General features: G+C 49.5%; 7 protein-coding genes across 7 annotated transcripts; 3 read left to right on the top strand and 4 right to left on the bottom strand.

The window, feature by feature from the left end:
• The first annotated feature begins 10,699 nt into the window (after window positions 1-10,699).
• LOC111145843 (paired immunoglobin like type 2 receptor alpha) lies at window positions 10,700-29,246 on the top strand. Its single transcript, XM_022501110.1, has 7 exons — window positions 10,700-10,909; window positions 11,238-11,627; window positions 23,679-23,888; window positions 27,482-27,512; window positions 28,153-28,202; window positions 28,388-28,431; window positions 28,825-29,246. Exons 1-7 carry the CDS (start codon window positions 10,855-10,857, stop codon window positions 28,957-28,959), a joined length of 915 nt encoding a protein of 304 aa, XP_022356818.1. The 5' UTR covers window positions 10,700-10,854; the 3' UTR covers window positions 28,960-29,246.
• An 843-nt stretch (window positions 29,247-30,089) lies between these two features.
• Window positions 30,090-55,075, bottom strand: LOC111145842 (zinc finger CW-type and PWWP domain containing 1). Its single transcript, XM_022501109.1, has 13 exons — window positions 54,908-55,075; window positions 54,411-54,489; window positions 53,261-53,375; window positions 52,808-52,959; window positions 52,478-52,600; window positions 45,751-45,867; window positions 44,888-45,008; window positions 44,096-44,171; window positions 43,178-43,282; window positions 42,135-42,218; window positions 41,448-41,514; window positions 40,912-41,015; window positions 30,090-30,178 (listed from the first exon to the last, which is right to left on the bottom strand). The coding sequence occupies exons 1-13, from the start codon at window positions 55,070-55,072 to the stop codon at window positions 30,134-30,136; spliced, it is 1,353 nt and encodes a 450-aa protein (XP_022356817.1). The 5' UTR covers window positions 55,073-55,075; the 3' UTR covers window positions 30,090-30,133.
• A 9,106-nt stretch (window positions 55,076-64,181) lies between these two features.
• LOC111146332 (methylphosphate capping enzyme) lies at window positions 64,182-68,390 on the top strand. The gene is made up of 4 exons (XM_022501843.1): window positions 64,182-65,912; window positions 67,137-67,355; window positions 67,526-67,652; window positions 67,784-68,390. Exons 1-4 carry the CDS (start codon window positions 64,221-64,223, stop codon window positions 67,834-67,836), a joined length of 2,091 nt encoding a protein of 696 aa, XP_022357551.1. The 5' UTR covers window positions 64,182-64,220; the 3' UTR covers window positions 67,837-68,390.
• Window positions 68,391-69,354: 964 nt separating this feature from the next.
• LOC111146099 (protein phosphatase 1 regulatory subunit 35) lies at window positions 69,355-70,560 on the bottom strand. Its single transcript, XM_022501484.1, has 4 exons — window positions 70,236-70,560; window positions 69,903-70,155; window positions 69,685-69,821; window positions 69,355-69,601 (listed from the first exon to the last, which is right to left on the bottom strand). Exons 1-4 carry the CDS (start codon window positions 70,464-70,466, stop codon window positions 69,428-69,430), a joined length of 795 nt encoding a protein of 264 aa, XP_022357192.1. The 5' UTR covers window positions 70,467-70,560; the 3' UTR covers window positions 69,355-69,427.
• Window positions 70,561-91,522: 20,962 nt separating this feature from the next.
• On the bottom strand, window positions 91,523-96,826 carry LOC111145862 (chromosome unknown C7orf61 homolog). The gene is made up of 3 exons (XM_022501139.1): window positions 95,840-96,826; window positions 95,326-95,649; window positions 91,523-92,000 (listed from the first exon to the last, which is right to left on the bottom strand). The coding sequence occupies exons 1-3, from the start codon at window positions 95,891-95,893 to the stop codon at window positions 91,767-91,769; spliced, it is 612 nt and encodes a 203-aa protein (XP_022356847.1). The 5' UTR covers window positions 95,894-96,826; the 3' UTR covers window positions 91,523-91,766.
• Window positions 96,827-97,129: 303 nt separating this feature from the next.
• LOC111146009 (TSC22 domain family member 4) lies at window positions 97,130-107,990 on the bottom strand. The gene is made up of 5 exons (XM_022501373.1): window positions 107,390-107,990; window positions 105,904-106,939; window positions 103,426-103,592; window positions 98,216-98,264; window positions 97,130-97,819 (listed from the first exon to the last, which is right to left on the bottom strand). The coding sequence occupies exons 2-5, from the start codon at window positions 106,663-106,665 to the stop codon at window positions 97,610-97,612; spliced, it is 1,188 nt and encodes a 395-aa protein (XP_022357081.1). The 5' UTR covers window positions 106,666-106,939; window positions 107,390-107,990; the 3' UTR covers window positions 97,130-97,609.
• A 4,604-nt stretch (window positions 107,991-112,594) lies between these two features.
• On the top strand, window positions 112,595-118,754 carry LOC111146417 (neuronal tyrosine phosphorylated phosphoinositide-3-kinase adaptor 1). Its single transcript, XM_022501958.1, has 6 exons — window positions 112,595-112,662; window positions 114,215-114,570; window positions 115,032-116,549; window positions 117,422-117,637; window positions 117,836-117,945; window positions 118,497-118,754. The coding sequence occupies exons 1-6, from the start codon at window positions 112,595-112,597 to the stop codon at window positions 118,752-118,754; spliced, it is 2,526 nt and encodes an 841-aa protein (XP_022357666.1).
• The last annotated feature ends 20,926 nt before the right edge of the window (window positions 118,755-139,680 follow it).

Raw genomic sequence — 139,680 nt, 5'->3', positions numbered from 1 at the left:
ATATTTTGCCATAATTTTTAGAAATAATGTCATACACCGAGAACCATTGAACTGTACACTTTGTTTTGCCTGCTTTTGTTTGTTTGTTTAAGGAGGCTTTATGCCCAGTGTGGAGCCCAATGTAGGGCTTGAACTCACAACCCCGAGACCAGGACCTGAGCTGAGATCAAAAGTTGGATGCTTGACCGACTGAGGACTGAGCCAACCGCCACCAGGCACCCCAAATTGTATGCTTTAATGAGTGAATTGTATGATGTGTGAATCATGGCTTCTAGAACTTTCCTTTTTTTAATGGAACAAAAAGTCTTAGTTATATGTCCTTGGAAAGGAAAGCACACACTCTTAAGTAACTCTTGGATCAAAAAAAAAAAAAATTAGGGGCACCTGGGTGGCTCAGTGGGTTAAGCCGCTGCCTTTGGCTCAGGTCATGATTCCAGGGTCCTGGGATCGAGCCCCGCATCGGGCTCTCTGCACAGCAGGGAGCCTGCTTCCCTGTCTCTCTCTCTGCCTGCCTCTCTGCCTACTTGTGATTTCTGTCTGTCAAATAAATAAATAATTAAAAAAAAAAAATTAAAAGGGAAGTAACAGATGACTAGGCAACAAGAAGGAAAACACCATCACCAGTGTTGACACCAACACCTTTGGCCACAAGGAAAGTTGTATGCAGAGAAGTGTCCATTCTAAAAGGCATTTGGTATTAAAGAAGAAAAATGAAAAAAAAAAAATGGAACAAAGAATGAAAAATAAAATTTGAGGATTGAGATTGTTGTATGTTCCTTAAAACTTAGATCCTTTTCCTATGGGACACACAAAAAGTGGGCCTCTATGTATGTTTCATGTGTTTTTAATGGTTAATTCCTTTTTAAAAAAAATACTTTATTTATTTATTTGAAAGAGAGAGAGATCATGAGCAGGGGGAGGGGCAGAGGGAGAAGCAGACTCCCCACTGAGCAGGGAGCCTGACTCAGGGCTTGATCCCAGGACCCTGAGATCATGATCTGAACCAAAGGCAGACACTTAACCCACTGAGCCACCCAGGCGCCCCTTAATGGTTAATTCTTAACAGAACATTAAAGAGTTGAAAAAAAATTGAAACATTAAAAAGTAGGTCATTAAAACTCTGAAAACTATTTTAAGTTTAACTATTTCATTCATACCCCAAACAGAATTAGTGATAATTTTACCTTCCTCAGTTTAGTGGAAGCAAACTCACCAATAATACTTCCAAACTCTACTGGGTTTCTTGGGAGTCCTGTTCAGGCTCTGATCTGAGGCGAAAGCCTCACCTGTCTTACCCTGATCCCGGTCCCACACCTAAACACATTTCCTAGCCTCTCTCCCAGACATGTGGGGATCAGACAACCAATCTCAGGCCTGTGCAACGTGGGGAAAAGGATGTATATTACCCCCAGAGGAAGTGATGCAAAACTCGGTTGTGCAATTTTCCACGCTGTTTCCCCATTTGCCAAGTGAGTGGAGAGGACCCCACGGCACTAGAGCAAGTGAAACTGCAAGAGGGAAGGAGCCTGGGTCCCTGAATCACCAAGTACAGGAGAGACGGAGGAGCTGCCCCCTGAGGGCCCTGGGCCAGGAACGTCCCACTGGGATGTTGGCACAATCCAGGGCTGGCGTTCATTGTCTTAACCCACGAGTGTCTGCCGCATATTCCCCGATGAATTCACACTCCGAGTGCCTCTGTCGCCTCACGAAGCCAGCAGCCCTGGCAGGAAACAGATGATTCTCTCAGGTGAAGGCAGTTGGAAGAGAGCTTAGGAAAGGAATCCTGACAGAGGACCGAGCAGGCAGAGTGTAGGAACACACTATTGAGACCGAGTGCGGGCCCAAGGCCACGCCAGCAAGTCAGCAGTTGTATCTCCAGGCCTGAGAGAGCAGCTAAGTCACCAGAATTCAGAGAGAGGCGGGGAGATATCTGTGCGGAAAGGGGCTGCCTGCTGGGCTGTGACCAACACCATGCCCAGAGTTCGGGATCCCAACCTGGCCTCAGGCTCTAGAACCTCTTGAACCTAAACACACAAGTGAATTTATAAAAGACACACAAACACCTGGGACTCCATCACCTAGGGCTGGCCCAGTGCAAAGGGGGAATCTCTAGATTATCACCCTTCTGGCCCCCGGATTGCCCTGCCCCCTCACACAGCGGGGACTGAGCCCAGGCCAGAGGGGAGGGGGTGTTGTGGCCACCGTAATTCATGTTCAGTTAGAATTCTGTGAAATGCACAGAAACAGAATCATGTCATGGCTTTTTCTCCTAAATTCCCTGATGACCACCCGGAAGCCCACAGAGAGAAGTGTCCAGGAGCTGACTGGTACATTCTGGGGAATGTTGTGCGGCCCTTATCGAACACAGGCATTACTAAAAATTAAATGTGTGCACAACACTGTAAATGAGCTTAACGTCACTGAGTTGTCTACTTAAAAATGGTTCAAATGGTAATTTTTTTTGCTAGGTATGTATTATCACCACAAAAATGATAATCTAGAAAATTAAATACAAACTCACAAATAAATTATGTTTAAAAAGAAGGACGCTCATCCCTCCCTGCTAACTTCTTTCCTCCCTACTTATTCTACCACATATTACTATGACCTACGCTCTTGACGTCATTCATGCTCTTGTGTCTGTATCGTGGGAATGAGGTCGAAACACCTGCTGTTGTGCGTTTCTTCTGGCCTCAAATTCAGTGACTTCACCCTGGGACGGGGAGTCGTCCGCTCGGGCTGCCATAAGGAGATGCCACAGACCTGGCGGCTTAAGTATCAGGAATTTCTCTCGGTTCTGGAGTCCAGGAAGTCCAAGATCAAGATGCTGGCAAGGTAGGCTGCATTCTGAGGTCATGGCCTGTGGCGTGTAGGCGGTGCCGTCTTGCTCTGTGTTCACGAGGCCTTCCCGCAGACTGTGCACTTGGAGAGAGAGAAAGAGAGAGGAGCACTCTGCTGTCACCTTCTATGAGGACCCAGAGCCTATCCCGATGATTGTTCTAACCTTCATTATGTCCTCAGGGGCGACCTCTCTGAATGCAGGCACAGTGAGGGGCTAGGGCTTCAACACATACATTTGGGGGATACAAACCTTCCGTCCACATGGTAGTAGTTAACTCAGTACTGTGGGAGTTTTGACACCATGAAATTGGCAAAAGCTATGAATCAGGGCTTCTTTTCTGGACGGCTGTTTGTTCAACATTTACAGCCTTCCACTGCTCTGAGGGGAAGGGCAGACAACGGTCTCCTCTGTGAGCATCCTCTCTCTGCTCCCAGCCTGGGAGCGCAGCAAGGTCAGGGGTAAGCCTCTGCCCCCCAGGTCTTTGCTGTCTGCTCTCACTCTTCTAGAAGATCAGTTGGTGTGTGTCGTGTTGATCAGGAGCTGGGATGCAGCGAGGGGCCGTGAGGAGGAGGCTGACAGGTAAGGAAGTCTCGGTCACATAACACACGAAACCTGGGACTGTGACAGAGGCCGACTCCACAGAAGGCAGGCTTTGTGGCAAATGCCCTCCCTTCCCCCGGCCTGTTTTCTCATCGGCAAAATGGGGAGAACAGCCGCCTCCCTTAGAGGGTCTGAGTGGGGACAAAACAAGGCAACACAGAAAACAACGCACACTGACAGGAAAGCCACATGGATGCTTACTGCCAGCTTCCCACCCTGTAAAGATAAAGGCCCCTCTGCCTTCTCTCCATCCACACCCGTCAGCCCTGACTGCCTCGTGCACGAAGTCGGGTAACAGGGACCCAAATCTCCACAAGCCAGTCTGTCCTTAATCTCCTCCCTGTGCAGCGGGAAGACCCAGTAAAGGGAACCCTGGCTGTAACATGGGTCAGAGGACAGTCGACTGCTGTCACTGCATGGGGAAGTGGCACTGTGCACAGGCCCAGACCCCACAGCCCAGCAGATATTTACTGGCAGTGGGACCGTAAGTGACGTTCATAACCTCCCACGGGACCTCAGTTTCCTCTTGTAAAATGAGGACCTAACAGACCCTGCCTACCTCTTGGGGTCTGGGGAGACTTTACTACTGTTTTAGAATAGAACTGGATTTGGATTTGTTTGGATCAGGTGTGGTAAGACACAAACACACGGAAATGAGAACGTATCCTCACAGATTCCCTAGAAATAGGAGGCACAGAACTCCGGGTGGGGCCATGCTGGGAGACACCAAGGTCGGTCAAGAGGCCGAGGAAGTGAAGGGAAAACAGGGACAGGAGCCTTTATCATACTGTCTGTAGAAAAGACAAGACAAAGCCGGATAAGCAGGCTGAGGACTGACCAGTGGGAATAATTTCAGCAGGTTCTGTGGATGAAAGGCTGTCTTGGGGGAATGGGGCAGAGGAACAGTGCCCTCCTGGAGCGTCACATAGAAGAGGTGGTTTGTGGGTTCTAGACTGGTTGGTGTGCACATGAAAGGCGTGCTCCTGGGGCACCTGGGTGGCTCAGTGGGTTGGACATCTGCCTTCAGCTCAGGTCATGGTCCCCGGGTCCTGGGATCAAGCGCCCCATCGGGATCCTTGCTGAGAGGGGGGCCTGCTTCTCCCTCTCCCCCTCTTCCCACTCATGCTCTTTCTCACTCTCTCTCTCTCTCTTTTTTTTTTTGTGTCTTTCTCTTAAGTAAAATCTTAAAAAATTAAAATAAAATAAAATAAAATAAAAAGGAAGGCGTGCTCCTGGGCAAGTCTTTGCTATCTCTAGGAACTGGCTAGCACTGCGAGGGGCAGTCTCTCCCTGGTCAGTGAGGCCCCAGATGTCAAAGCATAAAGAATATAGCAAATGAGCAAAACACCCAGCACCCAGGAAGTGGGAGGTATCATGCCCTCCTGTTCCAACATTAACTTTGGGGCCTCCCTCTACTTGCTTTACATGGGTGAGTCTTCCCTTCCCGGCTGGGCTCTCATTTCTGGAGGGCTCACTGCGTGCCTGCCCCCAACCAGGACAGGACAACCCTCTCTGAGCCTGGCCTCCTCCCGCCGATGGAAAATAAGAGGAAGTAAACAAAGTGCTGGTGTCAGCTGTGGTACAGGAGCAGACTGCAGACTGTGCGGGAGGGTAGACATCAAGATCTGGCCCCCAGTTTCTCTTCCTTCCCCGTTCTCAGAGACCCGCTGTCATCTTCCATCACTCCATGGCCTGCCTCTCCTCACACTCACATCCCTGCTGCCTTTGTTTCCCCAGAAATTGACCAGTGGCTGGATGAAAGCAGCAGTGGAGGGCTTTCGTAGGAAGGGCTGTGGGAGGAGAGACGAGGTGGGGGAAGTTAAGCTATTGTGGGAGCTGGGAAGAAGGACCGTCATTTGGGAAAGCACCAAGCTCACAAGGCACACAGACCTGTGGGCGGTGGGCAGGGGTGGGGAGGGTCCAAAAAAAAAAAAAAAAGACACACAGACCTGAGCATCGTCCAGACTCTAGACCTTCCCAGTGGAAGGAACTGGAGCGAGTGAGGTGACCTGTCTGGGCCTTCGCTTCTTCCTTTGTTGGGTAGGAATTAAACTCCTTTTTACCTCACAGGATTTCCCTGAAAAGGAAAGGTAACAGGTAAGAGAGGTCCTTAAATTCCATGTCCTTGGACTCAAACTTCAGGGCAGTGGTTCTCAAACTTGAAAAGGTTGGAGAGGGAGGTACGTGTGTGTGTGTGTACGTGAGGTAGGTATATATCTAACTTTGTAAGGAATGGCTTAATATTTGCACCTCTGTGCATTCCCACCAGCAGTGGATGGCATCCCCAGTTGCTCCACTTCCTTGCCAACACTGGTCTTTCAGTTTGAGACATTTAGCAGATATGTGATGTGATCTCACTGTGGTTTTCATTCACGTTTCCCTAATGACTAATGCTGTTACGCATCTTTTCATGTGGTCGTGAGCTGTATGTCTTCTTTGACAAAGCGTCTCTTCAAATCTTTAGCTCATGTTTTCAATTGGGATTCTTTTTTCACAAATTTTGAGGGTTCTTTGTATATTTGGGATACAGATCCTTGGTGAGTTATGTGATTTGCTAATATTGTCTCCCAGTCTGTAGTGTCTCCTTACATTTTCTCGATGGCATCTTTTGAAGAACAGATTTCATTTTGAGAGGCTCCGATTTGTCAATATTTTCTTTAATACTTTTGGTGTTGAATCTAAGAAATCTGCGCCTAACCCAAAGTCACAAAGATTTTCTCCTGGTTTTTTTTTTTTTTCTTAAATAATTTTAGGACTTACATTTAGGCTGATGATTCATTTTGAGTTAATTTTTGTAGATAGTACAAAATATGAATTGAAGTTCATTTTTTTAAAAGATTTTGTTTATTTATTTGACAGAGATCACAAGTAGGCAGAGAGGCAGGCAGAGAGAGAAAGGGAAGCAGGCTCCCCACGGAGCAGAGAGCCTGATGCGAGGCTCAATTCCAGGACCATGAGATCATGACCTGACCCGAAGACAGAGGCTTAACCCACTGAGGCACCCAGGCACCCCGAAGTTCATTTTTAAATATAAATTTCCAGTTTTTCAAAAGACTGTAATTTCTCCACTGAATGGCGTTTGCATCTTTATTAGAAATAAACTGACCCCAGAATTGTGGATCTCTTTCTTTACTCTGTTCTGTTCCATTGATCTATTTCTCTGCCTTGACACCAATACATTTTGATTACAGTGGCTTTATAATAAGTCTTAAAGTCAGATAGCGTAAACTTTGTTCTTCATTTTCAGTTTTTAGCCATTCTAAGTACTTTGAATTTCTATAGGAATTTTAGAATTGGCTATTCAATTTCCACAAAAGAGCCTACTGAGATTTGGCTGGGATTGTGTTCTATGTACGTATGAATGGGGGGAGAATTGACATCTGAACTGCATTGAATACTGCTCATACTTAGGTATGAAATCTCCATTCATTAATCTTTAATTTCTCTCAGTAATGTTTTATAGTTTTGTGTTCGGATCTTATACATCTTCTGTGGTACTTATTTCTAAGTATTTCATATTTTGAAGCTATTATAAGTGGTATTATTTTCATTTGACTTCCATTTTTTGTCATTAGTATATAGAAAAACACTTGAGGGATGCCTGGGTGTCTCAGTTAGTTAAGTATCTGCCTTCAATGCAGGTCATGATCTCAGGGTCTTGGCATCAAGCCCCACATTGGGCTCCTTGCTCTGTAGGAAGTCTGCTGCTCCTTCTTCCTCTCCCTCTGTCCCAAACCCACTTGTGTGCTCTGTGTGTGTGTCTCTCTCTCTCAAATAAATAAATAAAATGTTTTAAAAAAAAGAAAAACAATTGATTTTTGTGTATTGCTTTTATATCCTGTGACCTAGTTTATTTATTTATTTTTTAAGATTTTATTTATTTATTGACAGGCAGAGATCACAAGTAGGCAGAGAGACAGGCAGAGAGAAAGAGGAGGAAGCAGGCTCCCTGCTGAGCAGAGAGCCCGATGTGGGGCTCGATCCCAGGACCCTGGGATCATGACCTGAGCCAAAGGCAGAGGCTTTAACTCACTGAGCCACCCAGGTGCCCCCTGTGACCTAGTTTAAATCACTTACAGCTGTAGTGGCTTTTTTGGTCAATTCCATTGGATCTTCTACATAAACCATCAAGTCACCTGTTAATAAACAGTTTTTCCTTCTTTCCTTCCAATCTGGATGTCTTCTGGCTCAATTCTTATACTCACAGGATTTTATTTTGTACAGGTGACTGAGTGATGACACAGAGAGGGTAGTGACACTGAAAGGTTTTTAGAACTTACATTTCCTGCAGAGAATGAAAATGCCATGCCATAGAGGGCCACCTGGGGAAGCACTAGAGGAGGCAGAGGCTAGACCAAGGGGAAGGCAATGACCACAACCTTTTGTGTGTTTTCCCCTGGCAAGATAAGCAAGGAAGCGGAAACAGCTTAGGATTGGCTAGTTCAATTAATTCCAGTGGGCTTTGGGTTACGGGTTACAACTATCTCTAGTTCTCTGGCACCTGACACAGGACTGACTCAGGGCAGAGGAAATATTAGCTTGGTGGGTGAGAGTTAGATAAAGGAGGTGATTTAGAGGATGGGTCCTGGATTGAGTAGTTCGCACACAAAAGGCATGTTCCTAGGAAATGCCCTTTGCTCTATCTAAGAATAGGCTAGTTTTGGGAAGGACCATCTTTCCCCAGTCAGCAAGGCCACAGGTACCAGAGCACCAAGGATGCAGAAAATTTTAAAGAAATAGTTAATACAATTGCCCTGTGATGAATGAATGCCAAATTACATAAACACAGAATCTAGGAAAACACAGAGTATTTTTTTATTTCTTTGTCTTGTCTTATTGCATGGGCTAGAAACTCCATCACAATTAGTGGAGGTAGTGAGAGCTTACATCTTGCTTTACTCCTGACCTTGGCGGGGGGGAGTAGGAGCAAGGTGAGGTACTGTGGAGGGGGAAGGGGCAGTGATGGATGTGGCCAATGAGAAAGGGAGAACAAAAACTTAGAAGACCTTGGGGGAATATCTAAGGTAGAATTCTCAAAGTGTGGTCCACAGCTCATAGCCCTCTCTCTCTCTCTCTCTCTCTCTCTCTCTCCTCATCACATGGCTTCTGACCCCTCACCTACGGCCACCATCTGAGCTAAAGAGTTGCATTTAGGCTCTGCCCATCTATGAATCACAAAATTCCAGGCCCTCCTCCCACCAGAAACCCCCTCTGTGAGAGCCACAATTCAGAACTGATTACTGGACACTCTCATTGCTGTTGGGAGAAGGGAGGATGAACAAACCCAGAAACCACACAGTGTCTGTGAGCAGAAGTCGTGCCTCACAATTCCAGGCATCCTGGGGATCCAGCTGGGCCCACGGGGCTGAACAGGACATGAAATGCGCAGCTTGCATATAGGGATACCGTATACGGGAACAATGGGACCCGAGGCACCTGGACAGCAGATACTCTGCCAAAGTTTAGCTAGTAAACATGCATATTTAGTAAACATGCCATGTTGCCCAACAGAATGGGCTGGGGCACCCACTAGTGGGGTCCAGCCCCCTTCTTGGGTGGCCAGGCAAAAGGAGACTGTCCAGCCAGGTCCCATAGCTAGTGAGACAAGGTGGAAATAGAACTCAGGTGTCACCCCTCAGACAGACCAGGCCACCCTCTAGAAGAGCTGCCAAAAAGGCAGTCAATCCGTTGTCCTCTCTTCTGTCCACTTTTCCACCTGTTACCATTCGCCCAACCACCTTCCACAGCCCAGAGGACTCCATGACATTAAGGTTCAGTTTCTTGATGGTGCCTCAATTTCCTATTGGTGAAAATACATTCACCACACAATATTTTAAAGCTGAAAATGAGGCAATGGGTGTTTAGGGCCTGGCTCAGATAAGGCCATTCCACGAAAATGCAGAATTTCTCTTTTCAGGCCTGACAGGAAATGTAAGAATTGCAGACACGGGGAAAGGGCAGGGGCTGACTGGCTGGCCTGGGAGAAGAGTGGAAAAAAACTGTGAGATCTGGGGAAGAAACAGAAAAGGAGAAAGGAAGTCGGTCTGCTTGCTTCCACCTCCAGAAGATAAGACCACTTCCTGTGATGAAATCATGTTCTCCCCTCATCACCATCTACTCAGTAAGCCAACGCCAACCTCATCCGGGGGAGGGAGGGAGCAGAGCCTCCTAGAACCTGCCCAATGAGTCACCAGAGGTCCCAGTCCCAATCTCTCACCCCCACCCGCCACCAGTCACAAGCTGGCAATGCGCTCCTTTGGAGATGGTCCAGAGACTGTCACCAGGGTGACTCTGTTGCTCTGGGCCTTATATCCCTCCTAGTCAAGGAAGGCTTTGGATGAGTCAGGACTCTCCCAGCTGTGGAGGGAATCACCTGAGGAGCATTAGAAAACTATAGTCTCCCGAGAGTCACCCTCCAGAACTCTGCTCTCAGGAGCTGAGGCCCAGAGGTTGTGTGGGACAACCAGACAGAAGCGTCCAGAAGGAGCAGAATGCTCTGTGGACTCTGCAAGACTGGAGTTTGAGTCCTGAGTCTCCCACCTGAGAGTCATACAACCTAGGGCAGGTCTCCTCTGAGCCTTGGTCTCCTCATCTAGAGTGGAAAACAGAAGGACTTACAAATATGGTCTTGCATCCTGGGGGATCAAGGAATGGCCTCCAGAAGGTCCACCCTTACCGCTTAACCACAGGGAGGGTATGAGACTGCACAAAAGGACCTGATCAGGGCAGGGAAGGGGACTGGTAGACTTGGGTCCTACACAGGACAGCAGGGGAGGGGCTGAAGTGGAACCCCGCCAGGAAGGAGAGGGACAAAGAGCAAGCTGGGTGTTCCTGGTGCTGGGGCTGGAGGTCGAGGGCATCTGACCACCAGTGGTTCCCTCCTCCTTCTCTCTCCTCAGAGACTCCTGGCTGCCTGTCCTCTCGCTGGCAGACTTGGAGCTGGTCCTGCTGGCACCCCTTCACCTGGGAGGACAGACAGAGGCCAAGAGACACTCAGCCAATGAAAAGGAGAGCTAGAGAGACAGAGAGTGACTCCTAAGGAGAGGTAGAGGTGCTGGCAGTGGCCAGGAGTGGAGGCAGAAGAGGAGAGGTCACACACAGCCAAGGTCAGAACCATGGCCTTCTGCAGGAAGATAGAGGCTGGGGGTCTCTGTCATGGCTCTCTGGGCTCTGACCACAAGGAAGCACTTTTGCAATATAGGAAAAGAAGAAACCAGATCGATAAAGGAAGTGCTGGTCACTCTGGGGACGGGTGAGTTTGGGGAAGGCTCTCACCCTCTCTGCTCTTCTGAAGGGGCCTAATCCACGCTCTCTGGGTGTCTCCTGACTCCCCAAGGAGGCACCTCCTAGGGCCTCCCCTTTGGCCTTGACGGAGCTGCTGTCGTCTCCTCCCTGGGGAGGAGAGTGAGGCAATGGGTCTGTTCCTGCTGCTGTCTCTGCTGCTGCTGCCCTCACGTCTGCAGGCCGGTGAGTGTCCGGGACACCCTGGCTCTGCCCCGAGGCCCAGCGAGTCCCCAGCAAGGGCTGTGGCTGGGCAGCTGGAGAGGGGGTCTGCTGGGGGAGCTGGCCAGGCCTCCCGGCCCCCGCAAGAGACGGGCTGGTCCCATAGTGCTGGTCAGCCCCAACCCTTCACCCTCCTCCCTACCCCATGCCTGGGGAGGGGAACACCCAGGCCAGAGAGCCAGTCCTACTATCTGTCCCACTACTGCCCATTGGGGAGGGTGTCAGAAGGGCTGGGGTTATCCTCTTCATCTCTCCCAGTGGCTTCAAGTCTCACCTCTCCCCGCTCCTGCAGGTAGCTCAGCAGAATGTGATCCAAGTACTAGCTATGGAATCAACCAAACCGACCACCTCTCAGCCCCCAAGGGTGGCTCCGTCCGCATCCGTTTCTCCTTCTATCACGACTGGGAGTTAGCCAAGGATCCCAGAGTGAGTGTAGCCTTGAGACGGACACACTTCCATGGGGAGTTCATCTACAACAGTACTCGGCGTTTCATCCATCCGGACTACAAGAACCGGATCTCCCTTGAATTGTCAGTGGGTCAGAGGACTGGCTCCCTGCAGATATCGAACCTGCAGGAGAAGGATGGGAATATGTACTTTTGCCGGATCCAAGTGGAAACATTAAGATGCGGCAAGAAGGTATGGCAGGCCCTGGAAGGAACCAAACTCACCATCACCCCCGGTGAGTCCAGCTGCCCTGGCAGCCACCACACTCACCCTGAGGCTCCTAAAGGCCAGGGTGCCCGCATCCCCCAGGCCTGGCCCAGGCCCCACTCTTCCTGTGTGCCCTTCTCTCAAACTCCTCTCCCCACACCACCTCCTCCCCAGCCCTCTGACGACTTTACTCTTTCTCTGCCATCTCCCCAGGCCTGGGCTGCTCTCCTTGCCACCCCCTCACTGCTCTCTCCAGATCCAGGCCCCACTCCCCCAGCCTCAGCACCTTCTGGGCTCCCCAGTTATCCTCCCTTCTTGCCCTAAGCAAGGAGGGGGGGGCCTCCAGCCTGTCTCCCTGCCCTTGCCCCCAGGCCGGCTGTCCTGACTTCTTCAGGATGTGAGCTGCCTTCCCTTTGTCATGCATCCATGTGCACAGCCCCAGCCAACCCTAGTCTTGTGTCTCCCCAGCCATGGGCTCAGCCCAGCACACCCAGCAGGTACCCAAAGATGACCCACCTGAGAGCCCGGTCCCCTGGCAAGGTACCATGACCTGTTTTCCCGATCCCCCCACTTCCTTCTGCTCTGTTCCTTGGAGCCCAGACAACAGTGCTCCCCGCCCAGCCTCATCCCTCCTCTCTTTTCCCATCTCCCTCTTCCCCTGCCTCCATCCTTTTTACCCTCCTTGCTCCCCCATCCCCAGTCCCCACCTCTGTCTGTACTGTCCCCGTTGTCCCCTCCAATCTCGCCCCTCCGTGCTGGCCTTTGAGAGGCACGGCTGCAGCAGAAATACAGCCGCTCCCGCTCACTGTGCCCTGTGGGGTGAACAGCTTGGTATGTGTTGCCGTGGTTAACCTGCCCCAGGGCCCTACAGTAACAGCAGGTACTGCCGCCGTCTTCCTGCCACAGATAGGGACACTGAGGCTCAAACAACTAAGGACCCACCCAAAGCCACCATCGCGGTTCAGGTGGGACTTGAAGCCAGCTTAACCCTGGAGCCTCCGCTTAACCAGTAACTGCTCAGCCTCACCAGCTGACCTGATGCTATCATTGTCTTGACCTATTGTTCATGAATAATGGGATGTGCTACATTACTTGATCCTCCATGTAACTCAGCAGCCCGTGGGAACTTGAACCTGGGTTGGTCCCCACAGCAGGGGGGAGGGCATCTCTCCCAGGAGCAGGCACTGGGGGTGCGCTGTCTGTAGACATCCTTAAAAACAAAAAACCGGGGGTTTGCTTTTTCCAGCTACTCAAGCTGGCAGTTCCACACTACACATCACCGCTGCTGGCGGGAAGGTCACCGTCTGTGTCCCCAGCCCTGGTAACCACTGCCCCGCAGGACCACTGCGCTGGTTTTAGAGCAAATAGAAAATGGCTCACGACTGAATTAGGCCAGACAGGCTTGGGTTTATATTTCGGGCACCTTCTGCATCTTCCCGTAAGTGGCCATTTTGGGGAGATTTTGGCTCTTCTCAGACCCCTCCTCCTCTTCCTTCCTTAATTCTTCTAACTTTTCTCATTTCTCAGTTTCAGTCACATTTGCTATGAGTTCTTCAGCAATAAATTAATTTTTTCATTTAGTACAATTAATTGGATATTCATGCTAATAATTTTTAAAATACAGAGAAGTAATAAAAAGAAAAGTTTTTACTTAAGTGAAGTATCACCACACAAAAACATCACCCTAAGGGAAATTTGCAGCAAGTAGAACTGAGAAGCCTGTGGTTGGCTTAATCATGCTTTTTACATATAGATGTTTTCTTTTTGTATCCAAATCTCACTGTATTCTCCTCTGTAAATTCCTCTTTTTATGTCTTAGCCCAAAATCCTATATTCCGCTAGGGGCTGAAAATATTTTAATTTCTTCTGATTTTTGTATGCTTTCTTTTGACAGTAAAACTCACTAATCTGGTGAGGATTTCTTTTGGTATATGGTGTGAGGTAAAGAACTAAATTGATTTTCATAGCAAGAAACAAATCAAGCGTCCCAGCTAGATTTATGAAATCTTTTTTTCTCTTCTCCATTGACTCATAGGCCTGGCCTTTTTATAGGATAGCACCCACTTCTGGTCTGTCAACTCCATTTCCCTGTCTTTTCTTTTGTCGCTACCGCACTGTTCTAGGGATTGTAACTTGTCACGGTTCAGTGGCTGGTAAGTCTATGTCCATCAGAACCATGTTAGTTCCCTAAAAACCTTACTATTGTTTTGGTCTATTGTTTCACATGAATATTAGAATAAGCTCACCAAGTTCTGAAGAAAACACTTATAGGTATTTTTAAAACCAGAATTGCCTTAAACCTATAAGGCAATTGACAGAAACGGAAATCAGTGTGAGTCCAATCTTCCCACCAGAATGGCCGCTATTTTATATCCCTCAGGAACCTCCGCAGTGTTTTTCCACAGACCATGTGAATATTTCACAAGACGCTTTCCTCTAAATCCTCTATTTTTTTAACTAATATGCAACATTGTTTTTTGAATGTTCATTTTCTATAATTTTCACTAGAAAATATTGCATAAATTTTGGCCAAACACTGGGTTATAGGCACGTTTACCTCTCCTCCCTACCAAACTCTACTAAAATGACAGCAAAGGGAAATTTTTGTTTGTTTGTTTGTTTTTGTTTTTTAAATTTTTTTTAATTAATTTCTTTTCAGCGTAACAGAATTCATTGTTTATGCAATACGTGACCTCCATGGGGCAACAGGCTGACACAACTTCCACCCCCCACCCCTTCAAAACCCTCAGATTGTTTTTCAGAGTCCACAGTCTCTGATGGTTCACCTCCCCCTCCAATTTCCCCCAACTCCCTTCTCCTCTCCATCTCCCCATGTCCTCTGTGTCATCTCCTATGCTCCACAAAAAAGCGAAGTCATATGATGACTGACTCTCTCTGCTTGACTTATTTCGCTCAGCATAATCTCTTCCAGATCCATCCATGTTGATACAAAAGTTGGGTATTCATCCTTTCTGATGGAGGCATTTTTTATGCCATGTGTGTGGACTTAATAATTTTCATACCTTGGTCTTACTTGTTCCAAGCACTGTGTATGAATCCTATATTTAGTTTTACAAAACAAATATCAACAACTTTCATAATGCTTTGCATTGCTTACATGATCGAATTACATTATTTTGCATGTTCATTTTGCGACACTCTGTTCTTTGTCATTGGAAAGTTTGTCAGCCCTTGTGCCTTCTTTCTTTCATTTTTTAGTAGAATTTCTTTAAATATCACATTTATTTATTTATTTATTTATTTATTTTTACTTTTATTTGTAAAAGTATATATATATATATTTTTTAAAGATTTTATTTATTTATTTGACAGAGAGAGATCACAAGTAGACAGAGAAGCAGGCAGAGAGAGAGAGAGGGAAGCAGGCTCCCTGCTGAGCAGAGAGCCTGATGCGGGACTCGATCCCAGGACCTGAGATCATGACCTGAGCAAAAGGCAGCGGCTTAACCCACTGAGCCACCCAGGCGCCCCTGTAAAAGTATATTTTAAAATACTTTTTAAAAATTTTTTAAATCTATTTTTAGCGTAACAATATTCATTGTTTTTGCACCACACCCAGTGCTCCATGCAATCCGTGCCCTCTCCAATACCCACCACCTTGTTCCCCCAACCCCCCACCCCCCGCCCCTTCAAAACCCTCAGATTGTTTTTCAGAATCCATAGTCTCTCATGGTTCACCTCCCCTTCCAATTTCCCTCAACTCCCTTCTCCTCTCTAACTCACCTTGTCCTCCATGCTAAGCAAAGGAAAATTTTAAGACAAAATCCACAAGGACAAAAAAGTGTGTGAGTCATGTGGTCAAAAACAGTATTTGGGAAGCTGGAAACACGTAGACTAATGTACCTGGCCTAGGAGACCAGGGAGCTTAGCCCTAAACCAGCAGTGGGGAGACCCGGAAGGAAGGCAGTTTTTTAACTACAAAAACCCCTCGACAGTTCAGCAAGGGCAACCCCAGAATGCCTGACAGTGGGAGTGAAAGGGTGTCAGAAAGCTGGAGGATTGGGCGAGAATCTATTTAAGAAGCAGGGAAACCTCTGTGCCCCCTCCCCACCCAACGGACTGGAGATCTGCTTTCCAGAAAGTATGAACCAGAGGGACGTTGGGGGCAGTACCCCAGGCATACTGGGGGCAAGGGTCAGTCCTTAAAACTGGAGATTTGGTGAACTGATGAGACCCTAAACGCCCAGCCCCCTTAGATGCCTCCCAGTTCTCAGGCAACCCAGCTGGTATCCCCCATCCCGCTAAGGGCAAGAAATCAGGAGATTCTTCTCTGGGAAATCTGTCTGGTGGAAACCCCAAAGCATCCAGAAATCCTAACAGATCCTACAGCCCAGTAGCAGACAAGCACTTTCTCCCAGACCACACACACCGCTTCCAGTCAGCATGGCTTCTGCACATCGGCCTCCAAGGGGACAAGGACATTGGGTTTTGGCCTCTCCAGGAATCCTCCAGCCCTGAGGATTGACCTCTCACCTCTGCTGTGCCTAGAGACACCATTTAAAACTATGACTACATTAGACACTTAAGGAATCCTTCCCCATGAAACACACAGCAAAACAAATGGGGTGGTGGGGAGCAAAGGGGAGTAGCTGGAAGGCACCAGAACAATGGAGGGAGAATAAAACTCAGATAACCACCATTTTCAGAAAGTTGAGAACACAAGCATGGAGCAACAGAGGGAGCTTTCCAAACAGACTAGGAGCTCTTAGGAACTTAAGCTATGATGGCAAAAATGGAAAACCCAGTAAAAGGATTGCGAGATCAACTTGATAGATACACCTCAGAAGGCTGACAAAGACTCACGGATCTGGAAACTGTGGTGGGTTGGATAGCAGGCCCCACAAAGACATTTCTGATGAAATTCTAGAACCTAGGTGAGGTTCGGTGGGCTGAGGTCCAGAGCCGATGACCAAGAAAGAACTCGTGAGACATCTTTGGTGCAAAAAGGTGGTTTATTAGAGCACAGGGACAGGACCCGGGGGCAGATGGAGATGCTGCACCGTTATCCTGAGGAGTGGCTGATTATATACACAGGAGTTGGGTATGTGAGGACAAAGAGGATGATGCTAGTCTCTAAGGAATTTTGGAAGCAAGGTCTCCAGGACCTTGAGGGGCTAGCTATTGTTGGGAGAAAGATTATTCATTACTAGTAGTAAAAATCTTCTTGTGAGACCCTTTAGATGTATATCAGTGGGCCATATGCTTGGGAATGATTCTCAACACTATCTTGGAGATCTAGAGATAAAGTTTCACATTTCTCCTATCAAGTGTCCTTGTTAGTGAGATTTGGGTTTAGAAGAAATTTAACTTTATTTAGGGCTTGAGGAACTGAGTTATTTGCCTCTGGAAATTGTGCTATTGTTAGATAGCTTCTTTGTTGTAAATCTCTAGGACATTGGTAAACCAAGGGAGACTCCTGTCTTGCAGGACTGTGATCTCTGCAAGTTAACTATTTGTTTTTCTTTTAGGGCAGCCAGAGGTGCCTGAGGAATGTCACACATATTACTGAGGGGAGCGGGTGGAGAGGGGGTGCAAGGTGCCAGCTTTTGCTTTGTCCTAAGCCAGCCTCCTGCTCCCTCATCATTTCCACATCCCAGCCCCCAGAACCCGGGCTGTTACCTTACATGGTAACAGATGTGACTCAGTTGTCACAGAAGAGAAGGCAGTGTGGCCACAGAGCAGAGACTCAGTGGTGCAGTCTGGAAGTTGGCGGAAGTAGGGAACAGAGTCTCCCCTAGAGCCTCCCAAGGTTGTGAGGCCCTAGTAACACCTTGCTCTCTGACTTCTGGCCTCCAGGACTGAGAGAAACTAAACTTCTGTTGTTTTAAGTCACCCAGTTTGTGGTCATTTCTTACAACAGCCATAGGAAAGTCACAAAGAGGAAAAATTGAGGATTGGTCTGGGAACTCCAGCCTCTGAATTATGGGAGTTCCAGAGACAGAGAAGAGAGAAGGTAGTTGGAAGAAAATATCGACCAAATAACTCTCTAAATTTTCCAGAACAAAGGAGCCCAGAGTAATGGGTAAAAATAAAAAGACCTACCTTGAGACACTGAAACATGAAATTTCAGAATGTCAGGGACCAAAAGATGATGGAAAAAAACTTCCGAGGAGGAAAAAACAGGCCACAGGAAATTTGGGAATCACCAAGGCTCTGGTGGTCTCCATAGCAACAGAGGAAGCTGGAAGACAATAGTTGAATGCTTTGAAATTCTAAGAGAATATTCTTACATTCATTCATTCATTCAACAATATTTATTGAATGCCTACTGTGTGTAAGGTGCTAATACAGACATTAGGGAAACAGCAGGAAAGAAAGGGAAAAAAAGGCTAAACATGTCCACAACAATGCCTCTTGCACATAAGTATGGAAAGAAGGCTGAAGAGAAATCCAACACATTAATTCTGTGTGTTGAATGGTGGTGAAAAGAGAAAAGCAGGGAAACGGAGCAGAATCTGGGGGATAAAGGTTGCTAGGGGTGTTACCCTATTCAGCTGGAAAAGGAAAGGCCCGAGGGACATTAGAACCAGGAGAAAGCAGCCATTGTAACAGGGTGACTGAGAAGAGGTTTGAGTAGAGCACAGGGTAGGGAAACCAGTCAGGGATGGGACACACCTGCAACCATCTCCAGGATGGAGGAGCCAGGTAGAGAGAAGGTACTGGGACCAGAGAGGGGCTGTAGCTTCTGGGGAGAGAGAGTCAACATGTCTGGGATGGTTAGTTTTAGGCGTCAACTTGGCTGGGCTAAGGGATGCCGAGAGAGATGGTAAGACATTCTTTCTGGATATGTCTATGATGGCATTTCCAGAAGAGTTTAGCAGTGGGTGGGCATCATCCAAACCCTTGAGGGCCTGAAAAGAACAAAAAAGTAGAGGATGGGCAGGGACCACCACTTCTTCTGTCCTCAGGCAGAGCTCCTGGTTCTTGGGATTTTAGAATCACACTGGGAATTATATAAATGGTTTCCTTGGTTCTCAAACCTATAGGTCTGGCCTGGAACCACACCCCCAGCTTTTCTGGGACTCCTGTTTGCAGACACAATGGCTTCTCAGCTATCATAATCACATGAACCGGTTCCTCAAAACTCTACATCTCTTTCTATACCCCATTGGTTTTATGTCTCTGAAACCCCAGATTAATACAAGATCCAGTGAGGAGGGGGCCAACAGTTTTGCCATGACTTACCCTCCTCTCTCCATCTCTCTTTTTTTAAAGATTTTATTTATTTACTTATTTGAGAGAGAGAGCAAGATTGAGAGCATGAGTGGAGGTGGGAGGTGGTGCAGGGAGGGTCAGAGGGAGAGGGGAAGCAGGCTCCCGTGCTGAACAGAGAGCCCGATGTGAGGCTCTGTCCCAGGACTCTGGGATCATGACCCGAGCCGAAGGCAGACGCTTAACCAACTGAGCCACCCAGGAGCCCCTCTCCCTCTATCCCCTGATGGTGACTTCCAATGGCCACTGAATAGGAACCAGTGCGTGAGAGCCTACCAAAACCAACCTCCAAAGGAACAAAGCAGGTGGAGAAGAGTCAGGGAGTGGATCTAAGAGAAGCCAGCAGAAAAATCCAGCCCAGGCACAGATCTGTAGGAAGTGAAGGAATGTTCCAGTCAAGAGGGATCGGCAGGGCAGAGGCCATGGGGTGGGACGTGTACAGCTGAAACAGATGAAGAAGCTGATGGTACAGGAGGTGAGATCAGAACAGGCAGCGGGGGCAGATCCCGTGTGGCTCTGAAAACCAAGAAAAGAACTTTCACTCGCACAATGAATCTAGTGAGGGTTTCCTGCTATGTCCTGATGTGCACTGATGTGTTCTGAGTGTCCCTCCAGCTGTTGTGTGGAGAATCAGACTGTAAAGACGAGCAAGGTCACCGGCAGGAACACCAGTGAGAGGTGAGAGGCCTTGAATAGGGTGACAACGAGGGCAGGGGAGATACTGTCTATATTTGGAAGACTGAGCAGACAGAATGTGCAGATGATGGGTTGTGGGGGTAAGAAAGAGAAGAAGCAAGAGTGACTCTAAGGCTTTGGGCCTGAGCATCTTGAGGGATGGACCTGCTATTTGCCGAGATGGGGACCTGGGGGAGGAACAGGCTTGGGAGGAGATCAAGAGTTAAGGACAACTGAAATTTGAGACATTACAAGACAAACAAATGGAGGTGTGAGGAGGCGTGAGATTTAGGAGTTGGCAGTGTGGGGAGAGAGGTGGCTGGGTACGTAACTTTGGTCAGGATTAGTATGTTGCTGCTAGTTAATGCCATGGGACTGGATAAATTATCTGGGAAGTGAGCGTAGATAGAGAGGGGGTCCTAGGACTGAACTAAGGAGGTCCCATGACTGTTTCGGGTTGGGAAAAGGAGGAATCAATAAGAAGACAGAAGGAGCTACTAGGGACGCAGGAAAAGAACAAAGAGAGAACAGTGTCCTGGAAGCCAGGTGAAGAACCCTTGTCATGAAAAGAACATTGAATCCTGGAGGGTCGAGTAAGATGGTGAAAGTGGGGGTGTGAGGGATCTAAATCCTCAGTTTCAACGGTAGGAAGTAAATAAATACGACTTAAGTCAAGAAACAGCAGTAGGTGCATGTGATTTAGAAAAACAAGGCTAATGTCAGAAGAAATAGCTAACGGTGGGCTTATGCAGGGGCTACTGTTTTTATACACTGTATGGAATTTGTGGACTCTTTAAATTATGTGCCTTTTGGGGCGCCTGGGGGGTGCAATTGGTTAAGCAACTGACTCTTGGTTTTGGCTCAGGCCCTGATCTCAGGATCCTGAGACTGAGCTCCTGTCCTGCTCTGCACTCAGAAGGGAATCTGCTTGGGATTCTCTCTCTCCCTCTTCCTCCACTCCACCTTCCCCCGTACTCTCCCTCTCAAATAAATAAATCTTTTTAAAAATAAATTATGTGCCGGGGCGCCTGGGTGGCTCAGTGGGTTAAAGCCTCTGCCTTCGGCTCAGGTCGTGATCCTAGGGTCCTGGGATCGAGCCCCGCATCGGGCTCTCTGCTCAGCGGGGAGCCTGCTTCCTCCTCTCTCTCTGCCTGCCTCTCTGCCTACTTGTGATCTCTCTCTGTCAAATAAATAAAATATTTAAAAAAAAACCTTTAAAAATAAATTATGTGCCTATAGAAGTTTGATAAATGTTAAATTTTGAAAATAATAAAGGCACTGGTAATACTTGCACATCATTTAAAAAAAAAAAAAAGGTCAAACAATACCGAACCGAATCCAATGACAAGTACCTTCCTTCCTCTGCACTTTATCTCCCAACCACTACTTCTTTCTGAGAAAAATGTTCTCTCTTGCAGATATAGATATAGATACATAACCCAGATAGAATCAAACTGCATGCTATTCTGCTCTATGACTTGTTTTCATGTCCCCGTACAACAAAGTATTTTTCCATTTCAGCACATACACAGCTCTGCCTTTTTTTTTTTAACATTTTATTTATTTATTTGACAGACAGAGATCACAAGTAGGTAGAGAGGCAGGCAGAGGGCGGGTGGGGGGGGGAAGCAGGCTCCCCGCCGAGCAGAGAGCCCGATGCGGGGCTCGATCCCAGGACCCCGGGATTATGACCCAAGCCGAAGGCAGAGGCTTTAACCCACTGAGCCACCCAGGTGCCCCACAGCTCTGCCTTTTTTTAAAAAAGGCTGCAGGGTGTCCTGCCCCAGCATTGTCTCGAAATCTACTTCCTCAGTCTTCTGTTTAAAGACATTTAAGTTGCTGCCACATCACAAACAAAGTTGCAAAGAACACGTCTAATCACAGGCCTTCTAACACTTGCTCAGCATTTCCACAGGATCAATTTCTAGCCCTGAAATCATTGGGTCAAAGGGCATGCCCGGGTAGGTTACATTTTTTTTTTTTAAGATTTTATTTATTTATTTGACTGAGAGAAAGATCACAAGTAGGCAGAGAGGCAGGCAGAGAGAGAGAGGAGGAAGCAGGCTCCCTGCTGAGCAGAGAGCCTGATGCGGGGTTCGATCCCAGAACCCTGGGATCATGACCTGAGCTGAAGGCAGAGGCTTAACCCACTGAGCCACCCAGGTGCCCCAGGGTAGGTTACTTTTTGCAAATCCGTTCCCAAAGGTTGTGCCAACCTAGGCTCCCATTGTGGTAGTCCTGGGTATTTTCCTCCACTCAGATTGGTAAGAAACATAGGCCTTTATTGTTTTAACCTGCATTAAAAAAAAAAAGAAATTATGAATGGATAGTAGTGTCAGGGTTATCGTTTTATGAAATGAATTAGAATTGCATCATTTTCTGTATTTCTCTGTGTTCTAGAATCTATTTGGGAATTATTTGTTCCTTGAATTTTCACAAGACTTTACACATAAAACCTCCTGAGCTCGGAATCCTTATGATGGGTAGTTCTTTAATAGAATTCCCCCCCTTTTTTTTTTCAAGCTTTTTTTTTTTTTTTAGTAAAATCTACCCTGGCTGTGGGGCTCAAACTCATGATCCCCAAACCAAGAGTCTCATGCTCTTTTGATCGAGCCAGCCACATACCCCTAAAGTTCTTACTTCGTGGTTTACCTCTCACTGAAATTGTACTACTTAGCTCCATTTTCCAAAGTTTTTATTTCAGAAAATCATCCAATTCAGAGTTTTTAAAATTTATCAACCTATAATTGAGCATATGCAATCACAAATGATTTCAGCAGACTCTTGTTAGGTTTGCAAGAGTCTTATCTATTTTCTTCTTTGTTTCTTGTTTGTTTGTTTGTTTTTCCCCTAAATAACCACTTCCTGCATTTATTTCTATTGTCCTGATTCCTAATAAATTTATTCCTACATAGCTTTCATTACTTGTTTCTCTCTGAGTTTTCTTAGGGCTGGCTTCTTTCTGGTTTTGGTACTTCTTTTGTTCATTTTTCAAATTTCTTCTGGTTTTAAATAATAAAAACACTTAATACTATGAATTTGGCTTAGAGTATGGCTTTAGTCACATTCTAGGAGGTATTTTTTTTTAAATATGTATTCCTCGGATTTTATTTTTCTAGATAGCATGTTATGTATATTTGTTGACAAGTTTAAAATTTTTATCTCAATTAAAGGATGGTTTTATTATTCCCTTCCAATGAGGGTCGACAGAAAATTTGGTCCATACTAACCTAAAGATTTTATTGGCGTTGAATTTTTTCCAGTAGCTTAGCATTCTGTCAGTTTTTAAACAGTGCATTAAACATCTACAAAGGTACAATCTATTTGTAGAAGTTCAGTATATATTAATTTAGTCTTAAAAACATATTTCTGGGGCTCCTGGGTGGCTCAGTAGGTTAAAGCCTCTGCCTTCGGCTCAGGTCATGGTCTCAGGGCCCTGGGATCGAGCCCCACATCGGGCTCTCTGCTCAGCAGGGAGCCTGCGTCCCTCTCTCTCTCTGCCTGCCTCTCTGCCTACCTGTGATCTCTCTCTCTGTTAAATAAATAAATAAAATCTTTTTTAAAACAACATATTTCTAATATATACTAGGTGCTTTACAGATGTTTTATCACTTACTAAAACAATCCAGAAAGAATAAATACTGTTTGGTTCTACTTATAACAAGTTCCTAGAGCAGTCAAATTCATAGAGACAGAGAACAGAACAGTGGGTGCCTGGGGCTGGGAAAGGGAGTGCGTAGTGAGTATTTCATGGGGACAGAGTTTCGGTCTGAGAAAACGACAAAGTTCTGGAAAAGGATAGTGGTGATGGTTGCACAACAGTGTGAATGTACTTAATGCCACTGAACTATATACTTAAATATGGTTAAAACAGTAAATTTTATGTTACCTATACTTTACCACAATGAAAAAATTTTTTCCTTCCTATAATTTAGGGATCCCTATTTGTTGGCGATGAAATGAGGTTCTGAGGTCACACCACCTATAGGAGGTAGAGTCAGCATCTAAGCTGGGTGATGTGGATTCATTACCCGCTCCCTGTGTGAGAGCTTCAGAGAGTGGTCCCCCCCCACCCCAGTATTCCCCAAAGTAGGGAACAAGATGTGACGGTTTCATCCAGAAACCTCCAGACCTCCAGGGGAGAATCTGCTAAATTCTCATGTCTTCTCAGCTCTCAAGACGACCACCACTGCTCCCACCACTACTACCCCCACCACCACTGGCCCCACCACCACTGGCGTTGGTGACTTGGAAGACAGTAAGAGTTCAACGTCTTCAGTCCTGAGTGTGGAAGCTGCAGTAGGGGTGGCGCTGGCTGCTGCTGTGCTCATAATTGCAATTTTGGGACTGATACTCTACCTCAGGCGGAAGAGAAGCAAAGGTAAGTGGTTCCGGGCCATGCCCCCCACCAAGCTTCCCTACTGAGTGTTTCTCAGAACCACCTGCATCAGAATGACCCTGGGTCATTCTGCATTAAAAAATGCAGCTCCAGGGGCACCTGGGTGGCCCAATGGGTTAAGCCTCTGCCTTCCGTTCAGGTCATGAGCCCAGAGTCCTGGGATCCAGCCCCGCATAGGGCTCTCTGCTCAGTGGGGAGCCTGCTTCCTCCTCTCTCTACCTGCCTCTCTGCCTACTTGTGATCTCTGTCAAATAAATATATAAAATCTTAAAAAAAAAAAAAAATGCAGCTCCCTGCTAGGCTTGAGGTCCAGGCTTGGGAATCTAAATTTTTAAAGGTCTCATCAAGTGCTTTTGTGTGCGTGATCAAGTTTGAGAACCAGTGCTGCAGACCCTGGAGCAGGGTGATTGGAGATAACAAATGTATATAAAGCATAGGTCCTACTTTCAAGGAACTCAGTGCTGGAGGGAGGGGAGAGGGAGTGACTGCCTCGTTTAGAAAGAGCTGTGGTAGGTTGGGAGAAAGGAGGGGAACCAGTGAGGAATTCCCATAGGAAGTAACCCTGCAAAAAGTCTCAAAGAATATGAGAATTAGCCAGGCAAACAGTGAGGGTAGTGAAGAGGTCACTATCCATGCAGGGGCAGGAAATCAGTGAGGGAACCGTAGGTAGCTCAGTGCTGTGGAAAAGGCTGGCGATGGGAGAAGAGAACCTTGTAAATGACTCCCAAGAGGCTCTGATCCCAGAGGCAACATGAAGCAGGGAAGTGGCAACCTCAGGTCTGCCTTACAGATCCATCAGTCTGTGCTGCTGGGGGTAGAGGTGGGGCCAGAGGTGGGCCAGACAGGGCCAGTCTAAGGTAATGGCAGTGGGTGGAGGGAGAGAGCCAGATCCTGGAAAAGTTTAAGAAGGAAAACCAGTAAGACTTGGGGATTGGGCTGGTGTAGAGGTGAAGGAGTGGGAAGAACTAGGGTGAATGAGTCCATGGGGAAACCACCAAGCAAATTAGAGAACACAGGGGTCAAGACCATGTTTGGGGGAGGACGATGGTTCCTTAGTCTGGGATATGTTGGAGATGTGCCTGTGTGGTCTCTGCGTAGAGATGTCCCTCAGCAGTGTGGGTGTCTGCATCTATAGCTCAAGAGGACAGGGCTAGAGGCGTTCATCATTTACACCCCACCAGCCTCCAGTATTGATCTGAAATTCCTCTGAAGAAAACTTTCAGTGAGAGGAGATTAGCTGCGGGAGATACTAAAGCACAGAGTGAAGAGCACAGAGTCCGGACGGCTGCAGTCAGGTTCTGGCTGCGGAAACTCCGGTGCAGCGGTACTATTACTCCCTGCCCCAGCTCACACGTCGGTAAAACGAGAAGAGTCACACTCACCCCGGGGGTTGTCCTGACAATCACATGGAACGCATCGAGAGTAGATCCTGGCACAGAATAAGGACCATATGAGCATTAGTGCCTGCAATTTTAAGCTGTAATGATTAAAATGATTCGATCCTGTCCTATGAAAACACAGATAAACCAATATCCGAGAAGAGAAAAGCCCCAATATAGGCAGGATGAAACAGATCAAAATAAATTCAGGAATTTAGTAGGCTAATAAGCAGCATTTCTAATCAATGGGGAAAGATGAGAGTCACTCAGCACACGGTGCTGGAACAAGTGAGCAGCCATCTGGAGAAAATAATATTATCTCATAATTCGCACCAAAATAACTTCCACAGAGATCAATCAAAGAGTTAAATGAGGGGGAAAATAACCCCATACTCGAGGAAAGCATGTGAGACCATCTTATGTCAATGCAGTGGAGATGCCCTCCCTAAGTATGATGTAAAACCTAAAAGCCATGAAGAAAAATATTGACAAACTCAACATATACAAATTGCTCTTCATTCTGCAGAGGAAAAGTCACAACAGTTTTCTCTAGAGTGAGGCTGAGGGTTGGAGAGGAAGAGCTGTGACAGTCACTGAGGGAACAGAAGATGGTATTTCAGGATTCCACCCAGATGAGATGCCAGAGCTCTGTAAAAGCATCACTGCGCATGATCATGTCTCCCCCGTGCAGGTGTAGAAACTTCTAGAACATGTTGGTTAGAAGTTATGTTCCCCTGCTGGCATCAGAGACGAAAAGTAACAGGGCTTACCTAAGACAGAGTTCCTTGTTTCCCCTCATAGAAAAGGATGAGGAGGCAGATGGCAGAGGCTGCTGTCCTCGGGCACTCAGGCTTCTAGCTTCCTGCTCACTGTCCTAGCTACTGGCTTCTGTACTGAAGGTTGCCTCATGATCCAAGATGGCCAAGTCCAGCCATCATTTCTGAATCCAGGCAGGAAACAGGAGGAAGGAAGAAAGGACAAAAAGACCATCCTGCAGCTGTTTGTCCTTTAGTCAGTCTTCCTGAAAATCGTACCCACAACTTCCCCTTGAATCGTATTGGCGAGGATATAGTCATTTTCCCCAAATCTATCAGTGGAGCACACTGCCACCCCAAATAAAACCAAGGTTCTGTAACTGAGTACAAAGAAATAAATGGAAATTGGGTAAGCAAAGAGCGTCCGCTGTCATAGGCCTCATCCAGAATTAGAGATGTGTCAGCTAAGTGTGGCCTAAGGACAGGGGAACAGGAGGGGTCAAGGAGCTCGTGAGAGGGGGAATGCAGAGGAGAGGATCAGCAGGGAGCTTGGACAGCCTGAAAGAAAGTGGATTATTAAGGGACAAGAGTTCATGGGGTCAAAGCGCAGGCATAGCAAGCAGGATGATAATAGGAGAAAGCTGGAAAGAAAGTTGTAGCATAGAAATGATGCTGGCATTTAATATATCAGAGTTCTCAGTCCAAGAGATTAAAAAAAAAAAAAAAAGTCCAGGGTATGGCAGAAGGGAGGGTCCTGGAGTTTGGGGGACGTAGGAGTCCCGTGTGTCCAGAGGGTTGTCTCCGTGGATGGTGGGACCTTCCAGGATGGTGTTGGGTGGTGGAGGGCATGTCTGTGATGCAGGCGCCAATCCTTGGGAAATGCCGCAAAAAGACTCGGGGGGATGAGAAGGGAAGAGGGGGGTGGGGAGACTGGCGGGTTTCAGTGGCGGAGGGTGGAGAGGAATGGGCTGCAGCTCAGACCCAGGTCCCAGCCATGAGGCTCACAAGGCAGGAGAGAAAAAACCACCACTCAGGAAAGCACAAAAAGCCAGTGTTTCAGGATAGGAGGAAGCAGTGGGTCTGAGACAAGGTGGAAGGAAGGGATGGGTGGGCAGGGCCTTGGCAGTAGAAGGAGCAAGGTTGAGGGATGCTTGGGGAATTCAAGCAAGGGGTAAGGAAACAAACAGAAAAATTGAGGTTGAGAGAGAAAGACGATGCAGGCAAGAGCTGCTCTCCTGATTTGGTGTTGACAACCACAGGACAGGGTTGGGCAGCCTCAGGATGCCAGCAGGTGTCACTCTGAGTCCCAGGTGGGTCCAACAGAGCAGCTCCACTGCCCTGGTCTCTCTGGAGTTTGGTCTCAGAGCACACAGAGCAGGAAGGCAGGGAGGAGAGGCGCTCTATATGGATGGCACCCTAACATGCCGCTGTTCCCCTACAGGTCTGAAGACTAACGCCAGAGCGGTACCCAAGTGAGTGCTTGTCCCTCTTGGGAAATAGGGAAGTTCCTTATGGGAAGGGCACAGGGCCTCTGTCACTTGCTATCCTGGTCCTTTCCCAGGGAGTGTCTCTTTTCTCAGAGCCACTTCCCTCCTCAGCTCTTAACCTCGCCTCCCTCCCTCCCTCTGGAGCCCTCTTCCTCTTTACCTTCCCACCTCCCGGTCCCTCCAGCCCCTCTTCTGGACTTCTGTCCTTCTCTCCAGCCCCTTCCCTCCCCTCTCTCCCCTCTGGCCTGGGCACCCACCGGAAGACCTGAGGTGGGTAGAGCTGGTGTTCATTCTCTAGCTTGTACCAACAACCACAAGGCAAGACAAGACTTCACCCTTCCCAAGGCTCTTCCAACAAAGCCGCTTCTCCATCCGCCTTCAATAGGCCTGTGGGACCTCTACTGGCGACACAGCAAACTGCCTCTCGGATAATCCAGGATGCCTCCTGAGAGCCTCAAAACAGAGCTCACCTCAGAGTGTCAGGCCTTCCCAGTGCCCCTCCCCGCCCATACACACACACACACACACACACACGCACACACGCACAGAGAACCAGCCCCACACAGGTTTGAACTCTCCTCTGTCCAGCCTCTAACCCACGTTCTGCCCTCTCCTTCTTATACAGGGGATCATTCCAAAACACTGAGGAGAAGTATGAGAACATCAGGATTAAAAGTGAGTTCTTACTGCCATCACTTCTATCCTTCCCTACACACTCCCTGCTCACGCACATGCCCCACCCATCCCTAGTCCTGACCCTGGTCCTGACACAGCAGATGACCTCACTGCTGGAGGCTCCAGTCCATTTCTCTACCCTGGCCGTAGGCACCTGACCCCAGCACACCTTGATTTTTTTCTAGGACAACAAACAGAGCCCCGGCTGGAGCCCAAGCTGGAGCCCGAGGTAAGCATCTCAGACTATGGCCTGAAGGAATTAAAGAAAAGTTTGGGGGCTCCTGGGTGGCTCAGTGGGTTAAGCCTCTGCCTTCAGCTCAGGTCATGATCCCAGAGTCCTGGGATCAAGCCCTGCATCGGGCTCTTTGCTCAGCAGGGGGCCTGCCTCCCCCTCTCTCTGTGCCTCTCTGCCTACTTGTGATCTCTCTCTCTCTCTGTCAAATAAATAAATAAATAAATCTTTAAAAAAAAAAAAAGAAAAAGAAAAGTTTGGAGAAGGTGGGGTGAAGGGAATAGAGGGACTGCACGCAGTGTTGGTGAATACTCAGGTGCCAGATTACTGCTCTCAGGTGGGGACAGCTCCCCTTCCACTGTCTCACCCCCTCTCCTTCCTTCTCACCAGGATGAAGCCCAGGACAATCCCATCCTCTATGCCTCCCTCACCCTCTCCAGCTCCTCATCACCGGCAGCACCTCCCCGCCTCTGTCCCAAGGAGGCCCCCCAAGAGGAGACCCTATATTCTCTCATAAAGGCCTGACGAGTGGGACTGGAGGATGACTTCCTTAGACTGAGCTGCCCAGCGGGTCACAGCCTCTGATAAGGACCCCGGCCAGACTGGAAGACTCAGAAGCCAGTGGGTGTGGAAGGCCTCCAAGGACCACAGACAGAGCCATCTGCTCCAACACCCTCTCCACCTTCCCAGCCCTTGCCCACAAAAGTCTGGTAGAATTTGCCTGAAGGCATCTAAGGAGAAAACTGATGGCTCCTTCCATTTCTGTCTTCTCATCACGAATGAATTCTAATAAAGGGTCACACCCGAGATCCCTCCCCCAGTACTGGAGTTGGGTGACTGCCTCAGGGGCGGGACACAATAAACCCCGACGCTGGCAGTCAGCCCAGAAGCCAGGGTCTGGCCCTCCTCTACCCCTTCCCCTTCCCCTCTGATCAGAACGAACACGCACGTGCCAAGTGCACCACCTCATTTAGGTGCCTCCAACAAGCTGAGCCCAGACTGGATGCGCTCACCCGAGCCCTGAACAGGACCACAGGGGTTAGCGCTTTTCTCCAGGCCACACGCCTAGTAAGTGGCTGAGCAGGGGTCTGAACCCAGACCTGCCCTCCCCAACGACGGCCTTCTCCCAGGACTCAGGCGTCCCGGCCCTCCCAGATCCCTCAGACTGTGCCAGCCTCCCACAGACACAGGGACGTGCCCCAGGGAGCGGAGGGGAGGGAGGGAAGCCGAAGGGAAGCACGGGGTTAGAGACCAGCTGTGGAGAGCGGTAACCTCTTTTATTAACACGGGAACTGCACAGCTAGGACTTCAGCCAGTTGACCTGTAGCCGGTGACCAAGCCCCACACTTGGCAGCTTCTCAGGGACCCTCTGAGGGGTTCTCCCTGCTGCGAGCAGGGCAGGGGGTGAGAGAGCAGCAGGGACCCGGTGCACACAGCTATTCCTCGAAGGTGGCCAAGGTGAAGTCCCCAGCGTCATCTCCACACCACGGCTCCTCCAGCCGCTCTGGCTCTATCCCAACATCTTCCAGGAACTGCTCCAGGTCCAGGTCACTGGGGGCGTCATCGTCAGGGGGGACACCTCCAGCCTCCTGAGGACACTTCCAGCCTTCCTTCCCCACCACGGGACAGGCCCCATGATGAGCTGGTGGGGTCAGGTCCTTTGGTACCATTCTAGCTTCTTCGTCCTCAGACAAGCTGGTTACTGAGGCTTTGCTTTGAGGAGCTTTAAATTTTTTCTTAGGGCCTGGATGAAAAAGTGATGAAACTGAGAGTCCTATTAGGCCATTGTGAGATTTCACAAGTCAAACTCCTAAATTCCTATTTCCATAAAGGTCTCTGGGAAAGAGGCCTGTTCTCAACAGAAAGAAAATGGGCTTTGGTGTTAGAAAGACCTGGATTCAAGTAATGGATCCAGACATATGCTAGTCATGAGTCTTGAGCAAATTTTAAACCCTTTGGGGCCTTAGTCCCCTTATCTCTAAAATAGCAACTGTCCAGCCATGGAGATATTGAAAGAATTAAAGGGAACCAGCAAGGAGTATCTACCTAGCCAGCTCACAGCAATACACAACAAATGTCAGGTCCCCCCTCCTCACCATTGTCCTGTCCTTAGATCAAATCCATCAATAACCATTATGTTTCTACAGGGTGTGCTACACTCTCCAATCTGAGATGCTTAATTTTTTTTTTTAAGATTTTATTCCTTTGAGAGAGAGAGAAAGACAGACAGAGAGAGCACAAGGAGGGAGAGGGAGAAGCAGACACCCCGCTGAGCTGAAGATCACCCCGCCCCCCCGCCAGGACCTGCAGATCATGACCTGAGCCGAAGGCAGATGCTTAACTTCTGAGTCACCCAGGCGCCCCTAATTTTTGTTCTTTTTAAAAGTAGTGAGGAACTATAAAGTTAAGAAATGATCGAGGGAGGGGAGACACAGACTTGAACCTCATCTCCCATAGTTCTGCCCAGGCCCTGAGCCTTACCTGGCTGGTCAGGCTCCGGTTTCCCATGCCCTTCTTTCCTTCCTATTACGGATACAGGAGGAGCTGCAGATTCATTTCCCAGAGATCTCTTCATCGTCTTCTTTTGCAGGGTCCCATCTCGTCCATTTGCTAGGCCTGCATCACCCCACCCCAACCATGAAGGATATTTGTTTATTTCCCTCCAAATGACAGCTCAGCAAGGGTCCATAGACTCCCCTCAGTTAGTCTCTGCCTGCGTCCTCTGCTCATTCTCAATCAAGGGCGTTCTCTCGGTTCCCTCCTTTTCCCCAAATATTTCTCTCTCTCTCTCTCCAACTGCCCCCCTTCTTTTTTGGTCCTGGACCTTCTTCACCTTATGTTTTTCCTCATAGCCTCCTTCCTCCAGGAAGTCATCCCGCCTGGCTAAGAAATTAAGACATCCATTCCACCTTTAACCTAAGATTTTATAATCAGAACAGAGAAGCAAGGAGGCTACAGCTTCCCTGATGATACTAGTAGGATTCTTGACCATTTTTGCAGATTTTAGAGCTGAGACAGCCAGTAAGATCCGGTGACCTGCAGACCCCTCCCACTGTCTGCTTCTGCTCTGCCTCAGTGGTACCACGTACCTGTTCCCAGCTGGCTTGCTTACCTCTTGCCTTGGGTTTTTTGGTCTGAATTTTGGCTGGCTTGGGACTGGGCAAAGTTGGGTCCTAAGAATGGGAGAGGAAAATAAGAAAATATAAATGAAGTCATATAATTAGTGTTTTTAATAGACTGGGATGCTACGGAAATGATGAGTGGTTAGGGGAGTCAAATTGAGTTCTGTAGCTTGATCCTGTTTAAATCAACGACAACAAAGATAAAACTGTTCTCCTTTCCATTCTATTTGGTATTGATCAGTACAAAGCTTTATAGAGAAAGAAATAAAGTTAGACCATGAACATGATGAAAAAAAACTATTAAAAATCAAATCAATGACTAGACTCTTTAAGTGCTGATCACTTCATAGTAGATATAGATTTCAAATTATAATGTTGTACCCCTGAAACCTATACAGTGTTATAGGCCAATTTTGCCTCAACAAAAAAATAATTAAAAAAGAAAGTTAAAAAAAAAACCCTCTTTCAGGACTTCCAGTTTCCAGTTCTACGTGTAAGAGGTTTAGAAGTCATCACTCTAACAACAAGTAAAAAAACTGAACAGACTGAAAAATCAACAACTCTTTTTATTTTGATCAAAGAGAGAACGGGGTGCCTGGGTTAAGCCTCTGTCTTTGGCTCAGGTCATCATCTCAGGGTCCTGGGATCGAGCCCCGCATCAGGCTCTTTGCTCAGCAGGGAGCCTGCTTCCCCCAGTCTGCCTCTCTGCCTACTTGTGATCTCTCTGACAAATAAAGAATTAAAATCTTTAAAAAAAAAAGGGGGGGGGGAGGGAGGACACAGGGCCACCAAACCGCTGTCCTCAAGACTAAAGAGACAGAGAGGCAAATGTAGGAAGTCATACCTTACCAGGGCACAGACTCAGAAGCAGAAGAACCAGCACTTCCCACAAGAACCAATTCCAGGGCAGGAAAACCTCAACAGTACTAAATAAATTGTTCAGTGCAGACAAGTATGGGAGTTAAAAACACCAGTGTTGCCCAGTCTTACAGCGGCTTCCAGACCTTTGTGGGTTTGACCTCCAGGAGTCTGACCATGCTCTCACAGAAAATATCAGAGAGAAATCCCTTCATGCTTCCGGCAGAAGGAAGAGCAAAGGCAACATTTTGAAATATAGGCGAGCACTCTATTCTTCTGAAACAGGCCTTTTCTCAGGAGAAATTAGTTAACCATAGCCTAATCTACCAAGATATTATCAGAAACTGACTGTCCGGGGGAAGAGAAATATTTAACCCCTGCCACTCTAGCCATCCTGTCCCACCTAATAGGGGGGAAAACACTAAGAAACACCACGAAGTTCACAGTCCAGAGCATGGGTTCATTTAAAGACATGAGATCTAGGTTTGCCTGGCTGGTTCAGTTAGAAGTGGATACAACTCTTGATCTCAGGGTTGTGAGTTCAAGCCCCACATTGAGTGTAGAGATTACTTAAATAAGTAAAATGTTTTAAAAAAGAAAAAAGACATGAGACATAGTAGTAGGACCACAGAATACATCCCCTCCCCTGACCTTACCATCACACTACTAAAGGCATATTTAGGGATACCTGGGTAGCTCAGTTTGTTGGGCGTCTGACACTTGATTTCAGCTTGGGTCATGATCTCAGGGTTGTGGGATCAAGCCCGACTGAGGCTTCACATTCAGCAGAAAGTCTGCTTAAGATTCTCTCTCCCCCTGCCCCTACCCTCACTGGTGCTCTTCTCCTCTTCCCCTGCCAAAATAAATAAATAAATCTAAAAATAAATAAATAAAGGCATATTTACAACCATTTCTTTTACCTGGTATATTGTGTCTGGCAATCAATAAAAAACTACAAGGCGTACCAAAAGGCAAAAAAAAAAAGGGGGGGGGCCTGCCTGGGTGGCTCAGTGGGTTAAGCTTCTGCCTTTGCCTCAGGTCATAATCTCAGGGTCCTGGGATTGAGCCCCGCATCAGGCTCTCTGCTCAGTGGGGAGCCTGCTTCTCCCTCACTCTCTGCCTGCTGCTCTGCCTACTTGCGATCTCTCTCTCTGTCAAGTAAATAAATAAAATCTTTTAAAAAACCCACAATTTGAACAGACAGAACAAATATCAAAACAGGACATGGCATGGAATTATCAGATTGGAATGAAATCAAAGATGATTAAAATGTAAAGGGCTCTAATGGATGAAGTAGCATGCAAGAACAGATGGGTGATGTAAGCAGAAGGATAAAAATCCTAAGAAAGAATAGGAAGGAAGTGCTAGAGATCAAAAACACTCTAATAGAAATAAAGAAAATGCCTTTGGTGGGCTTATTAGTAGACTGAATTCCTGAGCTTGAGGTTATCTCAACAGAAACCTTCAAAGCTGAAAAGCAAAGAAAACAAAGACTGAAAAGAAAAAAAAAAAAGAACATCATATCCAAGAATTGTGGGACAACTGTAAAATGTGTAATGTATGTACAATGGGGATACCAGAAGGAGAAGGAAAAAAGAAAGAAACCCAAGAAATACTAAAGGCAATAATTACTGAGAAGTTTATCAAATTAATGTCACACACCAAACCACAGATTCAGGAAGCTTGGAGAACACCAAGAGGATAAATGCCAAACAGCCCCATACAGGTGTGTTATTTTCAAACTATAGAAGATCAAAGATAAAGAAAAAGCCCTGCGGTTTAAGGAGTATACTTGTTGTGATGAGCACTGATGATGTATGAAGTGCTGAATCACTAGATTGTACACCTGAAACTAATATTACACTGTATGTTAACTAACTGGAATTTAATAACTTTTAAAAAAAGGAAAAAATAAAAGCCTTGGAAGAAGCCAAAGAAAAACAATACCTTACCTGATATGCTAAGGAAGGGGAGAAAATGGAATCATATAAAATGCTAAGTTAAAGCCACTTGGGGGGTGGGGAGGGGCACCTGGGTGGCCCAGTCGGTTAAGCATCCAACTCTTATGTTTTGGCTCAGGTCATGATCTCAAGGTCATGAGATCAAGCCCTGAGTCAGGGGCCACCCTGAGCATGTACCCTGCTTAAGATTCTCTTTCTCCCTCTCCCTCTGCCCTTCCCCACCACTTGCACACACACTGTCTCTCCCTCTCTCTCTCTAAAAACAAAACAAGACAAAAAACCATTTGGGGGGTGTCTGCTTGGCTCAGCTGGTAGAGCATGAGACTCCTGATCTTGGGGATTGTAAGTTCAAGACCCACATTGTGTGTAGAGATTAGTTAAAAAATAAAATCTTTAAAAAAAACCCAAACACTTGTCTGGAAAAGAATGGAAAACAAAAATGGACACAGGTAGAATATCAGGAAGGATACAGTTGAACTCAACAACAGTACCGATCAACTGGATATAAGTAACATCTACAAATTACTTTGTTATATTCAACAACAGCAGAATACATATTCTTCTCAAGCTCACATGGAGCATTCACCAAGACTGATCGCATTCTGAGCCATAAAACAAAACTTAAACAAAATTTAACATACTTAAAAGAATAGAAATCATACAGTGTTTGCTCCCAAACCACAACAGAGTTAAACTAGAAATCAGTAACAGAAAGATAACTAAAAAGTCCCCAAATAATAAAGATTTAAAAACACACTTTTTTTTTTAAGATTTTATTTATTTGACACAGAGAGAGAGAGATCACAAGTAAGCAGAGCAGCAGGCAGAGAGAGACGGGGAAGCAGTCTCCCTGCCGTACAGAGAGCCCAATGTGGGGCTCGATCCCAGGACCCTGAGATCTTGACCTGAGCCGAAGGCAGAGGCTTAACCCACTGAGCCACCCAGGTGCCCCTAAAAAACACACTTCTAAGTAACACATGGGTCAAAGAAGAAATCACAAGAGAAATTTTAAAATACTGAACTAAATGAAATTTAAAATATAAACTAAATGAAAAAGAAAACAATTTATTAAAATTTGTGGGACACAACAAAAGCAGTACTTAAAGGAAAATTTAGCACTGGACACATACATTAGAAAAGAAGAAAGACCTAAAATCAGTAGTCTAAGTTTCAGCCTTGGGAACTAGAAAAAGAAGAGTAAGTTAAATCCAAAGTGAGCTGGAGAAAAGAATAAGAATTGGAGCAGAAATTGATGAGGTTATGAGAACAGGAAATTCATAGAGAAAATCAATGAAACAAAAAAGCTGATTCTTTAAAAAGATCAATAAAACTGAGAAGCCTCAGGGGCGCCTGGGTGGCTCAGTAGGTTAAGCCGCTGCCTTCGGCTCGGGTCGTGATCTCAGGGTCCTGGGATCGAGTCCCGCGTCGGGCTCTCTGCTCAGCGGGAAGACTGCTTCCTCCTCTCTCTCTCTCTCTCTCTGCCTGCCTCTCCGTCTACTTGTGATCTCTCTCTGTCAAGTGAATGAATAAAATCTTTTAAAAAAAAAAGAACTGATAAGCCTCTAGTCAAACTAAGAAAAAGAGAGAGAGGAAACAAATTACTAATATTGGAAAATATACTACAGAGTCCATGAACATTAAAAGGATAATAAAGGAATACTACAAATAATTCTATGCAAACAAATTTGATAACCAGGAGGAAATGGACCAATTCCTTAAAAGATATAATCTGTCTAAATTCACACAAAAAGAAACAGACAATCTGAATAGGTTTATATCTATTAACAAAATTGAATCAGTAACTAGTAGTCAACCTTCCAAAACAGAAAGCACCAGACTTATGGGTTCACTGGTGAATTCCACCAAACATTTAGGGAAGAAATTATGCCTATTCTCCATAACCTCTTTCAGAGAAAAGAAGCAGACAATACTTCCTAATTCTATGAGGCCACCATTACCTGAATACCAAAACCAGACAAAGACATTACAAGAAAACCACGGACCAATGTATCTTATGAAAAGAGATACAAAAATCCTCAACAAAATATTACTAAATTAAATCCAACAATGTACAAACAGAAGTATATACCGTGAACAAATGGGATTTATTCAATGCATGCAAGACTTGTCTGACATTTGAAAATCAATGAATGTAATCCATCACATTAGTGGGCTAAATAAGAAAAATCACATGATCATAATAACAATAGATATAGAAAAAGTGTTTGACAAAATCCAACACCCATTCATGATCGAAACTCTCAGTAAACAAGAGAGGGTAACTTCCTCAACTTGACAAAGAACATCTACAAAAAAACTAAAACTGGGGGAGCCTGGGTGGCTCAGTGGGTTGAGCCTGTGCCTTCGGCTAGGGTCATGGTCTCGGGGTCCTGGGATCAAGCCCCCTATAAGGCTCTCTGCTCAGCAGGGAGTCTGCTTCCCCCTTTCTCTCTGCCTGCCTCTCTGCCTACTTGTGATCTCTTTCACTCTCTCTCTCTCTCTCTGTCAAATAAATAAATAAAAATCTTTAAAAAAAAAAACCTAAAACTAATATCATACTTAATGCTGAGAAACTAGAAGACTTCCCCCTAAGATCAGGAACAAAGGAAGGATGTTCCCTCTCACCAATCCTTTTCAACATCATATTGGAAGTTCTAAGTAATGTAGTTAGACAAAAAGAAATAAAAGATATAGATATTGGGAAGAAATACAGTTGACCCTTAAACAAGGCAGGGGTTAGGGGTACTGACCCCTCAAACAGTGGAAAATTTGTACATAACTTTTGACTCCCCCAAAACTTAACTACTAATAGCCTACTCTTGACTGGAAGCCTTACCAATAACACAGATGATTCACATGTATTTTGTACATTATATGTATTATACGCCGTATTCTCACAATAAAGGTGGAGAAAAGAAAATATTCAAATCATAAGGAAGAGACAATGTATTTACAATACTGCACTATATTTATGGGGGGAAAATCCACCTATAAGTGGACCCACATAGTTCAAACCTGTTCAAGGATCAACTGTAAAACTGTCTTTGTTTGCAGATAACATAATCACCAAATAGGAAAATCCAAGAGAATCAACAAAAACTCCAGAACTAACAAATGTTAATAGTAGACTGCATGTTCATATATAAAAGTCTATCACTTTCTTATATACCAGCAATGAACAAGTGGAATTTGACATTAAAAACACAATACCACTTATAGTAGCACCAAAAAATTTAAATACTTAGGTATAATTTTAACAAAATATGTGCAAGATCTATATGAGTAAAATTACAAAAATTCTCATTAATAAAATCAAAGAATTAAATAGAATTCCATGTTTGTGGATAGGAAAACTTCATTATTGTCAACAGTTAATGTTTCCCAGCCTGATAGAGTCAATGCAATTCCAAACAAAATCCTAGCAAGTTATTTTGTAGGTATCAACAACTGATTCTACAGTTATATGGAAAGACAAAAGACCCAGAATAGCCAACACAATATTGAAGAAGGACAAAGCCGGAGGACTGACCCTAGCCAACTTTAAGACTTATTATAAAGTGACAGTAATCAAGACAATGTAGAATTGGCAAAAAAAAAAAAAAGGGTCAATGGGACAGAATAGAGGGCCCCAAAATAGACCCACATAAAAACAGTCAGCTGATCTTTGACAAGAGAGCAAAGGCAATGACAGTCTTTTCAACAAATACACTTGAAACACCGGACATCCACATGCAAAAAAATGAACCTAGACATAAGCCTTACACCCTTCACAAAAATTTACTCAAAATGTATTATAGATCTAATGTAAAATTATAAAACTCCTGGAAAATAACATAGGAGAAAAGGTAGATAACCTTGGGTATGGCAATGACTTTTTATATACAACACCAAAGGCATGATCCAAGAAAGAAACAATTAATAGACTAACCTCATTAAAATTAAAAACGTCTGTTCTGCAAAAGATAATGTCAAGAGAATGAGAAAACCAGCCACCGACAGGGAGAAAATATTGGTGAAAGACACATTTGATTGAGGACTCTTATCTAAACACAAACAACTCATAAAACTCAACAATAAAGAAAATAACCCAATTAAATAAATGGACCAAACACTTTAGTGGGCACATCACCAAAGAAGATATACATATGGCCACTGGGATTATGAAAAGATGCTCCAGATCATGTCATCAGGGAAATGCAAATTAAAACAACAATGAGGGGCGCCTGGGTGGCTCAGTGGGTTAAAGCCTCTGCCTCCAGCTCAGGTCATGATCCCAGGGTCCTGGTATAGAGCCCCACATCAGGCTCTCTGCTCAGCAGGGAGCCTGTTTCCCCCTCTCTCTCTGCCTGCCTCTCTGCCTACTTGTGATCTTTCTCTCTGTCAAATAAATAAATAAAATCTTTAAAAATAAATAAATTAATTAAAACAACAATGAAATACCACTGCATACCTATTAGAATGGCTAACATCTGGAAGACTGATAACACCAAATACTAGCAAGGATGTAAAACAACAAAAAATCTCATTCAGGGGCGCCTGGGTGGCTCAGTAGGTTGAGCCACTGCCTTCCACTCAGGTCATGATCTCAGGGTCCTGGTATCAAGCCCCACATTGGGCTCTCTACTCAGCGGGGAGCCTGCGTCCCCCCTCTCTCTCTGCCTGCCTCTCTGCCTACTTCTCATCTCTCTCTCAGTCAAATAAAAAAAAAAATCTCATTCAGTGCTGATAGGAACGCAAAATGATATAGCCACTTTGGAAGACAGTCTGTTCTCTTACAAAACTAAGCATCCTCTTACCATACAATCCAAGCAATCAAGCTCCTTGGTATTTACCCAAAGGAGCTGAAAACTTATGTTCTCACAAAAACCTGTATGCAGCTGTCCATAGCAGCTTTATTCATAATTGTCCAAATTTGGAAGCAACAAAGATGTCTTTCAGTAAGTGAATGGATAAATAAACATGGTACATCCAGAAAATGGAAAAATTCAGAGGAAAAAAAAAAGATACAAGCTATCCAACCATGAAAAGACACAAAGGAAACTTAAATGAATATTTCTCAGAAACCAGTCTGAAAAGGATATACATGTATGATTCCAGCTGTATGACGTTCTTGAGAGGGCAAAACTACTGAGACAATAAAAAGATCAGGTATTGTCAGGGGTTGCAGGGAGAGGGGTGAATAGGTAGAGCACACAGGATTTTTAGGGCTGTGAAAATATTCTGTATGATGCTACAGTGATGTACACATATTGTCTATATTTGTCCAAATCCACAGAATATAACAACTGCAAGATTGAACTCTAATGTAAACAATGGACTTTGGGTGATTACAATGTGCCAGTGTAGGTTCATCAATAAACAGACACACCACTCTGCTGGGAGTGTTGATAATGGGAAAGGCTATGCATGTGTACAGGCAGGAGGCATATGGGAACTCCCTGTACTTTTCTCTCAATTTTGCTGGGAACCTAAAACCACCCTTTAAAAAAATCTTTTTAAGGGGCGCCTCGGTGGCTCAGTGGGTTGAGCCTCTGCCTTCAGCTCAGGTCATGATCCCAGGGTCCTGGGATCAGGCCCCGCATCTGGCTCTCTGCTCAGTGGAGAGCCTGCTTCCTCCTCTCTCTCTGCCTGCCTCTCTGCCTACTTGTGATCTCTCTCTGTCAAATAAATAAATAAAATATTTTTTTAAAAAAATAAAAAAGTCTTTTTAAGTACTTTTTAAAAATCTGTATTTCAGGCTCGGGTGCCTGGGTGGCTCAGTCAGTTAAAGCATCCAACTCTTGGTTTTGGCTCAGGTCACGATCTCAGGGTCATGAGATCAAGCCCTGCATTGGGCTCCCACTCCGCACGGGGTCTGCTTGGGATTCTCTCTCCCTCTCTTTCTGTCCCTCTGTCCCACACACACACACAGTCTCTCTTTCTCTCAAATAAAGAAATCTTTTTAAAAAATTTTTTAAATCTATATTTCATATGTTTAAAAAAAAAGCATAAGGAGGCAAGTGAATGAATATTAAGCCACTTAAGATTAAGGGTCCACACAAGGGAGGACAGAGAGTGAAGAGAGGCAAACTGCTATTCTCTGAAATGGCTCCAGGAAGAACCAAACCACTACATTAAGATCTGAGATGATGGGGCGCCTCAGTGGCTCAAAGGGTTTGGCCTCTGCCTTCGGCTCAGGTCATGGTCTCAGGGTCCTGGGATCGAGCCCTGCAGAGGGCTCTCTGCTCAGCGGGGAGCCTGCTTCCCCTTCTCTCTCTGCCTACCTGTGATCTCTCTCTCTGTGTCAAATAAATAAATAAATATTTTTAAAAAAAGATCTGAGATGATAAGAAATAAGTTCCTGGAAATGTGAGATATTAGAGAGAATAACTGAGGAAAGAGGAGAGTCTCCTTCCCTGAAGACCCCTAAGAGATAAGACCAGCTAGTGAGCGCCACCCTAAGGCAGGCACAGGATGGTTCCCTACTAAATAGAAACCCGTGCCAACCAGATGTCTTACAGGAATCTCCTAAAAGCCATCCCCAAGATCAATCTTACTTTTTTCTCTTCCTCCTCCTCCAACTCCTCTGCCTCCAACTCTGAATCTTCCTCTTCTTTCTCCAGGCAGGAATCTGGGCTGCTAGTCCCAGAGAGCCTTAAGTCTAGAACAGGAATAGGAAGGAAAGGCTAAAGAATTGATCCAATAAACTAGATGATGAGTTAAAAGTGCTAATCCCAGAGAAGCAGTCTTCTAACTCTGCCTTTCATGTCCCAGTGGTCTTTTCTCCATAAAACATGGCCCTGGAGTATCACGGCTCCACCTTTTCCAAAGTCCCGTCACTCTTCAACATGCACCCTCCCTCCCCACCCTCTTTTTCCCTCCATTCCTCTCTTCCCCCATCCCTCTATCCATCCATCCACCCTGGACACTCGGTCAATGGCATTCATGGACAGCCTCCTATTAGAGAATCCAGAACTAGGTGGATGGCATTGGATACAAAATAAAGGTTCAGTTGCTGCCCTCATGAAGGACCTCCCTCTCTATGTCCTCTCCTCACCTCCCTCTCTAGTCCTCATCCTCCTACTGATCCTACCTTTTCCTTCCCCACTACTGTCAGATCCATTATATCGGCTCCGGAAACCAAACAAATTAACCCGTTCCTGAGGGAACCAAGAAACAAAAGCATCAACCACTATCTCCCGGGGATAATTTTTGCCCTCTGCCTTTAAGACTTTAGTTATGGACTTTATATTCATATTCTATACCATTTTTACCTGAAATTTTGTGTTCTATTTATCTCAATTTCTGTGACGATCGACTATTATAATATATTATAATATTATCTTTCCATTTTTATATTATATAGTTATATGCTATATTAATATAACCTCTTTTTTCCACTTTTTAAAATAATCCAGTCTGTCATTCTCCACCATACCCCCCAAAGGAAGAATTTGAGGATGAACATTGACCCTGCATTTTTAAAAGAGAGGTTAAGACACATTCATCAGATCTAAAGTTAAATAGGGAGGTAGGATGCCTCCTACTACAAAATGTCTCTCTGTGGGATGAGAGAAGATTCTATTTGTCCAAGGGTAGGGGAAAGAATAAGTGATTTAAGGAGTCAAGGGAATCTGACCTGGGAAGCAAAGACTAATTCTAAGACTAAGACTGGATGATGGGGAAAGACAAGCCACTTTTCTGTAGTACAGAGTATATGGTTTGCTTTGTGTCCCAAGTCCCAAAGTGGAGCAGGTGTGTGGTCTGAACGTTCTCCCACCTGAATACTGATCTGTTCTGCCTCTTGAGCCATCGACAGGGCTGCTCCCAGCTTCTGGTTGCAGTCCTTGTTCCTGCACTTTTTCTGAAATAGAAGAAGATTAAAGTCAATGATGAGTATTAAAGAATTGACTCCAACATACTGCTACTCACCAGACAGGATCTTTAAACACGTTTATTTCCAGTTCCTGGTATTGATACGATACTCCTATTCTTAATATTTTGAGCTTAGAGACATAATCTCCCTTTATTTCCCCATAACAAACCTGTTATCAACTGCTAGCAATACAGTCAACCAATATTTTGGTGTCCTCTCCACAGTAAATCCCATGTACATTTGGAGAGGCAAGATTAAAGGAGCTCAAGTGATTCCACTGTTAAGCTTCTCACAAACTTCTTCAAATCCAGATGCTTGGTTTAATACTGCCTGATTTTTGAAAGCCCCCAGAGCTGCCGGACCTCTGCTCATTTCTAAGGCTGGTTGAAACCAAAGAGCTTGTAGGCAGGAAACATTATTTAGTTCATTCATTGGTTCTCAACCAGGGGAGGGTTTTGCCTCCCAGAAGATATTTGGTGATGTCTAGAGACAATGTTTTTTGGTGGTCACAACTGAGGCCAGGGGCAGGAGCATCCCTTGGCTAGATGCCAGAAGAGCCCAGGGATGCTGTTAAACATGCTAAAATATATAAGACAGGCCTCCACAACAAAAAATTATCAGGCCCCAAATGTCAATGGTACCAAGGCTGAGAAACCCTGAGTTGATATGTGCTCTCATTTCCGCCACACCTGACTGGACTACACTGTAGAAAACTGCCCTCTTCAGGGAGACTCCCTGCCTGCAGGCAAGGAAGGAGACTAAGAAAAATCATTATCCTGTTGCAACCCTGGTAGAAAGAAGAGTCCCTCATGAACAACTTGACCCTTGCACACTTGATCAGACGTGGGACTGTCTCCCAACACAGCTTCCCCTGGGAGAAAATCAGGTTAAATAAAGGACAGATCCAGTTTTCAGGTTCCCTGTGTTACCCCCAAGGGTTGCTTTACCATTCCGGCTAGCTCCAGGGACAGCTCCTGGAAGTTCTTCAGCATGTTGACTGGGATCCAGGCACGAGAGACTGTTTCTCCAAAAAATGTCACGTGGTATTTAGACTGAAATTAAAAAAAAAAAAAATGGTTTTCTTATGGCCTCTAGTCCTTCTCCTTGCTTTGGGCCTCTAGCCAGAAAAGGTAGTAGAAGAACTGAGGATTCATAAAAGGAAGGAGGTAGTGGTCCTCCTCTGATGCCATAAACCTGACCCAACTAGTCCACCTCAGCCTGCTGCTTCCAGCCTGACCTCAGAAATCCTAACCAAAGCACATTTATCAGAACCATAAATGTCCTAGTAATGGTTAAATATTTATTTTTTTATAAAGATTTTTATTTATTTGACAGAGAGAGACACAGCGAGAGAGGGAACACAAGCAGGGGGAGTAGGTGAGGGAGAAGCAGGCTCCCCACTGAGCAGGGAGCCTGATGCGGGGCTCCATCCCAGGACCCTGGGATCATGACCTGAGCCATAAGGCAGACGCTTAACAACTGAGCCCACCAGGCACCCTAATGGTTAAATATTTAATCAGATACAAGTTTATTTCTTTTTTTTTTAAGATTTTATTTATCTATTTGACAGAGAGAGATCACAAGTAGGCAGAGAGGCAGGCAGAGAGAGAGGGGGAAGCAGGCTCCCTGCTGAGCAGAGACCCTGAGATCCTGAGATCATGACCCGAGCCGAAGGCAGAGGCTTAACCCACTGAGCCACCCAGGTGCCCCAGATACAAATTTATTTCTATATGTGGGTAGTTATTTCTGTTTTTGTCACTCTAGGTAAGTGTCTATTCCTGCTGATGTCTGCTGGCTATGTCTAACTCTGTACACCAGTTAGGACGGATTTGCTCATTACTCTGGCCTGAGCCAGGAAAACTCACCGGCAGGGAATCAAGATGAGAAGCAAAAAGAAAATATTCCCCCAGGTCAGGATCAGATTCTACCATGCCTGGCCACCTGGAGAAGACACTCAGGTTTAGGGACAGAAGAGGAAGGGTTTAGAAGAACACAACACAAACTCAACAATACATATGTACAGAAAGGGGAAATAGATTTTGCCAAAAAAAAAAAAAGAAAGAAAGAAAGAAGGGAAGGAAGGAAAGAAGGAAGGAAGGAAGGAAGGAAGGAAGGAAGGAAGGAAGGAAGAAAGGAAGAAAGAAAGAAAAAAGGATCTCAAAGGTGGACATCACCCCCTTGTGGATCTCCCTGAATAGTCTACGAAATGACTAAAGTGACCTCTATCAGTGTACAAAGAAGCTCAAATTCTTCCTAGTAAGAATAGGCCTTCCACCAACCCTGAGAAAAAAATCTTCTGATTAGGGACATCTCTAAAGAAGAAACTATCCTACCCTTCTTTATTCTCTCTACTTTATATACCTGTCATATCTCAATGTTTAAACAATGACTTAAAGCCACCTTCCTTTTTCTACCCACTCAGGGTAGAATTGGTAGACTTTTTTTCCAGAGAGATACCACCTCCACTGTGAAACCTCTAGAAAATGCATTCTTTCAAACCCACCAGGACTTGGTACTTTCTCTCTTCCTTCATCCCATGTTCTTTCTAAGGCAGGTATCATCTGCGTTAAAAGTGCTCTCCATTTCCTTCCCTCTCTGCTTGAATCTACCACTTCCAAGTTCATGAAGGGTTCTCTGACTATGCCATTGTGCCCTACCAGGGGTAACCATATTGCTTGGCCCAGATGATGGATCCTGGGATGTAGGAGGCATAGGCCACATCACTCTCACGCCCTGTCCAGGACTCCTCCGGGATGTCACAGCGATTATACCTCGAGTCTGGCAAAAGAGAGAAGGAATGAAGGGAAGGAAAGAACCCCATCAGGGAAAAATCTGGATGGGCAGGAGAGAGGACAAGAATATGCAGCAGGTGGGAATCAAAAGGGCATCTGGGAGACGGGCATGGTGGGAGACAGGCATGGAGGAAGAACAAAGACCCCTGGAGGAAAGGCAACTACAGCTAGATGAGGAGTGTTGCCTCCTTGTACTTTACAGAGATTCCAAACTCCTGCCTATATCCCATATTATCTGACCCTGCTTCCATCTACATAACATCATGACAGTCATTTCTCTGAGACTCTGTTATCTCATCTGTAAGAATAATTGGGCTGGGCTAGATCATCATAATCTCTTCCAAGTAGTTTCAAACATTCTAGTGGTTTAACATTCTCTCTCACCTGCTTCCCCCCCCATATGCCCCATATTCCTTCTTATCCACCAACCCAATACCAACAATCTAATCAAGACCAACCGGGTCAGACTAGTACTGAAGAATGGAGAATTCACTTGGAATCTACATTTAGATCCCAGTCCATTCCCACAACATAACTCTACAGGGTGTCTGCTTCTAGCCCATTATGCCAGATTCATCTTGATATGACAGGATGATCCCTTCCTCTCTCCCAAACACTACAGAGACCCCTGGAATTATAACTACATCTATGACATCTTTAATCTAAGGGATACACACAGAGAAACATTAAAAACTAAAAAGAAGAAAAAAATCTCCAGTCCTTTCTACCTGTATTCTGGTCACAGGACCAATTATCTGGAAGCACTGAGGGGTCAATGTTCCCACAAAGCCGCCTCCACTTCTCACAGTTTGGGAAGGAACACTGGACCCAGACAAGACATTGACCTGCGAGGAGGAAAAAAAAAAAAAAAAACACTGAAATGAAACAAAGATATGCCCTTCCTTCTTCAGTCCAACTAAAATCAATGTATCTCCTTCAAAATCACGTGGCCTTAGGAATCAACTAGCCTAATCCTAGATTTGTAAGTGGGAAAACTAAGCTCAGAGAAGATAATCGACTTGCCAAAGATCATTCTGAATTGGTAGCAGAGCAAAATTCTCACACATCTATCTTTCTCCTGTGCCAAACTATTAATCTCTCCTTCCCCCAAGGAGAAAAGCAGCGTTTTCTGTATCGACAGTTCTTGAAAAGTCTGGCCAACATCTTTCTGGCTAGTGCCTCATTCTCCGCTGGCCTGTCACTACTGGAAAGTTCTTTTGAAGGGCTAACCAGCATCTCTTTTGTGTACAACATCCAGAGTTCCTAATGTGAATCCCAGCTGATTTATCCGTCACCAAATCACCAAGTTGTAGTCTTTGGCACCAACTGCCATGAGTTTAACCCCTTCCAAAACACAGAGATAAGCCTACCAACTCAACCAACTATTTACTTCAGGCCTTGCTCAGAGGCCAAGCATTCCTTTCATCCGTTAACTTCCAAACCCTTATCCCCAGCTTTCTTTATCCCAACATCTACTAAATTGACTCAATGCCCCTCAAAGGCTCTCCTCTCTCCATCCTAAATTCCTCCACTCTGTTCTGTGGAATTCTAGACAAGAGCAACAAAAAGTCCACATATCTTCAACTTCTCTGAACATCCATCTCCTTTTCAAATCCTGGTGATACACTAATGACAATGCCCCTACCCAACCCGCCCACCCACAGCCCTCAAAGTGGAGTCTGTTCCCTCTCTCACACCCCAGGCCAGAAAGTGGGGTCAGCATCATCCTTACTCATCACCACTTCCAGACCATTACTATCCTCCTTCCTATAAAAACCCTTCCTTCCTTGAGATCCAAGCCATGGGATTACACTGCCCTCTCATCCCCCTTGAAAAGATGCTGGCATGTGGTTTAGCCTTCTCCTCCTCTCCACCTCCTGCCCTCATTCCAGATGACCACTGTTCTCACAGGGGTACCTCGAAGAAGCACCCCATTCTCTGAGTTCCTTGACCTTTTCCTCCAGGCCACCTCAGTAATGCACTTCAATTCCACGATGCACTCCCCTCCTGCTTGCCCCCCTCGGTCATCCGTAGTGACCTCACACACCCCGGAACCACTTATCCAAGCATCCCTCCCTGATAAAAATGCCCCATCCTTCTGCCTCACTTGCTCAAAGACTGCTAAGGAACTTTCATTTTATCTAGATCATCAATCCACTGGCCCCTAATTTCTACCCAATCTAGTAGCGACCTCCTTTCTTCACTATACTTACTCAGGTTTGAGTCCTAAGGTTCTCTTGTAGGCATCTTCAACTCCCTTGCCCTCTGTCCTTCTTCCCACCCAGCTGGCCAAACACAACCCTGAGTGAACACATTCTACCTTTTCTGTGCCTACATTCATTCAACTGAGCATTGCTAGAGAAATGTCACATAACCAGGCACATGGGTCTACACCATACCATCACAATTAATAATATCAACCAATAAGTTTCTCCAGTAAGTTCACTTGCCCGCTGTCAAGTTTTACCTTCCATGTCTGAGCATAAGGGATGCCCTCCATCAGCCCTCAGAGAAGCAGCTGACTTACATTTCAGTCTTTTCAAAGTAGCTCATACTATGTATCACATTCTGAATTCTTTTATTTTGAAGAAAAAAGTACTGGTTGGGAATGATACATTAGTCTGAAAAGATAGCTGTAGAGCCTGGAACACACATGTGTGTATGGCACCACAATAGCCACTGTGGGCCTCTGAGACCCATGCCTCCACGGCTGCTGGTAGGCGAGGCCTGCAGTGAGTGACAGGCAGCAGGTCTCTTGGGGCCTCCCTTCTTCCATGCTGAACTCCTGGGCAGCCCATGGCTGCCACCACCCCCATCCCATGATGGTGAGAACATGCAGCCCAAACAGATCTTTACCTTCTGCCTCAGCAACCAGAGAGAGTTGGACAAGGACTGAGACAGAAAGACTATGATTCGGAGTTAGAGGCGAATACCGCTGGGCAATTCACAGAAAGCCCCTGTGGACCTGGCTCAGGCACAGACCTCCTGTGAAGGTGCCCATCAAGCCAGCCCTGCCTCTGGGCTGATGGACAAGGTGTCAGGACTCTGCACTGGCCCAGCTGGCCCAGGTATGCTGGAACCTTCTGTACTGGCTTCCTACCAGGGTTTTCTTCTGGTCACTATGTGCTGGCATCTTGTGTCTTTGATATGATAATATACAATCTGGAAACTCTGTATACATAAAAACAGAACAATACCATCCAAAAAAGCCAAAACAAAACAAAACAAAATGAGCTACCAATAATAGTTTTTTTATGTTTACAGAGGAGACCTAGCAAGACTAGAAAAAAGAAGGGGAGAAGAGGCCAGGGACCATAAAAATAAACAGAGATCAATAAAATAAATGGTTGGTGTGAAAATAATGAATACTCATGAGCAAATGAATTGGGGAAAAGTCATCCTAATGATGTAGAATTAGGTATTTGTGTGGCTTGGGATAAAATTTCCAATGACAACAATACATAGTTCTTTCAAGTTTCCTTTCAAACAATTTTGAAGAGAGGATGATGTGCTCCAGAAGGCTGAGGCTCACAACACAGCTCTATGATAATACAGACTCACAGATACCCTAAGAGCATTTCAGTGGACACCCGTTTCCTTAGGTTCTGTGATCCCTCCTCCTTCCATTTTGCCTTCACCCCCTTTCTGGCAGCTCCCTCCTCCTTCCCCATTCAGTCTCCAAATGTTGGGGTTCCAAAGCCCAGTCATGGGCCTTCACTCCTATGCTACACTTTCTCCTAAGACAAGCTCACCCATTCCTACAGGTTTGAGACCCTTCTCCACACCTGACCATACACAGATGTATAACACTTCCGGCTTTTGTTCTGAGCTCCAGATTCCCATAGCCACCTCGCTCTTCGACATCACCATTTGGACGTCTCACAAAGATCTCAAACCTAACAGGCCCAAACCCAAATGCTCGATCTTATCCCATAAATGTGTTCTTCCTCCACTTTTCCCCACCTTCTCTCACGTAACCGCTCAAGCCAGAAACCAATCATCTTTAACATACTCTCGCCTCTCTCTCACACAATATCCAATTCATTACCAAGTTCTGACAAGTTTACCTCTAAAACATATCGTAAAACCATCCACTTTTGTTTCCACTTTCATCATCCTCATCCAAGCCACCGAAGTATCTAATCCTAGGACTCACTCGTCTACTCTTGTCCCCACATACTTCATTCTCCAATTAATCACCAAAGGGAGTCTTTTAAAACATTAATTTGATGACATCACTCCCCTGGGGAGGACTCGTCCGTGGCTTCCCACTGCATGGAGGGTAAAATCTTCACTTTGTACATTCATCCAGATTCACTTTCCTGCCTCGCTTCCCCTTGCTCTCTGAACTCCAATCACGATCCTTTTAATGCCTGGATTATACCAAACTGTACTCTCCCTAAACTTTTTCTCCTACTCCTGCTCCTCCTCCAGATTTTAGCTCAACGGCCATCTACTTACAGCTGCATTCCCTGACTGGCCCAATCTTGATTAGGTCTCCCTTGTTTCCTGCGATGACACTCCATTCTTTTCCCTCACTTCACACAAATGGACTGTATTTATCAGATACTGCCCTTTCTCTTTCCAGGAGGACTCGCCTGTCCCTGGCAACTGGCAGAAACAGGAAGAGCAGTCCGTTTATAGCCAGAGGCTTACACATTCATGACAATCACAATTCAACTCAATGAACACTGCCTAAAAGGAGTGGACTTTCCATTTCCCGGGAGAAAATCCAATCCTTCCCTAATAGCAAGAGGTGAGGGAGATGGACCACCACCACCCAGACCACCCAACTGCCCAAATGAGACTTACACCTCCACTCCTTATGTTACCATGTCATTATAACAAGAGCAGTTTATTGCCTTGGACTATCCTGTGTGATGCCTAGAGTTTTTTTTTTTTTTTCTTTTTCAGAGTTTTCTTTCAAGTATGTACAAGTCTGTTTTTGATGCAAGCCTGTTTTCTCCAATTGTTAACTGTATTTATTTTCAAAAATTTAAACATACTAACATATCATTTGATCTCTTTTATTTCTCATTCTAAAATTTCCCAAAATTGGGGTGCCTGGGTGGCTCAGTTGTTATCTGTCTTCGGCTCAGGTCATGATCCCAGGGTCCTGAGATGGAGCCCCGCATGGGGCTCCCTGCTCAGCAGGAAGCCTGCTTCTCCCTCTCCCACTCCTCCTGCTTGTGTTCCCTCTCTCTCTGTCTTTGTCTGTCAAATAAATAAAATCTTTTAAAAACAAATTAATAGGGGCGCCTGGGTGGCTCAGTCAGTTAAGTGGCTGCCTTCAGCTCAGGTCGTGATCCCAGGGTCATGAGATTGAGCTCCACATCGGGCTCCCTGCTCAGTGGAGAGCCTGCTTCTCCCTCTCCCTCTGCCTGCTGCTCTGCGTACTTGTGCTCTCTATCTCTCTGTCAAATAAGTAAATAAATAAAATTTTAAGAAAATACTAGTAATAAAATAAAATTTCCCCAAATTACCATGGTTATAACTTATAGTTCTTTATTACCTAATACACTAAAACCATGAGTTTTATGAAAGAAAGGATTTCCTAATTTGTTCACCACTGTATTTCTAATACCTGGCACGCTGCCTGGAATAGAACATAAGGCATTAATAACTATGGTTAAAAGAATAAATAAATCTGTATCCATGCTTATCTTCCTTCCTTCTAATCTCAAAGGCTAAAGTGTCCTTTCTAAGAATAAGACCTGTGTCTCTCTTCTCATTCCCTTCAATCTCTCCTTTTTCTTTTTTTTTTTTTTTTTTTAAGTAGGCTCCATGCCCAGAGTAGAGCCCAACACAGGGCTTCAACTCACAACCCTGAGATCAAGACCTGAGCTAAAATCAAGAGTTGGGATGCTTAACCCACTGAGCCACCCAGTCACCCTAACCTCTCCTTCTTCATAAACAATTTTCCTTCAGCATATACATATGCTAAGGACACACAGGTCAAGTCTCTTTCTTTTAAAAGAAAATTAAAAAAAGAAAAAGAAAGAAAAACCTTCCCTCGATTCTATCTACTCCCTTCTATTTACCATTTTCTTCATCCTGGTTTTCACATCTAAACTAATTGAAAAAGTACTTACTCTTCAACCAACTAAACTGGCAATTCACCCTTACCAACCCATATGGGTGGTCTAGTCAAGACCCTAGTAACGTCCTAATTATAACATCATTGAGCATTTTCAAATCTTTGTCCTCTTTCATGTCTCTGTAGCAGCACTGGACAAGGATAAACACTCCTTTTTTCTTGAAATTCTCTCCTCCCCTGGCATCTGTGATGTCATACTCTCCTAGACCTCCTTCCACCTCCAAAAGTTTTCTCTTAGTTCTTCGTTTTCTCCCCGTGCAGCTCATTCTCTGCTCAAGCCCAAACATTATGTTCCACCTAAAAATTATGGGGTTTATACCCATCGCTTTTCTCTTTGCACTCCATGTCTTCATCTTAGAAAATTTCACCCAGATTCCCAAACCTGTATTCCCGGCCCAGACCTCTTTCTCGGATGCTAAAGCTCATCACAGACCCCCCTAACTTGTCCAAAGCTGAATTCACCATCTGAAATGTGCTCTTTCTTCTATAGCCTCCGTTTCAAATGATGGTTCTTTCAGCCACTCAGGTCAGAAAACAGGATCATCCTGAAGGCCTCTCTCTTCCTCACCTCTTAGACCTAATTGACAACCACATCATACTGATCTTTCCTCCTAAAAATCCCAACTTTGTCTCTTCCTCTTCACTGCTACTGTCTATCTTCCTCACTTGGATCACTGTTTCTGTGGGTCTAGTTGTGTGGCAGGGTGAGCTTTCTAAAATACTAAATCTTGCCAAGTTTTCCTATTTAATGCCAGTGGTTCCTCTTTACCTTTAAAATAAAATTCAAATTCCTTAGCCTGATATGTAAAGCCCTTTATGATCTGGCCCTTACATGCCTCTAGCCTTATCTCCCCCTACAACCTACTACTCCACACACACACACACACACCCAAAAGCTACAACCATTAGCTCTCCTCCATAACTCTGCCAATAAATATCACTTTGACTCCCAACCCCACCTCAGTTCACCTGACTAAATTGTAATTCTGACATACGGCTCAAACAGTATCTTTTCATGGAAACTTTTCCAGATCTACTCCCAACTTGCAGCTTTCTTGTTTGCCTTCCTCACAAGCCTGTTCCCCTTTAACAGGCATAGAACAATTTCTTCTGAGTTCATTCAACACCTCCTAAAATTCCTGGTATATAGTAAGCACCCAACAACTACGGATTATGCGGCTGAATAACTGAATTAATGAAATCTTTCTCTTCCACAGCGGATATCCCTGACAAGTAGCTATGAGAGATAAATTACAGTCTTTGCAGAATTTCCTCCAGCAACCTAATCCTTGCCTCTCTCCATCTCTATCTTCGATTTTTCAAGCCCAGGTACGTTTTCCAAATCATGCTGAGCTCACCAAAACCACTGCCTTCTCCTTTTTGTTGGTTCCTGGTCTGAGAATCATCTTGAACTGTTTTTTTCAGTTGGTCCTTCTGTCTCTGCTTGTATGTACTTTGGACCTTTTCCATTTTGTCATCTTCTGGGAAGACAAAACAAAACATTGTAGGGGAGGGAGATGAAGAGAATCTCTGTAGATAGTAAGGGGCAGTGAAATAATGAAAAAGAATCATAGCCTAATAGTTTCAAGTCCTGGGCTGAAGATTCTCTGCCTGCCCACCATCCCATTCCCTAATTCCATGCCATAGGTTCTTGAGCCAGATGTCAAAGTACATCTGACTATACTTACGGGCTCCCTTCTTTCCTTTGCTTAGGGAAGGTCTGTTGAATTTCTTCTCAGAGGGGGCAGGATCTGGCTGGCCTGGCTTAGAAGTCTTTATCACAGAGCTTACTCCAGCTTCCTTAGTGGCTGAAATCTCTAGAATATGAGGTACCATTACCCTCTCTCTGAAAATAATATTTTTTTTCTTTAATGAAAAGGCAAAAAAGGAGGAATTTTTCATACCCTCCTTTTGAAAAGAACCCAAGGGTAAAAGTCAGGATGATAGAAGAATCCCAGGCTCTCTAAGGCCTCCTGAGGTCATGTTACCCATCTAGTTGCCTATTTTTCCCAGTTCAAACAGGTATCTTTTCTGAGCTGAGAGAAATCCATAGAGATACGAGAATGGCTAGACAGACAGATAACCATGTACCAATGCTAAGTGCACCCTGTGAGTGACTTGCCTCACTGGGATAAACTTACCCATCAGCATTATCATTATCAGTAGAAGAAGCAATTCCTGGTTCCTTGTCTAACTGGGTGCATCTTAAGGGCTGGGCACAGGAAGTCTCTGTAAAATCAAGGCTAGATCCCATCTCTCCCAAAACAAAATACTATAAGCAGAGAAGCAATTAAGAAAATACTGACTCCGTTATTTCCAAACAGCAGCCTTCCACTAAAATGTCTTCCACTGTTGTCTGGAAGACTCCACCATTGGAGTTTTGTCATATCATGAACTTTAAGTCTTTAAATTCTCGGGAAAAAACTACAAATCTGTATCTTTCGGCAAGCCTTTCCAGGGATAGCCAGGTAATGTCAATTTTATTTTGTGTACAGACCAGAAATTTTACATATTGTGTTTTATATCATTTGTTCCTGAAATTTTGTCTAAGAATAGAAGTACATCTGGGGTGTCTGGGTGGCTCAGTGGGTTAAGCCTCTGCCTTCAGCTCGGGTCATGATCTCAGGCTCCTGGGATCGAGTCCTGCATCAGGCTTTCTGCTCAGCAGGGAGCCTGCTTCCCGCCCCCCGCCCTCCCCCCACCCCACCGCCTGCCTCTCTGCCTACTTGTGATCTCTCTCTGTGTCAAATAAATAAATAAACTCTTAAAAAAAAAAAAAAAAGAAGTACATCTAAGAATAGCTAAAAATGTCAGACTATTCCCCTTCCCCCTTCTCCTCAGGTCATATGGTGAAGTGCTCAGGGCCTACTACAGAGTTCTTTATTCCAAAAAGTCGAATCCCTGAGCATATGTTAAAACAGTATTGGAAACAGAAATATACAAGAGTAGATGGAAACTAAGTTCTTCCAATCTGAGAAATACAAATTATCTTTTCTAAGTAGATTGTAAACATGTAAAAAGGAATTTAAGTTACATTTAAAAAAAAAATCTGAGACTGTATTTATATTCTGAAGTCAAGGTAGCTCACTTTTCTAAGAGCCTACACCTCCTGTCTAAGGTGGTTTAGCTATAGTCCTGTTGATAGAAGATGAACTATTTAAAAATATCTCAACGCCCAGCTAGTATTTCCTTACTTAGGAAACTGGAGGGAAGGAGAAAAGCTGTCAACTTACTCTACCCCTCAGATAATAGTTTGTCTAACTGAAATTCTTCCCTTACTGTAAGCCATACCCAAGCACTCCTCGAGGGACTTCCGTAGCACAATCTGGACAATCTCCTCAAATTCTGCACTGGTGAGACTTGATCTTTCCTGCAGAGACAAGGGCAGAGGAGGAAACCCACACATCTTTCCCCAGGTTTCCTCCCTGACAAGTCAGGGAAGACTCTTTTACATGAGGCAGTAAGTTTGCAAGGTTGCAAGCATGAACTCAATGTCCCTAAGGATTCTATAAACTCTACCTCAGATTTCCTGGGAATAAAGGAGTCAAAGAAAAGGAAAAGTTTGTAAAGTCTCTGACCACTTTTACTCTTACCTCCATCCCATCTCAACCCCTACCATTATTTCAAGCTAAAGGCTTTCATCAAGATTTTTTATTCTACCTCTTTGAGAAGAAAATAGAAGCCCCAAGAAAGGAATAAGAAACTGCAAGTTCCCCTACATAAAAGATTGTCTAGTCTGGATATCTAGGCGAAACTGTCCCACTAGAGCCCATCAATGAGACTGATACCTTTTCTTTCTTCTTTACTTGCTTGTCTTGAGGTTTTCCTTTATTCTCCTGGCCACTGCTTGGACCATTTTCTGTGGTTGCTTTCGCTTCCTTCTTCTCTAACCTGGCCTTTGGGGAACTGATCCTCACAGTGTCCTCTTTGGGTGGTTTAGGGCTATAGCACATCAGGCTATGCAATTTTGGTGCAGGTGGGGCAAAGGTTTTCTTTGGCCCCTTCCCACATGCTGAAAGAAATTTGGTTATCCAATGGGATTTATGAAATATAGAGTCTAACACAGAAAGTGTTTGCACTGCCCATTGACTGGGCATGTCCTAATTATCCGGAGAGCTTTTAACATAATCAGATTACCAGGCCTCTCCTCTCCCACCCCACCCCACCCCCTGAGATTCAGATGAAATAGCTGGGAATGAGGCATAGGAATCTGTTGTTTTACAAGGCCGTCTAGATTATTCTGATGCCAAGTTTAGGAACTACTGAGTAGTTCGAAGGTGACAAATATGCACATGCAAGAAGATGAGTTATTCAAACGGAAATTTTAAAAATTTGCTCATTTTAACTTAAAACAGAATTTTATGGGAGATTAGAAAAATTGGGAGAAAAAGAAAACAAACTACTACAGCGAAAATTATACTGATCCTCCCAGGTATAAGTAATATCTTTCTCCTCTGAGTTTCCACAACACTTCGTGCCCCTCTGGTGGCATTTACCACATTCAAATTTGTGTTCTAGATATTAAAATGTCTTTTGTCTCCCTATGAGCTCCTACATTTCCTGAGCTGGACTGCTTCTAAGTCACATACATTTCACTCAAAGTTTCTAGAAAAGTAGTAACTTTAACAAAGTGCATGCAAACCATATATGGACTGAGCTTCCCTTTGGTGGGAAGGGCATTGAGACGACCAAAGACAGAGGAAAAAGGGAAAACTGAGAGAAACGTACAAAACGTGAACCTCCTTTACTCTTGACTCACCTTCTTTGCTTTGCAACGATGTCATTATTCAGCTCAGAAGCTACACTTGGTTTGTGCCTCTGTTAGAAAAAAGAAAGTAACTGCTAGAATTCCAATTGAACATGATTTTCAACTTTCTTCTGTCTTCTTGGGCCCAGGCTCTGTGCCTGGGACTCCTGAACTACATTTTCTGCCCTCTTGACTTTACTTCTACATCCTCAGTGTCAATCAAATGCCAGAGGATAATGAGAGTTACTGTTTTAAAGATAAACAACAATCCCTAGTGTTTTAAGTGCCTAGAGTCATGTCCAACATAAGGCAGGCGCTAGTCAACAGTGGAAATGATAATGGTAGCGATGCATTAAAAAAATAATAATAATTCAGGGGCGCCTGAGTGGCTCAGTGGGTTAAGCCTCTGTCTTCAGCTCAGGTCATGATCTCAGGCTCCTGGGATCGAGCCCCACATCAGGTTCTCTGCTCAGCAGTGAGCCTGCTTCCCCCTTCCCCTCTGCCTGCCTCTCTGCCTACTTGTGATAGATCTCTCTCTCTCTCTCTCTCTCTCTGTCAAATAAATAAAACCTTTTTTTAAAAAAATTACTGAGGAAATTTTGAAGATCTTATTGGCTCTATTCAACTTCATGAATTGGGCAGCATCTGATCTAAAAGATACAAAGTAGCTCAGAGAAGCTGTACTAAATGGAAGACTTGTACCGGCAGGAGAAGCAAGAACAAGGAAGTTACACTAGACCAAAAAAAAAAAAAAAAAAATTAACTATTGCAAGTCGACTTTCCTGTAGGAGATGGTAGGGGTCTGTTAGGTAGATTACCTAACTAGTGCTCATCAGGTGATCCCTGCGAGCTGTAAACCAAGATTCTATTTCTGGGAGAGCCGAAACTTTAAGTCTTGCTTTGGTGATGTGGGGCTTAATAGAAGCAACTGCATCTGGGGCCTGTTGTCTTGTTTTTAACAGATAGAAGTATAAGTAGTAGTAGTAGTAGTAGTAGTAGTAGTAGTAGTAATATGAACAGTCCTGGGAGTTAAAAAGTAAGAGTTTTCTTCAGAAGCATAAACTCATCCCACAAGGTTCTCCTAAATACTTAGAACACAAATAATCTGGCAATTCTCTGACCTAATTCAGAGGTCCCTATGCATAGGAAACCCCCTTTTTAACATCACTATACTCTTTATATGCCCTTTACTTAGATCTCCTAGTCCAATAAATTTTCCAGTGTGCTGAATTCTAGCAATCTCTCTCAATTCATGGCTCAAAAATATTTGGCAACCAGCAGAGGTCCCCAGGGAAGCTAGTAATAGGAATCTAACACCTTCACTCTATATCCTACAGCTATCTACTCAGATGTTCTATACTACATCAGAATGCTTCGTTATCACTACCAAAATTGTAACTAATAATAGAAGACACTTACTGAGCACCAGCTATATTCTTTACCCTTAACATGTGTCATTTTATTTAAATAAGATTTAATCTTATTTAATTATTTATTTAATTAAATAAGATTAAATCTTATTTAAATAAGATGACATTTGTAAATTTTATAAATTTAAATTTATGAGATCTATACTTTTTTACTCTTGGAGAAATTGAGGCTTAGAAGGATTTAGACATAATAGGTAATCGATAGGTGATAATTGATTAGAACCCACCTGATGTTAAAGTTTGCACTATTATCTACAGCATGCTAGATCCCAACAGTCTAATTCAGTGCTTCAAACCCATTTTAATATCACAGCACACATAGAAAGCATCTATTAAAAATACACACTGAAATACACTGAAAACTGAATTTCAGGTATTCTGGAGTAAAAGGATCAGGCTTTTCACAGCCATAGACAACTAAAGGTTGGGAGTAGGGGGACCTCCAGCCATATCAAAGGCTAAAGAGATCAGTATCTGTACACAGCCATAAGCCATTTGCTGTCTAGCAGAGTGCCAAGACTCATCTTGTGACATTGCAGTAATTTGTAAATTATTTTCCAATTTGCTTTTCACTATTGAGACTATTTCTACTCAACAATTAGAAGAAAAATGCCCTTGGTTTTATCAGCTTAAACTTCTTATAACCCTTCCACCCAGTTTTCTTTAGGCTTAACACATGTAAGCCATTCTTATTTTTATAACAATTATAACAAGCATTGTAGCTCTGGGAGGGTCTACAGAGGTCACAAAGTGCCAGCTCCCCTTTTTTACAGATGGAAAAAATATGCAAAATGCAATTAAGTGATTTGCCCAAAGCTTCAGTGTTAATACATGGTAGAGCCAAGATGAACCCAGGCCTTTTCCTCTAAATTCTACTAATAACACATCTATTCTGCTCAATGATCTCATTTCTCACTGTTGGTTTTAAGTAACTTGAAGGCCCTGGACCTAAAACTCAATCTTCCAACTATGTCATCTCCCACCATAAAGAGACCCAAAAGCAGCATAAAATGGATCTTCTATAAAAGATACATACACAACCCTTTAAAGGATTTGACTGTTTTAAGACACTCAAATGACCAAATTATAGCGAACAATCAGTTGATCAGGGTATGGAGTTCCTCCCCCTAGATCCCAAGATAAATTCAAAAGATATTGGGTAGGGGCACCTAGGTGGCTCAGTGGGTTAAGCCTCTGCCTTCGGCTCGGGTCATGGTCCTAGGGTCCTGGGATCAAGCCCCACATCAGGCTCTCTGCTCGGCGGGGAGCCTGCTTCCGCCCCTCTCTCTCTGTCTGCCTCTCTGCCTACCTGTGATCTCTCTATCAAATAAATAAATAAATAAAAACTTTAAAAAAAGGATATTGGGGCCCTGACTTAGTATGTGTACAACATGGCTAAGTGTATTTTCAAATTATCTTTGGTTATTTTTTTGTTCCTTGTCTTACTTCTGTAAATGTGAATAATTCAGGTGTACAGTTCTATAGCAACTACTTTTCCTTTGCATCAAGGAGCACATTTCCTCATTATTTCCATCTTAACTCATCACCACCAGCCCCTAAGTCTATTTACTCTAGGAAAAAAAGGCAAGCGGGAAATCGGGAAAGTACTACAGCAAATTGGTCTTCTTTATTGATAATTCTATATAGAAACTAGAAACTGATAGGCTGTAAAGTGAATATTAATTTGACCACAAATGACAAACACTTCTCCCAGATTCCAGAATTCCAAAAAAGATCATGAGAAGTCCCTATGAAGGTAATATAAATTACAAGGTGAGCTATACTAAATGGGGAAAGCAAAATGAGAATTAGTGTATTTGAGATGACAAGATTTGATTTTTTTAAAATGTGTATTTACATAATATGCTTGTATATCCACAAACTGTCTCTGGAAGAATACACAAGCAACTGACAAAAATGTCTCTATGAAATAGAACTCGGTGGCTGGGGGTAGAAGAGAGCTTTTTACTGTACTCCCTTGCATATTTCTAGCATTTTATTATATGCCAATGTTACCACATCAAAAGTGATTTTTTAAATTCCAAATTCTTTAAATAAAATAGAGTGTTTTGATCCACCTAAAAATGCAAAATTTTCCAGCACTTTGGTTCAAATCATTACCTAAACCTATACTGACCTCTCTAGGCCAAAGTGTGTTACTGGCGCCCCAACCAACTGTCTAAAATCGTGGATCACTGTTAATAAGACACAGTAAATTTATAAGCAGTATTATATAATAATTCCCCCTAATCTTTTTTTTTTTTTTGGTGCAAAATTGTGGTTTGTTAAAGCACAAGGACAGGACCCATGGGCAGAAAGAGCTGCTGCCCCGGGGTTGTTAATTCCCCTTAATCTAGAGTGTGCTTGATGAAAAACATTACTTTTAAAGAAAATATCTAATCTGATCAACAGAGAGGGGAAAGCCAAGAAGTCCCTTTCAGACAACTCAAGTATCTGCTCCTCTGTTTCAGATGAATTTTCTTCTTCCACAATAAGAAATATTAAAATGTAGTGCAGAGAGAGAAAAAAAAGTTTTTAAACCAGATAGTTAATAAATACACAAAATACCACCAACTTTCATCTGACCAGCTACTCAATGACCAGGGGCTCTGGAGCCAGGAATAACATCTGAAGGGTTTTTTGGTTTTGTTTCGTTTCTGTTTTTACCTCAGATTTGGGGGTGGGGATCCAACAGAGCTTTAAGTATGAAAGTAAAATAAAATTCCATTAATCAGATCCTACCCACTCAACATAAGAAGGGTGAAAAATGGGGAAAAGAACTTGGAAATAACAAATGAAGGGAACCAAGAGATGGTGAATGAAGTGTTCCATAAAAGAGTAAGTTTTCTTTCACTTAAAACACTAAACATCATAGGGCGCCTGGGTGGCTCAGTGGGTTGAGCCTCTGCCTTCGGCTCGGGTCGTGATCTCAGGCTCCTGGGATTGAGCCCCACATCAGGCTCTCTGCCAGCCGGCTTCCCGCCCCCACCCCCCGCCTGCCTGTCTGCCTACTTGTGATCTCTCTATGTGTCAAAAAAATAAAATCTTTAAACACACACACACACACACACACACACACAAACACTAAACATCATGACAGTGATTTTAAGATGAAATCATCTCCTTCAGCAGTTCTCAAGTGTGATCCAAAGACCCCTGGGGGTCCCCTCCCCTTTCCAACTACTAATCCACGTTAGGCTGGATTTTCTCATACACTTCAACCAAAACAAGGTATCATAACAGATTGAATTCAGAAACAAATAAAAACCTAGCTAGTCTTCTACTAAGCCAGACATGAAAGAGACTTGCAAAAATGTAAACCACCACCCTTCTTCACACTAAATTTCATTCGGGAAAATATATTTTTCATAAAAATGTCATTTATGGGGCGCCTGGGTGGCTCAGTGGGTTAAAGCCTCTGCCTTCGGCTCAGGTCATGATCCCAGGGTCCTGGGATTGAGCCCCGCATCGGGCTCTCTGCTCAGCGGGGAGCCTGCTTCCTCCTCCCTCTCCGCCTGCCTCTCTGCCTACTTGTGATCTCTGTCTGTCAAATAAATAAATAAAATATTATAAAAAAAAAAAGAAAGAAAGAAAGTGCTCACAAATTCCTCTCTCCTAACTATCAATCATTCCCTCTTTCTATCATTCCTGGAATCTTTGGTCTAAGAGAATACATGTAAACCCTGCAGAATTGTCCTTAGACACACAGTCTGCACAGGCTCCACTGAGCCTGGAAAACTTTAAAATCTCCCTTAAGCTAGAGTCTGATTGTCGTTTGGCATCAGTGTTTAATGGCATTTGGACTCCTGCTTATTTTCATGTTCCCATTAATAACCATAGTGGAGTTTTTAACTCTTTCCTCCCCCACCCCTCAGCAAGCATAATTTCACAAGAAAGAAGATAAAAACAAGATTCCGGCTACCTTTACTTCCCATACGTAACAAGACACCTACTGTGGTAACTACCTGAACTAAACCCTGTACAGAATCTTATCAATAAATTAATGACGAGGGGCGCCTGGGTGGCTCAGTGGGTTAAAGCCTCTGCCTTCGGCTCAGGTCATGCATGATTCCAGGGTTATGGGATGGAGCCCCGGATTGGGCTCCCTACTCTGCGGGGAGCCTGCTTCCTCCTCTCTCTCTCTCTCTCTGCCTGCCTCTCTGCCTACTCCTGCTCTCTGTCAAAAAAAATAAATAAATAATCTTTTTAAAAAATTCTCTCCATAAATAAATAAATAAATAAATAAGATAAATTAATGATGAACTGAAGCTTATTCGTCCAGAGGGCAAAGATACGGCCACTTAGCACCAAAATACTGGTTTTCCTTCGTGAGCGCTGATTTCATTCGGGCTCTTGCTACCTGCGGGCTGCAACACTTCCACAAGGTGCCCGTTACCGACCTCTAAGTCGCTTTTCTGGATTGTTTTCACTTAAAAGAGCACATTCCCACGAACCCCCAGATCCCTGCCCCATCTCCCCTCCCAAGGTGCCGAGGTCTTGGAACAGTAAAAGCCCTAATTCCACCTTTGAACCCAGAGGGAAAAATTTCTGGGGATCCGCATTTTCCCCACTCTTTTCTCTCACCAACTCGCTCTTAGGACGGTAATAACGAGCGAAGGTACCACAGAGTCAAAAGCCCTTCACTCCCCTCAGTGGATAGAACAGAGACTTGCTAGCCCTTCTTCCACCTCAAGAACCCCCGCCACGAGATCATTTCCTCTCAGCTGCCCGCACCCCTACACCCTGTGGGGAGCCACCAGCATCCTCACTCCCGCTCAGCCCGTCGTCGCCCGCCACAATATTGGGTCACTTTTGTCTGTTTGCTGAGGGTAGGTTTGCGGTAGGGATTCTAAGGAGGGGTAAGAGCTCGTTGTCGTCCTGAAGAGAAAACTCCTCAGGCGACGGGCGCGAGGACTGGCAGCGCCTAGCACTTTCATCTGCAACCGGAGAAGAGCCAGCTACCTTCTGGAACAAGGAGGACCTAAAGGCAAGGAGCAGAATGAGCCACTGCAGCAATTCTGCAAAACCCTCCAACCCCGACCCAGCAGTCCCACCACCAAAAAAAGGCGTGAAGACACGCACTAGCGGCGTTGCCACCCCGGCGGCGGGCTTCCAGGACCGGGGCTCATGCGCAGTTAAAGCTGCCTCTGCGTTTGCGCAGCTGCTACTTCCGCCATCTTCCCACCAAATGCCCCGTGAAACTACAAATCCCATAATCCTCAGTGGCCTCACTTTTTTAGGCGGCAGAAGCAGCGCCTGATCGCTCATGAAGCACATCTTTCTTTTACTAACTTTTCTCTCTACCCCAGACGGCCTTTTCCTTCCTCTTTTCGTTTCCTGATTCCTGTTCTTCCTTTTAGTTTCCTTCGCGCCCTATCCCGATATTTTAGTTGAGACGATCCGCAACCCCACTCTCGCCTCTCCCGCCTTCTTCTCTGCCACAGGACCCACTCCCCAGGCACTGTTGGCAGGGAGAACGCGGCACCTTAGCACCCTGTGGAAAGGGCGCCGAATAGCTTCTTCCCCATTGGCCGAGGCAGGGGGCCCAAAGCAGGCCGAACCCTCTTCCCCGCCCACACTCCTTTTTATATAAGGCTGCGTGAAGACAGCGTGTGTTTGGGAGGGCCTGCGTGCGAGGTGGCGGTGGTGGTATTGAATGTAGCGCTACTGGTGGCCGTGGTGGGCGTCGGGTCGCAGTCCGCTGGCTGGGGGCTCGCGCGCAGGCGTCGGGCGGTGGGAGGAGGTGCTGGTGCCAGGGCTGTGGGTGTGGACGCGGAGAGGAGGGCGTGGTGTCCCCAGGTGATCGCGATTGGGGTAACGCGGAGGAGCAAGAAAACGACTCGGCCATTTCGGGGGAAGAGGAAGTTGGACAACATCGGCTGTTTTAGTACCTTTTTTTTTTTTTTTTCAGTTCAGCAGAGAATATTTCCCAGGGGGGTGAGTTACAATGACTTATTGTATTTTACTGAGAACAGTTCGTAGGAGAACTATCTGTACGCTCCTCTCTTTCCCTTCCTCTACTTTTAGGTTCACCCCTCCGTTCCCTCGGAAGCCTTTCTAAGGGGGGGGGGGGGGGCGAATTATGAATAATTCATGAGGCCCACCCCCATCCTTTGGCCACGCCCCCTCCACATCGTGCTGACGCACGTTGCGTGTACCAAATCTGAGGAAGCGACGTAACAGTCCCCGCCCCTAGGGTGGAGGGCGGGGCATCATCTCCAGCACGTGCTGCATCTACCCGCGCAAGCCCAAAAGGGTGTGCGCAGGCGCTGCCCGCTAGGGGGAGGAAGGAGGCGGGGGAGGGAGGGTGCTGGGTTTAGAGCCGGGCGGAGACCGCTGAGACTCATTCCTCAGGAGCAAGGGTCGGGTGTCAAGGAGACCTTTTCACACCAGCTCCCCGTCCCCCGCCTACGGTGGGTGGGATCGCGCGGCAGAGACAAAGGATATCAGTAGGGACGGACATAGCTGCGAAGGGAAGTAGGGTGTCAGTTTGGGGTGGTGGGCTTTTGGGGGGGGCTGAGGTGGGCTATATTTAAACTCCCGGAGCCGTTAAGTTGGTTCGTACTCATGCGCGCGCAACCAGGGTGGTGGCGGAGTGCGCATGCGTGATTCAGGGGCGAGAGGAACGCGCTCCAGCAGTGCGCGCTCGCGGCGAAGCGGTAGTGGTAGAAGAAAAAGGGGGCGGCGCACGCGCGGTTGATTCCTCGAGTTGTTCGGTTCTCGCGGGCATCTTGTTTTGGTCTCGCGGGCGAGTGGGGCGCGCTTCGGGGGAGGTGCTTGGGCGCGAGACTAGGCGAGAAGAGCAGGGCTGCGCGCGCACCCAGGGAAGGGGGGAAGGGAGCGGGCTCTAGGGAGGGGGGTTAAGCCCCCAGTCCCCCCCCCCCCCCCCCGTTGCCCTCTTCTGGGACGGAATAAGGGGAGGAAATGATCGAGATGGCGGCGGAGAAGGAGCCGTTTCTGGTGCCGGCCCCGCCGCCGCCGCTCAAAGATGAGTCGGGCGGAGGGGGCGGCCCCACGGTGCAATCGCACCGAGAGGCCGCCTCCGGGGAGCTCTGCGGCGGGACGCAGCGTGGGCCGGGCCCGCGCGCACACTCGGCGGGAGCCCCAGCTTCTGGGGCCGGCAAGGAGAACCCTGGGGCCACATCCACTCGGGGAGGCCAGTCGCAGCAGCAACGAGGGGGCGGCCCCCAGGCACAGCCGCATGGGGAGGCCCGCTTGTCGGATCCCCACGGGCGAGCAGCTCTTCCTGACGTGGGGGAGGAGCGACGGGGAGGGGGCGGAACAGAACTGGGCCCCCCTGCCCCTCCTCGACCCCGTAATGGCTATCAGCCCCACCGGCCCCCTGGGGGAGGCGGGGGCAAGAGGAGAAATAGTTGTAACGTAGGTGGGGGTGGTGGAGGCTTCAAACATCCGGCCTTCAAGAGGCGCAGGCGGGTTAATTCGGACTGTGATTCTGTGTTACCCTCCAACTTTCTCCTGGGGGGCAATATCTTTGATCCACTGAACCTGAATAGTCTCCTGGATGAGGAAGTGAGCCGCGCACTCAATGCAGAGACCCCTAAGTCATCTCCACTTCCGGCCAAGGGGCGAGATCCAGTGGAAATCCTCATCCCCAAAGATATTACTGACCCGCTTAGTCTCAATACTTGCACTGATGAGGCCCAGGTAGTTCTTGCATCGCCACTCAAGACTGGTCGGAAGCGGCATAGACACCGGGGACAGCACCACCAGCAGCAGCAGGCAACTGGAGGGAATGATAGCCACTCTGTGCTCCCCACAGCCCCCCTCACTCCCTCACTCCATGGGGAGGGCACCACACAGCAGCAGCGGCATAGGGGCCAGAACCGGGATGCCCCCCAGCCCTATGAACTCAACACCGCCATCAACTGCAGGGATGAGGTTGTGTCTCCCCTTCCATCTGCCCTACAGGGTCCCTCAGGCTCCCTTTCAGCCCCTCCAGCTGCCTCAGTTACCTCTGCACCCCCGTCTTCCTCCTCACGACATCGCAAACGTCGCAGGACTTCCAGCAAGTCAGAGGCAGGGGCTAGGGGTGGAGGCCAGGGTCCCAAGGAAAAGGGCCGAGGGAGTGGGGGAGGCCGCCACCACCACCACCACCACCACCACCATCATCACCACCTCCACCCACTACCAGCAGCAGGCTTCAAAAAGCAACAGCTCAAGTTCCAGTATGGGAATTATTGCAAGTACTATGGTTACCGCAATCCTTCCTGTGAGGACGGGCGCCTTCGAGTGTTGAAGCCTGAGTGGTTTCGGGGCCGGGACGTCCTAGATCTGGGCTGCAATGTGGGCCATCTGACCCTGAGCATTGCCTGTAAGTGGGGTCCATCCCGCATGGTGGGCCTGGATATTGATTCCCGCCTCATCCACTCGGCCCGCCAAAACATCCGACACTACCTGTCTGAGGAGCTGCGTCTGCCATCTCAGACTTCTGAGGGGGACCCCGGGGCAGAGAGTGAGGAAGGGACCGTAACCGTCCGAAAGAGAAGCTGCTTCCCAGCCTCACTGACAGCCAGCCGGGGTCCCATTGCTGCACCCCAAGTGCCCTTGGATGGAGCGGACACATCAGTTTTCCCCAACAATGTTGTCTTCGTCACGGTAAGAGGGTCCCCCAAGGCTCTTGGGATAGGGGCCAGGTGTGAAGATGAGATTAAATGGGAACAAGACAGAGGAAAGTTAAGACCCAGGGGGATTTATGCATGCACTCTGCTAGGAGAACTGGATCCTTAAGTCTGTGAATGCTGAGTGTCTCCTTCTCTATAACCTGGAAAGGTGGGGCCTCTCACTTGGGCCCCTTTGTCATGACTACTGGCCCCAAGATGGGGTTTGACTCCTTTTGCTCTGCTCCCGGCCTGGACTGTAATCCAGACCAGTCCACCTTCCCTTGCTGGCTGCTGCTGCTTGCTAGATTCGGTCCAGATGGAAAACTGGCCTCCAACGCACTGAATGAAGGTGCATGAAGGGACAGCTGTTAGACGTGGCATGTCTTGGGGTGGGCGGAGGGATAGGGTAGTGGCTGACTAATTTTGATAGGGACTTAGGTCCGGAGTTGGTTGAAGAGTGTTGGTGATCAGGACCTCAAGTGACTTGGCCGGAGACCATCTCATGTTGACCCTAGATGGTGGGACAGGGAAGAGTCAGAGTGCTCTGCAGGAGGGGAGGGTACTGTCTTCACGGAGTGTCTGTCCCCTGACTACACAGAGCTCTCCATAGAACACTCCGGTTCAGCCATCTGCCGGAACGGTTGGTGCTGGCGGGTTGGGTTAAGCCTGCAAGAATGAACTTTGTGAGCATATCACCTAGAAAAGGTTTCCTAAGGGCTAGGGTTCTTTACTTCTCCCTGAGAAAGGAAATAGGCCTGGAACTCTGCCAGCTACAACTCCAGGGAAGGAACCACAGGTTGGTTCCCTTTCAAAACCTGGGTTAGGTCCCTTTGCATAACATTGAGTCACTCAACTTAATGTTTGTGGGGTGGGACAGTGTCTCGGGAGAACCCTTGTTCTTTCTCTGAAGTTTCACCCCAGTTTTGGAGACCTTGTGGGTAGTTTGCTCAATTTAAAATTCTCCATGCTCCCTTTTTGTTTGGCTTACCACCAACAGAAAGCAGGGGCAGGAGGGTGTAAACAGGAAAATGAGACCCAAGAGGGCATCGTTTGGGAGTTAGTCTGACAAGTGTCAGAGAAGGTTGTGGCCAAGGGCTGAGGCAAGGCTGTAGGACTTTCTGTCTTAGAGGCTGCAGAGCAGGTTGATGGGGGGTGGGCGAGGGTGGTCAGTGGTTCTTTCATTGCCTCTCTTGACCTTGCCCCCCATTCTTGCCCTCAGGGTAACTACGTGCTGGATCGCGATGAGCTGGTGGAGGCCCAAGCCCCCGAGTATGACGTGGTGCTCTGCCTCAGCCTCACCAAATGGGTGCATCTGAACTGGGGAGATGAGGGGCTGAAGCGCATGTTCCGCCGCATCTACCGGCATCTACATCCTGGGGGCATCCTGGTCCTAGAGCCCCAACCTTGGTCATCCTATGGCAAGAGAAAGACGCTCACGGTGAGTTGGGATTCACATGGATATTGGGATACCCTTCCTTTAGCTGGGACAAGAAAGGCCTCGAGGAAGCAGAGAGAAGTACTTGCTTAACAAGGTCCCCTGGGTGGGTGTCATTCTACACCAGGGGAGAAGCCAGCAAGCTGAAGCGGTCCCCTGCCTTTCTCCCCCAGGAAACAATCTATAAGAACTACTATCGGATCCAGCTGAGGCCGGAGCAGTTCAGTTCGTACCTGACCTCCCCAGAGGTGGGCTTCTCCAGCTATGAGCTTGTGGCTACACCCCACAACACCTCCAGAGGTAAGGCTGGCTGACTTGGGGGAGGGTGGGAGGCCAGGGTCGGTGAAGTGGTGGGTCCTGGCCGAGAGGGTGCAGATGCTGTGGAGTGTTGAAGTCCCGCCAGCCCTCCTGATTGCACACTCTCTCCTTAGGCTTCCAGCGCTCTGTGTACCTGTTCCACAAGGCCCGTTCCCCCAGCCACTAAGTGGCCCCCTGAACAGAAAGTGTGAAGAAGCCTCCCACTGCTCTTAAGGACCTGGGGGAAAAGGAAAGTATCCCAGGGTCTTTCCTTTTTGGCTCCAAAAAAAGAGTTTCCTTTCACGGATCTGCAAAGAAAGCTTTTCCTATGTTGCTGCCCCAGCCTCCTCCCTACACGTCTGGCCTCCTAAGCAGCAAGCCCAGCTGTGCTGGAGTCACCAACATCTTCCTCTCTCCCCCAGCTCACTGGGCTGGATGGCATGGACTGTTTGCTGACCTCTGTTCTCCTAAGGGTATGGGAGGTGGGGGGGTATCAGGTTCTTCGGCCTCTTCCTCCTGTTCTCCAAAGGAGATTTCCGTTTCTCCTCAGCCCTTGTCCCTAGCTGCATTTCAGCGGACCACAGATAGATGGACTGAGGGTAAAGAGGGGGATGTCTGGCAGGGAGGCATGCAGGTACTGTGAAAATCCTTCCCTCTGCTGACCCCCACTGGGAGGAGGGGTTGGGTTTGGAATGTAAGAACAGCACAATAAATTTGATGTTTAGGGCAGCAGCCCCCACACTTGTGTCTGGCGGTTTCTATCTAGTGGGGAAGGGATGGTGCCTCCTGTTAGAACCTGTGCTTCCTCTGCCCAAACTGGAGTCTCAAGAAGACAGATTTTTCGGTGGTTGGGAAGACTGAGTGTTGAATGCTAGTCACATCTACACACAACCAAAGAGAGCTCTAATCAGGAAGGAAGGGTATAAAGTGAATTTTTATGTGAAACTTGAAGCAAAGAGTCCATCTCCCCTCCCCCCAAAAAACCACTGTCAATTTTTTGGTGGGAGCTTTGGACAGAAGGCTAACTTTAAAAGAATTAACAGTGGAGCTGAAGTGGACCTAGAGAAAGTCACTACTGATGGGACCACCCACCCACCTTTTTTGTGCTGTGCAACTGGATGAATGGGCAATTAACATGAAACTCTTCAGCAGCTCAAGTGTTCCTGGAACCTTGAATATTCAACAAATACCAAGCCCTCTTGGATCTGGTGTAAACGAGATAGGCAAGGCAGGAAGGAATTTCAATAACTGGGTGCAAATAGCTAGCTGTCTTGCCGGCTCCTTGAGCCAGGTAATTAGGGAAGGACTCCCCAAAATATACAACAGAGACCCACCCACATGTCCCAGTGATCAGAACTAAGTAGTGTGGGGCACCTGAGTGGCTCGGTGGGTTGAGATTCAGACCCTGGATGGAGTCCTACTTCCAGCTGAGCATTGAGTGTGGAACCCACTTGCAATGCACTCCTACCCCTCATCTTCCTCCCCGGACCCCTCAGGCATGCTTTCACTCCCTTAAAAAGAAAAAAAAAGTACTGCAAAGGAACAAACGTGGTTCTATGACAGAAGTCAGGGGAAGAGGTGGGACAGTGTTCTCAACCTGCCATCACTACCAAGTTCCAAAAAGGCCAAAAACTTGACTCCCGGACAGCTTCCCACCCTGAGGCCTGACCCCATTTTAAGGCTCCCAAGAAGAGTCCCATTTGTTAGCAAAACCATTTTATTCTGAAAAATAGTTTTAACACAAAAATATTAACTAGCAATCCAGGGAGCCTCCACGTCTACGCTTCCCAGCGCCTCAGTGTCCGGTGCATGAGGAAGGTATCCTCTGAAGGGCGGGGCCGGAGTTGAAGACGGAGAGGAGGCAGACCATCCAGGGTCAGGTGTGGAGACTCATAAAACAATGTTTCTGGGTCACAAAGGATGGTCATGTCCGGCCCTGACCCAGGTGGCTCCTGTTGGGAAGTGGAGCCCAAAGCAAGGTTACACTCGGGAAGGGGATAGGGGCACGACACGGAAACAAGCCCAGGTCCCTCACCTTTGGGGGCGGGGCTCGGGCCTGCGGTGGCAGCAGCGCCAGTTTCTCCCTCAGCGCAGCGTTTAGAACCTGTTCCTCGGGCACCTGCAGGCTCACCAGGTCTCGGAAGAGCCGCTTGGAGCGCGGCACGTTCAGCCCTGAGACCGCAGGGGGAGCGGAGGTGAGCGGCGCCTCTCAGCCCCACTTCCCGCGCCCCGCCGGGCGTCTCTCTCTCTCACCCTCGGCCACGCTCTCCTCCAGGCCGCAGCGGGTCTGGAACGACCTTCTCAGCTGTTCCTCCACGGCCTTCGCCGCATCGAACTGGCCCTCGGCTGCAGCCCGCGCGGCCTGCAACTCGAGGCTCAATGCCAGGCTGCTCTGCTGCGCGGGCGCCCCCAGGTCCTGCGGTGCCGCGGGCTTCTCGCTAGGTGTTGCGGCGGCCGGCGTGGGGTCGGACCGCACGGGGGAGAGCGGCGCCAAGCGAAAGCGGACCTGGGAGCAGAGAGCGGGACGGTGAAGAGATGGACGCGGGCTTGTCTGCGGGCCGGCGGCCAGACCTTCCCCCGGCTCACCTGCCGCCCCTTGCGGGCCCCGCCCCGCCGGTCCGCCCGCCCCTTCCGCCGGCCGGGGCAGCCGCTCGGCTGCTCGGGGGTCTCGGACCGCGAGCTCAGGCTCAAGTCCAGGCCAGGTTCGGGCACTGGGGCTCTGGGCTCCGGGACGCGGGGTTCTGGGGGTGGCCCAGGAGCCGCTACGGCCTCCTCCCCTTCGACCAGCTCCAGCTGTGCCTCCCCACAGCCCATCATCTTGGTGTGGCTGCCGGGATGCAGGGTCTCGGGAGGCCGGAGGTCACGGGACACGAATTCGCCACCACCAGCCCCCCTCCGCCACCCCTCCCGAACGCCGCTACCGGAAACCGCTTGCCCCTACCCAATGGGGCGGGAAGACCAGCCCCCGCGCCATCCCATTGGCGCTACTAAGCGTCATTTCCGTTGCTCGGCTCGCTTTCTCCCGCGGGCTTCCGCCCGCAAAACCTCGGCCCCGCCCCTAAGCCAGAGTTTCGGAACCGCCCCCGGTGGAGGCCCTACGGGTCCTCACGAGGGCCATTTCGCCTTTGGAAACTTCGACGCGGCGTCTTTACCCTGCAGGGTATTTACCTGACTTCTGCTCGAGTCCACAGTGTGTCTGTCAGTCCCTTCTGTCGAGGCGCCAAACAGGACAGCTTTAGGTCAAGGGGCCCCGTGTTGGCTCTCCGTCGTCAGTGCTTCCGCAGCGTCTCCCGGCGTTCCGGGACTGGGACAGAAGTGGGACCAGTAGAGCTTCCCAGGATGAGTGAGCGCGGGGCTCGCAGAGCCCAACTCCGGGCTCCTTCTAGGGACTCTGGGCGTTCTTGGTTGCCCGGGCTAGGACCGCCTCATTGCGCCTTAGGGCCTTTTGTGACTTTGTCCCCGTGGAGGGCTCCCTAAAATATTCGTCTCTATAAAAATAGGTATCTGGGGGCGCTTGGGTGGCTCAGCGGGTTAAAGCCTCTGCCTTCAGCTCAGGTCATGATCCCAGAGTCCTGGGATCGAGCCCCGCATCGGGTTCCCTGCTCAGCGGGGAGCCTACTTTCTCCTTGCTCTCTGCCTGCCTCTCTGCCTGCTTGTGATCCCTGTCAAATAAATAAATAAAATCTTTTTTTTTTTTAATGGGCATCTGTAGATTGAATACAGTTTTTAAAAAGAAAGTTTCGGTGGATTTATTCTGGACTCCTAGACAGGGCAGGAGACTGAACTGCTTGTCCGCTTCCTGTGTTCCTTCGGGCAGGTCCTCTCAGTTCTGTGCGCCGGTTTCCTCTTGTGCAAAATGTGCTAAGTCGGGCGCATGACTCTTGAGGCTCTCCCCAAAAGGGGTTAATAGTCAACAGGCACGTCTGTGTACCACTTTGCAGTTTTTCACAAGTTTTATCTTACCAGAAACTGCTGTGGAAAATCAGGTGGAAAGCACAGCTGCCCTCATTTTACACACACAGAATGTTTCCGAAGATCTCTGGGGTGACACACTGCAGGCTTTCCTGCTGAAGAGAGGAATAAGAAAGTATGCAAATTCCCTCTACTGTCCATTTGTGAGAGTAGGAAGACACAAATGTAAATACTTTCCGGGGAGGGGGGTTAGAAGTGGAAGTATGACAACAACTTTTAATGGTTGCTGACATTGAGAAGGAGAGAACGGGGGTTGGGCGCCTGGGTGGCTCAGTGGGTTAAGCTTCTGCCTTCGGCTCAGGTCATGATCCCAGGGTCCTGGGATCGAACCCCGCATTGGGCTCTCTGCTCAGCAGGGAGCCTGCTTCCCCCTCTCTCCCTGTCTACTTGTGATCTCTGTCTGTCAAATAAATAAATAAAGTCTTAAAAAAAAAAAAAAGGAGAAGGAGAGAACAGAATAAAAAGAAAAGAGGCTAGACTTTGAATATACTTTGTTTTGTGTATTTGACTTTGGAAACCTATGTGTTCCATGATTATATGACAAAAATTAATTTTAAAAAATCAGTCCCTAAATTGAAAGTAAAATGAAACAAATGAACCTGAATGTGTATCTAGTTGATGGCAGAACTACACAGAAGGGAACTCTTCTGAATGGCTTGAAAACACAGTAATTTAACTGTACTTCTCAAAGATCTACCCTAAGAACAAAATTAACCCCCTTTAAAAAAAAGGGGGGGACACCAGGGTGGCTCAGTCGGTTGGGCATCTTCTTCAGCTCAGGTCATGATCCCAAGGTCAGGGGATCGGGTCCCACTTCAGGGTTCCTGCTCAGGGGTGAGTCTGCTTCTCCCTCTGCCTGCCGCTCTCCCTGTTTGTACGCCTGCGCGCGCACTTGCGCACTCTCTCTCTCTCTCTCTGACAAATAAATAAAATCTTAACAACAACAACAAAACCTGCCTCGAAATCTTAAATTGTATTCAGTAGTCATATTAGGAACTGGTGAAAATTTGTAGGGTAGAGCATAATTATGTTGATATATCAGAAATGGAATTATGTCATACTTGAAAAGAGATACACAGACAAAATCAATGGTGTTATGCAAATTCCCTTTGGTCTTGAATTTAGGAAGTAGTTTAGGAACTCCTGTTGTATTTTTAATTGAAAAGTATATTCTAGGGACGCCTGGGTGACTCAGTAGGTTAGGCGTCTGCCTTCGGCTTTGGGGTGTGATCCTGGGGTCCTAGGATCAAGTCTCACATCAGGCTCCTTGCTCAGTGGGGAGCCTGCTTCTCCCTCTGTCTGCCCCTCCCCCTGTTTGTGATCTGACACGTAATGAATGGGATCTTTAAAAAAGGAAGGAAGGAAGAAAGAAAGAAAAGTATCCTAATTCTTTTTTTAAAGGATTTTATTTATTTGAGAGAGCACAAGCAAGGGGAGTAGCAGGCAGAGGGAAAGGGAGAAGCAGGCTCCCTGCTCAGGAGTCCCAGGACCCTGATCATGACCCCAGCCGAAGGCAGACACTTAACCAACTGAGCCACCCAGGTGTCCCGAAAAGTATATTCTAATTCTGTCCACTGAAAAGCCATTAGAAACAATGATGGACCCAGTAAGCACCTGTGGTCCCCAGAATGTGGTAGCCAATTTCATATCCCTTGGCACTTCCAACCCTTTACACATCTTTATAGTAGTTTTATTCATAATAGCCAAGAATTGGAAACAACCCAAATGTCCTTCGCCAGGTAAAAAGAGTTAAATTATGGTATATCCATTCCACAGAATACGACGCAGCAATCAGAAGGAACAAACTATTGATTTATGACAACTTGGATGAATTGGGTAGGTGATGATGAGCAAAATAATAATAATATTTATTATATTATTATATATTATATATAATAATATGTGATATTATTGTATTATAAGATATTATATTAATAATTATTATTATTATCAATGCCAATCCCAAAATGTCACATGCCACATGGTTCCATTTGTCTGACCAAAATATAGAAACGGAAGACAGATTTAGTGATTGCCAAGAGTTAGGGATAAACTGGAGGAGGTGGAGGGAGGGAAGTGGGCATGGTCATAAAAGGTTAATACCAGAGATCCTTTGGTGTTGGAACTGTTCATTTTCTTTGCTGTCCTGGTAGCAGCAGAAACCTACACGGGTGATAAAGTTGTATAGAATTAATATATACACAGAGTACAAAAGTAGGAAATCCAAATAAGATTGGTAGATTATACGAATGTCAGTATCCTTGAGATGGTATAGTTTTGCAAAATGTTACTGTCTTTGTCTGCTCGGGCTTCCCTAACAGAATACTATACACTGGTGGCTATAAACAACAGAAATTTATTTTTCTTTTTTTTTAAGATTTATTTATTTATTTGACACAGAGAGAGAGATCACAAGTAGGCAGAGAGGCAGGCAGAGAGAGAGGAAGGGAAGAAGGCTCCCTGCTGAGCAGAGAGCCAGATTCGGGGCTTGATCCCAGGACACCGGGATCAGGACCTGAGCCGAAGGCAGATGCTTAACCAACTGAGCCATCCAGGCGCCCCCAGAAATTTATTTTTCATAGTCCTATAGGCTGGGAAGTCCAAGATTAAGGTGCTGGCAGATTCAATGTCTAGGAAGGAACCATTTCCTGGTCTATGGATGGTTTGCTCACTGTGTCCTCACATGGTGGAAGGGGAAGGGAGTTCCCTGGGGTCTCTTTCATAAGAGTAATAATCGCCTGATCCCCTCCCAAAGACCCCACTTCCAAAGACCAACACACTGGGGATTAGGTTCAACAAATGGATTTGGGGTTCGGGGAGGAGACACAAATCTTCAGTCTCCAGCAGTTACCATGGGGGAAAACTGGGGAAAGTGTACTAGGGATCCTTCTGTGTTATTTCTCACAACTGCATGTGAATCTACAAGGATCTTAATAAAAATGTTAATTAAGGGCGAAGTTGGTTTGGGGAAGAGGAGCAGTGTGTGAGGGCGGTTGTGTAGGGAAACAGGACTAGCCAAATGCAGATGATTGCTGAAGATGGGTGATGGGTATGTGGGGGGTTATTATAATATTTCTCTTACTTTTGTATATATTTGAGCATTGCAATGATAAAAAGTTTCGTTTGCTTGTTTAAAGGAGGCTGAGGTCGCTTTGGCACACAGGAAGTGTCGGAGCTGAAACCTGAAGGTACTCCACACACCTGGGCCGAGCTGAGGGATGTAGAGGCCCTACAGGAGCCCTAGCCATGAACTTGGTATGTCCAGGTGCTCCATTTCAGCCTTAAAATGTAGCCACTACCTCTTCCTAGGCCCAGACACAGAAATAAGAACAAGCCATTCGATTTGCCGGCTTATGGGAGGCCTCCAGGAAGTAGAAAGTTCCTCTTTGAATGTGAGGATGGGTGGGTGGAGGGGATCGAATGAGGGGTCCCAGTCCTGCCCCCACTCTTCCTAAGACTTTGTTGGCTGGACCAGCCGAGAGGCTTAGTATTGCTTTTCCTTTAAAAAAAACCAACAACAACAACAACAACAGGGGGCCCCGGGGGGGCCAGGGGGGTTAAGCCTTTGCCTTCAGCTCGGGTCGTGGTCTCAGGGTCCTCGGATCAGGCCCTGAGTCGGGCTCTCTGCTCAGCGGGGAGCCTGCTTCCCCACCCCACCCCCGCCTGCCTCTCTGCCTACTTGTGATCTCTCTCTGTCAAATAAATAAATAAATAAGATCTTTAAAACAACAACAACAACAACAAAACTCCCCTTTGAGAAGGTTCTGACGAGAGACTCCTTCTCTACCCTTAACTTTAGAGTCTCCTCAAGGTGGCATGTTCTAGAACTGGACCCTCTTCTGCAAAGAGGGATTTCGATTCCATGTCACAACAAACCAAGCCCTGTCTGGGGATGGCAGAAGGTGGGAAGGGGGAACCCCAGAGGAAGGAGTTAGGAGACAAATTTAAAATATGGTCCAGTAACTGCTCACCCCCCACACTCCAAGCAAAAGAGGGGAGAAGGAGAGAAGCTTCCCTGACCCCACCACCTGAGATTGCCCAAACCCTCCCTCTGTCGCCCCCCCCCAAAACCAGGCTGGGGAGGTCCCACCTCTGCATCATCTCCCATCCAGGGAAGGGTGGGGAGAGGAGGGAAGAGGGAATGCGGAAGGAAGAGGGAAGGACCCCAGGAAGAGGTCATGCTTGAGGCCCTTGGGTTCTGTCTTAATGGATTAGACCCCGCCAGGTAGTGGGGTTCCCTTTGGTCATCTGGGAGGGGTGATCCCAGACCTGGAACCTCGTTTGGGGAAAGTGAGTCTGAGTGCTGGCAGGGGTCATTCAAGGTCATCCTGAGCTTATGGTGGGCCAGGTGCTATGTGGGGGGGGGGGGATAGGTAGGACTGGAGACAGGATGGAGTCAGAGGTCCTTCAAGGGACCAGGCTGCTGAGGGGCAGTGGGATGTCTCCAATGCAGTGACCCACAGAGTGGCTGGGACTGTGGCAGAGGGCAGCTGAGGAGCCCTGCCAGGGAGGAGGGGGCAGGGAAGGGCAAAGTCCCCATAGGAAGCTACTCTCTAGTACAAAGAAATGAGGCAACAGCCCTCCACCCCCACCCTCTGCAAACCCCACCCGCAAGGACCCTCACTTCCCATCTCCCAAACTGGGAGCTGCCTACAGGTGGGGGTCAGCCCAGAGAAATGTCCACACTGTGCCCCTGTCACACAGGGAGTAGTGAAGAGTGAGTCACTGACCTTGCACTTCCAACGGCTGTGACCCACGTTCACACACACACACACACACACACACACACACACACCTGTTCCGAGCCCCCTTTCCCATCCTGCCTGATCTCAGGGGCTGACAGGGTAGACCCCCCCCAACTCCCAAAAGAAGGTCAAGTCTGAATATTGTGACCTGAGCGCACCGCTCCTTTCTCCTGATCCAGAAAGGAGAGCAAGGTCAAGCTGCAGGCCAGTGAACTGACCCCAAGCTTCTGACCTGTTCCCTCCCCTCCCCCAGCAACAGGGAAAGAAACAAGGGGGCCAAGATGAGACCTCTTACATGTGAGTCTCCAGGGATAGGGGATGAGGCCAGCTTCTGGGGTGGACAGTTGAGGGTGGGGAATAGGGTCTCATGCAACACAAGTTGTCTACAGGCCTGGCGGCGTCAAGGAGAATGAAGAAGGGGAAACTGGATGAGGCTGGGAAAGCAGAAGCAGATATGCAAGGTTGGGGTATACAGAACTGAGCGGAGCTGGGCTCAGCATGGGGGAGCCTATTGGGAGTGAGGGCCTGGGCTGGCTGGGAAGGGAAATATCCTTAAGGTCAACATAGGGAATAAAAAATGGATGCCAGGGGCACCTGGGTGGCTCAGTGGGTTAAAGCCTCTGCCTTTGGCTCAGGTCATGATCTCAGGGTCCTGGGATCAAGCCCCGCATCGGGCTCTCTGCTCAGCGGGGAGCCTGCTTCTCCCTCTCTCTCTCTCTGCCTGCCTCTTTGTCTGCTTGTGATCTGTCAAATAAACAAATAAAATCTTTAATTTTAAAAAAAAAAAGTGGATGCCGGCTACTTAGGGCCTAAGAGAGCCCGTGGAGAGGCTGGAGTTACAAGAAAGGAGATGGAGGCCATGAACAGGGCAGGTGGGGTTAGAGCCACGAAAGATGCAGCCACAGTCCTGGAAGATGGGGCCACGTGTCAGGGGAATTTTTGCAAAAGGACATGCAGGAAGATGCTGGCCTTACCTTGGGACACGATCTCTGCTTAGCAGGGAGTCAGGACCTCAAAACAATGAGCTGGAGGCAGTGTGTTACTCAACGTGACTGGACACTCAGGCGATGTTGTTGGGGGTTCTCAAGGGCGAAGGGTGATTTCAGGGAAACCTCTAGATCAGACAAGGAGGGTGCTGGTGTGAGGCCCTTCCATAGCCCGAGGGCAGCTGGTGTGAGAGAAGGATCAGATTCTCTTCACCCCACGCTCTGTAGTAGCTCCAGGACCATCTGCCCTGTGCCAACCAAACAGGAAATGTCAGGGGGGCGGCAGAGGTGCTGTAGGCAGAGAGGAGAGATGGAGGTCACAGGGACAGAGGTGAGGTACTGGGGGCTTGGGACAGTACGAAGGGACAAAGTGGTCCCCAGTAGTAACCTCAGCTTGGACAGCTATGCAGAAACTTAAGGAGGGATGGGGTGGAGAGGAAAGGAGGAGGCTGAGGGGACCCAAAGTCTGGGGGCAGAGGTTCCAGCAGGGGTCCAGGATGGCAGAGAAGGAAACTGGGCCCAGAGCCCGTTAGTGTCCGTCACTGCAGAGCCTGTGGGAGTCTCGTGGAGCAAAGGGACTTTTCTCCCCAGAACTACTGGGACGACGGGCCCAACCCCCAGAGACCTCCATTCTCTCTCGTCCAAAGCTGAAGCCAGCCTCCAAAGCCTTCCCCTTCTGGGCTGTGTTTCTGTCCCCACACTGTCCCCACCTCCCCCACGCTGCCTCCATGGGTTGCCCAAGCACAGACTGGCTCTCCCTCAGAACCTGGGGGCTCAAAGCAGAGGAGACATCAGAGCTTAGGAGACCCCTGGTCTCCATCTGGTAGGACCAGAGGGCCAGGGCCCAGGGCACCTGTCTGCCTCTTATGCTCAGACAAGGGAGTGGGGGCCCGTGTTCCCCAGAGCCCAGGACAGGGTCTGCCACACAGAGAGAAAATAATTGTTTGTCAAATAAGAGAAAAGCACTCTTTTCAGGTTGTAAACACTAGCCCTGAGTCTGACAATTTGGGATTTAATTTTTTTTTTTTTAATGACCAAAATTTCTTTAATGCTCCGTCCCTTGAGAGGTGGGGTCTGGGTCCCTTCCCCTTGAATCAAAGCAGGCTTGTGATTCAGTTGCAGCTTCCCTGAAGAAACTGTGCTGCCACCGAGCCTCTAGCTGGGAGCTGGAGCGGGAGAGGGCCAGCCTGGGGAGAGCTGTGCTAAGGGTTCCCGGTAGGAACTCGGTGGCCTCCTTTTGTTATGTAAATTAAGAAACTCTCAAGATAGTAACCATCTCTTTCATCCTCTGCCCCCCTGCTGCCAGGGAGCTCAATGCCTCAGTTTGGGCTGGATTGCAGTAACTAACCTTGGCCTAGGTCTCTAACATATTTCTCTCCCTTCTGGACTTCAAATGAATGTTAATACCTACATCACAGGATTGCTGGGGAAACTACAAGGAGAGATTGAACGGCTTTAAGCTAGGCATGTTGCTTAAAGCAAGACCCCGGGGGGTGTCCTGATTCCCATTTTGCAGGTGAGGAAATAGATCTTCGAGCACAGAGGCCAAGCCGTCTGCTCCTGGGCATGCGGCGAGTGAGCATAGGTAAGAGACCATATACTCGTGCTCTTTTCAGGGCTGCAAAAGATAACACACATCCGAAAGCACGAAAATCCACAACTGTTTCCTCTTTTCCATCTGCGGGCTCCTGGACAGCCCATCCAAACACCCCCTAGCTGGGGCCCTTCTCACCCCGCACTGCGAACATCCGTTTACCCCCTCTCCGCTGCCACCTGGCAAGGTCGGGGACTCTGGGGAATTACCTTTTGCACCAGGCAGACCCCAAAAGGACTCAGTAAGTGTTTGTCAAGTAAGTGAAAAACACACCATTCATATTCCATTATTACTCATTGGATGGCTCCTTCATTTATGCTGCAAATATCTTTTGAGCAGCTACCCTGAAGATCCAGGCACACGGTACGGCCTGCGCAGACCTAACTTCTTTTCATTCTACCAATCACTGTGTGTTTGTTGGAGGTCTTATTCACATTTTTTTTAATTTTTAAAAATGATTTTATTGATTTGAGAGAGAGAGCAAGCCCGTGCCCAAGAGGAAGCAGGGGGAGGGAGAGGGAGAAGCAGACTTTGCACCAAGCACGGAGCTGGACACAGGGCTCGATCTCACAACCCTGAGATCATGACCTGAGCTGAAACCAAAAGTCGGAGGCTTAACTGACTGCGTCACGCAAGCGCCCCTAACAAATTACATTTCTTTTCTTTTTTTTTAATTTTTATTTTTTATAAACATATATTTTTATCCCCAGGACATTTCTTTTTTTTTAAGATTTTATTTATTTAGTTGACAGAGATAACAAGTAGGCAGAGAGGCAGGCAGAGAGAGGAGGGGGGAAGCAGGCTTCCTGCTGAGCAGAGAGCCCAATGTGGGGCTCGATCCCAGGACCCTGGGATCATGACCTGAGCCGAAGCCAGAGGCTTTAACCCATTGAGCCACCCAGGCGCCCCAGAAATTACATTTCTAATAAACTCCCAGAGTCATCCTGCTGGCCGTGGCCTATACTTTGAGAATGACAGCTGGTAAGTGGTGATGCCCCAGCCCATCCCCTGGGGTCTGTCTGACTACCCAGGTTCTTACCCAAAACCCCTAGTGCTTCCCAACCTGCAGGTGGGGCAGGGGGCATGAAAGAGGGCTTTCGGCAAATACCATTTGGGATGCACAACTTGGGGAGAAATGTGGTCGTTCCCCTCCAGACTTTGCTGGTGTAGGAGGCTGAATAATGACCTCCCAGAGATATGAGGCCCCATCCCTTAAAAGAGGAAGGCAACCGGAGACGTGACACAGAAGACGAGGAGACAATGGGACAGAGATCCGAGTGATGTGGCCACTAGAGGTTGGATGAAACAAAAAATATGTTCTCTTCTGGAGCCTCCGGAGGGAGCCCAGCTCTCCTCACACCTTGATTTCAGCTCAGGGAAACTGATCGCAGACTTCTGGCCTCCAGCACTGTGGGAGGATGAATTTCTGGCGTTTGACGCCACCAAGTTTGTGGCAACTTCTCCAGCAGCCCCAGAAAACTAATACAGCTGGGGGAAAGGTCTGGGTTGCACCCCAGGCTCTAGCCACCGTGTTCCCCAGGATCTCACGCACACTCTTACCTTGGCAGTGTCCCCATAGTGGGAAGGATTTGGTCTTGAAGGGCCATTTTTGTCCTGAGAGGGGTCCCCCAGGCTCCAGAGAGTTGTCAAAGCAAACAGCTGAAGGCAGAAGGATGAAGAGTGGGACGTAGGAGATGGGCAGAGTGCTGGAGGCACTGGGGAGGGGAGCCTGCTGTTGATATGACAGAGGAATGACTGACCGGGGTGGGGGGGGTCCTTCTGTGTGGTGAAAGAGATGGGGGAGCCATATCAGCTCCATGGGAAGAAGTTAATGGGGAGGGTCTATGTCTAGCCATGCCCATCCTGTGGCCTCCAACATCTTAAGATGTTGGGGGGGCGGTTGTCATGCAGCTGGTCTCTGATCACATCCACAGTATCAGGTAGCTGTGGCGACCAGGTAGCATGCTCAAGAAACCGAGGCCTTAGGGCGCCTGGGTGGCTCAGTGGGTTGAGCCTCTGTCTTTGGCTCAGGTCATGGTCCCAGGGTCCTGGGATCGAGCCCTGCATCAGGCTCTCTGCTCGGAAGGGAGCCTGCTTCCTCCTCCCTCTCTCTGTGCCTGCCTCTCTGCCTACTTGTGATCTCTCTCTCTGTCAAATATATAAATAAATCTTAAGAAAGAAAGGAAGGAAGGAAGGAAGGAAGAGAAAGAAAGAAAGAAAGAAAGAGAAAGAAAGAAAGAAAGAAAGAGAGAAAGAAAGAAAGAAATTGAGGCCTTAGACACTGAGTTTTAGGAGAGCGAAACCCTGGGCTGTGCGAGCAGAGCCCTAGGAATCAGCACCGGACCCCCACAAGTTCGTCTCTGCCATGCGCAGTGTCAGTCCCTCAACCTAAGAAAACCCCCAGATGCCCAGTACCTTCCCTATCCACATACTAGGCTGAAGAAAGGCTTGTTGCTCTGGGGCCAACGGGCTGAGCGGAGAGCTGGAGTTGAGTTGGTGCTGGGCTGGGGAGATGCACGGGCTTCGAGGAAGAACTGGGTAGCCCAGCAAGAGGTCAACTTGGCAGAGAAAGAGGCCTTCCACACCTTCTACACCATGTGGGTCGGCTGAAGAAGTGTGTGTGTGCACAGATACCACATTTGCAGCCCCAGGTCCAAAGTCTGCTCTTGGGGACAGAGAGAAGAATAGGAGGGACTCACAACCCACACAGGACTGGGCCTGGGGCCAGAAGCCAAAGGACCGGCCTCCCAACCCCAGCCCCCTCCAGCAACACCATCTGTCTCCTTTTGGGCCTCAGTCTTCTCATTTTTAAAGCGGCGGGTGGGGGGGGGTTCTATATAAATTGATCTCTGAGCAGCCTATGTTCCAGACAGGACCTCCCCTCCCCCAAACTGCACACACACACACACACACACACACACACAGTTCAATCTTTTGCCTCCACCCAAGGCCTGGTCTCCTCCTCTTGGCATCTCCTGCAACCAGCCCCTTCCTCTCTCCTGCCCAGGACCCTCCCCTCTCCCCAGGATTCCAGCATCTCCCTACCCCACTGGCCAAGGCAGCCTCCCCATCCAGCCCCCCAAGCCTCACTCCCAGCCTTGAGCAGCAGCGCAGGATGTCTGTACAGATGTGCCCACAACAGCCAGGCCCACCAGGCACCGCAGGAAGCAGCAGGTACTGTGATGCAACTTTAAAGAGTTGAGCCTGAGATCCTGGCTGCTCCTTGGCAATAGAAAAAATCCTAGAAGCACAAAGTGGATGCAGGGATTGCTGGAGGCATGGAGCAGGTTCTGTGCTTTGGGAGTCATCCAGTGAGCAAGGAACTGAGGTAAGACAGGGTACAGGCTCAAAGGGAGAAAGAGGGGAAGGCAGCATTCCAAGAGAGCCCCACCACAGCCCGAAGCTAAGCCGGGACACTGGGCACCGAGACCAGAGTCCCCCAATCCCATCAAACTCTCCTCTTCCTTCCCCACCCTCAGGCCAGGGGTCCCAGTCCAGGGTGTCCCCCCGCACCCAATGCAGCCTCGGTATCCCTCCCCTCCTCCACTTCCAGGAGACTGGTCCTCCATATCCTTTGCTCCTCTTCTCCAGACCCCAGGCCAGCTTCTATCACTCCACTCCCAGCATCACCTCTGCCCCACTTGGTGCTGGAACCATCCATGCAATGAGCTCGATGGTCCTGAGACCATGTCCCTCCTCTCCAGATCTCCTCCGTGTCCACCCTCAAAACTGTGGGGTGTCCAATGGGGCTCTGGGAAGAGGAGGATTCCTCCCTGTAGCCCTTATAGTATCAGCTTAGAGGCTCAACAGGCCTGGCTCATGGGTCTCATCCACCTGGCCTGCCCCCCGCCCCAGGAATCCCACCAGGAAAATCTCATCTTGCTCCCAAGACGCTCTCACCTCTAAGGGGTAGTTATGGCCTGGCAGACGAGGTGACCCCCCAACACACGCAGATCCCACTGAGGAGTAGTGCCATGTCCTGTCACCTGACATTAGATCCCTTGGGCTGGGCTCTATGAAGACCTCCTTGCTCCTGCAGAAAGCCCAGTGCGATGTGGAATCTGGATGCCAGATGCACCTGCTGGGAAGAGGAGGAACAAACTTGGAGAGGCGGCTACAGGAACACTAGGGCAGCTCAGAAGGTGACTTTGGGCAAATGAGAAAAATGTGCCCCTTCGGTAAATCCCTTCACTGCCATGCAATGGAAAATTGCCCTAATGTTTCCAGAGATCTATGTTGATTATAGAGTTGTGCAGTGCACCACCTACACAACAGGAACACGTGGCCCTGAAGGATAGAGGTGGGGCTCAGAGAGAGAGAGAGAGACAGAGAGAGAGAGAGAGAGACGGTAACATGGGCTCCAGCCCGCAGACCTGTGTCCCATCCCATATCACTAACTGTGAGCTCTCAGAGGAGTTACTAAACCCCCCCTAAAGCACAATTTATTGATTTGGGAAAGGACGGTGATGGCTTTAGGACCTAAGGGATGGTCTGCCTTCAGGACTAAACGAGATGATGGACACGCACACAGCCCTGCTAGGCCTGAAGTAAGGGGCCCATGGTGGTGGACATGGCAACAAGACGGGAGCTGCTGACACTGGGGAGGAAAAGAGGGGGACAGGGGCCGGCTCTCCCCGGACAGGAGACGGGTCTCACTAGCTTGGGGGGGGGGGGGGGGGGGGGGGTTTTACCTAGAAAGGACCTGCCCGGGGGAACCCGTATGCCCCGGCCCACGTCGCCACGGCGGGCGGTCCCTGCGGACACCAGGCAGAGGCTTCTCCGTGGGCTAACACCGTCGGGGCCGCAAGGAAGAGGGGCAGGTCCGCGCTCCGGGGCTCACACAGGGTCCCCTCCCTGTGCACGGACACCGCCACCTCCGCCGCCGCCGCCCCCGCCAAGGTCGCTGCCAGCTCCAATCCCGGGGCCCAAGGAGGCGCGGCGAGAGGGCGGTGGCTGGGCCCGGGCGGAACCCGTGTCCGCGCTCCGCAGCGCCACCTGGAGCCCAGGAGCGCGAGGTGACGGGTCGCGCAGGTCCCCCAGCTCTGCGGCCGCCCTGCTATAGTCCCCGATTCCCCCCCCTCCCACCCCAGATCGTGGTGCCTTCGGGCCGGGCCTCTCCCCACCTGCAGCCGCCGGCCGAGGGAAGAGGCCGGAGAGACCCCAGGGCGGCCATGGCCCCCGGGCTTGGGGACTGACGTCCCGGGGTTGGGCGGGTGGCCAGGTCTGGCACGCACTGCCCTCATTGTGTGCCCGTCCTGCCTCTTACTGAGTGACTTCAGGGTAAAGTGCAAATTCCTTCAGTTTCCAGCTTTATATCCCCTCTCACCCCAAGAGAGTCCTCAGCCACCCCCACCTTCGACTACCAGAAGTCCTTCTATGACGTTCTCCCAAGGCAGCCTCTGGGGTACCCGCCTCCTCCCTCTTCAAATTCATCTCGGGTTAAAATATAGTTCCCAGGTCTCACCTCAATCCCTGGCTTTGAGCCCAGGAATCTGTATTTTTAACAAGCTCCCAGGTGATTTTGATGTGTTCTAGACTTCAGAATCTGACCGTCTGCAGGTGATTCTCCAACTTCATCTGTCTGGTTGAAACAGATTGCTGAGCCCTGCCCTCGGAGCTTCTGATTCAGTGGGTCTGGGGAAGGGTCTGAGAGTCCGCATTTCTGCCAGCTTCCAGGGTGCTGCTGGTCTGGGACCACACTTTGAGAACCACTTCTCTAATATATTTAGAAGCTCTGTTCACCTGTTGCCATTCACTAGGTACCACGCCCTGTGCCAGGCAATTCACATTCCTACAGCCACGGGAAATAAATATTTCCTGTATTTTCTGGATAAGGAAAGTAAGGTTCAGACAGGTTCACTCACTTGTTCAAGGTCACACAGCCAGGAAGGGCAGGATTGGAACCCAGGTCTTTCTGAGTTGGCTCCGCCTCCTGTGCACTGCTAATTATCTGTTCCTGGGGGCTTGGTCTCTCTAGAACTCAACCCGGCACTCCTTGCAGCCTGAGAAGGTACAGGGTAGGGCTTTTGAAGTCCCCCTCCCACACTGACCTGGGTTCAGGGGACTGACTTTGCTGGGTGCCAGGTTCTCTGCCCAGACAGCTCATGAAGTAGGCACAGAGAAGCCAACTTGGGGTGTGTACTGACCCCTCCTTCCTTTACTTGCATTCACATTGGGAGTGTAAGACCCTCTGACTTCCCCCTGGTTGGCCCCAGTTTCCTGGACATTCACCAGGGAACAGGAGGAGGGGACACAGAGAATGGAGGCAGGGCTGCTGGGTCCCGAGAGGGGAAAGTGCTACACAGGTGCCCAGCGAACCTGTCAGTGCAGCCTGGAGCTGTTGCCCCAACAGTACCGAGTAGCAAGCACCCTGTTCTCAGAGGCTGTGCATGGGCTGGAGAGGCGAGCAGGTAGAGGACAGTGTGTGTGTGTCAAGGGAAAGAACGAGTCTGGGTGGGCTGTTAGGGATGAGGAGGGCTCTCCCCGGGGACTTCCTACTCCTGTCTATTTCACACCAAGCCCTCCTGGACAGAGATTATTCTCCCCTGCCTCTCCCTTGCAGCCCCCCACTTTGTGCTTCGCCCTGCTCGCCTGTGGGTCTTAAAGATCTTCTTGGGAAGGGGAGCCCAGTCAGGGACACCAAAGGGAGTGAGTCTGAACCCCGAAGCCCATGCTGAACTCATTGAGCAGACAGGCCAGGACCAAGCAGTGCAATCCCAATGAATCAGCCTTCCCTACCCCAAACATCCACTGAACCCCTCTGCATTCCAGGCTCTGTGCTGAAGTAAGCCCTGGGACACAGCCCAGGGGACCGGGGGAGGGGAGCAGGGACTCCGGGAAGGCCTGTCGGAGGTAGCTGGAGAAGCAGCAGCTGAGAGAAAGCCAGGCGAAAAACGTGGGGGAACAACTTTCAAAACTGAAGAATCAGCATTTGCAAAGGCCCAGGGTGGGAAGAGGAAATAAATGGAAACCAGCCAAGCGCTGTGGAAGTGACAGCATAGGCAAACCTGGAGCGATGAGGTCAGGCAGGTGGGTAGGGACCACAGCCAGGAGCTGAGGTAAGAAGCTTGGATTTCATCCTAACTGCTACAAGACACCCTGGAAAGGTCTTACATGGACAGATGCCGCGCTCCTCCAAGTTACACCACAAAGATCTCTCTGATCCCATAAAAAATTTCAAAACTCAGGACACCTGGGTGCATCAGTCAGTGAAGCAGCTCAGGTCATGATCTCCGGGTCCTGGGATCGAGTCCCACATCAGGCTCCCTGCTCAGCAGGCAGTTTGCTTCTCGCTCTGCCTACCACTCCCCCTGCTTGTGGGCCCTGTCTCTTTCTGACAAAGAAATATATTTTTTAAAAAGTCTAAACTCGGGGCGCCTGGGTGGTTCAGTGGGTTAAGCCTCTGCCTTCGGCTTGGGTCATGATCTCAGGGTCCTGGGATCAAGCCCCGAATTGAGCTCTCTGCTCAACAGGGAGCCTGCTTCCCCCCCCCCTTCTCTGATTCCCTCTCTGCCGGCTTTTGATCTCTATCAAATAAATAAATAAATAAATAAATAACATCTTTAAAAAAAAAAAAAAGTCAGAGAAAGACAATTACCAGAAGAGCTCACCTTGATAATGAATGAATTTTTAAAAATGAAGTATATATGCCAAATATTTTTTGTAAAGATTTCCCTTCTACATGGGAAAACTGGCTATTATTTCTGATGATTGCATGCGAATCCACATTGTTCCAGAATAAAACGTTAGAAGAAAAAAAAAAAAGAGGACTGTTAAAACATCTGCAACTTGTGGGGCGTCTGGGTGGCTTAGTGGGTTAAAGCTTATGCCTTTGGCTCAGGTCATGATCCCAGGGTCCTGGGATCCAGCCCCGCATCAGGCTCTCTGCTCAGCAGGGAGCCTGCTTCCCTTTCTCTCTGCCTGCCTCTCTGCCTACTTGTGATCTCTATCAAATAAATAAATAAAATCTTGGGGTGCCTGGGTGGCTCAGTGGGTTAAAGCCTCTGCCTTCAGCTCAGGTCATGATCTGAGGATCCTGGGATCGAGCCCCACATCTCTCTGCCCCTGCTCTCTGCCCCGCAGAGAGTCTGCTTCCCCCTCTCTCTGCCTGCCTCTCTGCCTACTTGTGATCTCTCTGTCAAATAAATAAATAAAATCTTTTTAAAAATAAATAAATAAATAAATAAAATTTTAAAAAAAATCTGCAACTCGTATCCCAGAAAGGGTTAACCCTCTTGCTATATAAAGAGCTTCTAGATATCACTAAGAAATAATAATAAAAATAAGCATGTCTACAGCACCCAATCCATGGCAAGTCCTGTTCTAAGTTTTTTCTGTGCATTTTTCTGTGCATTAATGCATTCAATCCTCCCAACATCCCCGCATTACCTCCGTTTTGCAACTAAGGTAACTGAGGCCCAGAGGGGTTAAGCAACTTGCCCAAGGCCATAGAGCTAGTAAGTGGTAGAGCCAGGACTCAAAACCTGGTAGTCTGGCTCCAGAGGGCAGGCTCTTACGCTCTGTATTGAACTCTGCGGGCCTATAGAAAAGACCCATAACCTAGTTGAAAAACTGGCAGAGCATATAAACAATAAAGGAAAAACAGCTGGGTCTTAAACTCGGAGGTGGAGAGAGAAAGCCAGCGATCGAAGGGTGCTATGCACCCCTGGGACCAGGATTCTCAGGGCCTCCTCTGCCCGAGCCTGAACCAGCCGCTGCCACACCTCAGTTGTGCACTCCTCCTTCAGCACAAAACACCAAACCTGTCTTGCAAAACCTGCCTGTCTACGGCCACTCACCCCCAGGAGGCACTGAGGGAAAGGGAAACGGGCAGAAGGCCATGCCTCAGAGATCACAGGGACACAGACCCGAGCAGCCCACAGGGAGGTGGGCAGACAGGTGCAGGGCAGGTGGGCTCAGCTCTGGAAACAAAGAGGACGGAGAAGGGAAGAGGCAATCTCTACCTTTGGTCCATTTCCCCCTTGGAGATCTTTTTTTTTAAAGATTTTGTTAACTTATTTGACAGAGAGAGATCCCAAGTAGGCAGAGAGGCAGGCAGAGAGAGAGGAGGAAGCAGGCTCCCCACCCAGCAGAGAGCCCGATATGAGGCTCCATCCCAGGACCCCGAGATTATGACCCAAGCCAAAGGCAGAGGCTTAACCCACTAAGCCACCCAGGTACCCTCCACCTTGGAGATCTTAATAGGCTGTCTGCCCAGTACCCCAGAATGACCCAAGGAGCAGACAGGCAGCTCCCACAAAGGGGCAGACAGCATTACCAGCCCTGCAATGTACACAGTCTTTCCCTCCAGTTAATCTTGGTCTTGCCACTCTTGAGGGGGAAAACGGGAACAAGTCAAAATATAGGCACAGACAGCCACAGGACATACAGGCGCGTGTCTGTGCACACACAGCCGTGCGCACACCCTGTCTGGGCGGCCGAGAATAACCGAGGCCAAAGCCTCCATGCCCGGGGCCAGCCCCCCGTGGGGCTCAGGAGGGGCTGGCTTCCCCACACACACACCCAGCGCTCAGATACCAGAGCAGATGGGGCCGAAGCGGAGGGAGCAACGTGGGTCAAGAGAAGACCCGGTGTCCAGGGCTGAGACTTTGTTTCTGGGTTCAAAGGTTTAAACCAAGAATGTTTACCTGGGTCGACTCTCTTTGTGGCAACTCTGGGCTGTTAGGAAGCAGGGTTGAGGGGAGCTGAAGGCACATTTACTCTCTTTTATTCTGTACTGTTTTAGGCCACGGGGACAGCAGCCGTACACTGCAAATCGTAACCATTACCATCATCATGGCAGCTAACATTTCTGACTCCTTGTCTTGTGCTAAGCATCATTTCCTTCATCCGCATGACAGCCCTGCGATACAGGCACTACTTCCCACTTTCCCCATTTTACAGATGAGAAAACCAAGGCCCAGAGAGGTTAGCCGATTTACCCAAGGTTACACATCCAGAAAGTGCCTGTTCAAATCACTTCCTGTGTTCTTCACTACTACATGGCACTGCTGCCTCCCAAGTATACTGGCCAACACGTAGATAAAATTTCAGATCCTGTTAAGTACTAACCGAAGATAAAGCACGATTAGAGACAGAGGATGGCCAAGACAGCGGGTCACTCCTGATCTCTAAGTCAGGTCATCAGGGAAAGGGTTTGGAAGACGTGGTGACATTTGTACAATATCCACACTGGCAAGGAGCCCAGGTGCCAAGATCTGAGAGAAAGGCATTTTAGACAAAGGGGACAGTATGGGTTTTTTTCCAAGAGGGATGGAAAACTATGGGAAGGTTTCAGCAGGGGTATGACAGGGGTAAGCATCCTTCCCTGCACATCACTACCCCAGGAGATCCCTTAGGCTTCCCTCCCAAATGGAAAGTTCCTCCCCAAGGCCCACCACAGGCCTTCCCCAGGGTTCTGGGCTGGATGGGGAGGCAGGAGGCTCCCTGTGTACACTGAGACATCTAGGAAAAGCAAGTTCTGCAGACTTCTCTTCCATCCTGGCCCCTTCTCTCCTACAAGTCTCCATTCCCCTGCTTGGCCAAGCCCAGACAGAACTCCATCATGTCTGGGGAGGGAGAGAGGGGTGGGAGGTGCCAACAGCTCCCTTGGCTGCTGGCTGAACTCACCTTCTTCCTTTCCTCCCCTCCCACTCCCAAGATGCTGAAGAAGCCAAAGAAAAATGCCCACAAGCCCACAGCCTCAAGCCTGGGTTGGCTCCCGGGCCTGTAGCTACTTGCAAGTCTCCTTACCCGTGACCCTCCGGGCCACCCTTCACCCTACCCCACCATCCTCTCACTGAAACCTTCAGGGAGAGGAGCCTGTCTCTAAGGACTTGGAGGGGCTGATCTTGAATTTCACACAGTGAAGCACCTTCCAGCCTCTGGGCACCCGGGGGACACAGACCCTGCACCAACGCCATTGGGCCCCAGAATGGTTCGGCACACAGGGAGAGGTGAGGAATAATTGGTTGACTGAAAGCCCCAGAAATGAGCCACGTGTATCAGCCCGTTTTGAGGCCCCGCGTGAACACAGGCTTTGATTTCATGCTAAACCAAGACACATTCCCAGAGAAGCCATTTCATGTACTGAAGACCGGCACTGTGAGGTGTATGTGTGTGTACATGTAACATGTATGTTGCACGTCCGGCGTAAGCTAGACTCATCAGTTGCATCAGTGAAAGCCGCATGACTTATTAAACACGACCTTTCTGTCCCTTGGTTTTCTCCTCCCCAAAAATGAAAGCTGTTGTGAGAATTAATTAGAACGAGACCTAAAAGGAGTCACAGTAGGAGCTCAGTAAGTGGTGGCTGGTACTCCTGTGGCCGGCAAGGTTGAGGTGCGGTAGGTTCAGGGCTCTGCTACAGGGCTGGGCAGCCTGGTGCAGTTTCCAGACTTTTGGGAAAGGCAAACCCGAATTCCCAGCAAAGGGGCAGTGGAGGGTGGGGAGGGGTCCTGGGGAGAGGAGAGCACTTGCTGACTTTTCTAGGGAATTGGGTGCTCCCACCAATTCGTCCCCTTTGCTCCTCACTACCCCAGCTTGGCTCACACCCCCCCCCACCTGCCTGCTATTCACACTAGCTCTGCCAGCAAGACCCAGCAGCACAGCCGGCCGCAACGTCCCTCCTCCTCCCCCTCTCCCCCTCCTCCGGGGCCTCTGCCCGCATCCCTTCCACCTTCCCCGCCACACACCCCAAGCTCCGAGAACACCCTAATTTGGCAATCTTTGTGAAATATCCCTGCTTTTCCTTGGGGAGCCACCTCTGCGTCTTCGTGTGGCCGGGCCAGAGGGGAGACTAAGTCCGAGAGGGGACCTGCGGCTCCACGACCTCTCCTGTGTTGCCTCCCGCCCCCCCAACCTCCTCCAAAACGCCGCGGCCTCCTGCCGGGCACCTCCCCTCCCCCTCCCCAATCCCCGGGAACCAGGCTGACACCCTCACCGGCAGCAGGACGCTAGGCCCTCCGGCGCAAACGCGCTGCCGCTGCCCCGCCCCCGACCTCCCCGGCGTCCCCGCCCCCTCCCCCGCCGCCTCCCGGAATCCTGGGAGTTGTAGTTTTCGGCCGCTCTCGGAGGGTGCGCGGCCAGTAGGGCCTGCGAGCCTTCCGTACGGATGACTGTCCAGCTGCTGCCGCGTGATCAGACCCACTGACCTCGCTATGAGGGAGCCCCAGAGCGCCAGAGGGGCCGGGGCAGGGGGCTGGCTGCCGGAGCGGGCAGTTTCCAGCAGGTCTCGCCTGCTCCAGGGTCCTGGGCGGGTCCCTCAACCTGTGCAAAACACCTGTCTTGGTAGGATTGCCAGGGAGAGCCTGGGCTCAGGACCTGGTGGACGCCGCGTATCTTCAGTAAAGGAATGCTGCTGCGACAGGTGCCCGGAGTTGCTGGCCTGGCAGAGCTGCCAAAGGCAATCAGCCCCCTGGAAGTGGGTTTGGGCCCAGGGCCTGGACATGGGGATCCAACCCCCCCAAACCCCCAAGTTACTCGCACACATATTTGGGCCAGCCCCCGAGGAGCCCCGCCCGGCCCCTCCGAGTTCCCTTCTTTGCCTCTGGCCATCCACAAACACACTCTACATTTACTCAGAAATATTTGATATTTAGTTCCCAATATTTTGATAACTTTTTTTTTTTTTTTTAACAAATTGAATAAATGGAATGAAGGGGAATAAGTGGGACCCCAGGCCTGGACTTGGGGTCCTGATGAGAGGTGACAGTATGAAAACTTCTCCTCACCCACAACTCCCGGCCTGCTGCCCTAACCTCTCCTATCAACCTTACCTAACAGTGAGGTGGGGGCTTTTTGGAGGATGTAGGGTCCCCCCCTAGAGGGGACTCCGGGCATCCTGTTTCAGGCCCTGAACTGCCTCAGGTTGGGGGACACTGTGGGCCCGGATGTGGCGCCGCCTCCGCCTCTCCTGCCTGCGGGCCAGCTGTCGCAGCTGTTTCCGGATGGCCCACAGCACCAGGTAGACTTCCCGCAGCATCTCAGCCTCCGGCGTCTCCAGAGCGGACCCAGACCTCATCTGGGAGGAAATGGAGGTAGAGCTCACAGAGGACTATGAGAGAAAGAGAGAAGATGTGCACATGTCAATAGCTTTGTCTAGGGAGAAACCGCTGGTGATGAACAGCAACCACTTGTCTAGTGCTACCTCCTCCCATCAGGCCTAGCTCAGGCACCGTCTCTACCAGGAAGCCTTCCCAGGCTGCATTAGGTGTTCTTTGTCTCTACCCTTGGGTTTCCCTCAAAATCTGGCATGTCATACACTCTTTGTTCTGCAGACCGGTTTGTTTTCAACACTAGAATTCGAGCTCCTGAAAGACAGACACCATGTCTCACCCATCTTTGAGTCCTCACTAGGGTTGCATGGAGATTGTGTTAAAATGAAAGGCGGGTTGGGGCACTTGGGTGGCTCAGTCTGTTAAGCCTTCAGCTCAGGTCATGATCCCACGGTTCTGGGATCAAGCTCCATGTGGGGCTCCCTGCTCAGCAGAGAGTCGGTTTGTATCTCTCCCCTTGCTGTGCACCCCGGCTTGTGCTCTCTCTCAAAGAAATAAATCTTAAAAAAAAAAAAAAAATGAAGGACAGAATGGTCCCCGACCTCCAACTCCAGTCCAGAGCCCCCTCCTCACCTCCAGGCCTGTATATCCCGCTGCCTTCTAGATATTTCCATGCAAATGTCCCACCGACATCTCAGCTCATCTTGCCCCAATTCCCTCAACTCATCACTTGTTCCCCTAAGTCTGCTCTTGCTCCTTCATTCTCCACCCCAGTGACTGCCTCCAGCCTGCTCTGACTTCTGTCTCTCCCTCCTTCTTCACCGTCATCCAATCAACCAGATGGTACAACAATTCTACCTCTTAAATACCCTGCCTCTCCTCTTGTCCTTTTTTTTTTCTTTTTTCTTTTTTTATCTTTTCAAGATTTTATTTGACAGAGATCACAAGTAGGCAGAGAGGCAGGCAGAGAGAGAGGGGGTGGGAAGCAGGCTCCCCGCCGAGCAGAGAGCCCGATGCAGGGCCCAATCCCAGGACCCTGAGATCACAACCCGAGTCTAAGGCAGAGGCTTAACCCACTGAGCCACCCAGGCGCCCTTCCTCTTGTCCTCTTCTGACCCACCCATCACAGGGTGCCAAGTGAACTTTATTAGTAGTACTGTAATACTTCATTGAAGGCCAAAATAAGTTGGCTTGGTAGTCATCCAGACACTTCCCTTTTAAAATTACATTTCTGACTTTGAGAGACTTGTAGTCCGATGAAATTGTGAAATACTAGATTCCTTCTATGTTCTTCACCCAAACTCCCCCAATAGTAAAATCTTGCAAAACTCTAGTACGGTATCACACAGGATACTGACATTGACACAATCCGTGGATCTTATCCACATTTCCCCCTTTGCTTGTACTCAGTTGTGGGTGTATTAAATTCTACCCAATTCTATCTCACAAACACAGGTTCATATCATCCACTGTCACAGAACATTTCCATCAACTCAAGAATTTATCATGTTGGGGCACCTGGGTGGCTCAGTGGGTTAAGCCTCTGCCTTCGGCTCAGGTCACGGTCTCAGGGTCCTGGGATCGAGCCCCGCATCGGGCTCTCTGCTCAGTGGGGAGCCTGCATCCCCCCCTCTCTCTGCCTGCCTCTCTGCCTACTTGTGATCTCTGTCAAATAAGTAAATCTTAAAAAATAAAAAAAAGAATTCATCATGTTGCCCTTTTACAACCAACCTACCTGCCAACCCCCCAACCCTTAGTCCCTGGCAACCACATAATCATTCATCAAGTCTCCATTTCTATAATTTTGTTATTTCAAGAGTGGTATAGAATATAAACACAATCATACAGTACATATAGAGGGGGGAAGCAGGCTCCCTGCCGAGCAGAGAACCCGATGCGGGGCTCGATCCCAGGACCCTGAGATCATGATCTGAGCCGAAGGCAGAGGCTTTAACCCACTGAGCCACCCAGGTGTCCCTATATATAACTTTTGGGGATTGGTGTTTTCACTCCGCATAACTCCTGAGAGTCATCTAAGTTCTTGGGCGCATCATTAATCTGTTTCTTTTTATGGCGGAGAAGTATTCCATGGTATGGAGACAACAGTTTAACCATTCACCCACTGAAGGACATTTGGGTTGGTTTCGGATATTACAAATAAAGCTGCTCTGATCATTCACATGGAGATTTTGTGTGAACATAAAGTTTCTTTTATCTAGGATAAATGCAAAGAGTATGACTGCTTGGCATATGATGACTGCAGGTTTAGTGTTATAAGAAACTACCAAACTGGGATGCCTGGGTGGCTCAGTTGCTTAAGCGTCTGCCTTTGGCTCAGGTCATGGTGTCAGGGTCCTGAGATCGAGCCCCGTGTCGGGCTCTCTGCTCAGCAGGGAATCTGCTTCTCCCTCTCTTTCTGTGCTCCCTCTCTTGCTTGCTCTCAAATAAACAAATTTTTAAAATCTTAAAAAAAAAACAAAAAACAAAAAACAGGGACGCTTGGGTGGCTCAGTCAGTTAAGCCACTGCCTTCGGCTCAGGTCATGATTCCAGGGTCCTGGGATCAAGTCCCGTATCGGGCTCCTTGCTCGGTGGGGAGCCTGCTTCTCTCTCTGCCTCTGCCTGCCACTCTGCCTGCTTGTGCGTGCCCTCTCTCTCTGACAAATAAATAAACAAATAAAATCTTAAAAATAAATAAATAAATAAAATCTTCAAAAAAAAAAAAGCAAAGAAAAGAAACTACCAAAATGTTTCCAGGGTGGCCACACCACAACCTATGAGAGCAGGCAAGCTTTCTAAATTCAGATCTGAGAAGCTGAGATACACTCTTCTGTTCAAATGTCTACAAGGGCTACCATCGCTCTCAGGGTCAAATCCAAACTCCACAGATGGCCAACCACTCTGCCTTGTACAAGCTGGTCCTTGGCCCCAGGACTGCCCAAACCCATCCCGTTGGGCCAGACCCCCACCCCAGCCCACCTGCTAGTCTGTCTTCACGGAATGCACCCCGTCACTCCCTCCCCCACTCCACCCCAAGATGGGGCCAAAACCTTCAGATCTCAGCTTCACCCCCTTCTTCTGCTAAGGAAGGTCTTCCTTGACTCCCTGAGTCTGAATGAGATGCTCCTCCTCTGGGCTCCCACAGACCCCTGACCTCCTGTGTCACACGCCCTAACACACTGAACCAGCAACGCCTGTGACCTTGTCTGTAGCTCCCTTAGTCGGGGTAAACCTTGTTCACCCTGTACCCTTGGCTGTCCACCTCAGTGCCTGGCAGGCACACAAAATCAATGTCCACCAAACGGCTGGAGTGGGGAAGGAGTCATGGGGGATCAGGGAGGGTGGGAGGCCCGCTGGGAACCAGGGGAATATGGTGCCAACCGACCTTCCAGCTGCACATCTGCCAGCCGCTCTGCAGGGCCGAGACCATGAGTGTGGAGACGGACTTGACAGCTGTCCGGGGCAGCTGCAGCAGGGATCTGCCCCCACGTTTCTTCTCCACCTCGGCATGATCCGCTGATTTGACCACCGTGAAGGCATCAGCTGCCTTGGGGGTCTCCCCGGTCTTGGAGACCTTAGCCTCCTCGCAAGGCTCAACCAACCTGAACGTGTCAGTCACTTTGGGAGTCTTCTCCACCTTCACTACACTTTTCTGGGAGTCAGAGTGTTCCAAGACGGTGGACTTAGCTTTGTGTTTCCAGAAGAAAACCTAAGACCCAGGACAGGGAGAGGAGAGAAGGGGGGCGGGGCACAACAATTGGCAGAGAGGCAATCACAGATGGGAAGAGGCCACGAGTGTCCCCACCTCCTCCCCAAATGGGTTTCTGTGACCTAGAGGTCATGGCCCAGCGCCTCCCACCCCAGCATGGCACAAGGAAGGGGGACTCTCTGAAACTCACCCAGCGAGTAATCTTTCGCCAAATCCATCGGAAGAACCTCATTACTGCAGCCATTTCTCCCAATACATGAGCACCAAGTAGGGAGCAGGACAAGCACGTGGTACCAAGGGTGGAAGGGAACAGGCTGCAGGCCAGTGGCCACCACCTGAGGGGTCTCTTGGGGGCTTCAGGCACAGCCGAGAAGAAAGAAATGGAGAATCCAGGGGGAAAGCTTTCACTGACAACTCATCCTAAGTCCTACCTCCCCTCCCTGAGACAGGGAGAGGAGTCAAAGTGGATGAGAACTCAGAGGAAGGCAGAGTTCTAGCCCATTGTGAGAGCCTGCCTGGCCCTGACCCCAACCCCCGAGGCCCTTCCAGGACCCACGGAGCCAATCCCTGCGCCCTCAGCCTGCCTTATCGCAGGTGCAGGGAAGGGAAATCAACATTTGCCAAGCGCCCGGTATTCACCGGACAGTCCCCACATATGATGTCACGTCATCACCCCCGCAGCCCTCTGGTAGGTATTTTACCCAAGAGGAAGCAGAGATGCAGAAAACACAAAAAACCTGCCCAAGGTCATCAATCTAGGGAGCTATAGGATGGAAAGTCCAACCTGGGGCGGCCTCCGGTATCCCACTGTCCACGCAGGTCCCCTTTAGTCTGGGGCCAAGCTGCTCTGAGACAGAGGCTGCCGCTTTCCCCCCTTCCCCACTAGATGGGGTCCTTCTCCCTACCTGCCTCTGCTGCCTGTGGCAGGAGCCCAGCCTAGGCTGTCGGGGAGGGGCCCCCCTCACCCACAAGGCCGGTCCTCAGCCAGAGGAGGGTGGAAGCCACAGAGGCCAGCCAGGCCTGGCGAGGGCACTGTGTGCCCGGGGGAGCCTGGCCCACACCCAGCGCTGAGACAAGGGGCCCATTCAGGCCCCCAGCCCCGCCCCCAAGCCGGCACCGGGATCCAACCCGCAGAGGGGACACACTGGGAAGCTGGAGGTGGATCCTTCACAATCACCAAAGGCCTCATTGTTTCCCTGCCCCCCCACCAGCACGTGGGCTGACGCCCCCCACCCCCCCACCCTCCCCCCCCCTCACCCCCCCGCCTGGCCTGTCTGCCCCTTCCCAGGACCCAGGCCACTGACTCCCTTTGGGCCCTTGGCACACCACCCCCAACTCCTCTGACCACTCTAAGCCACATTCAACCCCCCAGATTGGAGAAGCTCTCCAAGGGAGCCCACAGCCTCCGTCTTTCCCCCACAAGTGGAAAGACCACTGCAGGGCCCATCTGGACACAAGCAACAAGATGCCAACCTCCAGATTCAAGTTTCTTCGGATTTTTTAATTATAATTATTATTTTAATAACAACCTGAATCCCAAAACTTGCAGACTGTCCACACTCCCTCCCCTGGGCCGAGGAGAGGGGGTACTCTGAGGGAACAAGGTGGGGATGGGGTGTCTGCCAGGGAGACTCCCAACTCCCCCAGTCCCCTGCTGCCAGGGGCCCCAGAACACGGACACCTCGGGAGGGAGGAGGAGGGCTCCATCTAACACGCCATCCCGAAGCCCTCCCTCCTCCTCCAAGGCCTGGGGGTGCCACAGCCCAGTCCCTGGGCACCAGGGGGAGATTGAGGAGGAGTGGGGGGGGGGGAACAGGCCAATTCTGAGCCTTCAACTCCCATCCCCAGGGATCAGGAGGCATTAATTAAAGCTGCATAGGAAGAGGGGGCAGGCAGGCAGCTGGCACAAGGCCTGACAGCTGTGGGAGCCCCCAAAGGCACATTGTGAGGGAAGGGAGGCTCAGACGGAGGGCCCGTTGGGTGCAGGGGGCCCAAGCCGTGGGACTCCCGAGGAGGGCAGCTGGGCCAGCTGCTCAGGGCTGGCCAGGGCACGCAGCAGCCCGTTCTCCTGCTCCAGCGCGGCATTCCGCTCGGCCAGGTCGCGGATCTGCTCCTTCAGGACCTCCACCTCCTCCCGGACCGCAAACATGAGGTGGGACTTCACCAAGTCCTGGGGGCCCGGGGACAGACAAACAGTCAGGGGTCCCAGGCTACCCAAACCCTATCCCTGCCCCATGCCTCAAGGGCCTGGGTGTGACCGATGCCCCTGCTCCCAAGTGATGAAGGACCACTAGAGAAGGAGCAAAGCAGGGAAGAGGCGGGGGGGGGGGTGTGTGGAGGTTTGTGGGGTACAAGGATGCTGGACCGAGACAAGGTCAGGGCCTGAAGACAGAGATGGGGGCAGAGCCAGGGGCCAAGGGAGAGCAGGAGTTGAGGTGGACACAGGAGGGAACCCAGCTGGGAGCACGCTGAGGAGCTAGGAGTTAGTCCTCCTTAACGAGGACAGCAGGGGTGGGGCAGCAGGACAGGAGCCGGAACCTCCTGGAACCAAGATGGCTTCTCTTACCATGGCTTGTTCGATCTTGTTGTCAATGCCAACTAGGCTTCCGGAGCCGCTGGAGAGACACAGGGAGTTGAGAGGTGAGGAGGGAGAGTGGGGGCCAAGACAGGTGTCTGGACACCCCAGCCGGCCGCCTTCCAGGTGCTTCTCTGAGCAGGCTCCGGCCTCCTGCACAAACCCCACTCGCTGCAGCCTCCCGCCCACACCCCTGCCTGTACCTGTGACAGTAGAGAATCAGGGAGAGGAGGGTTTTGTCCATCCCCCGGCGGGGTGAGGGCCGCTGCCCAGGCCCCCCCAAGCCCCGGTGGGGTGGGGGTGCAGATGCCCCCCGGATGGGGGATGCTCCCCGAGGGGAGCAAGGAGAGGAGACACAGCCCCTTTTCCGGGGAGGCCCGGGAGCCATCCCCACCACTCGGGTCTCATAAGATGACACCAGGGACTTGACAGAGATGCCTGGCTGGGCCATCCCCAAGGAAAAGGGCTTTAGGCCCCCTCCAAAGGGAGAGGGCTGTATCAGAAGGACTGCCTGGGGGGCTCAAAGCCCCCCGGGGCAGAGCGGGGTCTAGCTGGTGCCAAGCAGGCAGAGAGGAGAGAGTGCCCAGGGGGTGCTTGTCTGAAAGATATACACCGCCCCCCAGGGCAAAGCCTGGCTGCTATTGGCTCCTCGGGGACACGGGGACCCCCTCCCACCGACTCCACGGTGGGCGGGAATTCCCAGACGCGGTCAGTGCCAGTGTCCCCTTCTCACCCTGGCACCAATCCCAGAGCAGAGGGAAAGGCGCAGGCTGAGGGAAGTCAGCTGGTGGGCTGGGTCAGGGGAGGGGCTCTGGGGCCAGAGGCCTGGGTCACGGAGGGGTGTGAAGGGTGAGGGACCGCCTGGCCTGGGGAGACCTACCTGAACTTCACCCCGTCCGCCCCTCTGGGCCAATACTGGCCTCCCTCAAGCTCTCGGCTGCACTGAGCTAGGACGGCGGGCATTTCTGACATACTTGTCATCTTCCTTGGACCGTCAGCAACCCACACCCCCATCCCAGATGCAAAGCCCACATCGCGGGTGAGCACTGGGGCCTGGCCACAGAAGGTCTTCCTCCCCACCCCACCCCCCCACGGTCACGGAGAAGAGAAATGAAAAGGTCACCAGGGCAACGAAAACAGCACTGAAAGACAAGCACAGGCTATGGGTATGGAACCTGGGTCTCGGGTCTGCAGTCTGGGGTCTTGGAGGGAACAGAGGCTTGAGGAGAGGTGGGAAGATGAGGCTGGAGGTGGGACATCGGGAACGGGAGCTGGGGCTGCTGATCCTTGGGAGCAAGGACAGGGGAGAGCAGGTCTGGCTGCAGTTTGCGAAACGGCCAGCAGAGGTCGACTCAGGCCTGGCGGAACGGTTCCCAGGGCCAGCCTGGGGATCCCTCAAGCATGTCTTATGCTCCGAAGCCAAGGGCCTCCGCGAGCCTTTCTGGCTTGCCCTACCCCCCAAGTCTCCCTCTTGTCACCACCCAGGTCTCAGGCTCTTGGCTCATCCCAAGCCTCAAGAAACATCCTTCTTCAGCTTCTCCCTTGGCCCTGGGGCCAGCTCTACACCCAGGCCTCCCCGTGCAGCAGCATCCATCCTGCCCTGAAGCCCCCCAGCTTTGCCCCTCTCAAAGTGGGTGGTCTCAACACGCAGCACCCCCCCACTCTTGTGCTCCCTTGTCGAGCCCTTTCTCCTGATTGTCGGCTCCAGCTCGCTTCCCTGTGGGGGGAATGAGCACTCCATTCAAGGTGACCCTTGGAGGAGGCCCTGGAGCCAGGAAGGGAGCAGGAGGGAGCTGGGAATTTTCCATTTCCTGCCCAAGCTCTGGGTGCAGAAGGCGCTGACAGGTGGAGGACCAAGGGGGTGACCAGGCCTGAGAGAGTGGGACAGGGCAGGGTGAGGAAAGGACACTGGGACTCCTCGGGCTGGGGGGCGGGGAGGTGGAACGGGACAAATTTAAGAGTGGAGGCTGAGCCAGCCAGCTAGAGAGCCAGGGCAGTTTTTTAAGCTATTTCAATCTGAGACACCTGGGTGGAGACTGCGCGACCACAGGACCCACCCCCCAACACACACACACACACACACACACACACACACACACACACAGAGAAGGGGAAGATTCACAGGAACAGGAACAGTGGCCTTGCTTGGCGGACACTCAGGTAGAGATGCCAAGTGAGTTGTTTGTACTTGCCAGAAATAAAGGAATAATACAACAATAAACATTTGTTGGCTGATAGATGACTATCTCCCGTTTGTCTAGCGCTGGAGAGTTTTTGACAGCACTTTCCACTGTCACATTCTAACATGAACACTTCAAGGGCCCAGGACTCTGGCGGCAACCCAAACCCTCCCTTTCAGAGCCTCTCCCGCCTCACAGTAAGTAAGCAGGAGGCACTGTGCGGGGATTCCCGGGCAAAGTCAGGACCTTGAAGCTTGGAGCTGGCTGGGTGGGATCAGCCCCAAAGACGACAAGCCCAAAAGAAGACTGTGTGCATTAGCACAAAACGCCCCCTCCTTCAAGACACTTGTTGCCACCTTCTGGGAAAACATCATGACTTTAAGTGTCCAAGACAATGACTTCCAATGTGAATGGGGTTGGGCCTGCTCGATATGTACAGCGTAGGACTCTGGCCGTCAGGAGGACTCTTGGGTCCTGGGACAAGGATAGCCCTAGAGGCTGGTCTTCCTTTTTGAAGGTCAAATAAAACAGCCTTAAAATGCGATCAGACGAAGAACAGGACATCTGGGAGAGGTGGAAAGGTTCTGATCATGGGATCATGATCAGACAAGGGCCAGCCCCACTCCCAGGAGCCTGCAGGGGATGGGCCGGAGGCCAAACTAGTGGCATCCGGCTGCCCTCACTGTACTACTCTCTCCCGGATCTCTGGTGCCTTGGGGTGGGGCCAGGCCAGAGTGTGTGTGTTGGTGGGGGGGGGGTGGCTTCTTGCCCAGCTTAGGAGAGTTGTCCCTGTCCCTGTCCCTGTCCTGGAGAGAAAAGGCACCCTGGAGAGGACTGCCTCCTCTTCTCCTGGGACACAGGCATCCCAGGAGGAGAATGGAGAATCCGGCTTTGGGGTCAGACCCAGGCTCTGAAGGCAGTCCTGGCACTTACTAGCTTGGTGACCTTGGGTAAGTTTCTAAAACCTTCCTCCTGAGTTTTAGCTGCTTCATCTGGGAAGTAGGGATCATGGGGCTGCTTCAGTGACATAAAATGTAGCAGCTGACCCCAAGGAGGCAGTGGATAAATGTACTTTTCCTTTCCCAAGTCCTTGGGATTCATTCCCTATGTAATGCCTAGATCCCCCATCCTGGCCATCTACCCCCCCACCCCATCCACTCGTCTATCCATCCACTTATTCAAGTACGTTGCAACTGCCAGGCCCTGCTGGGGACACAAAGGTTCTTGCCACCCAGGAGCACGTGAGCATTTACCATTCACCAGGCACCCTCTGTCCTCCCATCCCCAGATTCGGAGATTGGCAGGCATCCCCAATTTCCCATCTGGGATCCAGGCACTCAACTGCCCAACCCACTTTCCCTCTTGAAAGGGAGATTCCATGCCACTCAGACCCTGTTCTCCTGCCAGCTCTGGGCACACCAGAGAGATGAGGTGGGGGCTACGTGCCTCATTCCAGGGGACCAAGGGGGTGGCCCAAGCCAGTCCTACCTCCTGGCCCAGCAGGGTGGGGCAAGAGAAGGGCTGGGCTAGACCAGAGCCCCAGAGGCTCGGAGTAGAGCAGGATAAAGTGGAGGCTGGGTGCCTGACCGGTCAGACTGGGGTGTGGGGAGGGGGTGGGACGGAGGGAGGGAGGGAGGGGACGAGCCAAAAGAATAGAGCTGAGAAGGCTCCTGGAGGCCGAGCCCTCTACGGAGAAGCAGGGAGGCTGGGCTATGAAGTCAACAGGGGTGGGGAGGGATAGGGAGCCCTCCTGCCAGGGAACCTCCCAAGTGGGAGGGAGTGAGGGTGGGAAGCACTGAGAATAGCAATGGGGGCAGGTGACTTGCCTGGCCCTGGCCAACCTCACACCTCATACATTCCTGAGAGCTGGGAGCCCAGAAACGGCACTGCCCTGACCCGCTGTGTCCCTCATTCTCCACCAGCCACCACCAGGCCCTCACCCTCCAACCCACTGGCACCCCCACCCCTCCCCTTTCCTCTCTGCCGCCGCCTCCCCTGCAAGGCCACAAGCCCCTTCCTAGGGCGAGACGTAGTCCCTCATTCCGGGGCGGAGGGGATGGCTGGGGGGGGGACGCCTCCTGCTCAAGGAGGCAGGAGAGACTCCCTTCTGCAATAGGTGCCCCCATCACCCCACAAAACTCAGGGCTAAGCCCCACCCCCTAGTTCCTTCCAAACAGGAAGTCCCTCCCCCAAGTCTCAAACAGGAAGTCCCACTCCTCCCTCCAAAATAAAAGTGGTGACTCCCCAGCCCTTCTATCAGTCCACAGCCAGAAGGGAGCAGCCGGCCTATCTGACTCGCAATTTCGTTCCTCCCTTTTCAGCTTGCTCACATTCCTATGTTGAAACCTGGCCCTCAAAACAGGAAGTTCTGCCCACCGTGCCTCGGAACTGAACGGACATTCTCCCCTGAAGGGCAAACCCCAGCAGATCCTGCTGTGCTGGGGCTCCCCTGCGTCCCACAACCATCCTCTCCAAGCTTCGGCTTGGCGGCAGGGAGTTGCTCGGCCCTCCTGGTCTCCCTAGCACAGGGAACAGAACCTCAGGGACGCACTTTCCTGGTACTAGAGGTCCTAGGATCCTGAAGTAATGCACGTAGTCCCTAAGGATGTCACTCCAAAGGCAGGAGTTCCGGTCCCCTCGACAGTAGGGAGAGGGAGGCACGACCCGGAAGGAGACCCACTCCCTTATTCTCCTCTCCAGTGCATCTGCCAGTAAATTCTTAGGGTTGACCAAATGATTGCTAAATCTGCAAGAGTTTTGGAATTTAACAACAATGACTCCCTTCAAACTCTAAAAAAAGCCCATGATTTGACAATCCTAAACCAGGGAGTCCCACCCAGCTCTCTCCACAGAGAGGGAGTGGGTCCCAGATCAACTCTGCCCAGTGGTTGTGCTAGGTTGTGCCAGGCCAGGTTTCTGTTGAAGAGGTCCTCTCCAAATTTTAACTTTGGGGAAGGACACCCACCAGGCAGTTTCATGCAGCTATCCCAGAGGTTGGGTAGGGACCCAGAGCCCACCTACCTATCATCATCGCTGTCCAGGTGGCCACTGATGGCCAGCATGGAACGGGCCAGGCTGAGACTCTGGGCTGCCGCTGCTCCAAAGGGGTCTGGAGACTTGCGAACCAGACTGGCATCAGAGAACAAGTAGAGGGCTGGGGAGCCGGGGCGGGAGTCGAGCGGGGGCACCTGAAGACAAGAGAGGTAGGAACGATCACGTCAAGGGCAAGAAAGAAACCAGCCACCTTACAATCTGCCTAGTAGTCCACCTCCCCATCTCTCTCCACATACCTCCACTCTCTTCTGAGAACTCAGGAGTCCTGCCCCAAAGGCCTTCTCTCCCCTAGGTCTGGTGGAGGCACCAAGCAGGTATCAGAGCCAAGGGCAACAGTGCCCATCCTAAGGACTGGGTGGGCAGCTTCCAGAAAGCGGCCCATGCGGAATCAGAGTACCAGAGAGGGGCTCTGGTCTGCACCCAGCAGCCTTCCACCAGCTGACCCAAGACCACCCCAGTCAGAGGCTAGTCAGAGGGTGTCTGCCTTCTGTCACCTGACTTAATAAAGCGACTCAAATGTCACTTCCTCAGAGGGCCATTTCCCCATCATTAGACTAGTGAATTCCATTGAACTGTTTTTTTTTTTTTTTTAAGAGCACAGAATAGTATCTGAAATTAAAGTATTTTTGCCTCCCTGCTGCTGGAAGGTAAGCTCCAGAGAACAGAGTTTATGGTTTGTGCAACAGCTATTTGTAGAATGAATGAGTCCTCAGAAACTTGTCCTCCCCCTCCCACCCCCCCCCACTCTATCCATTCTAGCCTCTTCTCGCAAACTTCTCGGACTCAGGTGAAGTTCTGCTCCTGCGCTGGGCCCTGAGGCAGGGAAAGAGCAGTTGGGTGGCGGAGATGGGGGTGGGGGAGGCAGAGGCTGGGCATGGACCCACACAGCCCAACAGGCGCTGGGGGTGGCTGCAAAGGGCGGGGGCCACAGGAACAAGCCGCCTCTGTGAGGCCCCAGGAGGTCCGGGCTTCTCGGAAAAGCCAAGAACAGAGAGTCCAGAGTGGTTAGAAGGACAGAGTAGAGGAAGGGGGCCCAGGTGGTGTCCCCCCTCCCCCCCACCTCCTCCCAGCCTCTCCCTTGAGAGAGAAGAGACATAGGGGAGTGTGGAAGGTAGCCAGACTCAGGGCCAGGAAACAGCCGCACAGATGCGTGTGTGCACACAGGGAGGGATCAGGATGTGGGGAAAGGACAGGGGTCTGGGGTGCTGAGGATAGAGGGAGGTCTGCAGGCCCAAGGGAGGCTCAGGCAGGGCTTAAGGACATAGAGAGACTGGGGCAAAGGGGGCTTGCGCTGGAATAGCCTGGGGACAGAGACCAGTAAAGGAAAGAGCATCTTCTACCCTGGGGTAGGAACGGAATGAAAGCTCCAGAAAAGTAGGGGGCGCAGCATGAGAGATGTGAGCTTGAGGCCAGGAGGGGGTGGGGGGAGCCGGTCCTGACCGGTCCTGACAGGGCCCAGACATCCAGTCCCAGGTTATTTTTATACTGTGGTTTGTGCCCAAGGCCAGGAAGGGGGGAAAGTTCTCATCCTCACACTCCCTGCCTCTCCTCCTTAAGTCCAAGGTGTTATTTTCTCCTTTAGGACAGACACATCCATCCCCCACATCCCTGGCTGCCCACGCCCACCCCAGGGACCCAGGCATCCTGCCCCCCAGCCCAGACTTGTTCCTCTTTTGGAGACAGGAAGCAGAAAGAGCAGAGGATTTAACTCTTTCTCCATTGCTTCCTGCCTCTCTCCCACTCCCTGGTGGCCACCCCCAGTTATCAATGGTGGAGAGGCCTAGATGCAGGGACCAGAGACAGACAACTGGGGGGGGGGGCGGTGGTGGAAAAGCCAACCACCAAGCCCACAACCCACCCAATTCCTCAGGTCCTTGGAGACATCTGACTTGGACAAAGCTGCAGATGGGGCTGGGATGGGCGGCTAATGAGAAGAGAGACCCCCATCTTTGGAATGGCGCTGCCAGGGAGACTCAGTGGAATGCCCCGCGTTGACCCCTCCCCGCCAACCTAGGCAGCACCTCTCCCAGAGACCCAAGCATCCAGCCCCACCTGGGACTTCCACTCTCAATGCCAGAAGCCAGAAGGGTTTGTGAAACCAAGAAAGAAGGTGAGGGCCAAAGTGAGGAGGCCACGATGGAAATGGAGATGGGGGGGGGGGGCAAAGGTAACAAATTAAAGGCCAAAGAGAAAGAAAGAAATGGCAGAATGCAGGGGCAGGGGGAGCCTGAGAAAGAAAAGAAGGCTGCGTGAAAGGTAGGATGGGTTTCCCAGGGAGAGGGCAGGAAAAGAGGGGCTACCAGACCTGACAGACAGGTGTCCATCAAGTGGGGAGAGGATGGTATGGAGGTGGAGGCAGGAAGGCCCAGGCTGGAGGTCAGGCCCAGCCCCACCCCCCACCCCCGCCCTCAGGTGTCTCCCCCAACCCCAGAACCCAGCTCTTACCTGCCCCATCTCCTCTGGAGCAGCCAACTCCATTCTCAGCCGCAGGGCGCCATCCTTTGATCGGGACACTGGAGGGGTCCCCGACGCTGAGCCCCCAGCCTCCGCTTCCACCCTCAGGGAGGGCAGGGGCGTGGCAGCCCTGGACGTGCCAGCGCTCTCCCCAGTCCTGGGCTCTGGGGGGCGCTGCTGGGGTGGGGAGGCTGACAGGGGGGGTGTCTCCACCTTGGCCTTGCCAGGCACTGCCAGCTGGCCCAGCCCCCCGGTGAAGGAACGGGCTTGAGGTCCAGGGGAGGAGGGGGGCGGACGGAGCCAGGAGGTGGGGCCCTGGGACAGGCCCGGCTGCGGGGTCGGGGCACCAAGGCCCAGGCTGGCCAGCTCCAACCTGGAATCCAAAGACCTGCCCCCAGTGCCTCCCGAGGCCCCTCGAACTCCCTCCAAGAGCCGGCTGAAGCCGGGGGTCTCCAGGTCTCGCTCGTAAACATCCACACACGTCCAACGGCCTCGGCGATAAGGCTCTCCCAGGCCGTGGGGCAGCTTTACCACCCGGAAACGGGAGGCGGGGGCCCCAGGTGGTGGGGAGCCGTTCCGGGGGGTGCTCTTGCCCCCTGGCTCGGGGTTGGGCTCCCCGTTAGGCAGACGGGGTGGGGGCCCGGTGGGGGCCGGCAGAGCAGGGGGCTCGGAAGCCCCTGGGCTCCCTGGGCCCTCATAGTCCGTGGTGACGCTGGTGATTTGGAAACTACTCTTCTTCTTGCCCCCACTCATGGTGCCTGGGGCTCAGGATTCGGCCAAGGTGGGCGGGGGGTGCAGCTGGGGCTCCTCGAAAGGGCTCAGGCACCCCTGGAACAGGGGGGCCACATGGCGGGGGCATCAGGGCCCCTGGGGACATCTGAGTCCGACATGTCAGGAGGGCCTTGCAGGAACTGGGGGTGCCTGGTTGGTGAAGGGAGCACAAGGCAGGGGAGGCGGCGGGAGGTGGGGGCAGGGGCAGGTTTTTCCTGCCGCTGGTGCTGCCCAACTCCAGAGCTGAGTTTGCAAACTGGAAAAAGAGAGAGAGAGAGAGAGTGTGTGCGTGTGTGTGTGTGTGTGCGCGCGCGCGTGTGAGAAAGCAGTGGGCAGGCCACCTCCGGGGCTTCCTCTCTGGGGAGCAGGATGGGGGAGGAAGGGGAAACCACCAGAGACCAGAGACAAAGAGACAGGCAGAGACGGAAGAGACCCGGAGACCCCAGCGGTCCCAGAGAGTAGGAAGGGGCGGCCCAGACCCAAAGTTGGGCATTTCTAGTCTGGCATTCAGACTCACAGGACCGAGTCGCCCAAAGGCAGGGGGGCTCCAGGGCCTCGGCTGAGCAGGGGTGAAGCTGCTGCTCAGCCTGGCCCCGCCGCCCAGAGGCCTCTGCTGGGTGTCCAGGCCCCCCGCACCCCAGCTCCCCCATCCCTGAGGCAGGCCCTGCCCCGCTGCCCCGGCGCCCCGCCCAGCCCAGAGCCCTACCTCTCGGCCTCCGCCACCGAGCTGGGCCGGGGGTCCCGGCCGCCTAAGACGTCCGGCTGTACTTCCCCTGGGGCCTCTTGGCCCTAGCAGCGTGGGGGGTGCAGCGGGCGATCAGAGGCTGTCCGGTTCTCTTCGGGGGCCGCACTTCGCCCCGGAAGGCATCTCCGTAAAAAGTTTGCTCTCCGGAAAAGACGGCACCCCCGCTCCTCGGTGGAGCCCGGCGCGGCCTCTGAAGCCCCGAGGGTCTCCGGACCGGTGCGGAAGAGGCGGCTCTCCCCCCGGATCCTCCAGGTGGAGCCGCCTGGGTGGCTGGGGCGAGTGGGTCTCCCAGATCTCCCCCGCGTGGCTCGGCTGGGTCTCTCTCCGCTCCTCAGCGCCTCTCGCTTCGGTCTCTCCGCCTTTCTCTCTCCGGGCTGTTGACAACCCCCACACCAGGAAGTCCTGCCTCCTCGGGCCTGCTGACTGCTCCTCTCCTCCTCCTTCCCCTCTTCCTCCCCTTCCTCCGCCCTCCCTGCCTCCTGGGGCTCCCGGCCAGCTGGCCCGGGGCCAGAGCTGCCGCCACCGCTGCTAGTGCAGTTGCGGCTGCCGCTACTGCCGCGGCCGCTCCCGGGGCCCCTGAACGGGCTTAACCCCACACCTGCTGGGCCCTAGCCCGGCGCTTCCTCAGAGGGCGGGGCCGTGGAGGGCGGAGTCAAGGGGGAGGAGTTTGCGGAGGCCCGGGATTCCCTTACTTGTAGGCACTTGCTGCCATTGGCCTACCGACACCGAGGAGAGCGGGAAGGAACTTACCCACCCGGGGGGCTCCGCTGGGCTCCCCGCCACCCCATAAGCACCCCGTACACGTTGCGGTGCTGCTCCGCCGTTATTGTCGTATCTTCAGCGGTTTCCCCAGTAACTCTGTGGGGAAGGTACCGTTACTCTCTCCTGTCCTTATTTTTAAAAGGTGGATCATGGTGACAGTTTGCAAACAGGCCCCCAAGTAGAGAGAGAAAGTACGATGCACTCCCGGGTCCCCATCGTGCAGTTTCAGCCATGATCAACTCACAACCAGCCTCGGTTCATCTCTCCTTCCAGTACCTTTGGGTGTGTTGTGCTGGAGAGTTTGAACCACGTCCCAGGCATCGTTTCGACGGCCTTCTTAGATGTGGATATCAAGACCAGGAAGGTTCAGAAAGGCTGTCGGTGGTACAGCCGGAATATTCTACACACTCAAGTGTGCCCTTGTCTAGCCCCCACGTAGAGAGACAAAGAGCACTGCTCAGAAACGTGCTGACTTGCACTTTCTCTCCAGCCCTGGTCACATACACGGAGAGACATCTGGTGCACACAGTCCCCCGCACAGATGCACACCAGGACAAACCTGGCTGGCCCCAAGCATCCCACCTCTCCCATCCCACCCTTCCTTTGCTCTTGGAGGATCTGCACACATACATGAAGGGCCCACTGTGTGCTTGGCATGAAGAAATAAACCTCCAACGTCCATTTTTCTCCCTTTTGGCACCCTCAACCTGCCATCTGAGCAAAAGTGGGGTCTAACAGCCACATCTGCCCTCACTCCTAGCTTCAGAAGGAAATGGATTCTAATTAATTTTGGTCAAATGGAACTATTCCTGAGGACACTGAAAATTCCTCACATTCGTCTGCTTTATATAGTGATCTCACAGATTCTCCAAACAGTCCAGGGCAGGGATGGGGTCGGTTTTGAACTCCAGTGTTTCTGCCAAGGAAACAGATGCTCGACGGCATTCGGTTATTTATTTGCCCGAGGCCTCAGAGCTAGCGTTTGATGGCACTGAGGCTAGGACTGGGCTGACACATCCCTCCTTCTTCAGCTTGAGCTCATGGAAAAAAATTTTTAAAGATTTTATTTATTTGACAGAGCGAGAGAGAGATCACAAGTAGGCAGAGAAGCAGGGGGAAAGTAGGATCCCTGCTGAGCAGACAGCCAGACGCTGGGCCAGATCACAGGAGCCTGAGATCCTGACCTGAGATAAAGACAGAGACCAACCCACTGAGCCACCCAGGCACCCCTAGCTCACGGAAATTTTTAACCACTCTTCAGGGTTGGGAAACAAAATGATGCCGCCTGTCTCCACGTTTACATATTCTGAATTTCTTTGTTAAGATGCATCTGTACTCTGCCTCTCTCCCTTCCTGGTAACAGGGGCTACCTCAGCCAGGTCCTAAAGGCCTCCCAAGTTCTGAGGTCCAGGAAGCAGCCTCCCACACCCCCCCCCCCCCCCCCCCCCCCCCCCCCCCTGCCAAACTCCGAAGCCCAGCCCCCCGCCCCCCCCCCCCCCCCCCCACACCCCACCTCTCTCCCCTCTGGCAATACTCAGAACACAGCCCCGCTGCTCCGCCCCCAGATCCTCCTTCCTTCAGCGCTGACTTGCTACAAACTACCCAAAATTTATCTCTGGACTCTCCCCTTCCCATCAACTCAGAAGCTCAGCCTCAACTTGGGACTCCTCCGTGTCTGCAGGCCCTGGGACGTTGCTGGTCTCTGCAGAAATGTTTATTGAATGAATAAATAAAAATTCATTCACACTAAGGTGTGAATGTGAAAGGGCTGTTATGTATTTTAATGTGTTCCCTCTCCTGGGGGTAATAATAGCTCTTTAATGTATTTTCCAGCTTACAAATCTCCTTGTATTCCTTTGCTGCCCCCAACAACTTCATGGAGCAAGGTATGAGATGAGGCATCTCTCAGAGAGGTGGTGTGATTTACCCAAAGCCACACAGCGCCATCTGCAAAGATTTGCCATATAAAGTAACGTGCACAGGTTCGGGGGATTAGGGGTGGGGGATCCATTTTTCAGCCACTTAAGGGTAAAAGCCAGCTCCTCTTGCAGCTGATGTTCGGCAAAGGGATTTCCGAGGGAGGATTTCTCGGAACCTAAGGCAAAGGTGAAGGGGCATTGAGGAGGGGGGCGCGGGGCCGTTGCCGCGGTGGTCCCAATCAGAGGCCGATCCCCGGGGCACCCAGAACCTGGAGGGCACCGCCGCGCAGTCAAAGGTTGTTGGGAGGATGACTTGAGCCGCTGGGGCGGACTGGCCTTAAGCCGTGGAGCCCAGGCCATGAAACAAGGTCCGGGCGCCGGGGAGGCTCCAGGGATACGCGACCAGCTGCAGAAGAGCCAGCTCTGACGCCCTCCCCGCACCTGGGGGGCTGCAGGAAGATGGGGCGCAGCCAGGGGAACACGCCCCCTGCTGGGCAGAGACTCGGATGGTAGGGCTCACGACTCTCCGAGCCCCTCCGCCCGGAAAGCGGCACCCCCTGCCGGCCTCGCCGCCTCACTGCACTCGGGGCCCCGCAGCCGCAGCCGCGCCCCGGCCCGACGCGGGGTGCGCACCCGGAGAGCGCCAGGCGCACACGGGGTACGCGCGGGGGCGCAGGTCCCGGGCTGCCACTGGGGGGCGCCGCTACGCGCTGCGCCCGGCTTCGCTCCGCCGGGGCCTCGGACACCGAACCGAACACCGCCCGGCCGGGCAGAGGCCGAGGGGCGACGAGGAGCGGCCGCCTCAAAGCGGCGGCGGGCCGGCGGCAGGTCCCCCGCGCCCCGCGACCTTTCTCCGAGTCCCCCCGCTGGCTCGGCTGGCTCTGCGGCCACCGCGCCTCCCAACCCATCCCGGCGGCGCAGCGCGGCGCGGCCGCTCCCACTCCGTCCTTGGAGGGTGTGGAAGGGTGGGTTTGGGGCCGGGGGCGGGTCTGGGGGCGGACCCGGAGGCGGGGCTGTCTCTGCGGCAGGGCCCAGCTCGGCTCCCCCCCGGTCTCTCTCTGTCTCTCCTCCTCCCTCCTCCTGCTCCGGGCGGAGCCCGGCATGGGGGGGCCGGCGCCCGGCAGGCCAGGTACGGTGATGTGGAAATTGGGGAGCCTTGGTGCGGGGAGGTGGGGTGGGGGGGACAGGGAGTAGTGAGGATTGGCGGGGCGAGAGACGGAGAAACCCAGGGTAGCAGGACAAGGAGAAGGGGAGGGGTGCCCGGGAACCTGGGGCCCTTGGATGGAGAGGGGGATGAAGCCGCCAGGTTTGGAACAAACAGGGAAGGGAGAGGACGGCAGTGAGGAGGGGCGCCTAGGAGGAGAGGTGAGGCCGACGGCGGAAAGGAGAGTGTGTTTGGGGGGAGGGAAACCAGAGCAGGTCTGGAGGCCGCAGCTCAGAAGGTAGCTATGGGGCCAGACGGGAGACCCCCGGGTGGGATTGAGGGCAGGGACTGGAAGAGGGAAGCCGGGAGCCTCCCAGATCCTGGAGGAGGAAGAAGGGGATCTGGGCCATCATCGAGGGAGGTGGAGACTGTCACTGAGGGGCCGGGACGCAGGCATAGGGGTGGACCGAGGCCCGGGGCCCAGGCAAAGGACTGGAAGGGAAAACTGCCCGCAGGGAATGGAAATGGATGGATGGGTAGTATTGTAGATGCCCAACTCCGAGTGCCCCCCGCCTCTTCGCCAGCATCCCCACCCTACCCTCATGACATCCCCAGCGTCAGGGCCCGAGAGGGTGTGGGGATTCTGACCATCTCCCCCTTCCCCAGTGGGGTACAATGTACGCAAGTAGGCTGTAGCAGAACTCCTTGTCTGTAGGTATGTCCAGCTCCCCATAGCCGGTGTGTATGTGTGTGTCTGGAGGTCTGTGTGTGCTGTGGGTGTGTCAGGGGTGTTTATGTCTGTGTGTGTCTGCCTGTTCCTAGGTTGTGTTTACCCATCTGATCTGTGTCTGGTCCTCTGTCTGTAGATATGGGTCTGTGGCCTGGTGGTTTGTGTGTCTGAATGTGTATTTGTGTGGCTGTGGGGCTGCTGTGTATTTGTGGGGCCTGTCTGTGTGGTAGATCAGGATGTATTTACAGGATGGGAATCTGTGTCGAGCTGATCTCTCCAGGATGTGTATTTGTGGCTCTGAACACCTTTGTCAGGGTGTGTGACTCTGTACACATATCCTGTGTCTGTCTGTCTGTCTGTGGGTCCTAGAGGCAGTGTTGGGTTTTCTCTGCCTCCATCTGTTTTCCACTCTCTGAGGACCCAAGTCACATCTCCACTCCTTTCTCTCTCTCTTTCTCTCTCTCATTCATTCCTGGCCCCCACCCACCCCACATCTTTCTTTTTTCCTTCCCATCTCCCCCTCCAAGTGGATCCGGGACCCAGGGAGGGCCGCCCCCCGGGCCTGGTGGCGCTGAGCAGGGCCCCCCAGCCCCCACCTCCTGCCCCACGACATGAACCTCCTCTACCGAAAAACCAAGCTGGAGTGGAGGCAGCACAAGGAGGAGGAGGCCAAGAGGAGGTAAGGCCGCGGTCCCAGATATCTGCCCTGTGGGCTGTCCCACCTCTGCTTCCCCAGTGTCTTGGCCACATCCTTCTGCCCTTCTTGGGTCCAACAGCCTGGTCAGGAGTCTGATCTGAGAGTCTGTGCTCAGTACAGAATTGCTGGGATTGCACACACCCTGTCCCCACCCTGCTCCTGGCCCCTGGCTCCAGCCCTTTTCCTGGCCTCTTGTGGGGGGGCCTTCCGGCTCAGGAGCACCCCGTTGGCTCTTCCCACCCCTGGAAGCCCAAGTCACTCCTTCCTGACTCACCTCTGGCCTGTAGTCTTCTCCTTTCTGTCAGTATGGGCTTGGCTCCAGGCTCCCCTGTCACCTGACCTTGGAAGGGGCAGGCCCCACTGCCCTCCTGGTCCAGGGACAGGGTCACTTGTGGGGTACCAGAGAACATCCGTTTGGCCCTCTCCCCAGCTCCGCTGCTGGGGGAGGCGAGTGGCCAACGGACAGGATTGTGTGTGTGCGTGTGAGTGTCGTGGTGGGAGTCATGAAGGCTGGGCCCTGCAGAGGAGCCAGGCCCGGAGACCTCTCCCTGCTTGCCCTCTCCTTGCCCTCCCAGGGACCTGGATCCTGGCCTCTCTCCGCTCGCTCCCCTCTCTCTTCACTCCCATTGACAGCACAGCCTCTTGGAGCCTGAGTCAGAGCCACCTCCCTGCTCCCTTCTCCCTCCTCGAAACTGTGGAGTTTAATTCTTGTTGTTAATTAGATTAATCAGAGCTATGACTGCAGTGATCTCTCCCTAATGAAGGGTTAGTAGACAGGGCCTTAATGAGAGCCCACCCCGCAGTGGCTCTCCCCTCTCTCCTGCCAGCCGCCCCTCCCTTCACTCGCACAGAAGCTCAGGGACAGTGAGAGGGAATGGGGGTGAGCCTGGGAGGGTGACAGAGAAAGGACGGCACCAGCACCAAGGGAGAGGCAGAGCCAGAGGAAGGGAGGAAAAGGATCAGCAGGAGGAGGCCGCTCTGGCGATGCGGCTGTACAGCCCTCGGCCGGGAAGGGAGGCGCAGGTCGGTGTGGGAGCGAAGGCCGCGGGAGCCGGACATGCTGGGAGGCCAGAGGCCAGGTGTGGGCTGGCATGAGCGTGAGGAGCAGAGCCCTGGCGGCAGGTGTCTGTGCCCGGCGGGGCTGTGCTGCCTGTTTGCGTCTCTCTACCTATGCATGAAGCCATCCACACAAGGGCCCTGTGCCAGATATGCCCAGGCTGGGATCAGACAGCTCCAGGGACGCTCCCCTGCACACATACTCACCCTTTCGCTCATCCCTACTTGCCGTGCCTCCCCGATTTCCTTGTCTGTTTTAAAGCCTAGGGATTCTGCCAGAAGTTTCTACTTTGCTGTCCTAGACCTTCAGGCAGCCTCCCATCCCCACCCCAGGCCCCTTCCTCCTCCTCCTCCTCCTCCTCCTCCTCTTCTCCTCCTCCTGGGAAGGCACAGGGCTGCACACCCCTCTGAGGGTAGAGGAGGGGGACGCCCAGGCCTGAGGCCCAGCCTCTGTTCCATCTTGGCCTTCTCTCCCCAGCTCCAGTAAGGAGGTGGCTCCTGCAGGCCCCGCAGGGTCCGGGGCCGGCCCGGGGCCTGGGGTCCGGGTGCGGGACATCGCCTCGCTGCGCCGCTCCCTCAGGATGGGCTTCATGACGATGCCGGCCTCCCAGGAGCACACCCCCCACCCCTGCCGCAGCGCCATGGCCCCACGCTCACTCTCCTGCCATTCAGTGGGCAGCATGGACAGTGTTGGGGGTGGACCTGGGGGGGGAGGCGGGGGTCTCACCGAGGACAGCAGTGCCCGAAGACCCCCTGCCAAGCCCCGGAGACATCCCAGCACCAAGCTCAGCATGGCAGGGTCGGGGGTAGAGATGCCCCCCAGCAAGAAAGCAGGTGAGACACCCCCAACCCTCCCCAGGAGCTGGGAGGATCCATTCCAGGCCAAGAGAGGCCTACTGGGGAAGGTTCATTCAGGGAAGAACTAAGAAAATGGAAGGTTCCATTCTCAGTGGGAGTGGTGGGGGGGTGGTTTCTTTTTGGAAGGGCCTGAGATGAACCATTCAAGGGCAGGGGAAGCTCCCCGAAAAGTCCATTCCAGGGGAAGGGGTGGCCTTGAAGGGACATGAGGGTGGGACAGAATTCACGGTGGGAGCTGCGGATTCTGGGGAGTTCATCAGAAGGACTGAGAGCAGGCTGGTAGAAAGGGAACCCACCGTGCTTTAAGTTGAGGGGTGTGGGGAAAATAAAAGACACAGATATGCCCTTGCAGCTGAGTTAAGAGATCAGAAGGGGTCTGCCCGTCTCCTATCCGCACTAAGAACCCGGTTTATTTTTCTCCTTCCCGTTCTGGCCAGGCTCACAGAAGCCAACCCCAGAGGGCCGAGAGTCCAGCCGGAAGGTTCCGCCACAGAAGCCCCGGAGAAGCCCGAACACCCAGCTCTCTGTCTCCTTCGATGAGTCCTGTCCCCCAGCCCCCACTCCTCGTGGGGGGAATCTGCCCCTTCAGCGCCTCAGTAGGGGGTCCTGCATAGCTGGGGACCCTGAGGTGGGTGCCCAGGAAGAGGAGCCCGTGTACATTGAGATGGTGGGGGATGTCTTCAGGGGAGGAGGACGAAGTGGAGGGGGCCTGACTGGGCCCCCTCTTGGGGGTAGGGGCCCAACCCCTCCAGCGGGCGCTGACTCGGACTCAGAGGAGAGCGAGGCCATATATGAGGAGATGAAGTACCCACTGCCCGAGGAGGCAGGGGAAGGCCGGCCCAACGGGGCCCCCGCATTGACCGCAAGCTCCTCGCCACACCAGCCTCCCGCCCTGCAGCCCCACGCCCACCGCCGGCCAGCTTCAGCCCTCCCGAGCCGGAGGGATGGGACACCTACCAAGACCATTCCTTGTGAAATCCCCCCGCCCTTCCCCAACCTCCTCCAGCACCGTCCTCCGCTCCTGGCCTTCCCCCAAGCCAAGGCTGCTTCCCGAACCCCTGGCGATGGGGTCTCGAGGCTACCAGTCCTCTGCCACTCGAAGGAGCCAACGGGCTCCACCCCAGCTCCCCAAGTGCCTGCCCGGGAGCGGGAGACGCCTCCCCCACCGCCTCCGCCTCCTGCTGCCAACCTGCTGCTGCTGGGACCCTCGGGCCGGGCCCGGAGCCACTCAACACCGTTGCCACCCCAGGGCTCTGGCCAGCCCCGGGGGGAGCGGGAGCTCCCCAACTCCCACAGCATGATCTGCCCCAAGGCGGCAGGGGTGCCGGCAGCCCCTCCTGCCCCGGCCGCCTTGCTCCCTGGCCCCCCCAAGGACAAGGCTGTGTCTTACACCATGGTGTACTCAGCAGTCAAGGTGACCACGCACTCCGTCCTGCCAGCTGGTCCACCCCTAGGTGTTGGGGAACCAAAGACGGAGAAGGAGATCTCGGTCCTCCATGGAATGCTGTGCACCAGCTCGAGGCCCCCAGTGCCTGGGAAGTCCAGCCCCCACAGCGGGGCCATGGGCGCGGCAGCTGGGGTCCTCCACCATCGGGGCTGCCTGGCCTCCCCACACAGCCTTCCGGACCCGACTGCGGGCCCCCTGACTCCCCTATGGACCTACCCAGCTGCAGCAGCTGGGCTCAAGAGACCCCCTGCCTATGAGAGCCTCAAGGCCGGGGGGTTGCTGAATAAGGGCTGTGGAATGGGGGCCCCATCCCCCATGGTCAAGATCCAGCTGCAGGAGCAAGGGACCGACGGGGGTGCCTTTGCCAGCATCTCCTGCGCCCATGTCATCGCCAGTGCAGGGACACCAGAGGAGGAGGAAGAGGAGATGGGCGCCACGACATTTGGGGCAGGCTGGGCTCTGCAGAGGAAGGTCCTGTATGGAGGGAGAAAAGCAAAAGAGCTGGACAGTGAGTGAGGGGTGGGAATTTGGGGGTGGGGGAACTGGGGATGCTTGTGATGATCTTGAGGAAGTGTTGGGAGGGCTTGTCTGGAAGCCACAACCCATTGTCCTGAAGTGGGAAGTTTTCAAGGAGACTGGAGAATAAGGGCACGAAGCAGGCTGAGGGGCCAGGCTCCCCGTGTGCGTGCTGGATGGGCAGGAAGACCTACAATGGGGAGAGGCTAGAATCTGGCCCCAAGGGTAACCACTTCCTGCCCCGTCCTGCTCTACTCCCTGCCCTTCTCTTTGCTAGGTTGCAGGGGTGTGTGTGTGTGAGTGTGTGTGTGTGTGTGAGTGTGCGCACACTAGGAGCTAAACACAGCTGCCTCCCAGCTGTTGCCATGGCAACCCATCCAGACAGGAGGGAGAGGAGAGGGAGGCCCCTACCGTTGCCTGGCAACGCAATGCTCTGCCAGGCCTCCTCCCGGAGCTGAGCTTAGTTCCCTAGCAGCCCTTCCCCCAACACCCCCCCCTTCCCGGCTCAGGATTTGGGATCTCCCCTCTGTGTTTCAGAGGGTGGTCGCTGCGGCCCTATCGGCCGGAGAGGCTGTGGAGCTGAAGCTGGGGTAGGGGAGACCCCTGTGACCACAGAAAAGGGTTTGGTGGTAGCAAATACTTGTCTCAGGCCAGGGATGGCACTGATGGGTGGAAAGGAAAGTGGCAGTATTGGGGTCCCTCCTGTGTGTTGGGGGGGGGAGTGTGAAATAGGTTCCCTCCTTGCTCTGTTGTGACTCGCAGAAGGGCAGTCACTTTTGGTCCACACGTATCGCAGTGGGTGTAGCTGGGGGGACAGCAAGACCCTTCCCGTGGACAGGCACTAAGCTCTCGTTATCCCAGCAGAGGTCGAGGATGGTGGCCGGGCCTGGAATGGCAGTGCCGAGGGTCCAGGCAAGGTGGAGCGTGAGGAGCGGGGCCCCATGGCATCAGGGATCCCAGTGAGGAGTCAGGGGGCAGAGGGCCTGCTGGCCAGGATCCACCACGGAGGGGACCGAGGAGGGAGTCGCACAGCGCTGCCTGTACCCTGCCAGACGTTTCCTGCTTGCCACCGCAATGGAGGTGACACCCCACTCGGGGCCCTTACAAAGATGGGGCTGGAAGGGGAGAGATCTCCCAGGGTCCATGTCGTGGGCCCTCCATTCTGACAACGATGTCGCTATCCCCTTGCTTCCCCTGCTGAGTCAGGGGTAGCCTGGAGGGGGCTGTGGGAGGGGAACCGGGAGGCCCCTACCCTCGTCACTTATCTGTCCACCTCAGACTTCACAGGAGGCTACCGCCTGGGACGCTCGGCCTCCACATCTGGAGTCCGGCAGGCCGCGCTCCACACGCCCCGACCCTGCAGCCAGCCTAGGGATACCCCAAGCCAGGTGAGGGGAAGACCACGTTGGGTTTTCTTTTATTTGTGAAGGAGCAGGTGGAGAAGAAGGTCTGGGTTTGGAAAGAAAAGCAGGAGGTCAAGCTCGGGGCGGGGTTGGGGCAGGGGCTGGCACAGCGGAGTAGGCCCTCCTCGGGGTGGGGGCTGGGGTTGATCCTGGGAGGGGCTGTATTCCATGGGGACAGCCAGACAGCTGCCACCACTAGCCTGCCATGGGCCTTCGTGCATTTAGAAAATGGGGATACCGATTCGAAAAGTGCGTTCTACTGGGAAGATAGTTCTTTAAAGGGGTGCCCATTCCTTAGGGTGAGACAGGCCCAGCCTGGCACTAGGGCACCCACTAGGTGCAAGAGGTGGGTTTCTGTCCCTGTCCCCCTACCGGAACACACACTCTCAGCCAGGGGGAGAGGACTTGCTTCTGGGGGAAGACATTGGTCTTTGCGGTGGGGGACGGGGCCTGGTCGCTCTGAGGTCCTTGACCTCCCCCCTCCTTTCGCCTTCCTCCCCTCGTCGCGGGCCGGCGGGCGGGAGGAAGGAGAACAGACCCAGCCCGCGCTGCCGCTGCCGCTGCCCCTGCCGCCTCAGCCCGCCCGCGAGCGCGACGGCAAGCTGCTGGAGGTGATCGAGCGCAAGCGCTGCGTGTGCAAGGAGATCAAGGCCCGCCACCGCCCCGACCGAGGTCTCTGCAAGCAGGAGAGCATGCCCATCCTCCCCAGCTGGCGGCGGGGGCCCGAGCCCCGCAAGTCCGGCACCCCGCCCTGCCGCCGGCAGCACACCGTCCTCTGGGACACTGCCATCTGAGGAAGCCGGGAGGCCGGGGCGCCGGACTGGGGAGCGGGGCGGGGGTGCCCGGCTCTCTGGGAGACTTGCCTTGAAAGAGGGACACTTGAAGGACCAGGTGAGAGAAAGCCAGGGAGAACCCCCAGCCTTGCACCCTAACAACCGCCCCCCACCCCGGAGACGGGGGAGTCTGCCAGGCCCATCGGGCACGGCCCCCCTGCCCCACCCGCATCCCCTGAAATTCGGGGAGGAGGGTTTGAGGTTGGGAGTGAGGCCCTCCGCTGCTCTCCACGCTGGGAGAGGCAGACGACGACTCCTGAGAGGGCAAAGGCCAATCCCGGAGGTCAGCATGGGGGAGGAGGAAAGGGAAGGGAGGAAGGGGGGGCGGGTCAGGTGAAGGACGGGGCTAGCGAGTGTGAGGTAGAGGGGCTCTTTTATAGAGCCGGGAGTGGGGAGGGGGTATTTATTTCGTTATTTATTTTAGTTGGGAGGGCAGTTCTGGCCTCTTTTGACCTACTCCTGGTTAGGGAGTAGGCAGTGGCGGGCAATTAAAGGGAACCAAGTTGGCGATCTCCCCAAGCCTGAAGCTGGCACAGCAACACCCACCCTGACCGTGGGGATTGGTGTGGATTGGGGAGCCAAGCAAGAGGAGGGAGGGGCCCCAGCGAGCTGAGGGCCGCAGACTCATTTACAGTATTTTACCACGGCCAGAATTTGGTAGTGAGTGTGGCCTGCTGTGTAACAGGCATCTTACTTAGCTCTGGGGTGAGGGGGTAGCACCAGGGATGGGCGGGATGATGGGGAAGGAGGGAGATTTTAGCGGGTGGGGGGTGGGCGGGGTATTTATTTAAATAAAAAAAAAAATCAGAAGAGATGTCAGGAACTTTTTTTTAATTCCTTTCTTTTCAGAATAATATATTAAAAGACTAATGATCCTAGAACTGGCTTCTTAGAGTTCAGTGTGCTCTGCTTTTCTTACACCTGTTTCTTTTCTCTCTTGGCCGGTGGTTGGTGGGAGTTCGAGGTGGTGGTGCAAGGGAAGGGTGAGTGGCTGGGGAGAGGTGGAGTTGGAGGTAAGTCTGGGAATGCCTACTGAGTGAGCTTCCTTGTGCTTGGGAATGCACCCATGCAGGAGCATTCAGACTGAAGCCTGCCCTTAGGCAGCCTGTAGTCCACTCAGGGATGAGACATCTGGGACAACACCAGGTGTTGCTACAGCAGTAAGGGGGTTATAGGAATCATCTAAGAAGGCTTTCTAGAAAGTGAGCCTAAAAGGACAGGTAAAGTTTGGATGAGCAGGGAGAGGAGGGAAAGTCCCAAGGTCACACACAGTATGATTGTCTGCAGAACAGAAGATGGGGGTAGGGCAGGAAATGTGTTTAAATAATGCAAAGGGCAATGAGTCAACCGCAAATGATGCTGGTTCAGAGAGATGGGCATCAAAGCAAGATTCTGATCCTCAGGAAGCAATCACCAAGGAGGATAAAAAAGTGGGAGAATGGAGGGCAAGGGACAGTTTGCAAGACGGAGCTGGAAGAACATCCTTAGGCGGGGAATGAAGGAGCTGAATGGGGCATCCTAGAAGCCCAATTTTAGAACTCCTGTGACTGGGGAAATGATCACTTTGACAGAGCAAAGCTAGTGGGGTAAGAGGGATTTTGAGGGAAGAACGCTGAATTGGAAGCAGTGGTTAATACCCAGGTTGAAAGGTTTGTTACCAGCTAGAACAGACTTTTCAGAAAGTTTGGTGAATGATACAAGAAATGTTGCTAGCAATCTGAAGAACATTTTATGGGTTGTTTTTTTTTTAAGATTTTATTTTTAATCTGCACCCAATATGGGGCTCGAGCTCACAACCCAGAGGTAAAGACTCGCACGCTCTATGAACTGAGCCAGCCAGCCAGGTGCCCCAAGAAGAATTTTTTTTTTTTCAAACTTCAGTAGTTTTCTATTTATTTTCATTCCTATTAGATAAATTAAAACCAGCACATCAAAGTATTCATTATTCCTTGGATATTATTGTACAAGATAAAGCTAAATTTACTTTTAATTAGTTATTTTAAAGAAAAATGTTAAATAATGGTGCAGGTATGATATACAGAATATGGAAAATTATGACAGCAATATGACAGTTTTTAGAATTTGGGAAACACCAAGTTAGAAATGAGAGTTTGGGAGAGATGAGAAGTTGGGAAAAGATTAAAAGACTCTGGACATTAGGAATCATCAACCGAGAACTAATACTCCAGGCCTAGACTGAATTGTATAATGGAGAATTGGATAAAGAGATGCATTAAGAACAAAATATGAACAAGAAATAGCTTTCTACATTTTAATATTTTTAATTGAGATATATCAACATACAACATTGTATTAGTTTCAGGTGTCCAACATAATGATTTGATGTATTTATATATTGTGAAATGATTGTCACAGTAAATGCAGTTAACATCCATCCCCACACATAGCTACAGTTTCTTTCCTTGTGATGAGAACTTTTAAGATCAACCCTCTTAGCAACTTTCAAATGTTATTGTTAACTATAGTCACTATGGTATACATTACTACTCTAGGACTTATTTATCTGATAACTGGAAGTTTGTACCTTGAACCACCTTCACGAATTTTGCCCATGCCCTAACCCCATCTCTGACAACCACCAACCTGTTCTCCATGTCTGTGAGTTTTTTGTTTTTAGGTTCCGCATGTAAGTGAGATCATAGAATATTTGCCTTTCTGTCTGACTTATTTCACTTAGCACAATGCCTCAGTGTTGTCACAAATGGCACAATTTCTGAAACCTTTTAAATAATTAGAAAATTACCGGAAGTAAATATCCTGCTTATAAGAGCAAAAGGAATCCTAAAATACCTCAAAGTAACTTTAATAATGTATAGGACTTATATTTGGTCAATCAATAAAACTAAAGTCCTCTGAGTTAAACCAGGATTATTTGCATATAAGCAGAGTAATAACTTGTTTGTAGATAAGAAGGCCATAATATAAAAGATAAGCAGTTTTCCCTGAAACCATAAATTTGATGCAGTCTCTAAATTCCAAAAGGATGAGTTAGGAAACTTGACAAAATAATGCAAAAGTTCATCCAGAATGATAATGAGAAAAACCAGAACATTCTGAAACAGATGAGTAATGGGGAGACCTAGTCTACCAATATTAAAAGTTGAAACAAAAGCACAGTGTGCTGGGATTGGCACAGGACTGGCACATCCATCAGAATAGAGTCCAGAAATAGCTCCAAATGCACATGGGAATTTGGCATGGATATGATAAAGGTGGTTATTTTAAGGGGAAAACAATTATTCAATGGTGGTTTCTTGATTAGCTACTTAAGGGAGAGTGTGGGAAGCTGGATTTCTATTTCATTCGTTATGCCAAAAGATTTAAATGTAGAAACAAAAACATTAAAAGCGAAAAATGGGTGAACATTCTTTTAACCTTGGGATGGAGAAGGTCTTTCTAAAATGACATGCAAACCAGAAACAGACTGAAACACTTTTAAGTTTGATCATGTTCTCAACCAAAACGTCTATATGGCAAACTCAAACTATGAACATTAAACTAGGAAAATATTTTTTTAGATTCTATTTTTAAGTGATCTCAACACCCAAGGTGGGGCTCAAACTCACGATCCCGAGATTGAGTCACACACTCCACTGACTGAAGGAGCTAGGCACCCTATGGAAAAAGATTTCAAACACATGAAAAAGATTGACACAGTATATCAGAAAGACTTGTGAGTTGATAAGAAAAGGAAAAAACAACCCAAACGAAGGACATGAGCAGATAATTCACCAAAGAAACAGAAATTACCAACAAACATGTTCAACCACAACCACAAGTGATATGAAATACAGCAATAATAAAATACTTTCTATCTGTCTGACAAAACTGAAAAAAACTCATAGCATCAATCTGGCAAGTATATATGGAAAACAGGCACTCATTGTGTAAACGTAAATACACCTTTTCTGGAAGTCAGTTTAATAATATTTGTTAAAAATTTGGGCACCTGGGTGGCTCAGTTGGTTAAGCAACTGTCTTCGGCTCAGGTCATAGTCCTGGGATGGAGTCCCACATCAGGGTCCCAGCAACATGGGGAGTCTGCTTCTCCCTCTGACCTCCCCTCTCATGCTCTTACTCTGTCTTTCTCTTTCAAAATGAATAAATAAAACCTTTAAAAAATTTGTTAAAAATTTAAATGTACATAGTTTTGACTCAAATTCCATTTCCAGGAATTTATCCTACGGAGGTGGTTACACAAGTGCACAAAGCTAGATGCACAAATGTGCTAATTGCTGGGCTGTTTGAAATGATGAAAAATTGGAAACAACCCCAATTTCATTAGTATGGCACTAATTTATGGTAACAATGGAACACTGAAGCTGTTAAATTGAACACAGAAGGTATCGATGTTCTAAACTCAAGTTCACAATAAATAAGTGAATAAAGCAATGTGTGGAAAAGCACATTTTTAGAAAAAAACTCGTAAAAAACACATTTTTAGAAAATCATTTATGTATAAATTTTTATGTAGGTCCGGAAGAAAATACACCAAATATTTGATGGTGATTACTTGAGGTCTGAGAAGAGAGGGGGCTTAATTTGATTTTTTTAAAAATGTATATTGCGGGCATCTGAGTGGTTCAGTGGGTTGAGCCTCTGCCTTTGGCTCAGGTCATGATATCAGGGTCCTGGGGTCGGGCCCCACATCAGGCTCTCTGCTCAGCAGGGAGCCTGCTTCCCCCTCTCTTCTGCCTGCCTCTCTGCCTACTTGTGATCTCTCTGTCAGATAAATAAATAAAATCTTTGAAAAAAAAAAAAAGAACCTTACAAACTAGTAATAAAGGAAATTTTTTAAAAAATGTATATTGCTTGAATTTTTGCATAGATCTTTACCCGGACATCAGAAATTATATTTTTAAATTTCTTTTAAAAATTTATTTGAGAGAGAAAGCATGTGCAAGGAAGCATGAGTGGCTAGAGGGGTGAAGGGGGAGCGGTAAGCAGACATACAGGGCTCAAACCCAGGATCCTGAGATGATGACCTGAGCCAAAGTCAAGTGCCTAACCAACTGAGCCACCCAAGTGCCCCAGAAAAAAATTTTTGAAGAAAAATCAGTAGTTCGGTATTCAGGAAGGATGAAGACAGGGGTTGTGCTCCATGACAAAAAGCAGAGGCAGAGGGGCACCTGGGTGGCTCAGTGGGTTAAAACCTCTGCCTTTGGCTCAGGTCATGATCCTAGGGTCCTGGGATTAGGCCCTGCATCTGCATCAGGCTCTCTGCTCAGCAGGGAGCCTGCTTCCTCCTCTCCTCTCTCTCTGCCTGCCTCTCTGCCTACTTGTAATCTCTGTCAAATAAATAAATAAAATCTTTTAAGAAAAAAAAAAAGGCAGAGGCAGGCATGAAGTGTCAGCACCAAGGAGCTGGCATGTGAGGGTTCAAATCCTATATTGGCACATAAAGCCAAGTTTCTCACTTTCAGATAACACAGTGACTCCTTTGGGAGGTAGGGATGGAGACTAGGATCTCCGCAAAGATGGAGTTAGAGTCAGGAACGAACAGAGTTCAGATAGGAAGATCTCAGGTTAGGCTGGTGCTTGGAGTGGATGTGAACCCTCAGGCTACCTAAGATTGGAGACCTGGGAAGAGTGTGCAGTTTCTAGAACTTAGGATGTGCTGGAACTTTGCAAACTTGATAAACTTCTTAGAAAGGATGGAAGGATGAGCACCCCTGGGAGGTGAGCCCAGACCAAGCCCTTCCTGCCTGACACAGGTAAAACTCACCTGGACTCACCTGGGACTACTACCCTCTTAGGGTCACAAAGGCATTTTCAATACTTTCTAACTTTCTAGACCCCAGCACAGCGGAGGACTCTAGGACAGTACAGCTAGAGGTTAAGAGGGACTGGGAGCACTCAAGTCAAGAGAGAGACAGGAGCTTCATGAAGAGACCCTCCTTGGGGAGGTAATGCATTCAAACTACAGAGAAAAGAAATACTTCAGAAATAATATTCGGGCTTATGTCTCATGGCCCATATCACCTTTGAGATATTTCATCTCTGAAGAGAGATTTCAATCAAAGGTAACTAGGGTCATGTCAAAAAGTCTTGGGAGCAAACTTCAAGAGATGCCCAATAACCCAAGGATGGGCTAATTTGATCATCAGGAAGGGTAAGAACTATCATGGATTGAAAGGCAAATGTGGCTCAATTCATTAGTTTATATTGACAAAAAATTTTTTCTCGCCTTTGGAGGATGTTAGAGAATCAATTCATTATTTTGAATTATGAAGCTTCTCTACAAAGAAACATTCCGGCTAATAAATGACGACAGAATTTTAGACTTAGAATATCACCATGAAGTAATGGGTCCAAGTACTGAGTTCCAACAACACGCAACATCCCATAGCACATGGTAAGAGACAACCAGATCTTATGGTCGCCTGATGAGGGAATGTACCATCATCTATGAAGTGTTCTCGCCCCTGCTCCCCCACTGAACCTAGGGATGAGATCAAGCCTGTAGATGCTGCCGCCAGTTACAGGAAATAAGAGGAGACAGGAATGCACTGAATACCAGTGAAGGCGGACAGCAAAATTGAAACGGTGGCAAACACCTCAGGGCAAGCTCCCTGGGTTCTTCAGCAAATATATTGCCCGGGGAAATAAAGAGATGGAGAGAGAGGCAAGCTATAGATTAAAAGAAATTACAAAAGACAGATCGCCCACTGCAATCCATGGACCATATTTGGATCTTGATTCAATCAAACTTTACTATTTTTAAAAGATTTTATTTATTTATTTGACAGAGACAGCAAGAGAGGGACCACAATAGGGGGGAGCTAGAGAGAAAGAGCAGGCTCCCCACTGAACAGGGAGTCTGACTCTGAGCTGGGATCATGACCTGAGCCAAAGGTGGATGTCTGAGTCACCCAGACACCCCTAATCAAAGAAACTTAACAAACAAAACAAAACAAAAAAACCTTGCTTCTTGCATTTATGAGACAATTGGGAATATAATCACTGACTGGATATTTGAGGATATCAAGGAATTATTATTAACCTTTTAGGTGTGATAGTGTATTGTGGTTATATATTTTTAGAGCCCTTAGAGAGAGAATACTGAAATATTAATGGGATAAATCACTTGAGGTCTGGGACTTGCTTTAAAATAAAACAGAAAAGGAGAAAGAATGTGCCAGAAAAGACAAAACAAGAATGGCCATGCGTTGATCATTGTTAGGCTGGATGAATGTTCTGTCTGAGCTTGGGTCTGTCTGAAATTTTCCACAATAAAAAGTGGTGGGTTGTTTCTTTTTAAGTCACTGTGATGAATCAAAAAATTTCCTCCTTTGAAAAAAATGACGGTTGGGAGCAAATGTTCTAGGAAACCCCTCCCAGAACATACTCTCTCTCCAATTAAAAATAACCTTTTATTTTTATGAAGCAATATACATTACTTGTAGAAAACTATCAAACACTGAAAAGCAAAAATAAAACACTGTATTTCCACCACCTAGAGTTTACCATTTAAAAACTTACTGTATAACATCACAGGACTTTTTCTTTGCATATGTTTTTTAACAAAACAAGATCATCCTGCCCATGCTGTTTTGAGAGGTGCTTTTCTCCATTAATGGGCTCCACCTCCCCATATCAATAGATTTTCATCTTATCTAATATCCAGGCCATATATACATTTCCTTAATTGTGTCTCAAAATGTTCTAGCATCTTAGCTCAGCTGCCATAACAAAATACCACAGACCAAGTGGCTCAAACAACAGACATTAATTTCTCACAGTGCCAGAGGCCGGGAAATTTAAAATAGCGTGGTGGCCAATTTGCGTTCCTGGTTAAAACCCTCTTCCTGGCTCACAGACAGGTACCTTCTTGTTTTATCCTTACTTAGCAGAGAAAGAAAGTACTAGAATGAGGGAAAGAGAAGGTTGTGGGGGGAGGGTCTGGTCTTCCTTTTCTTGGGAGAACACTAATCCCATCATTAGGACCCAACCCTCAGGACCTCACCTACACCTAATCACCTCTCCTGGTCTGACTTCCAAATACTATCACTTTGGAGGTTAAGGCATCAACATGTGAATTACCGACTGAGATTTTATCTGGAACTAGGAGTGGCCTCTGGTTGGTATGTTTCTTGTCTCTTCTAATGTGGCACATTGTCTTTGCTTCTTTTGCTCCCGGAACTGTGACTTGTGGAATAGCCTGGGCCATTTGTCTTAAGGAATGTCACACTCCCCACCTATGCTTGGTTGCTCCCTCAAGGTACCTCTACAGTTTACAGGTACCAGCAAGTTGGAGCCTCTTGCCACTTGCTGTTCAAACCCAGGTGCCCCTGATGCCTGAGCCCTCAGAGTGGCAGCCCACTCTGGGGGTCCAGATGGCATGAGGAACATGTTGGCTGGGGACTCATCCAAGCCAGCCACTGGCCTCTGCCACCACCCCAGGGCAATCTTTCGCCACCAGAAATGGCTGTGAGTCAGAAACCTTAGGCTGGAGGCACCAGAAATGGTGTCACCACCATCTAAAAAAAAATTTCCACTGACCAGTGGTGACCTTATGCTGATTGTGTTTGACCTTCTTGCCTTAAAGCCCAGGGATGGGTGGGAAAGTGAGATGTACACATTCCAGAAATTTCAGAGTAATGAGGGGAAACCTTCTGGAAAATTAGAAACTACAGGGAAATTTTTAATTATATGTAGTATTTATTGCCCTGCCCATTGACATCTGAAGTTATTTTGTTCGTTTAAGAACATAAAATATACCCCTGTATATGGGTCATAAAACTGTCATGGTTGATCTACTTAGAGATACGGAAATCTAAAAATGGAGAACATTCCCTCCTTTGGAAGTTGGGGCTGAGTGAGTGAGAAAGTCACCGGGAAAAGTTTTCCCCTCCCTCACCCTGTTTTGGCCTACCTTTCCCACCCCGGAGGCCCTAAAATAAGGGAATAAAGATGGTCCTAACAGGAACTTTTTCCTGGAGGCAAACCCACACACCCATGGTGGGAGGGTACCCTGACAACAAAACAGACCTGGGAGGGACAGTTAGTTTCTCAAATTCCCTCCTGGGGTGTGAGCGTGGACTATCTATGTCCTTCCCACCTAACCTTGCCACGGTCAATCTTTGCTCTGAAAGAGACTTGCCCCCAGCCCACCTTTTCGGGGGTAGATGATTTCACTTTCTTTGCCATTCTAAAGGAGAGGAAAGGGCATTGCCCTGTCCACCAACAGACCACCTATCTTTATACCTTGGAGGGAGAGGCCATTCTGGATTTACAGTGTGGGATGGGGAGGGTCCAAGAGGACAGCAGCTCCGGAGGCCAACCATTGCTCCCAGAGGTGCAGATGAGGACACAGCACAGAACCAACAGACCAGGCTCAGGGAGAGGATGGAGAGGGCACAGTGATGGAGGCGCCCCGCTTGGGAAGCAAGTGGTGATCCCTCCCAGAAGGGTGAATGGGATGAGCCTAGGTGGCTAGAAAGTGACCTAGGGATGCTTGGTGCTGGGTGGGCCCGGTAGACATGAGTCTCCAACCCGTGGTATTGCATGCAGCCCAAGAGAAAATCCTACCGCTCAGGTGATGTGCTAATCAGTACTTAGAGCATGGCTCTCCACCTGGTGATTTTGCTCCCCCCAGGGAACATCTGGCCATATTACTCGTTGTCAAAACCCAGAATGGGTTTTTCCCCTGGCATCTCGCAGGCAGAGGCCAGAGATGCTGCTAGACATCCGGCAATGCACAGGACAGTCCCCTCCCCCAACAATAAAGTGATCTGAAATGTCACTAGCACTGAGGTTGATAAACCTTGAGGGTTGAGGTCAAGAAGGTTTGAGTGAGCATATTTAATACTTTGCACATGGTACTTTGATGGGGGAGCCTGGCTAGCTCAGTCCGTAGAGCATGTGACTCTCCATCTTAGGGTCTTGAATTCAAGTCTCACGTTGAGTGTAGAGCTTACTTAAAAATATATATAAAATTGACCGTGCTTTATCCCACCCACAAGTCTGCATTTTTGTTTTTGCGTGTGCCCGTAAGACTTCTTACCCTTCGTCACTTGCTAGCACTTCAAGTTTGCATTATTTTTTGTTAACAGTTGGCTATTGGCCCCTGATGCATGCACAATGTAAGTTTTAAAATCATATTTCTGGGGGGACCTGGGTGGCTCAGTGGGTTAAGCCTCTGCCTTCTGCTCAGGTCATGACCTCAGGGTCCTCGGATCGAGCCCCACATCGGGCTCTCTGCTCGTCGGGTGTGGAGGCTGAGAAATTAAGGCCATCCCACCTCAGGTTTAGCCTTAGCATAAGTACAGCCATCTTAGCTCTGGCAGCCATCTCAGACCCCTGTGCCCAAGAGCTGAACTTTCCCCTACTTTACTTTAGTTCTAAGGACCCCCACCCTGCTTTAATAACAAGAAGCCCCACCCTGCTTTAGTTCCAGAGACCCCCACCCTATTTTAGTATCAGGAAGCCCCACCCTGCTTTAGTAACAGGAACCCATAAATACCCCTGCCTTAACTAAGCTTGGGGTTCAAGTCCCTACTCCACTGCGTCGGGTGTACTTGGGCCCAAGCTTAAGCATGTCACCTCGGGGTCCAAGTCCCTACTCCGCTGTGTCGGGTATACTGGGGTCCAAGTTTAAGCTTGTCGAATAAACCCTCATGGGATTGCATCGGTGTTGGCTCCTTGGTGGTCTCTCGGACGTGAGAACTCGGGTATAACACGGGGAGTCTGTTTCCCCCTCTCTCTCTGCCTGCCTCTCTGCCTACTTCTGATCTCTCTCTGTCAAATAAATAAAATATTTAAAAATAAATAAAATAAAATCGTATTTGTGTTTTTATAAAAGTCAGTTTTATCGAGGTGTAATTTATATATAATAAAATGTACCTACCTGAAGTCTACATTACAGTGAGCTTTGACAACTTTCTACACCTACAAACTCAAGTTTTAAAAAGCACTGTTTAGGTTTAAGGAATAATGGTTAGAAACAAGGACTTTGAAGTTGATCAGATATGGGTTCGAATCCCAGCTCTGCCTTCCAAACCTTGGTTTTCTCATCAGTAAATTGGACTAATAAAATCCACTAGAGGGGTTATCCTGAGGATTAGAATGACCCACTTGACGTATTTGGCTCAGAGCAGGCCTGGCATATGGAGAAATGCATCATCAGTGGTCGTAATGTTCATGATTATTTATGTTCTCACCCATTTCTCTATACACTTGGTAAATAGAGTCCTTTTTTTCTGTATGTACATGTCTTCCCAGGATCATCACACTTTTCCCAAGGTTACAAATAATCATATATACACGTGCAGTTTCCAAACTAGTATTTCCAACTCCCTCCCCCACCCGGGCTCCAGAAGAACAGGGCAGTTTCCTGCTAGGCCCCGCTCAAAGACATGTCCACAATGGCACTCATTAGCTTCCCCCAAACCACCCATGCCCACCGGGATGGGCAGTCTGAGACCCATGTCTCAGACTGCCCATTCCGGTGGACACCATCACATCCAGAAATCTCTTTGCAGAAATACCTGCTTCCTTTCTCCCTCACATACACCCCTCGTTCATTAGACTGTCAGTTTAAGTGCTTCAAAACAGACCCAAGTAGCAGTGGTCCAACCTATGTGGGAGGTTATTTCTTGATTACAAAAGTGTCTAGATATGGGGCCCCTGGGTGGCTCAGTGGGTTAAGCGTCTGCTTTCGGCTCGAGTCATGATCCCAGGCTCCTGGGATGGAGCCTCGCATCGGTCTCCCTGCTTGGTGGGGAGTCTGCTTCTCCCTCTGCCTTCCTCTCTCAATCTCTCTCCGTCAAATTAAAAAAAAAAAAAAAGCATCTATACAGGGGGCACCTGGGTGGCTCAGTGGGTTAAGCCTCTGCCCTCGGCTCAGGTCATGATCTCAGGGTCAAGGGATCAAGCCCCGCATCAGGCTCTCTGCTCCGCAGGGAGCCTGCTTCCTCCTCTTTCTCTGTGCCTGCGTCTGCCTACTTGTGATCTCTATCAAATAAATAAATAAATAATTTTTTTTTTTTAAAGCGTCTAGACATAATCAGTCCATAATGGATCTGGAGGCTCCAGGATTTCCAGACCCAGGCCTTTTCCAGTTGGTTGCTCTGTATACCGAGGGAATTGCCTTTGTTCCATAAGGTCTGCTTGGCCTATACCAGGTCCATTTTTCATGTAGCAGGATGGTCCTTGCTCAGGGTACAACAGACTGCATTTAACCCTCATATCCGTTAAGAGGCAGCAGCTTTGTTAGGTTGAATCACGTTAAATTGCCATTTTTGTTGGTCAAATGTGGCAGATCATTGGCCATCTTATATAATTCAGCCCAATAGTATCTCTGCTTTACAGATACGCATTCTGATGCACAGAGAAATCAAGTAATTTGCCCAAAGTCACACAGCAAGTGACTGGTAGAGAAGGAATTCAAATCCAGAGCTTCCCTGGAAGCTGGGCCCACAGAAGATTCTTCCGAACAAGTAAAGCTCAGTTCTTCCGTCCATAATGTGCAACAGTGGACACTGGAAAGTTAAGCAGCAGTTTAAGAGGGTGACAGCAACAGCTGAATGTGGCTATGTAAGAATGTCACAAGACCATCTATGAATTTTTTTTTTCCAAATGAGTGATAAGACAAGACATTCTTTTTTTTCTAGAAGTTGAGCAGACAGAACAACGGCTCCAGAACAGTGTGACCTAGAAGGCTCCTGAGAAGAGGGTGGATATCAGCTGAGTCTTAAAAGCAGAGGAGGCTTAGTCCCATGATGGTGGTGACAGCAATAGTTGGTGGTTATAAGCTCACTCTGTGCTATTTAACAAAACTTGAGATGTTATCTATGAAGATTCAGGTCTCTGTCATTACTTGATTGTGTGTGCACACACGGGTTTTTCACGCTCACATAGCGTATCTGTGGATCTCTTCCTGTTGTGTCTGTTTCTCACTTTGTATCTGTCTTTCCGTATCTCCATCTGTTTTTCTGCCTTTTTTTAAAGATTTAATTTATTTATTTGAGAGATAGTGCACGGGAGCGCAGGCACGGGGGAGGGGCAGAGGGAGAGGGAGAAGCAGACACCCCACTGAGTGTGGAGTCCTATGTGGGGCTCGATCCCAGGTCCCTGAGATCCTGAGCGAAGCTGAAGTCAGACGCCCAACCGACTGAGACACCCAGGCCCCTCTGTCTTTCTGTGTCTTGGTGCTGTTTTCTGTCTCTCCCTGCCCCTTCCTCTCTTCCTTTCTAAATCTTCACACTTTCTCTCATCTTTCTCTCCTCATCTTTGCTTTATAATTGGTCCCACATAAATCCTAAGTGCACTTTTTTATTATTCATTGCAAATACAAAATGGTTTGATGTGCCCCGGCCCTCATTAAAAATGTGAAGGGACAGAACGTTCCATCCTTCCACCTAAATCTCTCTTCTGTGTTATTGCTCCTTCCCCTGGCCTTTTATTGAATCAGTTTGTTTTTATTTTTATCAAGTTAGACCTGTACATGGTTTTAAAAGTCAAATACTAAAAGACTAATCTGGAAGAAAAGCAACCCCACCTCATTACACTCTCAGCCTGCTTCTCAGATGGAATCATTTTCAACACTTTCAGCCATTTCTCCTGGTAGGTAGGTACCTATTTCTCAGGAACATGCTTGTACAGCTATTTCTTAATTTTTTGTTTGTTTGTTTTCCCCATGATTTCTTAAAACAGAAAATGAGAATTTAACTCTTACACTTCCAGCCATACCAACTCTTCCCTTCTTCCACCATTCCTAAAATATGTTGTATCCCAGGGCACCTGGCTGGCTCAGTCAATGGAGCATGTGTCTCTTGATCTCAGTCAGGATTGTGAGTTCAAGCCCTGCATGAGCTATAGAGGTTACCTAAAAATAAAAAATATTTTTTAAAGATTTTATTTATTTGGGAGAGAGAGAGAGCGAGCGAGAGACTGAGCACAAGTTGGGGAGGGGGCAGAGGCAGAGGGAGAAGCAGACTCCCTGCTGAGCAGGAAGCCTGATACGAGGCTGGATAGCAGGACCCTGAGATCGTCACCTGAGCCGAAGGCAGACACCCAACCCACTGAGCCACCCAGGTGCCCCAAAAACAAAATATTTTTTTTAAAGTCATGACCAAATTTTTGATCAGAGCAGAATTCAGTGTTTGTAATATTATTATATACATATTATTTCCAGCCAGGTGACAGACTGTGTTTGTATTTTCTTCCTTGGAGTTTTCTTTCCCTGGAGTTAATCGTCTCAAGTTTCTGTTTGTCTCAACTCCAGATACCTAAAACAAATTCAGTCCCAGCAGGTGATCCATCTCACGAAACTTTTCCTTGGAGACATCTGTCCTGCAGCTCTTCCTCTCCCTGTTACACTCTAGAGTACCCACTGTCATCCTGGGACACAGCTCTCCTCTCTCCCTGCTCCTGCTCCTGAGTTCCACGGTCCCTCTTTCTTGGATTCGCCCCTTGTTTTATGGGAGTCTATTCCTTCACACACCTGAAAATGTCCTACCTTAACTGGATTGATAGTTTGGGTAGGTACAGAATTCTAGGTTTACCATCAGCTTTCCTCAGAATTTTTTTTAATTTAGTAATCAGTCTCTTTTAACAATAGTCTTCAACAAAAATATATTCATACTAATATTGTGGTTCTCCATGGAAGGTTTGCTTTTTAAGAATTGAGCTAGAATTGACATACAACATTGTATGAGTTTTAGATGTACAATATAATGATTTGATGTATCTGTATTTCCTCAGGTGTTGCCTGATGATCTTCTACTTTTCTTTCTTTTTAAAAATTGGTCTTCTAGGGGTGCCTGGGTGGCTCAGTGGGTTAAAGCCTCTGCCTTTGGCTCAGGTCATGATCCTGCGGTCCTGAGATCAAGCCCCACTTTGGGCTCTCCGCTCAGCAGGGAGCCTGCTTCCTCCTCTCTCTCTGCCTGCCTCTCTGCCTCTCTGCCTACTTGTGATCTCTGTCTGTCAAATAAATAAATAAAATCTTTTTAAAAAATTGGTCTTCTACTTTAAAAAAATTGTTCTACTTTTCAATAATATTGTTGAGAAGTCTCAGATCATTCTGATCCCCTATTATTTCTATCAACTCTCAGGATCTTTGGTTTGTCTTCTGCGTTCTGAAATTTCAAGATGTTTCATCTTAATATACTTATTTTAATCCATTATATTAGTACATATGGGATATGAGGGTCTCTCCATGTAGAAATTAAGTTTCTCAATTCTGGCAATTTATCTAGAGTTATTTTTATTATTATTTTGGATAATTTCTTCCAAAATAGTTTTCTCTTTAAAACTAATGTTTTTTTGATGTTGGATCAATCTCCTAAATGGATTCTTGGGTTTTCTTATTTTTTTCCTTCTTATTTTTGTACCTTTGTCATTTGTTCTACTATCCAGGGGATTTTTTTCACCTTTTCTTTTGAACCCTTCTACTGAATTTTTCATTTTCAATACCACATTTATAATTTTTTTAAAGATTTTATTTATTTACTTGACAGAGAGAGATCACAAGTAGGCAGAGAAGCAGGCAGAGAGAGAAGGGGAAGCAGGCTCCCACTGAGCAGAGAGCCTGATGCGGGGCCCGATCCTAGGACCCCGAGACCACGACCTGAGCCAAAGGCAGAGGCTTACCCCACTGAGCCACCCAGGCACCCCTCATATTTATAATTTTTAAAAAAGATTTTTATTTATTTGACAGAGAGAGACACAGTGAGAGAGGGAACACAAGCAGGGGGAGTGGGAGAGGGAGAAGCAGGCTTCCCACCGAGCAGGGAGCCTGATGTGGGGCTTGATCCCAGGACTCTGGGATCATGACTGGAGCCAAAGGCAGACGCTTAATGACTGAGCCACCCACACACCCCCATATTTAAAATTTTTTAAAGCCTTTTTTTGTTCTGAATGTTCCTTTTTTAATGGTCTTTTGTCTTTGCCTCAAGGATGAATTATCTAATCTTATCTTTCCAACAACTAACAATATTAATTTTTTCTTTAAGACTTTCTGCTCCTGGGGCGCCTGGGTGGCTCAGTGGGTTAAAGCCTCTGCCTTCAGCTCAGGTCATGATCCCAGGGTCCTGGGATCGAGCCCCACATCGGGCTCTCTGGGCAGCGGGGAGCCTGCTTCCCCTTCTCTCTCTCTCTGCCTGCCTGTCTGCCTACTTGTGATCTCTGTCTGTCAAATAAATAAATAAAATCTTAAAAAAAAAAAAAAGACTTTCTGCTCCTGCTTCTTTCAAGGTCATTTTTTTCTTTGTTGCTTTGATTTCTATCTTTCATATCACAGGCTGGGGTGACCTTCAGCTCTCTATTTATATAACAGTGTCTGAAAGTCTTTCTCTTGAGCAAGTCTTACTCCAGAGAGGACTCCACCAATCACCCATGGACGTCTGGGAAGAGGAAATCAAAGGGAGAGGGGCTGGCCGGAGAGTTTGCTTGCCGTGGTAAGTCCCCTGCCCTCAGCTGTGTTACATCCTCTGGCCCAGAGTTACTCTTGTTTAAACCTCCCCAGAAAGTCACCATCACATCTTCAGCTTAGATTTGAGGAGAAACTGTTAGGTTGCTCGGGTTGGTGAAGGGGATCCAAGAATCTGTTTCTTGATCAACTTTGCTTTGATTGTGGTAAAATGTACTTAAGATAAAATCGATCGTGTTAACCCTCTTTAAGTGTACAGCTTAGTGGTGTCAAGTACATTCACTGTTGTGCAACCAATCTCCAGGAACTCTTCAACTTGCAAAACCAAAACTACCCAAAAAATAACAACTCCCCATCCCCCGCCCCCAGCTCCTGCAACCACCACTTTACTTTCTGTCTCTATTTGACTATTCTAGGGACCTCACAGAAGTAGAATCATGTAGTATTTGTCCTTTGGGAACTGGTTTATTTCACTAGCGTAATGTCCTCAAGGTTCATCCATGCTGGGGCAGGTGTCAGGACTTCCTTCCTTTTTAAGGCTGAATAATATTCCATCATATGTATGTACATTTTGTTTATCTGCGATCTGGTTGATGGATATTTGGGTTGCTTCTGTCTTTTGGCTATTGTGAATAATGCTTCTGTGAGCATGGGTGTGTAAATTTCTTACAAATTTTTATCCAATCTCTTTGTTAACCCCCATTTGCACTCCCACATTTGGGGATATCTGGTATCTGTAACAAGGGAGGCTTTCTGGTGGCTGTGATGCCAGATGGCTTTCTACTAGGCTTCCCCACTGCTCATTAAGTCTGAGCATTCTGTGGTTGGCAGTGAATGTTACCAGTGTCCTTTTGCTTTTTAACTTCAAGACATTTTGTTGCTATTGTCTCCTTTGTCTTCTTTGTCGCGAGGGTTTCTTTTTTTTTAATTCTTTTTAAAAAAGTTTTATTTATTTGACAGAGATCACAAGTAGGCAGAGAGACAGGCGGGGATGGAGGGAAGCAGGCTCTCCGCTGAGCAGAGAGCCTGATGCGGGGCTTGATCCCAGGACCCCAAGATCATGACCTGAGCTAAAGGCAGAGGCATACCCCGCTGAGCCACCCAGGTGCCCCTGAGGGTTTCTATCTTAAAAGAAAATTGTTCACTATCTTTTTAGTGGGGTTTCAGGAGGGAGAAGAGGTAAACATGAGTGAACCTCCATATTTACTCAAAGTCCCTAAACTGTGTTACTTCTGAGTGATATGATTTATGATTTTTTTCCCCTTGTGGGTAAGTGGCTTTCAATTTTTTTTTAAAGATTTTGTTTATTTATTTGACAGACAGAGAACACAAGTAGCCAGAGAGGCAGGCAGAGAGAGAGAGGAAGAGAAGCAGGCTCCCTGCCAAGCAAAGAGCCCGATGCGGGGCTCAATCCCAGGTCCCTGGGACCATGACCTGAGCCGAAGGCAGAGGTCTTAACCCACTGAGCCACCCAGGTGCCCCTGGCTTTCAATTTTTTAAATATTATTTCCCTAGCATAAATATAGATGTGGTTATGAAAAACAGTTGGCAGTTCGTCAGAAAGTTGAACATAGAATGACCATATCACCCAGTGATGACGCTTCCAGGCCAAAAGAATTATAAACACATGTCACACAAAATGTATACATGAATGTTCATGGTGGTATTTTTCATAATATCCAAAAAGTAGAAACAATTCAGATGTTCTTCGGCAGATGACTGAAAAAAAACCAGAATGTGACGTTCCACACTGCATTCTAGACAATGGAGTAGTATACAGCCCCAACAAGGCATGAGGCATATATATAATCTGGATGAACCTTGAAAAACATCATGTGATATGAAGGAAGCTGGACACAAAAGATCACATATTTTAAGATTCCATTTATGCAAAATTTCCAGAATTGGAAAATCCATACAGACAGAATGTAGACAAGTAAGGGATCGGAAGGGGACAGGAGGGAGGGAAGAATGGGGAATGACTGCGATACAGAATTTCTTTTTGGTGATGAAAATGTTCTGGAATTAGAGGGGTGGTGATGGTCGCGTGACCCTGTGAATACGCTGGAAACCGCTGAACTGTGTACTTTAAGGTGGTGAATTTTATGATATGTGAATTATATCTCAATTTTTTTAATGTCTGTGGGTAGGCATAGGAGTGAAAGCTAGGATAAAAAAAATGTAAGTAAGGGACATAAAACTTCAATAGTACATCAAATTCTCTTTTAGTCATGGCTTGTGGAGAAGTGGAATGCAAAGATTGGGATCTACATTGTAGGCCAAATCTCTGTAGCTCACACAATATTTAACTATCACACGGCTGGGATTGGGCCATGATGCTAAGAAAGGAAGGTGCTCTGGTGGGCAGTAGAGGAATAAGGAGGCAACACCACACGGAGAAATGAAAAGGCTGGAGTTCTAGTCTCAGCTCTGTCCCATGGGTCTCTTGTTCTTGTCTGTTAAGTGAGAAGTTTGGATTAAATCCTGAGCCCTGTCTGGGTAAGATCTAGTAGCGTTGCATCAGGCCCCAGAAATCTGCTGTTCTTGTGTTTTAATTCTGATGCTCATCTAAGTTTGGATATCTCTTTTCTGGAACGGAAGTGTTCTGATGGTTTAAAAAAAAAGTCACACTGTGTGTGGTCTGAGACTCTTGAATTTCTGAAATCCTCTTTGTGAAAGGTCAAAGGTTGAACAAGCTCAAAAATGTCATCATGTGCTAAGTACATTTGCCAAGAGGAAACATGTAGCAAATGGGATTGTTCTAGAGAGAAGTGGGTATCAAGCCCATTTATTTGGGACCCTCTTCAAAGGGGATAAGCTACATCTGTAGCTCATGCCCATACTCCATGCTGTTTTAAGCCTTCCTGCCTTTCCCTGTTCTGTTCCTATGCTTGGAACACTCTTCCAATCTTTCTGGATAATTCTTATGCACCCTTCAAGACTCAGTTCAAGTTTCCTTTGGTCCAGGAAGCCTTCTAGACCTCTCCCATTGAGCTAATTATCCATTCTTTGTGTTCCCCTAGTGCTCTGTGTTCCCCCGCCACCATTAAACTAGTTAGCTGTTGCTGCATTCCAAAGGACCTCGAAACATAGTGACTTAAAACAACAGTGATCACTTATTATCTCGCAGTGTCTGTGAGTCAGAAATTCAGGACATGATGGGATTGGCTTGTTTCTGCTCCACAGTGTTTGGGGCCTCAGCTGGAAGAGGAGAAGGCTGGAGGGCTGAAGTCACTGTAGGCTTGACTGAGCCTGGAGAATCCATTTCCCAGATGGCTCCCACCCATGGCAGGCAAGTTGGTGCTGGCTATTGGCATCGGTCTTGGTTCCTCTCTGCATGAGCATCTCCACAGGATGTTGAATGGCCCTATGATGCGCAGCTGGCTTCCACCAGAAAGGGGGATCCAAGAGAGAGCAAGGTAGAAGCGTAATGTCTTATATAACCTTCTCAGAAGTCATGCCCTATCACCTCCATCACTTTCTGTTGGTTGGAAGTGAGTCCCTAAGCTAAGCATACATTCGAGGGGAGGGGAATTAGCTGCTACTGTTTGGAAGGGGGAGCATTATAGAATATGGGGACATATTTTAGGACCACCACAACCATTTTGTATTACATAATATTTAATTAAATGTTTCTCTGTGTATCCCCTACTAGTCTTGGGGCACCCCCATACCAGGGCTCTGACACAGGGCTTGGCACTGAAGGGAGTGCTGAAGGGATATTTAACTATTTCTTGGATGTTGGGGAATTTCATCACCCTGACTGTGGAGCAGTGGGACCTTCTCTGGCCTCTGAGAACGGGCTCAAGAAACTCAGATACAGTGGTCCAGGATGTCCAACCTTTCCTCCACGAATGCCCCACACATTCTCCTAGCAAATCCCCCAGCTGGATTTAGGATGGGATATTCGTCAATGTCACAGAGGTTAAAATCCCACATATGTGTTGTCGAGACAGAGGAAACTCAACATGCCCATACTGTGTGCCTCTCCCTGTCCCAAACCTGCTGTTCCCCTGGTGTCATCATTCCAGTAAAGGACCTAGGCACCATTCTGTATTTCCACCTCTGCTTTGCCCCCCAGATTACTCATACACTAAGTCTTGTAAAGAGGGACAAGCACGCACACCCAGGGGGAAATACCCCGTTAGGGCATGTGGGTGTTGAGACCCACACATGCACTGAACATTGTCTGTGAACCGGGAAAATGATAGGTCTCATATACACATACCTACTTTCAAATTTATATAACACATAAAAGCACAAATTCACTTAAAAGTATTCCCGAGTTCAGAGCAGTCTTTTGTAATACGTATTTTTTTCTATCAGCAGGCAGCACAAGTACCTTCATGGAGATCAGTGAAATTTTTGGGTGTTAAGGAGAAATCTCTAAAATTAGTGCTCCAGATATACTTGTGCATATGTAAAATGTAAATGAATTATGGAATAGCCATACAATGGACTAACAGCCATGAAAAAGAATGAAGAAGCTCTTTA

Source organism: Enhydra lutris, unplaced genomic scaffold (genome assembly GCF_002288905.1).
Source record: "Enhydra lutris kenyoni isolate GAN:26980312 unplaced genomic scaffold, ASM228890v2 scaffoldscaffold13, whole genome shotgun sequence".
Taxonomy (NCBI): domain Eukaryota; kingdom Metazoa; phylum Chordata; class Mammalia; order Carnivora; family Mustelidae; genus Enhydra; species Enhydra lutris.
Note: the sequence above shows the minus strand (reverse complement) of the source record. Positions and strands in the feature narration are given on the sequence as shown.

Bases quoted from the DNA above. Each gene is read 5' to 3' on its own strand.
- LOC111145862 (XM_022501139.1), bottom strand. From the start codon at position 95,893: ATGGCTGCAGTAATGAGGTTCTTCCGATGGATTTGGCGAAAGATTACT. The intron at 95,650-95,839 runs GTGAGTTTCAGA...CCTGGGTCTTAG, and splicing joins GGCGAAAGATTACTCGCTGG to GTTTTCTTCTGGAAACACAA. The intron at 92,001-95,325 runs GTCGGTTGGCAC...TTTCTCTCATAG, and splicing joins GGCAGATGTGCAGCTGGAAG to TCCTCTGTGAGCTCTACCTC.
- LOC111146099 (XM_022501484.1), bottom strand. From the start codon at position 70,466: ATGATGGGCTGTGGGGAGGCACAGCTGGAGCTGGTCGAAGGGGAGGAG. The intron at 70,156-70,235 runs GTGAGCCGGGGG...CTCTGCTCCCAG, and splicing joins GGGCCCGCAAGGGGCGGCAG to GTCCGCTTTCGCTTGGCGCC. The intron at 69,822-69,902 runs GTGAGAGAGAGA...CTGCGGTCTCAG, and splicing joins GGAGGAGAGCGTGGCCGAGG to GGCTGAACGTGCCGCGCTCC.
- LOC111146009 (XM_022501373.1), bottom strand. From the start codon at position 106,665: ATGAGTGGGGGCAAGAAGAAGAGTAGTTTCCAAATCACCAGCGTCACC. The intron at 103,593-105,903 runs GTAAGAGCTGGG...TCTTGTCTTCAG, and splicing joins CTCCAGAGGAGATGGGGCAG to GTGCCCCCGCTCGACTCCCG. The intron at 97,820-98,215 runs GTAAGAGAAGCC...CCGGGCCCCCAG, and splicing joins ACAAGATCGAACAAGCCATG to GACTTGGTGAAGTCCCACCT.
- LOC111145843 (XM_022501110.1), top strand. From the start codon at position 10,855: ATGGGTCTGTTCCTGCTGCTGTCTCTGCTGCTGCTGCCCTCACGTCTG. The intron at 10,910-11,237 runs GTGAGTGTCCGG...CCGCTCCTGCAG, and splicing joins GCCCTCACGTCTGCAGGCCG to GTAGCTCAGCAGAATGTGAT. The intron at 11,628-23,678 runs GTGAGTCCAGCT...ATGTCTTCTCAG, and splicing joins CAAACTCACCATCACCCCCG to CTCTCAAGACGACCACCACT.
- LOC111146417 (XM_022501958.1), top strand. From the start codon at position 112,595: ATGAACCTCCTCTACCGAAAAACCAAGCTGGAGTGGAGGCAGCACAAG. The intron at 112,663-114,214 runs GTAAGGCCGCGG...TTCTCTCCCCAG, and splicing joins GAGGAGGAGGCCAAGAGGAG to CTCCAGTAAGGAGGTGGCTC. The intron at 117,638-117,835 runs GTGACACCCCAC...TGTCCACCTCAG, and splicing joins TGCTTGCCACCGCAATGGAG to ACTTCACAGGAGGCTACCGC.
- LOC111145842 (XM_022501109.1), bottom strand. From the start codon at position 55,072: ATGTGCTATAGCCCTAAACCACCCAAAGAGGACACTGTGAGGATCAGT. The intron at 45,009-45,750 runs GTAGAAAGGACT...CTCTTTTGCCAG, and splicing joins GTCCTGTGACCAGAATACAG to ACTCGAGGTATAATCGCTGT. The intron at 41,016-41,447 runs GTAGGATCAGTA...TTCCTGTTCTAG, and splicing joins CAGTAGTGGGGAAGGAAAAG to ACTTAAGGCTCTCTGGGACT.
- LOC111146332 (XM_022501843.1), top strand. From the start codon at position 64,221: ATGATCGAGATGGCGGCGGAGAAGGAGCCGTTTCTGGTGCCGGCCCCG. The intron at 65,913-67,136 runs GTAAGAGGGTCC...TCTTGCCCTCAG, and splicing joins ACAATGTTGTCTTCGTCACG to GGTAACTACGTGCTGGATCG. The intron at 67,653-67,783 runs GTAAGGCTGGCT...CTCTCTCCTTAG, and splicing joins ACCCCACAACACCTCCAGAG to GCTTCCAGCGCTCTGTGTAC.